Source organism: Chaetodon trifascialis, chromosome 18, assembly GCF_039877785.1.
Source record: "Chaetodon trifascialis isolate fChaTrf1 chromosome 18, fChaTrf1.hap1, whole genome shotgun sequence".
Classification (NCBI taxonomy): Eukaryota; Metazoa; Chordata; class Actinopteri; order Chaetodontiformes; family Chaetodontidae; genus Chaetodon; species Chaetodon trifascialis.
This window is the reverse complement of record NC_092073.1, coordinates 15,813,625-15,956,477: the sequence shown is the minus strand read 5'-3', so window position 1 is coordinate 15,956,477 and position 142,853 is coordinate 15,813,625. Positions and strand designations below refer to the sequence as shown.

Sequence of the window (142,853 nt, the reverse complement as noted above, 5' to 3'; positions counted from 1 at the left end):
CCCTTAGAGGGGTCTGCAAAAAGAATTTCAAACTTCTGAACCTGGGTTTGTGTTATGATGCTGTGTGTACCCACAAACTTTGTTTTTTCACTGCTGAGACTGACTCTTGACGCTTCTTGGTCTTGGGGCCCTCTGAAGACCGTGGCATGCATCCCACCCCCTGTCTCATTGCCCATCCTCTCCCCCTCCCCCTTAACCCCATCCTGTTTGAGCTTCATCAAAGCAAAAGTAGCTCAAGGATTGCTAATGCTTCAGATGGTAGAACTAGTCCTAACAACCCTGAGGTTGAGGAATTCTTTGCGCCAGACTAAGGTCAATTCCCCCCCCTGCTCATTCTCTCCCCCCATCTCTCTCTCACTTTCTCTCTCCACCTAACCCCCTCTCTCCCCCAAAATGCTTTTCTCTATTAATCAGAGCTCACAGCTCAAACTGGTCTTCAACTTCCTCCCCAATCCTCGCTAAGCCTGTCATTTCTGGCTATTATTTACTTTAATGGGCTTTGGCTGATCCCTGGCGAAGCCTTGGATCTGAGAATAATGCGGCTGAGGGTAGCAGGCCCAGACGCAAGCGCGGGGCTGCCTGTAGATTAGCTATGGCAGATGGGCTTTACAGGGGCTTCCTGTGAGCAGGAGTGTTGATTGAGAGGGCATAATGAGAGAGGTGGTGTCCTCACAATGGACCCAGCCACCTCGCTGCACCTCTTGCGTCCAAACAACCTCCAAGCCCCTCAGCGCTCTCTCCCTCGGTCTCCCTCCCTTCCTCCCTCTCCTGGTCTCTCTCTCTCCCTCTCTCTCTCTGCTGTGTGGAAGTCGGGAGTGCAGAAACAAGCACAAAAGCAACTGTAAATAACCATGAATGTTAATCCAGCATTAATTGGTTCCCTCTTAAACTGGGTGTGCACTCTCACAGGCTGGGCTCCTCCGCGGGTCATTAAAGGCAAAGACCCCTTCTCATTGTTTACTTAACTAGCTTCTTCTATATTTCAAGAGACAGACTAATAAAATTGACCATGGCTACAGTATCAAGATGACCTCGCTTGATTGTGTCTGAAGAGAGAGTGTAAAAACTGAACTATCCTGTGTTCTCGCATCACCCAAACGTCCTGTAAAAAGTCTCCTCAGCCCCCCCGCCTCCCCTGAAGTTTCTATTTTAACACTTTCTCCACACTTCAAAATGTAGATAAAACCAAAGCACTGTCATTGTTGTCTCGACTTGCTGCCCTCACCTGTTTCTCCACACACTGCCGTGTTGACACTGGGCCCCGGGCCACAGTGGAGCAAACACTCTGTGGAAAAGCCCGCAGTAGTCCCGGGGTCAAGTTTGTATACAAGAGTTTAAATTTTGTTGCGTCCGACTCTCTCTGTCTCCAGCTCTGGAAGTTTCCACACAAGGGCCACTACACAATCCACAGACTCCAATTATCCCCTTCCTCTGAGCGCCTTAAGCAAGTTTTTCTAAACTCCTTTCACTTCGCTCTTGTCAAGCAATGAAAGAAAAACTAACCACCATGTCAAGAGAACTCAGCTGCCTAGCAACAGGGCCACAGTTTAATTCTGATTTGCTTCAGGTTTTGAGTAATGGGAATTGACAATGTTAAGCCAGTCACAAGTGTTGTTTGTCACTTCTGAAATGCAAACAAAAATGCATTGTTTTTCCAAAGTATTGAGCATGATTGATGTTTAGCGACCACAATGGTATCATTCATTTCTCCCTTGTGTTTTTGCCAGGATTGATGTCATATCTTTTCATGGCAAGTTAAAGGTTTTGAAGGAGCATGAAAATGCACAGCTTTTCATCTCGCAGCAGACGGCAGCGCGGCGCATGCATTCTTATAACTGGTGAAGTTTAATGATTCTATTCAGCCTCCGTTCATCTCACCCAGAAATAATTTAATAAGAAACTTTGGCCTTTAGAAGTCTCTGTGTCGTGTCACAATAGTCGCAGGAGGGACAAAAGACAACCTGAATACAACAAAGACAAAGTCCTGAATGTGAAAGCCTTTGATACCCTCCATTTATTTGTTCTGTGACTTTTTGTAGGATTTGTATTTCATGACAGACTTTGATGATAAAATATTTGGATTTGCAGCTTAGCACTTGGTTATGCGAGTGTCAACAGTAAATAAGTACAAAGATGTGATTTCCCCATTTTAAATGTAGTTTAGATAAAGAAAAAAGTTCTGAAATGTTCACATGAAAGTTATCTTATGCTTTGTATTTTGTGTACGCACTGTACTATCTATATATTTCTGTACATTTATTATTTAATCACATATTCTACTATATACTGTACTTAAAGTGTATGTGACATTATGCAGATTTTGAGAGATGATTTCTGGCATTATTTTGTGACTGAGCAGTTCAACTGTATCAAAGCCACAAAAATCCTTCTGTGTCATTGATAGATGTGTTATAATCAATAGAAAATAAACAATTCTGTGTGATAAAATTGCTCTTTAAATGGTTTTTAAGAACACACTGATCTACCCATGCTGATTTTTACCTACTTTTATTTCTAAATTTGTCTTATTTAGAGCAACAAAAGCATTTTGAATCCACCACATCAGCGACAATTCTTCTGTAATTCAGACCATTTTGGATAGTCCTCTGTGTCCTATGCACAAGCTTTTTTTGCTTTTTTTTCCCATAGCAGTGTGCTTGATTGTATGATTTGGGAGCTGGTAATTTCTTCTGCTCCAAGGAGCATTTTTCAAAGGCGCAAATGACACAATAAGAAAGCCATCCATCACAAAGGAAAATTAGTGTAGAAATAAATGGCAGTCTTTGCTCGCGCTCCTCTGTGTCCCATGTGAAGCTCAGATGAATATTGAGGCAGACAGCAGAGAATAGTCAACAATAACCTCAGTGACATCAAAGGCCCAGACAGTGGTACTGGGGAAGCCCACAGAGGGCCTAAGACAAAATAAACAGTGGCTATGTCAAAGCCCACATATCTCCACCTCGAACTCCCCCTTCAGACGTGTTACTGGTGCAGGTCCTCTGTGTCCATGCTGCTGTGTTTCTACTGCCACCTGCAATAGATTGTAAAGCTTAATCTTTGCTGCAAATAATTTTCTCCCACCCGGGGATAACACTGGCCCCAGTGATAATGCACCATCTTATCCATAACAGACAATAGGAAAGACTTAATTTTCTTAATTGTGAAAAACCCCACTGTTCACTATGTGTGTCTTGCATGCGTTGCCATCTCAAAGGACGTTTCTTGATACGGAAACTGTAATCTCTTACGAGCATTTAGGCTCTCCTTGATATTCATGTTGTATGAAGTGACAATGTATGTGACATCAGAGCAGAAGTCATGCATATGGTGCATGTAATTTCACAAGCTCACATCACAACATTTCTGTCTCAGTGATCTTATCACAATACATCCTTCCATATTTAACATATGGGAGCATGTTTATCCTTTGATCAAACAAACATAATTTTGTTAAAAGGTCTTGTAGTGATCAATGATATCATTTAACGCGGCAGTGCAAGGAAATGTGGCGGGATGATGAAACATTGCAAGTCTGTCATCAGTTAAACAAAAAAGAAAATGTATATTCCCAACAAATGCATATCTATACGCTACAGTCGAGAAGTCTCTGCTCATTTCGAATCATCAACATGCTGAAATAATCAAGAACTACACCACCACAACAAATAGTGCTTGGTGTGAAAAACATATCTGATGTCTCTCAGGTTCTGACATTGTCTGAAATGTCTTCCTGCATCCATAACAAATGGCTTTCAGCGCTCATGCCATCTGTCCTTAATGAGTCCATTTTCTCTCCAAGCCATTTCCATACTGTATTGTGCATTGCCTTACATGCATTTGCATAATTGTTCAAAGATTTTGCGCCAAAATAGATATCCATGCTGGGAGTGAGTGTGAGAGGATGAAGCCGGAGAAGAAAAGAGAAGGAGAGAAAGAAGGCAGAGTGAAGATGTTTGTGAAATAATGTGCAGGGAAAATCCATTTTTTTCCCCTCCTCTAAGCCCCGCAGTAACCTAATCAGGAGTTGCTTTATCTGCTAATCCACATTTAAACTTTAACCTGTAGGGGGGCTCTTTGTGTTACTTAATGTAAGCATAAAAGCAGAGGCCGGCCTGAATGACTAATCAGATCCATCATACATTGTAAAACCAAATGGCTTTTCCAAAAGGAAATCAGAATTACCGTGACTTCCATCTAAGGAGAAGCAGGGTAAACTTTAAATGAAACAATGGCCATATAACAGAATGGTGGAGTGGAATAAATTAGCGTTCAAAAGGCAACTTCTTAATCAGCTCAGCTGTCTAAGCCTGACAGAAACGGGGATGTTGGGTCATTTGGTAAATGTAGGCATGGAAGGGGCAAACCTCACGATGCAGATAGGCAGCTGCTAATGGAGCCAAGTTCAAAAGGAAATGCAAAGACAGGCAAATAAACAGGAACAAATGCTGGCAATTTAATAAAAAGCATTTTGAAGGAAATCTTCACAGGCCCACAGGACATGCTGCAGCTAAGATGATAAATGACAGTCATGACAGGTGACATATTAGGCTTTTAATATTTCAGTATATAAAGAGAATTAGAAGTTTGAGCTCAAAGCAGGGCGTAAATGAGATCATCCAACAACAATGGTTAATTCATTGCAGCGTTTGAAATGTATCAGCTGCTGACTTTCATTTGCAGAGAAACGCCAGCTGAACAGAAGAGGGATGCTGAAATTTTGTTTTTGTGCTTAAAAAAAACCCTTTTTCCAACTGGATTTACCTGATAACTGGTAGAAAAACAAAGTTAAACATATATAAAAGCATTTGTTTAATGTCTCTCAATCAGCATAAACTATGAATATTCATAAAGGCTGTGAAACAATGCATTATTTACCATGACACACATACTCCGCGTTGGATTCTGAAGTCAATTACCTGTCACAACTGCTACATGCTAAATGGTGCAATTCACATGAGAGATCAAGAGAAATGGTGATTTTTTTTTTTTCTCTCCTTTTCACAGCATTAAACATCTGTTGACAGAGTTCACATTTAGTCCTGTGGGACAAGCACTTAAATTTGTTTTCCTTCAATCTTACATTACACTGTGTCAAGATGCTGAGCCGGTGTCTGAGGCGCACATATGGAGCTTCAGATATAATGTACACAATATTTAAATAAATGCAGTGGCGCATATAGATGGCATCTTTGCACCTAAACCAATAAAAAAAAAATATATATATATATATATATATATATATATATATATATATATATATTTCATTTTATTGTATTATTCTTTGGGAACAGACTGTACTGTACTATTTATATCTGTGTAAAAACTGAACTGGTAATGCTCTCCAATTACAATCATTTTTCTGCTTTTATCCACCATTAACAGTAAATGCTACTCTTGCACTCAACACAGAGAGAGAGGATTTAAAAAAAAAAAAAAGAATAGCATGTCACTTTCCCCTTATCGATGTATCTAACTATATAATTTTCTCTCCATTAGAGACTGGGACATGCTTCTGTATCAACATTATCATATCACACATTAAGGCATGCCGTCAGCCCATTTCATGATGCATTTGATTCCTTTTTTTCTTCTCCTTTGCTCTATCTGTCCCTCTTCAATAAAAAAAAAAATCACCCAAATCATGATAATGATGGACCTTGAGATTAATCTCACAGAAATCCCTTTAAAAATAGAAAATTGTTACAAATTACAAGCTCTACAAAGGTGTGGATTTTACACTTTTTCTCTTAAAATAACAAACTTGTGCAGAGTTTTTCAGTAGTTTGACGCTTAAAAAGAGAGTATGCTGGTGTAAAAACACAGGCCCTCACTAAAAACACAAAATCCCATTGCAGTCTCACAGAGCCTACTTACATATAGCTGTATGGATAGTCCAAACAGTAGCATAGGTAATTAGCTCACTGTATGAGAGAGGTTGAAAGCTGGGGGATGCACTCAAGGTGATTATCATTTTCATTTTAATAAAAGGTAGCTGCTCCCATGGTATGTATGTGTACAGTCTATTTATGAATCATGTCTGCTCCTCGGATACTAAATAAGACCACGCCACTGCGAGATTGTGCTGTGGCCTCTGTGCAGGAAACTATGCATTCTCGCTTCCCAAGGTCTGAGCACATGAAGGGGGCTACGTGTCCTCTGCTTCACTTCTGCTGTTATTGTCTTGTTTCTGCCAACGTCCCAAAGCTCTTCTGTAGGATCTAACTCCATCTAGTGGCCCAGCGGGCTCTCTTCAGCATGCACAACACCCCAAACCAGACTCAACCTATAGCTGTGTGCACACACTAGCCTCTAAAGGGTTTCAAAAATAGACTTAACCTTACAGGGCGAGTCCATATGTGTGCAATCAAATCAATGAAATATTTAGCATTTCTGTTCCTTCTTTCAATAGCAATAGCCACTGAGGTCATGCTTTTCTGGGACCAGTCTGCCAGAGGCTGGGGTAATAAAACAATTTTTCGGAGCCAACACTCAGAGCCTAATAATAAAAGAAGCCATCTCAAGGGACGTGTAATCTTTGTACATCCTCTAAAGCTCATTATTACCATAATACCACAATAAAGTTGTCTCTGTCATATTAATGTTACCCACGTTTTTTTTAGAATTCTAATGAAGTTGTCCGGTCCGTTTTCATTTAGCAGATTACGATATGTAAAGAAACAATAACGGAGGCCAAGGCTTTGCGACTGTAATCACGCAATTTACCACCAGTCTCAGGTTTTATATGACAGGCCAATTTCCACACTTATTAAGCCTCTGACACACTTGAAATAATCGTATTAGCGTTTTTTTGTGAAATTAGCCCAATTTCTGAGAGACATTCTTGAATCGACGTAATAGACTCTTATGCATAACTTGTGATGTCTCTATTGCTGCTCAGCACCAGGCAGGGGGTGGAAAGGCCGGTCCTTACTCTAGCTATCAGTCAAACCCTTCTCTCCGCTTGGCCTGCGAGATGCACTGCACTTTAAGTTTCTATTTGAGCATTTCTAATCAAGGATGTGGTGCTAAATGATTTCATTTGCTCTAGAAAGAAAGAAGGAATATTTTAACACTTCCAGCAGCTCCCTGCCGAGGAGGTCAGAAGCAAGTCTGAGACCTCTACTCTACAGCTAAGACCGAAAACAACTTCCCCACTTGTTTTTCACCCGCTATGTTTAACACGCCTGACATTTTGCCGTGGTGCCATTGGTAAACATTGCCAAAGTAGCAAGCACGAAACTTGTGGTGTCATAACTCACCACCGCAAAATGAGGCCACTCACTGGGAGCGGTGGAAAGAAGAAACACAAGGCACTCTGCTCATCGCCCCCCTCCAGTGAGGAATGCACACACTGCAGACCGGTTTCTAGTTGGGGTACGCCACATCCTGGTACTTTTATCTTTAACCCCTGACCCCCGGCACATCTGGAAACATAGTTGGACTCAAACATGGGGAAGTTTTCTTTTCTCTTTGCTCAAAGCGATTATGGAAGCGAAGCTTTTAAGTTTTTCTGCAACACAATACATGGCTTTCTCAGAGCAGGGACTTTTAATGGCGGCACCAGCTATGAACTCTGGGACACTGACCATTTGAGCCGTGCAGCGAGCGAGCATGGGACACAGAGATGGTGAGAAAACATTATTGTTCTTTTTGGCTGGGTGGCTTTCAAGACTTGGAAGAAGATAAACATCTCAGCTGGAGCTGGACGGCTTTGATGTTTGACGATGATGATCTGGACGCCGAGCTGGAGCCAATGCAAACACGCCAAGCTGGACATTTAGAAGTAACGCACAGGACACCTTTTCTTCTTTGGATCAACTTCCAATCAGCTCTTTATTAGTCCTTTTATTACAGAGCCTGTTTTTGCCAAGTGGTATAAGGTGGAACATTGTGATCTTTCTTGCTGTGTGTTTGATGGTTTCTCAGACACAGACTTTGTTTGTGCACCCTCTGCATACATAACAGTCCACATCGTCATCCCTGTGCAAAATCATCTCCTTATAGTGGCTGTGATTGGGCCTCTTTGACAGCGCGTGTCAGCTTGAGGCTTTCTCAGGGACACAAACAAATAATATTCCCCTCTGCTAGCCTTCTCTGAATCAAAGCAGCAATCAAGTGGGATATAATTAGTAGAATATATGCAGGTATTTATTAGCCGTTTATTATCTGTACCAAGAGTGTCTGTCAGTATCGTCTACTGAGGAGGTGGACGTTTCTGAGTAGAAGGAATTATTTGTCCATCAATCTGTCTTTCGGGACTTGTCAGTGAGGTTATGATTTGATCATCGAAGTCCTCCAGCAGAGACTGGTAACCTCTTCAGGTTTTATGATCATTGTTATTTCAATATTGTTTTGGGGGGGTTAGGGCTGCAGTAATCCGGCCGTTTAGTAGCACTGACATTTACTGGAGCAACGGTTTTATGTGCCACCGCCTTCTGCTCCTCGTCCAGCCACAGCTGCTTTCTTAATTCTGTATCAACGAGTATTTCAGAGATAACACCGGATCTCACAGTGATATGGAAAGGCAAAAATGGGAAAGACAGGGCTATAATAAAGAGTCTAGATAGAAATAGTGTCTATAGGGAATTCTTTCATCAGTCCAGTGCTTGTCTCAGAGGAAATCTGTGAATTTTAAATTCCCCAAAGAAGCATTTTATTCTGATCTTTCACTTTCTCGAGGGAATAAAAGGTATCTCTAAGGAAAATCCTCCATCCTCATCTGCCCTTTCAAGCATGAACAAACATAAATTGTTCACATTTATATATTTATTCACGTTTCTTGCCTTAAAAAAAAAAAAAAACCCACTGACTAATCTTCCACAACTTTGAACACGACACCAAAAAGCAAGTGCGACATTTGAGTTGTCAATCCGTAGGTTTCCGAGAAATAAACTTTGAAAACAACAACACCCTTTCTTCTAAGATAAATAAATGTATTTAATGAGATATGAAATGCTTAGAAATGTCTTCTCACTGCACGGTTAATTTCAGCTTGTCACCCTAAAGCATTCAGTGATATATTGCGCACACACAAAGCAAAGATTTTGTGTTTTCAGTGCATGACTTCTGTATGACGTTTATGCTTTGTACAGTGTTTTCAAAATGTATGCACAGTGTCACTATTGTCTGTTCAACAATTTAAATATGTATAATCATATTAATCACTTGGAGTTTAATAGGTAGGTTTACATCATTCAGCATCACAGACACCAAATCATGCCCAGTGTTATTGAACTGCAGAAGAATCAAAGCTTTTCTTCCTTGAGAAAAGTGCACAAGTTCCAAGTAAGGCAATCGCCGCCGCCGTTTACATCAAAAAATTCACCAATAAAGTCAGTGTGCCGTAAAAAGAGGCCATATTTTTACATCTGTGGCCCTTGCTGAGCGAGGCTGCACAGGGAAGACCATTTCACACATCTTACTACCCTGTGGTTTCCTGGCTTACAGTCTCAGAGTCCATGTTCTCCACATTTTCCTGTATGCTCTGCCTCGTTAACTCTTACTCAGACCTGACAGTGTGAAAAGACATTTTGCTTTGTTGGTCTTGATTGTTATCTGGCCAACTTTGTTTCCTAATTTCCTTATTTTTCTTACAGAAAGCAGAAAGAAGTCAGAGAAGACAAGATGCGTTAACAAGCCAATATCTGGACACACATCTTCCATGAGAACAAAAAGGAATGACCAGTAATCTCCGAGCTGATTTGGAAAGCAATTGTTAAGCATTTGATCGCTCATGCATGTGCTGGTTGTCAAGTGTTTACTATAAAAGAACGTGCCAAACGGCGAATTCTGACCTCTGAGAGAGTGATGAAGAAGAAACGTGATTGAATGTGCCAAAAATAAAAAAGATGACAGAAGTGCCGACTTCACAGCAACTCTTCCTTTTACATCAGACTTGTGTGCTCTATCAGAGGGAACACATCAGCAGCCATCAGAGGCCTGTTCACCAGGCAAGACAAGAAATCCAGTAAAGAGTCTGGGAGGCAACAGATTAGAGGAGGTCACATCATGCTAATGAGAGTCATTACTATCACATGATAGCCAAATAAACTAATTGCCAGCTTATTTACGAGACAGAGTGTCCTAAATCAAAAGGTTAATTACATCTGAGACAGAGTCCTTCACTGGAAATTGACCTTTAGATTTTCTGTTTCTTGCTCTTTTTCTTTTCCCGTCCTCTTTCCTCTTTTCTGTAGAAGATACAAAAGGCCATATCCAGATAGAGTTGCCTGCTTATTTCTTGATAAGCTTCAGGCGTAGACCCTTGCCTATTACTTTTTTGTGTTTTCCCAGGAAGTGCCTGGCTGCATAATTAGCAAACATCATCAGACAAGACTTGGTGCCACCAAGGACTTTATTTTTCCTGAAGTTTCTGCGCCCTGAAGCTTTCCCCCAGCCACCAAAGAATGTTTGTTCTTCTTGAAATTAGATGGGTTTAATTGCTGTGGAACAACAGCAAAACACCCACACACACACCCCACCCCCCACCCACTCCAAACACGCACACATGAACACACTCATACATAAAAAGTCTAAGATCAGGCTGGCTAATTATGCTAATAGCCAATTGTTCAGCCATGGTGATATGTTTACTGAGGGAGTTGATGTGTTTCCTTTTGCTTCGTCATAAGCAGCCTGTCTACGGGTCCTCTGTGAGATCGCTGCACCTGAAGGCAAGAGGACTGTGCCCTCATCCATCCTGCCTAACCCATTACCCTTGGACAGGGAAGAAGATAAATATTGTTGCAGATGCCTAACTCTCTGCAAATGAGATTTTTCAGGCCAGATTTATCAAGCCTTGGCGGGGTGTTTAAGGCTCCAAAACTTGGCCCTCGGCATGATAAAATGGCAGCACATGTTTCTGAATCACCCACCACAGTGTTGTTGCCAAAGGGTTATGATGATATAGTCAACTGCTTTTTTCCTGTTGTGCATCATAGCCTTTGAGGTTCTCATATTCTGCTTTCTCAAAGCCTAAGATCTTAAATAATTTGGATAGAGTGGAATGTTAATCTTTTTTGCAAAAGTGGTGCGTTTTTCTACTTTCATGGCACAATATTTCTTGTTTATAGCACGCACTGAGCAAGTCTTCACACAGTATATTGCACTGAACAGAAATTCCTTCCTGTCTCCTGTCTTCCTGGTTACAGGATTTTTTTTTTGAAAGAGCTTCAGGCTTCAGTTGAAAAGAAAAGGTCTTCTTCATCATGTGTTGCGTGTATGTACTGCATATTGTTTAGATCTGAGTGGAAAAATGAGGTTCAGTTTTTCCAGGGTGAATTAAGAACTATCTCTCACTCTAATGGTGTGAATTACACAAAAAAATTAAACATAGAAGAAGAGTAAGAGTACATATTCATATTTAAGATACAAATCATCTCCCATCAGCATCAGAAATTCAGATTTTCTTTTAAAAGGATACGCAGTATGCAGCCTCTGCTCACACCCAAACATGCCGAGAAGGCATTGATGGGAGAATTTCATAGGGCCTGCAGTAAAAGTTGTGTATCCGAACCTGTTGCTGCCAAGCCGATGGTCTTAACGACCCTCCGTGGAGCATCCCATGGTGAAGTGCCATATTTATGTTGGCAATATATGCGAAAGAATTAGGATCGTAAAACTCTACGGCCACACAAAAGCTCTTAAGGACTGCTGCTTTGTGCGCCGCCTTTATTTATGCAACTGCAAGCTGAAGTCAAGTTATCAGCCTCTTCTTACCTTCAAAACAATATTTCCTTTCTTGCCCACCTTTCTAGCTGAAATGCCTGCATAAGATTTATGACTTCAAAATATTTCTTTGCTGTGACCATCGTCACTGAGTAATGTGCGTGTTTTGTTTTACCTATTTTTCCTGCAGTGTATTGTTTACTTTTTGGACCACTGGTGGGAATCCAGCCACACAACACGACACAGCAAGCGTGTGCAACGTAGCATATCTCCTGCAGACCATCATGCCTGAAGGACACAATGAAAAGCTGAAAACATACCTAAACATTTGCCTGCTCTCCTTTAGACTCACATCAGACTCTTTATTTCTATCTGAGCAAAAATAAAGATAGTTTTTGTGTAAGCACGATAGCAAAAATGAATCCTGGTAAATATAAAACCAAAGGTCAACCTCTGCTGTAAGTGAGCTATGGAAAAAATGACCCCTGCACTGGCTAATGATCCCACCATCAGTTACCGCTCAGCCTCTTGGGTGACTTGTGGCACTTAGGTGTTGAAAATGACAAAGTTCACGACCAACTAAATCATATATCATATTCAGTTTTTCGAGGGAAAGAAGAGCTTGGAAATCGAAACAGGCTGCAGTATATTTCTATTTGTGCACGAGCATGCATTCCTGCGTATGAAATGTCACTCATGCAGGAGTTGTACATGTGGAGAATGTAAAACATAAATAAAAACAGAATGCAGTCATTTCAAAACAAACTGTTTGCTGACAGTTTTAAAAAGTGTTTCTGAGTTAGTGAAGGTATATCCTTTATTCAATCATGTGTTCACAAAGTGGTGAACCTCACTCCATCCTTGCTTGTGAACAACTATAAAGGACGCCCCTTTCATACCCAATCATGAATGAACCTGTTTACCTGTGGAGTGTTCCAAACAGGTGTTTTTGGAGCATTCCACAACTTTCCCAGTCTTTAGTTGCTCCTGTCTCAACTCATTTGAAAGGTGTTGCTGGCATCAAATTCAGATATTTACAAAATCAGTGAAGCTGATGAGGTCAAACATTAAATATATTGTCTTTGTGCTGTTTTCAATTCAGTATATGTCAAAGAGAATTAGCAAGTTCTCACATTCTGTTTTATTCATTTTAACACAACAGTTGCGGTATCACAAAATGTGGTTGAAGACATTTTATACAAAGAACAGCACCTTTTTTAAATCTTATAACTTTTTCAAGGGGGTCCGATTGTCGTAAGGGTGTCACTTCACGATATCTCTGACTGTGCAGGAGGGAGGAAAACTAAGACCAGAGTCCAAGAATACTGTAACTCTAAACTAGAAAACACTCCCTGCCCACCCCATCATCTCCACCTCCAGGGGTAGCTCCAACCAGCAGCAACAGCAGCAGCAGCAGCAGGGGTCGCTCGTAAAATAAACACAAAATTTGGGCTGAAGACTTTACCTGCCCTTTGAGCCGCGAGAGGAAATGCAGACAGGAAGGCTGCATTTTACCTCTTTTCCCCATCTTCACTGTGGGTAGGAGAACCAATAACATAAAAAGAATATTATAATGTCAAAACCTGAAATAAGAATCACAAAATAAAACTTTTACGCACTGGAGATACCCAGGACGGACACTCAATTAAAGGATGGCGTGGTGTCTCCATAAAGGCGACCTTTGACACTGCATTTCCACTCCAAATCAACACTCTGCTCACACACTCCGCTCAAGCCAACAGGGAGCCCGGAGTTTCTGCAAATGAACGATCTGTCAGGAGGCTGTTTATATCCCCTCGCCCGCTCCTTTATTTAACACTCTCGCATTAAAAGGGAAGAGCTTTTTAATTAGCTATGGACTCTCCTATTTTAATCAACTCACAAGCGGAGTCCAGCTGTGACAGCCTTGACAGGCGAAGACTGGTGACGTTCCGACTGCTGACTTTCCTTCCCGAAAAATAAAAGAGAGGGAGCGAGAGAGAAGAGACCATTGAATTTGCAATCTCGAGCAGTTTAGCGAGATAGATGGGTTTTGAATTAAAGTGTAACAGCTTGTCTCTTTCCAGCTAGAAGGCTGTTTGTAGGGATTTTTAATTGAGTTTTTTTTTTTTTTTTTTTTTTTTAGTTCTTAAATATACACAAGTTGTCATAATGTTTTGGACTTCTGCTGTCTGTGTGAAACCCAATTGCCAGAATAAATGTTGGCGTTGTGTGTTTCTATATACTACATATTTAACATTTCTTTAAGTCACAGTTTTCACTTTTATTTGTGATAATGTCAGCATTAAGGTCTGGTTAGGTTAAGGCACAAAAACCAATTGATTAAGGTTAGGAAAAGTTTATGTTCGGTTTAAAATACTTGGTTCACAAACAGGGTTCAAACAGTGGTTTGCCTCTTGGCAGTCATCTCACTGGCATGCCACCACCATCCCTGATGAGAAAATCAGCTCATATACATGTACTGCTAATCTGAATGACGTGACATTGATATTGTAGAAATGCTGTTCTGACGCATATGAAGCACGCAAATTAAACATACCATGCAGAAATGCACAATGCCCACCTTTAATGCTGGAGAATGGGTAAAGGTTTGCATTCTCAGTTGATCAGGTAGGTACAAGGAGACATAAGTACTAAGTCCTATATAATATATCCTGTATCACATTAGTGCATTAAAGCATTTGAAACATTTCATCAGACTGGACATTTGTGCCAAAATGTGCAGAAAGTCGGTACGTTAATCAGCTTGCTTTATCAACATCATTTGCTTCATCTTCCTTCACTTCCGCCACTGACTTCTTTTCTCTTTAATCCCTGGAGTGGCTTTAAGCTCTTAAGCAAAACACAACAAACAAAGAAAGTATAACAGAGGTTCTTATTTCAGCCATTTGATGTAGCTGCCAGGCAGCCAGTGGGATGCTTTGAATTTAATTTCCTCTATTCACGATGCAGCTTTTATTTACATGACAAGACTGAACAGATTGCGTCGGCCTTGGAGAAGATAAATGAAAGAAGAGGGAAAAAAAAACAAACTTGGACAAATTAAAGCAGATATTTGCCAAATAACGTAATGCAATTAAAAGGGAAAGAGAGAGCTGTCGAGTACGTGATGTTAGTCTTTTCACTTCAACCATCAGTGACTTTTTGATCCTTTATTACACATAGGAGAGTAGCCTACTGTTCCACTATGATGTGCAATCTGCTCGCCTCTCATACTGTCATGCAAATACATTAGCTTAGGAGATGGGTCCCTCCACAGTACCCTCAGTGGACAACACTCATTAAACTAATTACACATTGAACCTAAACTGAGTGGAGCGTAATGAGGTATGTGATATTCACAAGGAACTTATGCCATTGGGAGCACGCCAGTGGAAATTTGTGATGCCACCATTCAACACCTGCCTGAAACCACACAAAACATAATGCTTTTTCAGAACTATTTGAGTTAGTAATTTGTTTAATTTGGGCTATCTGGGCTGCTGGAGGCCGAATCACTCTGAATCCAAAACCTTCTGGATTTTCCGTGTATAAATTCATTCATATGAACACTTCATCTACAACCCTTTTGATTTTAAAGGAAAACATCAACCATTGGGGACATTTTGAGTGAAAGGAGAAGATGGATACCACTCTCATATCCATACGCTCAATATAAAATGTTAGCTTAGCCTAGCATAAAGACTGGAAACAGCTAGCGCGGCTAGGGCACATTTACTGTAACTGAACTTTCTATGACCAGCGCATAAAAAAATGGAGAATCAGTTTTGCTTTATTGTTAATTTAATCTAAGTTTAGTCTTAGTGTAGTATAAGCCTGCCCTTCCTGTGTCCACGTCACAGTGACAGTTGGCTATAGAGCATTGTTGATGTCCTGATCAGAGGTCAAAGGAAACCCCAGAGGGATTATTTTTGGACAGTGTCGAGTGTGAAGTTGTTTGCACGAGTGGTTCTCATGAAAGCTGCAAGCAGTAATACCAGAGGTCAGGCAATCTGCCCATTTTATTATTTTTACCACATTATTATTTTCACAAGTAAGTATTCCATAATTCTCTCACATTGTTGGAAAGTTGACTCAACACTACTAAACCCGGACAAAAAAGTTCCTCGTTCAAGCACGGCAAATGGGCACACAAGCAAAGACATGCTACCACTCCCGGTAAAACTTAGAGAAGGGTCTAGATAGAGGAGTAATAGATGGAAAAACATCTTGCTTCATCACCACTGCCATACTAGATAGTGTGAGGTTTCAACTTCCTGCATTCAGGAGGAGCCAAACGATGACACACACATACAGGGTCAGTCCCCCCTGCCACCTCCACAGCAGGCTGGTTCTGGTCCAGTGCGGTCTCAGAGGTATAGGTCATTGAGGCAGAGTCAGGGTCCTGTGCTTGGGATGATGAAGCAGCATGACGATGACTGATTTCAAGCAGTCTTCCATACCAGGCTAGGGGAGGCATCACTTTTGATGGACTCTCCATTATTCCGAGAACCACTGTGGTTCCTCCAAAACCTAAGACTGGTGATTATTCTGCAGCCAAATCCTTGACCCTCCCCAAGCTACGTGATTAACCTGTCAAAATATCCAGAAGATGAATCGTTTTGGCTTAAGCGGCGTTGCTGTTTGCGTCACAGTGTACAGGGACATATCACACAGGTCCATGTTGTTGCAAGCTGTCACAGCCCGAGCTACCAGCAACAGTGTGTTTAATATTCAGCCATTTCCTTGTCTAGGCGGGTTTCCTGCTCTCAGCTGGTGGAGCACAGACAAAGTGGGTGGCTACACTGTCATCCAGCTGTGGGATACATGGATGCCAAAGGGCCAATTTTCCCACCACTCTTGAATTCCAAGAAGGCTAAAATGGGGAAATTTACACATAAGGACTGCTGCATGGTGAACAAATTACTGATTTCACACACAACGTGTTTACTGTACATGTAGATGCAGGTGATTGTGTGCCAACTCAAAAACCTGAGAAGAAAAGGCAGCATTAATAAAATTATGAGAAAACCTCTCTCACGTCAGCCTTTTGCGGTTAGCTTCATCCTTATGACACCTCCACCATTTCTGTGTGTGTGTGAGCATTAGTAGGAAAGCATTTAATTCTTTGTGCACTCCATGCAACCTTCTCAGAAGCATGAAGAATTAATTCATTGCTACTTTTATACGTTGCTAATAAATTTGCACTGCTATGTTTATTACATCTCACACTGAGGAGAGGGTATCACATTTCATTTGGCACGACCGTTTGTTAAAATGTTTTATTTCGCTACAAACTCTCTAATTCTCTGGCTTTAGTTTCCGAGCCACCCTGCCTGCTTTCCTTCCCCTTTTATTTTTTTTTTCCTCCTCACTTCACTAACTGTATCCAGACTGGCTGTGATGGTGTGTGCTGGAAGTTTTCCATGCATCATAATTGTTTCGCTAATTTACTATGCTAATTGAGTAATTAATTCGGGAACAGGAGATTAGAAGGGGGCAAAAATACAGAAATAAATAAACAAGTAAAGCGTTGAGTGTTACCGCCGGGGCTACCGTTTTGTTCTGACATTAGGGATGCAAACTGACTCAAATACTCCAGCATGTTTGCTTCCTTTGCCCAAGGCTAGCTAGTTGATGTGCTTGGTGTGCAGGCTCAGAGTTAGCATCCCTAACTTCTCACCACGGGACTTGCAAACATTCAGCCGCTAACTGCATGCTACAACGCATCAATTGAACTCCAGTGGTGTGGTCAAACGTAATAGTTCTCACTGCGTACACTTCCACTGATTTAGATGCCATTTTATTGCTGAGCACCTTAAAACTGAAGGCATAAAGGACGGGGTCATTTAAGTGTCATTGTAATTTCAAGAATCCCAGTTGTGGAGAAATTTCATGAAGCAGAAAAGTAGGAAGGAGTTTAATGTGTGTGGGGAGGGGACTCGGCACAATGTGAAGAACATGAGGGAGAGAGGGAAAAAAAATCTCAAGTCTTGTCTCAGCTTGTGTGTCACTGCTGTTAAACTGTATGACAGTTCTTAACAATAGCAGGTATAAGACCCGAAATAATTCATAGAACTAAAGGTCAGATACTGTCTGAACTACTCATGGCAAATAGTTAATATGTCAGAGCCTTCAGGAAAGCATTTAGGGTGTCATGGTGGTTCAAACTTTTAACAATGGGTTGACCTCTGTGGTGGGACCTTATATGTCTCCCACCTTTTCTAATACACAACAACAGAACACCAAACGTATCAAACATTTTAACTGGGCAGTAAGCAGGGAGCGATCACGCTTTAACTCAGGATTCAGAGACAAAAGAACGACATGTCCGCTGAACTGAAACAGACTGTTTCTTCCATTCACACAAAGTCGGAGTTCTGTGTAATGGAGATGACAAACCACAAGATGGCAGCCATCCAATTCACATCTCAAGTTCAACATCTGCTTTGCTGCATGCACTGAATAACAATCTGCTGTGATGTCTTCATTCTGGATAAAGATATTGATCCTCTTGTGTTTCTTTATTGATTTTCAGACTGGCAGATCTCCACCTAAAAAAAAAAAGTAAAAAAAAAAAGATGGCTGCAGTTACTGGTGCTAAATCCCAGTATGTTTTTTAAGTAACCTGAAGTGACTAACACTCTGTATTGTATATCTTAATTAAAATAAAGCCTCAGTGATTACGCTAAATTTACCACTGAAAACTGGTGTTTTCAAATGAGTTTTTCTAATCCATTTTCTATGGACATGAACAACTCAAAAGGCCTTCAGAAATAGAGGATTACCATTTCAAACTTAGATGCTAAACTTAGTGAGGAGAAAGAACGGCAAAAAACAGGCAACTAAGCAACGAGAGGCTCTCATTCAGCTGTTAATTCATGCGTCCACCATGGGGCAGAGTTGAGACACGGCAAAGACTTCAAGAGCAGAAGTCAGTACAGTAATACTTAACACTCAAAAACAAAATCACTTAACACTCCAAAATCCTTTTAATAAAATGTATGTAAGCAGTGTAAGCTTAATGTTTCAAATACTCCACACATGAAAAGGGCATAAAAGTTCCTCGTAATAGCTGAAAACATACAAGACGCACACATGAAACTGGGCACATAGCGGAGAGTATATGGAAAATTACAAATGTCATCAGTGGAAACAAGTCCAGCAGATTACGAGCTGTGACTGGAAGTGATCTAGTGCCCCACTGCCTATCTATCACACAGCACAGAGCCTCATTTCTCTAGGAACAGTGTTATTGCGTCACTGAGCTGTAATACACATCCTCTGCAGTGACATCAGTGCAGCCTGGTTACACACAGTTAACAACCTGTCTGGTGACGCCTTTGTTTCTCTGCGTTTCAGATGAGTGTCTTTAATGGATGTAAAGCTGAAAAACGGTACAGTAAGACCCTTTCAAGTGCCGGGCTTTGAAGGCCTTCAGATGACGTCAGCAGAGTCCTCTTTATTGTTGCGTGCATGGTCCGAGCAGATGGCCTCCCTGGTGCTATATAATGGTATACATCATGGTTAAGGTATGGCAGTGTTTGACAGTTGTTGACTGGTCTTTTAAATATTTAACAAAGCTATGACAACATAACTCCAAAATAGCACAATAATAACCTTGACTAATTCAGTGTTCTGAGACATTTCATCAATAACCATGCGTGACACCCTTTCATGACAATATAATATCAGTAGATTGGGATTTGACCTTCAAATAAATAAAGAATAAAGAGGAAGAGGGGGTTGCACCCATTTTTTTAAATCCTTCTTTAATTCCTCCCTAATTCCTTCTTCCTTAAATTCCCTTTTTCCTTGATTTCTTTCTCTCTTGACTCCTTAAATCCTCCTTTCCTTAATTCCTTCCTTTCTTGCTTAATTCCTTCATTTTAATTCCATTACACCTTCCTATTCTTAATTCATTCCTTCCTCATTTTTTTCCTCGATTCCTTCATGTCACCCCCAACAAATTCAAAAAAATTCATAAGGCAACATTATTTTGTTTACTGTTTTAAATTTCTTTCTACCAAGCTTCCTTTATTCCTTCCTTCCTCCCTTAATCCACGTCTTTCCCAGATCTAGTCCAAGTCTTGAACATATAAGAGGACTCAACCCTTGACTGTCTCACAAGATTCAGGATCACACATATCTTTTTTTCAAATGTCTCTTGTCTCTGTTAAGACGGCACACTCAGATTGTCCTAAAAATCAAGCACGTTGACTACAGTCATGACAACTCTGACACACTTCAAGATAATGTGTGCAACTGTCCACGGTGACCCTCCTCATTGTTTACAGACCGGTGCAGAGTAGCCAGCCATGAGGGAAAGCAGTCACGATCATCAGCCTTAATATTGCTTGATACGTGCAAATTAGGCAGTTACAGGATGGAGTGGGACTCCACTCCACTCATGTTTCATCTTGAAACATATGAATTGCTGACAAGTTACAGTCTTTCATGCAACCTGTTGGAAGCATGAGACATGCATCTCCAGAGCTCCACGTTTCCTCGACACAAACTGTGTTGCACAACCTGCATGGTGGGAAACAGGCATGGGAAACTGCCTCTTTCAAAACAGACCGAACCTCACAAACCGATGGCCAGGGAGCCCAACTTTACCATGGAGGGAGACTGTTTAATACATTGCCTCAACTAAAAGCAGAGGTCATGACAACAAAACCTAAACATCAGTTGCTGAGAGGAATATGGGAAGATGTCCCTCAAATGCCACTCGAAAACAATTACTGAGGGTTCCCTCAAAGTAATTTTCCCAGGGGAGTGTAACTTATGCTACACATAATATGAAACAGATGTAAAGTAAAGGAAATGACCCATGAGAGGAAGAATAACAGTTTGTTTCAATGCAGAGAATCTAATGAGTTCTGCTGTTCTGGAAAATGTGAACGTGACATTAATGGAGTTTGATACGTAGCCCATAATTTAACACCAACTATGGTTAACACTCCAACAGGTTGCCTCTCAACAAAGAAGATCATGAATAATGACAGTGAGGGTCTAAGTCATCAAAGAAGGACTTATATAATGGTGTAAAAATGACTGCAGGCTACATTTATTTCTAGAAAACGTGACTGAAACGCTTTGGATGAAGATGTTGTTATGAAACCCGCTGGTCGGGGAGTAAAAAAATCTAACTTGTTGGAACTGGTTTACATGAAGAAACATGCAAATCCATGCCAAAGAAAAAATGTTGGCTAGAAGTGCCTCGAGCTGGGACTACAGACATTATAAACATCATACAGGAAAACAGTAAGTCATTCCATGTTCATTCTGTTTTGTTTAGTCAACGTTAAATCAAGACGCTTTCGTCAGTCAAAGGGCGATGCACAAAGCCGAGCCAAACCCCAGACGAAAACAATACAAAAAATTATTTATGCAGTAATCTGAGGTATTACTTTCCCTTGTCTGCCTTGTTACAGCTTTTAATGGGTGTGAGTCATTGTAAATGATCATTGTTAGCGCTGTTGTCCTTTCTCTGATGTAATTAAGAAGGCGACAGAGACTAAAGGCTAATGACCATCGTCTATTGTGTGGAAGGTCAGTGACAAACTGAGCCCCAATATGAGAAAAAAGCGAGAAAGTGTGCGTGGAATACAAAGGTGTGCGTGTGTGTGTGTGCGTGCGTGCGTGCGTGCGTGCGTGCGTGCGTGCGTGCGTGCGTGCGTGCGTGCGTGCGTGCGTGCGTGCGTGTGTGTGCGCGTGCAACAATCTGAGCAGTCGGGCAGATGCACTTGGGGATTGATGTACCACAGTGTCTCATGTTCAAATCTATATGGCCCTTTTAATCCAATGAAAAATGAGAAGTGTGCTGTAACTTTGTTAGAAGTGGGTAATGCAGCCAGGGGAAATGGAACAGGGGCCAGGTTTGCAGGCCTCCTCCACGCTCAGTGTAAGAGCTAACCTGATTTGCACTGCGCTAGCTCTGAGACCAATATCTGCCTGCATCACCCAAAGCCCATCAAGAGTGATTAAATAAACATGATGGACAGTTTTCTGAGAAGCTCTTAACTGTGACGTCTGTTTAGCATGTGCTTGTCTTTACAAGTGTGTCCTATTACCACCAAATTTGGCGTTTTACACTCCGAAGGTGCGACCCTCGCTTCCACCTTCCCATGGCTTACTTACTTAGTCTTAAAATATTAAATAGATAGTGTTCATGAGCTATATAATTTCAGATAAAGAGAAACAGACAGTGCATTTGACACCAACACACAGAACATAAAAGAGATGGGAAACTATAAAAATAAGATGAGTGGTTTGCATCAGGTATGATGAAGACCCACATGCTATCCATCTGTGGTCTGGCTCCAAGTAACTGACATGAGGCTCCATGTGGAAACTCGACTTCATCAATCAGTCTCACTGGCATCAGTAAGTAATAATTTTCAAATTAAAAGGATGACTGAAGGGGGTTTAGGCTCTCAAAAGTTTGGAAGGAACACATATTCAGTGGTTCCCTCAGCACGGCTGGTGCATCTCACCTGTCAAAGATGGATTACGCGTGCAAGTGTGTGTATTCAGGCGCTTTGCACAGACGAGTCCAAGTATCCGTAACAAAGTCGGTGTATTATTTCAGTCAGGAATGTAATGATTCATCTTTTGCCATGAAAAAAATCTGCAAATACTGTGTTCCATTGTGCACTTTTGTAATATTTTTCTTAATTCTACCGTATCCCCTGCTGCAGATTAATCTTTATTAAAGACAACAGCACCGTTTTATAAAAGAGAGCACTGTTTTCCCTATGTGAGGCTATCAGCAGCTGTGATAATTGTGGCTATTGAGACAATTAAATATCGAAATGCCTGTTTTGGAAGAAACCCAAACAGAATTTTGGATCTCCAAGCAGCATGTCCCTAATAAATAGTCACTACAAGACATATAACAGTGTGACTGAGCGTGAAATAGACAAGGATTATGAATAAATATACATTAAGCAATGATCGACAGTTACACCTACAGTTAAATGAAGTCACAGTCAATTATGTAAATCAATCAACAGGGCTGTTGAAAATCCTGGATTTAAAGGGGTTTTTTTTGGTTTTGTTTTGTTTATGTGATAATGATATTGACTTTTCAGTTTTAAATTCCTTGGATTATCCAAAAGCACACATTCATTATTCAACGTAGAAAAGTATATAGTGTATATATAGTATATAAAGCGTGTGTGCGTGTGTACACATACATGATGTCTCCACACTGCAGGCCTACATTTCAGTTTAGCAGCATTTTAAAATCAAACCGATGATTAAGCCATATTGATCCCAAGTGTTTTCAATTACGACATTATTGAAGATGTAATCCAATAAAATCTGATGAACACATTACTTCTGCATTTAATCACCTTAGGGACCTGGTACAGATTGCCATGGTTTTCTTTTTAGGAAAGCTCTGCTAACAATATAACAGAAAACAGAATTAAACGCTGTTGATTTAGTTTCAATACTGGTTATTTCTTGATGAATTATTTGTTCTATGAAATGTCAGGAAATACTGCAAAATGCCCGACACAACTATCAAAACCCCAAAGTTATGTCTTGTCCAACAGTACAAAACCAAATTATCTTAAATTTCTCGGTCACACAAGACAAAGAAAAGCAGCAAATGCTCACAGCTGGGAGGCTGGAGTGAGGTAAAGTCTTGCTTGAAAAATGGCTTAAATATTCTAATACATTATCACAATCACTGCCAATTAATTTTCTGCTGATTAATCGATTGACCAACCCTTAAAGCACTGCAATGCACTGCTAAAGCTGGACAAAAAGCACAGCTGGCAAAAATAGAAGCTGAACTGCTTTAACCTATAAAAGCTAAGAGCTGTAATACATTACTGGAAAAGCTGGAAGCGACACAGTAACACTGTCAGAGCTGGAAGTTGAAATGAATGGCACTGAAGTGCAGGAGAACCTGGCAGCTGAAACGTAAGCTTGCCACCAGTATTGTTGAACACACATGAAGGGCTATTTTTACCTGCCTGTGCACATGTGTTTAGGTGTGTTTATGATTAGAGGACAGGATGGGGTTGCATACAGGGTGTTGATGTGGACAGTTTCCAACAACAGTCGTTTGACCACTTAGTTCCTCCCTCACTCCACTCCTCAGTGATTAATTAGGAAAACGAGTGAAATTAGTCTATCAGCAGGCTGAGGGAGAGGACGAAAATATTTACAGAGCTCCCAGGAAGGGAATTCATTAGGAGTTGACTCGTGGTGAGTCGCCTCCTCTCTCTTCATGCCGGCACAGACTGGGAGTGCTCTTAACCCTTAACATCAAGTCATGTGGTAACCAAGTGAAATGCCACAATGGTGGCGACAATACAGACATCAGGCAGAAAATAACATGCTCATTTACTTAGATTTAACACCCACAAATTACAGAACAGTCAAACAAAGTATGTACAATAATGGGAATCAAGCCGCCTCAGACCATGAAAGGCTGAATTTACAGCATTAAAATCCAAGGAATGAAAGCATAATCCCACCGAGACTACACGATTCAAGCCATTGTGAGCACATTAACCACTCTCTCCTCTCAAGGGTAAAAACATCAACCCATATAGTCTTGGGAAATCGGTCTTTTGGCAAATGTTTCTCACTTTGCTGTATGTTGATTGGCATGAGATATCCCGCTGCTGTGTTATTTCCTCTAGCTGTACTCCTCCTCCCATCCACTCCAACTCGCTCAGCAGGGGTTAACTGACCTCACAAACACACAGTAAGAGCACCCATGGGGCAGCTGAATGCCTCAGTGATTATCAGGGGACTAACAAAGTACATGCATCTTATGAGCAATTTAGGAGCCTTGGAAAAAATGGGTGCAAATACGTTTCTTCTTGAACTGCAGTGCTAGCATTAGCTACCTTGGAGACAAAAGAGTCACACAGATTGCGCAATTGTTTGATGAGTTGATGTTCAGTAAAGTCAGCCAACAAACCATTCAAATCGAACACTGATCACGTGGATGTGCAAGGACAACTATGATTAATCAATATGCTGCCAAATCTCTATTAAATGTATTAAAAAATGACAAATACTTTCCATGTTTCTCTGTGCTTATATTAGTTCTGTTAAGTCTGTTGCCGTGATGTATCAGACATTTGTCAAAATGGACCTTCCCACTGAAAACATGCTGGGCCATTTTGGCTCAAGCAGTGGAATTCTTTGGCTTAGTTTCCAAATCTTTGACCAAGTTGTTCATTTAACGGAGGGGATATAATCCAGCATGCTCAGCAACCAAGGGGCCTCACTTACCCTTTCCAAACAATGTATGTGTGAAATATGTCTATTCATTTATTCTTTTTCCATTGCCATATTGAATTGCACACAAGATAATAAATACAGTGTTTGGACTTTTGCACCGTAGAAAAAAATAGTAAAATAATGTGTAATATGTGTAATATTGCACAAGATGTGATGGATATGAGTGTATGTTAGCATAAATGACAATAGTGGAAACAGTAGGTTTGTCATGTTGTAATAACCCATCTATTAACTTATTTTTCATTCTTTTTTTCCCATTTCCATTTATTTTTATTAGCTAGTTAGCTAATAAGGTCATTAGTTGGGTTAGGCAGTTGGATGCAGACAGTATATTGGCTGACAGGTATTGGCTGAGTCCTTGGCCTGCTGTTTTTTGGGGGGGTAATTTTTGCCATTTTATTTAGCTAATGTAGTTGTTTTGGTTTTGTTTGCTCATTAGACCAATAAATACAAATCCCAAACTCGCCACCCGCACACATCTCTTGGGTGAAACTGCACAAGTTTGAGAGTGCCGCACACACATCACTCATACATCACTCAACCCAGTAAGTCAGTTTGTTAACTAGCTAGTTAGCTGGTGAGAGATTTTATCAGCCATAATGTGTTGATGTCAAGTCAAATAGAAAAAAGAACTTGTTTACAGTGCATTGCCAAACATACTATGGTCTGAATGACTGGACTTTATCCATTTTTGCCTCCAACAATGCAGATTAAAGAGGTGTGGGTGAACGATTAGTATCCACCTGAATCCCTCTGATTCTCCAGAGACTCATGTTCTCTGGAAAACCAGCCAGAAAGTGAAATCCCTAAATGATAAACATACATTCCTCCTGAAATTATCCCATGTCAAAATATTCCGCTTGGAAATACATCACATTGATACTCCAACTGTCATTTCTCTGTGTCTCAAAGCATCCAAATAAAAACAGAAAGCAAAATTAGAAACCAGTATGAGCTCCTCCTTCCCAGGGACTATGTGCTGATTACAAGAACTGTATGCCATCCACTAACTGGCACTCCTCTATAACAAGGCCAAGGCAAACTCCCTAAGCAAGGCCACCTTAGCAGAAACGCTGGGAATGGGCAGGAAAAGTTTACAGATTCAAAAATGCAGTAGAAAACATAGGCAGACACATCAGGGACTCAAAGGAATTCAGATTCATTTACTAGATACATGACTAAAAACAAGTACTGGATTTTCTAACGTGCCTGTTATCTGCATCTCAGTGTACAAAACAGATTGGGGGGAATGGACAGAAGACTGCTCGAGCTGGCTGGAACAAAGTTCTTGACCTTTTTCTTACTGTAGGTCAAGTGAACTCAGCGTCCCAGAGTACGCAGCAAACATGCAGGAACCTGATGACGAAGAGAGAGAGGACTGAAAGATGCAAGTTAAGGCCATTTAGAGTCTGGTTTCCAGATTACAAACTGTTGTTTGTACTCAATGTCACCAGTAGAGCTCAACCAAGAATTATGTTAGAGGAATACAGTATGCTCTCGTAAAAGGTTAATGCCTCCATTTACTGAGTCATGGCCTATATAACAAACAGAGGACAAAGATCTAAAGAGGAGTTACAGGAAAATATATCAGTAGCACCTCTATGGAGTTTATTACAGTACAGAGGATTAAAGCAGAGCACAGAGGAATTGTAATCTTTAGGTTCCCCTTCAAAGGCAATAATTATATGGCTTCTCGCTTGTGCATGATTTTCATGGCTTCCCATCATCTCTTCATCCAGATTTTCAAAGTATTTCAACTGGTTATTACATCAGCTGAATTCAGGAGATGTTTAACTTGCGCATGCCTGCTTTATGACATTTTGTTGGAAGAGTCATGTGTTCTAATAAGTTTAGACTGTGGAGGATAGCTTTTAACAAAATATTGTTAGATGATCTCTTTTATGAATCTATTATCATGGTGGATTCAGAGTCTGACAGAATAAGAATCCCTCCTGAGTTGATTCCCATCTACAGACCCATAAGACAAAGCGCCTCTCCTGACCAGTAGGACAGCAGAAGACGCTTTAACGTGCACAATAGTGATATGTATTTCACAACAGGAGAAAATATGTTATATGGATCACATTGAGCATAAGGGTGGAGAACAGAGTGGATTTTAAATGGTAAAACGGTCTACTCTAGCTAACCATGATTTGTTTTAAATGCATTATATACGGCTCCAATTAAAAATCATGTTATAACAAAAGAAAGCCTGTTTATTTGTGATATGACACGGCCTTCAAAGACTGAACCATTTCCCTCCAAACACATCTGTCAAAGACTAATCTGTTTGTTACTACAGAGATGAGGACATGACAAAACATGGCCAATGTAGCGCGAGTCACCCTCTTCCCGGCGGACGGGGGTGTTTATGGATGGAGGGCCTCAGGGCTATTGACTCAGCTGAGCCCAAACTCCCCAGCAACCCCAGAGAGCAACAACGGGGCTGGAGGGGTTTTTAATAGGGACATGGGTACAAGCTGAGACACTGTACATAGCCCCTGTGAGTAGAAACTCACACAGAGATGTATCTGAAAAGCACAACTCAGCGTCCAGATGTGATTTAGTGGATGTTTATTATTAATATTTGTTTTATTTTTGCATTCAATTTTGGTTGACAGTACTTCAAAACTCCTTGGTAATGTTTCCCTGCCTGGTAATGGGTCTTTTCTATGAGAGAGGGTCATGGGTGAGAAAGAAAACTCAATGGCGTTCACATGCTGTTTATGTAAGGAAAGCCTGGCCGGGGATAAGAACAGGTTCCAGATCCTTCATACGCCAGCGTGTGCGTGAAACTTTTCTCTTATGCTCCCAAGTTCACATGCGGACACAAGCGCAGACACACACAAAGAAACTTTATTTACTTTAAAGTTAAGTGACGGTTTAAGAGCAGCAATGAGCATTTGGCTCAAGACAGCCCTCTGCTACCACGTAAAAACTTTAGAAAAGAAACTATTAGAATGAAATTCTAATTTATTTGTTTATACTCTTACAGCCTGTGGCTGAGATGTCTGAATGAAATGACAAATCTCTTTAATAAACAGAATCTAGCCATCAGAGCAACATACTCACTTCCTTGCTTGAGGGCAACATAACCTCTTCCTCCATTACTTTAGTCTATAATGCTCCTTTGGCTGAGCTGATAGTACCTTAAGGAAGCAACACAGGTCTGTATGACAGCTCTCTGTGTTAAATGTCATCCTATACTGTAATGATAAACCTCACAGGACTGGAAGGAAGTACATATTTCTTTTTTTTAATCCGCCATAGATCTAATAAGGAGCTTAAAATATTCATGGGAGAGGTTAGACTAAAGGAGAAGAAGCAAGCCTCCCTCAGCATCCCCCCTCAAAATTTTCCCATCCCTCCCTGTGTGCAGATGTAAAAAGGCAACCTTGGGGAGCCCAGACCTAAACAATGTGATCTCTTAGAGGCCCATTACAAGCCTTCCCACCACTTTCCTCCCAATCTCTTGGACGCTTCCTGTTTGTGTAAAAGATTTGTTGTCTTTGACATATCTGGTCTTTCGCTCCAATCAAGAGGAGTGTGGCGGCCACATAATTTTACATCTCCAGGGTCAGCCTCTGGGTCAGTCATTTCCGTGATGTTAAGCAGGAATTGAAGCCAGGGGTCAAAGGTCATTTTGAAACCAGTGTGCTTACAGGTTGTACACGTATTCCTTACTGCTAACAACTAAAATAAATAAATAAATAAATAAATAAACAAACCAACACAGTTTGTGAAAAAAAGCACTGTCTGTTCTGTTGCTCTTTGTGCACGTCCCTCTCATCCTCCCACACAAACACAGTTTTTTGAGTCAGGCGATGGCGACAGCGCTAACAAGGCAGGTCCATTCAGTGTGAGAGATGCAGTAAATATTTTCTGAGCCTTGACTGCACCAGAGGGATGGTGCTATAGCTGTCCTTGACACCTACGCAGCACACCGAGAAAATAAAAGCCTTGTTAAAGTCACATTGGACAGGTCCCTTGTGGGCCATCTGAGGGTGATATATGTGGTCCTGGATGTTTAGGACTGTCAGGAGCCCAGAAATTAGTTCTGTACAGATGGATGTTTGTTATGTCTATATAAAGCCTGAGAGCGTTGAGTGTCCATTAGATAAAATACACATTACAAGACTTTCTGGTGTCTTACTGGAGTCCAGCCTTCTTGCCATATCATCTACACTACAAGGAAAAACATCTCTGTGAGAGATTTTATAGCCTTTAACATCCCAGACCAGATGTAAATCAGTATAGTATTTGCCATTGAACCACTAGGCTCCCCTCAATGAACATCAGTCTTAAACACAAGTCTCGTATGTTCTATTTATCATAATACTACAATCACCGCAAAATGGCTGATATGGGTGGTTCAGTCAGCCGACTGACATGAAAGGAATTTATTATGTGAATGCAGAGTTGATATTTGGCATCTGGCCTCCGACCTCATCACTCCCTGCAAGCATTCACCAAGTTCAACACAGCAGGAATTGGGGAGCAATGATAATAAACTCTCCTCCTCACAGGAGAACTTAGGCTCTGCATGTGGATGCTGTGGTGGAGGTGGAGTGTGTGAAATGCAACATGTACATGAGCAGCAATGGAAGCAATACAGGCCACTTTCTGGAGGCATTTCAGAGCAGATTTGCAGACACGCAGCACAGCAGCGCAAAACAGAGGGTAGACCAATTGAGAAAAAGATAAGAATTAAGCACGCTGTCACATAATAGAGTTGAAATATTTCTCTAGCTCCTACATGAACATGTTTAGTTCCCAATGAAACCATCCAAAAACAACAACAATCAACAAACTGACAAGGAAGGATGATGCAACACCAATTCAACAAATAACTCTCACAACACTATTCATAGAGAAAGCAACATAAATTCAGGAGCAAAAATAACAGCCAAATTCAACGAAAAACAACAAATAAAATCACAGTTAACATCAAAGCAAGCACTGCATGGCAGCAGCAAATGCCAAAACATAAACCACAAACAGACTGTCAGCCAAAAACACAAACACCAGCCTAGCCAAAACATGATATAAGCGTTAAATAAGAACAAGTCGCAGGTTCTTACTTTATTGAAGAGTCGCAGCAGCACCAAACCTCCACAGCAGAGGACAGAAATCTGCACTTCCGGTTTGAAGTTCAGGTTTGAGGAACGAAGAGGCCTGGATTTACTTAATGGGCCTGAAGCAGCAGGTGAATATTTCCATAAAAAAGACGTCCTGAAGCAGCGGTTACACTAAGGATGCAGCTGAGTTAGCCCATGAAATCCTACATTAGCAAGCGCAACAGGTGGCTAGCTAGCGCCGAAGATTTGTGGCAGAGTTAGCATCTTCACGTTGTTGCCGCAGCAACAGGCGCCAGTTCGAACATGCCATCTTTAACGTAAAATGGTGCGTTCAAAGTACGTCGGAGAATATAAAGTGACTGATGGAATAATGGCAGTTGTCAGGCTATATTAGCTTCACTGCATTATTTTCGATCCTTGTATCACTTAGCGTTATTTCTCACTTAACCTAAGTTTGTGTCTCTCATGTATTATCTTCACATTCATGTTGCAGATTTTTTTTTCTGAAAGATAAAGTATTCCCAGTAGTGGAATATCACTAAGTAACTTACAGAGTACTGTACTTAAGTACTAATTTAAGTTGTATTTTCTACTTCTACTTTACCACATTTCAGAGGGAGATATTGTCCTTTTCACTCTACAACATCTGTCTGACAACTTTAGTGACTTTACAAATTGAGATTTTTGCATACAAAATATATGAATATTATGGTTTTTTACACACTGGACTACCCAACAGTATACACAAGTAGAACCAGTGGGCAATATGAGGGGGTTGTTTGGTTGAATAAGTTAGTCAAGTCTGCCTGATTCATTGCTGTCCATGGTGCTGAGGTAGCAGACAAATTTGTAATTGCTCCTTTTTCCTCGGATCCACCCTTCTGTCGCTTGAGTCTTGGATTTGTAATATTCTCTAAACTACATACTTTAAATACTCAATTCTGTACAATATTGAAGTTCTTATGCTCTATGGAATAGTGTCACCCTCATGGGTCATTTCATGTTTCCAGCTGCACAGATGTGAAGATTTGCTGCTTTTCCTTGTAATTACTGTAAGAATTTTAATTGATTTTTAATGGTTTTGAGGTCCTGGCTGTACAAAACAGACATTAACTAAGTGACATTTTCAATGCATGACTTTTACTTGTAACCGAATATTTTCACAGTATGGTACTTAGGACATTTTTCTTAAGTAAAGATTCTAAATACTTTGTCCACCACTGGCACTGCCTTAGAAGGTGAAGTTCAACCACCCACAGATGTATCTAACAATATTATTGATTGCTGCATTTCATTGCAATGATTGCTGGAAGTATAAATCCTTAATGTTATTAGTTCCACCTGTGTTTTTCCTGCTATCACAAGTCAAAATGTCTGCTGTTATGAAACAGGTCTATGAATACAATTTATTTGGGAACAATGAGGAAAAAAGTTTCATAGATTTAAAACATCCAAGTACAAGTTGAACAGACTTTATTAGAAAAGCTGGTGATGCTCGTCCAAACAACATGTCAGCCAAATCCAGAATATCTTGAACGAAACTCAGCTTGGCCTCCTGTGACCAGATAAAAATGCAAATCAATTCACATGTGGAGTTTTGATGGAAACCATGCAGCTCTAACCTGTAACCTGCATGATATATTAATAGAGGAATAAGAGATGACTCAGCTACCTGTCACTCAGCACTGCTCAGCAGTTTATAGTAGGAGCTCAGACCTCACAGAGTATTGTCTTTCTTCAGCAGGTGGCTATGTGATGGTTTGGCATTTTAGTGCCTGTGTTGTTCTGGTATAAAAGGTCCGCCGTTCCCCGCAGTGCTGCGGGCTACCAGTAATTACCTCGGTCATCAATTCATTCTACTAAAGCTTAAGTGCTAACACAGCTAATCTTGTTAGAGTGATTTGATTAGCAAGAACATCGGCCACTATCACACCTCCAGGGTATGAGCACTTGAGATGAAGCCTTATCTTCTTTTATGGCCTTACTCACCCAGAAATGATGTATTACCCAATAGGTGATAAATGACCTTGTTCCTTGAATTTTATAGTTGCAGATTTCTAATTGTTGCACAACATGAATTTAGAAATAATCTTGGAATGACCATTTATGTTTTGTTTTGGAGTGAGCTATGGAGTTCATTTTCAGGACATGGGGTTTTACATCGTAAACACCCCAACCACAATCTGAAATACACACCACCCATCCATTCTAAAAAGGTACAGTCTCACAGGAAATTTCATTTCCCACCTAATCTTCTCCCTGCAGATCTCCATTTTTAAATCATCGACATCTGTTTCTGCTTGTACTTGAGGAGTGTAAATCAATGTTGTAGTCCTGGGTGTTGCAACAACATCCTGTCCCTGCTGAGAAATATTTGTTTTGTGGAAAATACAGTGCAGATTCGGAGCCGATAGAGAACTCTGTCCTCACTTCCTGAGGGGTCCTGTGGGTCAGATTTACATTGTCGATAATTGTTGTGGCAGCGACACTAAGACTGCACAGGTGATTTGATACCAGATTGGTGCTCACTGCTGCGCCAGGATACACAATACGATAACGTTCTTCTAATGGCTGATTCTTATCATTCACAGCAACTGAAGACGTAATGGAGCCTGATCATAATCCACTGGAGGTGTAAATGACTCTGTTGCTGTGTTTCAGACAAAGTCATATACTCTCCTCCCCTGTGAAACTGCACTCTGGTGGATGTCATGTATTTTCAAAAGGTTATCGAGATCTATGAACCTGCTGCTTTTTGACCCCGTGCAACCTCCAAGAAAGCCATAGAAAGCTCACTAAATGTGCTCATTCTCAAATGACTGGGTCACACATGAGTGAGCAAAAGCCACCGAACAGGACCTCCACTTAGCCCAAAATGTTTGTTTTTCCTTTCTTTCCTTGTTTGCCTTCAAACCAGGTGATGTCTTTCTTCACCGTCAACCCTGCGGACACTGAAACTGAGAGGATTTAGGAGATGACAGGCACGCCATCTCATCCGTCACTATCCATCTCCACGGCTGTTGCGATAGCTGCTTTGGACTGAGGCAGAGAGGTGAGGATGTGACCCACTTCTCAACACCTGTCAAGACCTTGAGAAAGAAAAGAATAATGAGAAAGGCAAATAACTTCAGTGCTTAGGTGTGTCTGATGGATGTTTGCTGAAAATAGAAATTCTTATTACAGCTGGATTACACAACCATAAAATGTGGAGGCTTCAAATTCGCTTCAAATTCTTTAATGGCACATGAAATTAATCCTTGTGGTACATTTTTACTAGTCACATTCATCAGCAAGTGCTGCAATCACACTTAAATAGCCTCGACAAAGCCAGCTTGACCACAGGGAGCTGTCAGCTCGGTCACCCTGACACACATGCACACCCAGACTGCACATATGTTCACACACTAACAATACATCCACCTCTTTAACAAAAAAAAAAGTTTGACAAATGAGTGACAGCTGAATCACACTGGAAAACGGGAAATGTGCTAAGGAAGCCCAGCAAGAAGCGAAAGAAAAGCAGTAACCCAACTGTCTGGCTCCACCCGCCAGTTTCCCCCCTCTCCTAGCCCCTGATCCAAGCCAAGGGCGAGCTTGTGGCAGCTATTAATACAGTGTGTCGACAGGCCCAATCACAATCAGAGCCTGGCCATTCCTTTCATGCTGTGCGGAGGACAAGGGACAGGGGACTGTCATAGCATGACAGATGATCGCTAGTGGGGATGAGAGGTGGTCGAGATATTAAAGAAAGGTTAACCATAATGCTGTCAGTGCGAATGTACATGCACTTGTGTGTGTGTGTGTGTGTGTGTGTGTGTGTGTGTGTGTGTGTGTGTGTGTGTGTGTGTGTGTGTGTGTGTGTGTGTGTGTGTGGTTAATTAAGCTGTAACACCAAACTGAGCACCCTCAAAAGATTGTGCAACAGGCCTAGATTTGGCGCTTTAATCAGCTCTGCCTGTCAAAAGCAGCACTCAATTTCACATGAAAGCGAAAACGAGTGATTAAAAGCAGACATTAAGAGGGAGAGAAGAGAGATGGTGCTCGAGGAGTAGGGTGGAATGAGGAGGAGGAGGAGGAAGAGGAGGAGGAGGAGGAGAGGTGCTATTGTGTAAGATCTTATGTGTGTGTGTGTGTTTGTTTGTGTGTGCGCAAGCTGTTGGCCACGATGAGAGAGAGATGGGCTAGGACAATACGCAGCTCCAATATAATTCATTCATCATTGTAGTGTGTGTGTATGTGTGTGTGTGTGTGAGAGAGAGAGAGAGAGAGAGAGAGAGAGAGAGAGAGAGAGAGAGTAGTGGGGGGGGTGATGGGTGAGTGTGTTTGTGTGTCAGGCGGTATTCCTGCTCGTCTCGCTCCACCAGTTAAGTTAAGTCAGAGGCAGTCACTGGCACACTGCGGTGGTCTCTCTGTGTCTCTGCCTGTCCTGCTCTGAAAGCATCCACAGCCTCCTGGTTCAGCACCACAGGTAAGAGCTCACCTTCCTCCATTCGCAGGAAGATGTTTGACCAACTTTTAACTATTTTAGTCTAGAAACTCTTAAAATGAAACTTTCTGCTCTTATTGGATTAACAAATCTGAACTTGTCACAGCTGTTTTTAGGGGTTCCGAATGCTCCAACACCAGCGCATAAAAGGTTTCCGTTTCTGTAAATATTTATCTCGTGAGCTCTTTATTGAGAAACGCTGGTCTTGCCTCGGGAACCCACGTAATGTGGAGAATGCAAAGAGCAAAATGTTGGGTGTATTCACCGACTTAATCGGTGCTACCTGTTGTTGCTGTTTGTTCAAGTTGTTCATGTGAAAGTCCTGTGTGTGCAGAGCCTTTAGAAGACCCGCTGCAGCTGTGGGGTAGGCATGGGAGGAATCCAGGATTATACAAACTATACGAAGAGAAGGATGGAGGCTATCCGAAACTTTACATGGTCTCATATTCCTTTAGAGAATTAGATCCACTTCCTGATAAACAGTAGCTGCGCGCTCCCGAAAAGTCCTCACTTGTGGGGAATTTAATCTGAAGACAGGCAGGAAAGTAGCAGGGAAAGGTGACTGAGGAAAAGCAGATGAAATGTAACTTTTCATATTGTCACTGAGAGACAGGTATAAACCTGCTGAAGAGAAGAGAGAGTGATGGACTGGAGAGTGAACATGTTGAGGAAGGAAAAGAAGACTTCCCGCTCTGGTCGCTCAGAGTGAGGGCTGCTCAGCATCATGCTCTTAAACCAAGAGCTTTGTATGAGTTCCTCCTTTACAGATACTTACTTCCCCCCATAATATGTCTATGTTGGAGACAAAAGCTGCTCTGAGAGCTAGTAAATGGCCGGTTTCATATACTCACCAGTGTAATAAGCTTCTAAACTATCCCGATGATTGAAAAGAAGTAGGAGAGAAAAGGATTTCTAATCTGTTTTGTGACTCTAATTGAAAATACTGGTGGCATGTTTTAGAAAATGCAGCACAGGAAATGAAGGGAAGCTTTACAGGCTGGCGTTTGGGCTGGTTAATTGTGCAAGTCACATGAAAGCATGGTTTTATAAACAGAAAATGCAGACATGGTTTCTGAAGCCAATATTTCCATTAGCCGCTTTCCTGCAAGCAGAAGGCAAGTCCTCATTTAGGTCATGGACACTGTCACTATATGTCTCTCTCACACACAGACACACACACACACACTTCAATCCAAATCTTTCTTAACAATTACGTGTAAAATACATACTTTAAATGCAGAATTATGTGGTTTGGTGCACTTGTCTTTAAATTGCAATCAACTTATCGCACCTCCACACTTAACAGGAGAGTTTCTTTAGCCATCAGTAAGTTTACTCTTGGTCAACTTTCCTACTTCAAGTAGTCTTCAACTGAAGTGACACCCTTGTAAGTTGAGACAGAGGAGGAACTGAGTTGTGGGAGGCTGCAGTTGAGGTGCGCTAGACTTTTAGACACCCATATTATTACTTTACAAGGAGTAATTGCGACAAATTAGGCTGCAGTGTCATTTTAAGACTGCCATTTGTTGGTGGTGGGGAACTGGGTGTTAAATTTAAAGATGCAGGATGCAAAACACCCGTCTTAACGCTCTTTTGACCAAATAAACCTGAAACGAGGTCTAAACGAGCGGATGATCATGAGGTGGGCGGCTGAGGTGGTGTGTTTCTCGTAAGATGAGCCTCACTTCATAATGGGCTGATATAAATCATTAACTCCATCAAGCAGACATTTTAGTGGCTCTCTCTATGGGCAGCCAGATGGTGGTGCTCATGTCAGAGCAGCCGGGTGCTCAGGCCGAGGGCAGCCTCAGATAGCTCTGTTGATGGGAACCGCGATTCAGTCCAGTTTGGCCTGCGTGGACTTTTCTAGGTTTAACTTTTTGTGGAATTCCCATGATCCCAGGAAGAGGTTGTATTTAAATACCCCTGAAATAGGATTAGAAGTGGAATGTCGCCACTGCAGTGTCATTCAGGAGTCAGCCGCTGCGCTGTGGAGTAAAAATGTCCCCAAACTTCCTCCTATTCCTGATTTTATCATTCATTGTAAGCAGCTGTGTGTTTGCAAACACAGTGCACGGGGCCCACGGCCCATTGTGGCGTCCGAGAGGATGCAGCTTGCTCGTGGACCTTGTGAAGTGGGTGTTTACCTTCCTGTCTGTGGTCACCCAGGGTTTATGGCTGTCATCCAGTAATGTGCCATCTCACTCCGAGCGATATCTCACTGGACGCAGCCGCACTAAATGACCTGCTTCCGATTCGCCTTCTGTCTGTGCCACCTCACCTTTATTATGAGGCTCACTTACATATATAGGCAGCAATAACTTTCAGCCGTGTTTATATTCACCCCCCACAAATGTCCCCTCGCCTTGAGCATCTCCCTCACGGAAAAATACTGGCGGTTAAAATGCCAACCGTAGGAATAACAGTAAAAGGCCTGTGGTGTTGAATTTCTCCCATATTTCCACTTGTGGTCGTGAGAAATCTTCTTCGCATCAAGAGATTGTCTTAAACGGTTTTAAATCCCTAAACTGTGTAACTGATACATGTTTTGTTGCTCTCTTCTGTATAGTTTAAATTTACAGCCACCCACTGTTATAATCATTAAAGAAAGAAAACACATGTACAGTAAATCCAAGAAATGACATCTGTGCCGGTGCTTTACCCCTACCTACTACACCAGAGTCTGTGCAGGAAACTCTCAGAGATATTTCATCATTCTGTTGCCCTTGGCACCCACACATCTTCCACGCTCAACAATCCCCACATCTGCAACCGATATGGCTGTTGCTTTAGTGCACTGAGGGGTTTTTTCACGGAATTCGTGCACTGAAACCTGGTGGAAAATGAGGAGATCTTTGACTTGGAGATAAAATAGTCCTGCAGCACTGGAAGGGCTCACACTGCCTTAATGCCAACCAGAGACAATAGGAATGCAGATAGGGAAGGTTTTTAAAGTGCGCAGTAGCTGTAAGAGCACCGGCAGCAGCTGGGTGTCCGCAAAAGCAAAACTGCAGTTATTTTTGAAGAATTTGTTAATAATTATAAATCTGTTTAAGTTAATTCATCAATGCCTTTTCCACCCACTTCCACTGTGTCAGCTGTGACATGCAGATAGAGTAATATCTTAACGCTAGAATGCCATCTTGTGGCAAGACACCTGCTAAGTCACAGTGCTAATCAGAGGATTTCTATTTCTACTGTGGCAGCTTACACAGTGGTCCTATACAGCCATAGAGTTGTTGGTTTATTAGCTGTATGTGCTGTTTTCCCACTTTTGACCTCCATATTCAGAGCATGTCCTTTTGGCATCTGTTTGGTTTAATGTAACCACAAACATGTTGTAGTAGCAGAAACTATTTTTGCAGCTATAGCAATAGTATACATCAGGCTTATGCTAATATTATTACATCAGCTGCACTAATGATGCTCACTAAGCTATTCTATTAAACATAAAGACTCTCAACAAAGGGGAGAATTTGTTTTTTACTCCCATTCTGCTGGTACAAATGAAGCAAAAAGTAGCCCTGAGGCAAATTTTCCGCAGCACGCAGGTTTGATTTTCTCACAGAGCAAACTTTCCGCGAATCCCTGCTGTCCTGTTTGTTTAGGTGTGTGCTGATTAGAAGTTCTCACGCTGGGTACAATGTATCTCTGCACACCAAGGGTTTGAAACGTGACATGTCTTTTACAGTGACTGGAGCCTCAACCCTCTCTTTCGCTCTCCTCCCTGCTCGCTCACTACCTCACTGTTTAATGGCGTTGTTATCCAGGCTCGCACTTTCCCATGCAGTCTTCATTAACGCAGGTCGTAACACGAGGCATAAATGTTCTGCTTCCGGGTGCTGACAGTCCACCCAGATGGACGGACCATTTGATAAACACTGTACTGTTTTACTGTTGCCATTCATTAGCAGAGAGACGATTTAAAGGAGACGGGAGAATGCAGACTGTCTGAATAATGATGTTTCAAAGGGCATTTTTGGAATATTGAATAACATACAACATCTGTTTTTCATGGCTTCTTATTTTACAGAAATAACATAAAGCATTAGGATGGCTTTAATGTGCAGGTCTTTAATGAGCTGGTGTAGGGTGAGCACTTTCATGGGTGCTCGTGTGGATTAGCGTTTATGGACCATGCCAGCGGTAATGATGGCTCTTCCCAGAGAATGCCTGTGACATTTTTGTTGTGTTTCTTTTATAGGACTCGCTGAGGCCCTCGCCCAAGGCCTGTATCAGTCACCACAGACGCACCCTGCAGACAGGGCCCCCTGTTTAAAAGTCCCAGGATCTGGCACTAAAAAGGGAAAATGAAGAATATAACGGCAGGAGCGACAGAAGGGATCGATCTGACATGCGGCATGTCTGGGAGCCATGAATTCATCTTCACCCTGGTACCCATCGTCTACGGCTGTAACTTTGTCATCGGCATCGTTGGAAACAGTATGGTAGTGGCTGTCATCTACTGCTACATGAAGCTCAAGACGGTGGCCAACATTTTTGTGCTCAATCTCGCCGTTTCTGACCTCACCTTCCTCATCACTCTGCCCATGTGGGCCACCTTCACCGCCATAGGCTATCACTGGCCCTTTGGAGGATTCCTCTGCAAGGCCAGTGCAGGGCTGGTGATTTTCAACCTCTACACCAGCATCTTCTTCCTTACAGCTCTCAGCATTGACCGGTACCTTGCCATCGTCCACCCTGTGCGATCGCGTCGGTTCCGCACTGTGGTGTACGCACGCATCACCTGTGTAGTGATCTGGCTTTTTGCCTTTGTGCTTAGTGTACCCACAGCACTGACCAGGGATGTCCACAACATCGCAAACTCTAACACCACAGTGTGTGGCATTCTGCACACAAAGATTGAAAAAGACCTGAGGTTGAAGGGGCTCCTGCTGGCCATCAGCCTGATGAAGAGCCTGCTGGGCTTCCTGGTGCCCTTCATCATCATCATCACCTGCTACTGCCTCATCGGACGGGCGCTGCTGGGGGCGAGGCACATCCAGAAAAGCTCTCGTTCTCGTGATGATGAGGTGCTGCGCATGCTTGCAGCGGCCGTCCTGGCCTTCTTCCTGTGCTGGGTGCCTCATCAGGTGTTCCACTTAATGCAGGTGCTCACCCAGCTGATACTGGGGGAGAACTGTGCCATTCTGGAAATCATTGACACCGCCATGCCCTTCACCATCTGCATTGCCTACTTCAACAGCTGTGTGAACCCTATTGTGTACGGCTTTGTTGGGCACAACTTTCGACGTAACTTACTGCGACTGTTGCGGTGCTCGCCAGGGGGGGCGACAGGGCCTCACCCGAGCATCAGCTCCAAGATGAGCGCCCTCTCTTTTCGGGCCTCTGAGGCCCTGAGCCTCACAGCCAAAAGTAAAGCCTCCTCTGATGTTAAGTGATGAAAAAACTAAAGAAAGAGGGTACAAGTTCACTCTCCCCGCCCTTTTTGGTCTGTGGTTAAGGGGCCGGGGATCGAGACATTCCAAGCTTTTAAAACCCCAACTGTATTACCGAGCACTGAACCATGCAGAATGGTTGAAATGTTGTATTCATGTCCCTCTGTAAGTATTTCCAAGAGACATTCACTACCTTGTGCAATGCTTATCTGCAGAATGATTATTCGTAAACCATGACATGTGACATAACACTCACGCTCACCACCGAAATCTGATGAAGTATAAAATAAAATCCGCCCTGCTAGAAAAAATTCTATGTACTTTCAGATTCTCCTTTTATTTATACAAGATGCACGTGCTGCAGGATTTTGTGCTCTCCTCAGGATCCAGTGCAGTAATATGTTGTCCAGTGATAACCATTCTGTGTGCTCAGCAGGTCGTTCACCAGATGGAACAATGATCAAGCGCTCAGAGACGATGCCGAAGCTTAAAAATAAAAAATCATAAGCCACCATGCGCGTTCTGCCAGCAGCTGTATACATGGAATAGTTGGATAAGTGTAGCAAAATGTGATGTGAGTTTGTATCAGATAATAACATATTTGACTTTGATAACTAGTGCCTGTATGCTATATGTGGTAATGTCAAACGGTGTGCTCCTTGTAATGTACTATTAATGTTGCATAATAAGATTGAAATGCTAAAGCGTTGGCTTCTCTGGGAGCAACATGCTGTATAAGAGTGCTACACACACACTCCAGGTAGGGTGATCATTGTCAATATCTCTGTCGGTTGTCTTTGTGGTATTTATACATGTCGATAGATTTTTTTTTCCTACTCTGTAAGTGTACAGGTTGTGAATATATGAATAAAATGAAACAATCCACAGTCTGAAGTTGATTTTTCTTATCACCTCGTCATGAAAGGAATCAAATCATCCTCATCAGTCATGAAAACATGTCATTAGTGACCAAACCATCAGGAAATAGCAACTGATCTGAGATCAAGTAATTATGAGGAATCAAAATCAAGTGACCTGGCCTCGGAGAAGCTGTATCATCTGTTAATCATTACGCATCACGTAGGCCCTTCCTACACATAGCACCCAAAAATAGAACAGAACAAGATCTTTTTGGGGAAGATGTGTGACATGGCGCTGCATCACAGATGGGGATTGGTGGATGGGCGGCAGGTAGGGGTTATAAGTGCTGTTGAGCAGTGAGATCAACCTTACTGCCAACATGAAGGTCTTCCTGCTTTTCGGATTGGTGGCTGTTGCCCTGGCTGACCGCGCTCACTTCGAGGGGTAAATCTCTAGTCTTTGTTAAGGCAAAAAAAAAAAAATATATATATATATATATAGATCTGTCAGTTATTTATTCCTGTAAAAATGTTTGCAGTACAGCAACATACTGCACTGCAACTCGTGAGCTGTTTGCAATGTATTAAAGGACATGTTTAGCCAACGCTAACTAAGCAACTACTGTACAGGCTAGCAGTCTGGTTCAGTGTAATTAACCTGTTCAGTGAAATGAGTTTAAAAGCAGAATTTAGCACAGATAAAACAGAAATAGAAGAGTTATTGGGTCTCTGACAGATTGTGGAGGGATGACATTGCAGCTGGGTGGTTTTAACATTTAAGCATGTTGTTTAAGAGACACACTGAACAGTCCCTCCTCGTTTCATTCTTATGAAAGGCCAGCACCTGTCCACAGTGGTAACCAAGTACATTTATTCAAGTACTGTAATGATGCAAATTTGAGGTACTTCTACTCTACTTGAGTATTTCCAATTAATGCAATACTGGACTTCTACATCTCAGGAACAAATATTGTCTGACAGCTTTAGACACTGGTTACTTTTCTGATTACAGTTTTTCATACATTTCCCATTCAGTGATCTCCAAATGAGTTGATTTTGAATGTGAATGTTAAAATGAAGGGTCAAATGTTCCTCTAGGGGTTGAGAAAATTTTCTCTTAAGATAAATAATCTATTTAAAAACATTCTTGGATTAGCTGGAAACTGCATCATCACAAAGCTGGAAACTGTCTGTGCTCATGACAGATATGTGGTTCTCACAGGACAGTGACGCCACAAACATATGGTGATCTTACAGAACATGATGCATTAGTGCAGATTAAACAGCTCGACAAAGAAGTTAAAATTAGCTCATCTTTAAACATCCACAGCAGCAAAATGCAACACACACATTAACGCAGCAGTAATACCGATCCAAAAATGTCAGGTTTAAATTAAAACACATTTTACTGCACAATGAGGACTTCTACTCTTCATATTCTAAAAACATTTTGCGGATAATACTTACATACTTTCATGTAAGTAAGGGTTTGAATGCAGGACTTTCACTTGTAATGGAGTACTTTCACAGCGTGGTAATAGTACTTTCACTGAGCGATCTGAATACTTTGTCCAGCACTGCTTGTGCAGTTTACTTCTAAGCGTGAAAAACAAACTGTGGCTATTTATACTGTATGTATGATCCGTCTGTTTGATTTTCACCAGAGAGAAAGTCTTCCGTCTGAAGCCTGTGCTTGATGAGCATGTGACTGTGATTAAGGAACTGGCTAAGCGCATCAAGGTACCTCACACACACACACACACACACACACACACACACACACACACACACACACACACACACACACACACACACACACACACACACACACACACAGAATGCTATGTTGGTCACTATAGAGTTTACTTGGTTTGTTAATGGTGGAAAAGGCTGAATTAAACTTATTTTTGGGACTTCTTGATAATTCAGACATGTAAATAGTGTCTTCTTTTATGCTTAGATCAAATACTTTCTATATTTGCTGCCTCTTTGGTGTCTCATTGTCCCTTTGCACCAAAAACTTCTTTCAGCTCATCACCGTTTGCCAAACGTGGGGCTGAAACGATTTCACATTTGAACGTCTCAACATGTTCATGTGTTTGGCTTTGGCGCCACCTGCAGGTCGATTTCTGGAGGCCCGATAGGTCTGATCTGGTCTCTGTCAACGCTGATGTGGACATCCGCGTGCCTGCCATCTACCTTGACATGGTGTACACCCTCCTGCAGCAGCATGACATACAGCATGAGTACGTCACGAGACAAAGATGCAAAAAAAAAAAAAAAAAAGCATTTGTCTGATTTCCACTTGATCAGTACAGTAAAATAGATTTTTTACATAATGATATTTAACACTTTTTTTTAAATGAATCCCTCTTCAGGGTCCTTATTGAGGATCTGCAGGCCGCTGTTGATGCCCAGGCTGACAACAAGCTCTCTTTCAGATCCCACAGCTACACCAAGTACAACAACTGGCCCATGGTGAGAAAACTAAAAAGATCCCCAGCCACATTCTCTGCCCTGAGCGCAGTTTTTTCCAGTTCTTATTTTCTCTCCCTTTAATGTCAGATCGAGTCCTGGATGGCTTCCATTGCCTCCTCCAATCCAAGCATGGTCAGCAAGCAGGTGATTGGAAACACCTACGAGGGACGCCCCATGCCCATTCTCAAGGTATTTCAGGACTCATCTGCAATATCAATGCCTTGTGTTGGACAGTTTCAGATAAATATACCAAAAAGTACATGTAGCAAATGTTTTCTGTTTTCACTTTTAACAACCTCAGCTCGGTAAGAAGTCTGGCTCCACCAAGCCCGCTATCTTCATGGATTGTGGAATCCACGCTAGAGAGTGGATCTCTCCTGCTTTCTGCCAGTGGTTTGTCAAGGAGGTAAGGAGGACACCTGGATGGACATGGCAAGCGTTTATTTGGAGGCTTCCACAGACTGCACTACAAAATTATTTTCCCATCTTCCTCAGGCTCTGTCCACCTACGGCAGTGACTCTCAGATGACCAGCCTGCTCAACGAGATGGATGTCTTTGTTCTGCCTGTCTTCAACATTGATGGTTACGACTACACCCACAACCACGTATGTTGCAACTCTGAGCCTAAGTTTATAGTCTAACCGTGCTGTCCTGTTTATCTTGAAGAATCCGTTGGTTTGTTTAATGCATGTCTGACACGTTTGTTTTGTCCACTTTGGGGACTTTAGAACAGGATGTGGAGGAAAACTCGCTCCAGGGTATCTGGATCCTGCTATGGAGTCGATCCTAACAGGAACTTCGATGCTGGCTGGTGCTGTAAGAGTGACATATACACAGTTACATCTTAAAGGGGTACTCCAGCAATTTTATATTACACTTCTGTAAAGATGGAGACAAAATCTGTGCAACAGAGGCCCAGATGTCTTCACTTTTAGTGCCTGGAATGAGCCAAACCCTAAAAACTTTGAATCCTACATTTCATTTGCAACGTATTAGCACATTTCATGAGACTACTAAACAGCCACATCTTTCAGAACTCAGTCTTTCTCTTAGAAATTTGTGGTCTCTTTCTTATGACATCACTATGACATCATAAGGACTATTTTCTCCAACTTCAGAAAAAAACCTCCAGAGCCACAGAAGACATTAAACAACTCTTTTCCCAGGCTGTATAGTACTCCCCATGGCAAGTAAATTGTACTTCATGTAAGAATAGCCACAATGCATTTGAAAATATGTACTGCATGTGCTGCAGCCGTTGGAGCCTCCAGAAACCCCTGTGACGATACCTACTGTGGAACTGCTCCTGAGTCTGAGATCGAGGTCAAGCATGTGGCCGACTTCATCCGCAAGAACAGGTCCATCATTAAGGGCTACCTCACCATCCACTCCTACGGCCAGCTGCTGCTCTTCCCCTACTCCTACACCTATAAGCTGGCTGCAGACCACAGTGAGCTGGTAAGTCATACGAGAGCTGACTTAACATGCTTGGTCAATCACAGTGACATCATAATTATTCATCATGACGGTGTACAGGAACGTCATTATACAGATTAGTTTGACGGCAGATTTGGAAATCTCTAAATTGGTGAAAACTTTTCAATTATTTTGCATCTGTGCAGGAGTTATATTCACAAGATGCAGGCTGTATAGCATGAAAAAAGTCTTTATCACTGGGAGCATTTTTAGTGAGATGTGCATCTCAATTCAAAGAAAAGCAGCAATTCGAATCTTTCAGAATAAAGGGTCTGATATAATATGAATAGAAACCAATTATGATATCTGTAAATGTGCTTCCAGAAGCTTAAACAAGAAGTCAACCCAGTCCCATTATGACTCTTATCTAAAGGCCACTCTTAGCTGCTGCAAATCATTTACTCCCTGCTCGTATACCTCATTCTCGCGGCTCTTTTACCTCTCACCGGGGCGTCCGAGGGCTGCACAGTTAACACTCACACCCCTGCTCCAGCTCTCACACTAACTGAGGCAGATCACACGTCTCTGCCTCTCTATTACTCACTTGTAATTTAAGCTCTCTTCTGACACTTTACAGAACAAAAGAACTCCGGGAATCTGTCATAACTCATCTGTTCTGTCAGAAATATCATTTCCTGCTTGTGCATTTCTCTGGGGGTTTCATTTCCTGTTGGAACTCACTGGAGCTGTTTTCTGTAATATCAGTAAAGATGTTTTGTTTGAGCGAGTGCAGCGGATGTTGGATGCTTCGGGGCAAAAAACATATATTTACTATTTACTACCAGCTGTATTTTAATAGCTGTTTGGTTCTGCTGAGTGTTGTTCCTTTATCACAAGGTGTTTTTGCTTTCATCCCGGACCGTTTCACTTTTAAAATGATGAAATAACTCACTTTTACAGTTGCAAATCAAAAGTGGAATTTATAAGCAATAAAATGCACCATTGTTCATTTCATTATACTCAGGTGTTCTGCTGATAGAACCGTACTTGGTCTGGTATGACCAGTAGCTTATGGTGGCTAATATTAGCTAAAGTTAGTTAGCTTTGAAGAGGTATTGCTGTGTAACTGGCTCAGATTTACCATAGTTTTAATATTATATATGAACATTTTTGTACTTTACATGGGCAAAAACCTTCTGATGGGCCCTTTAACACTTGTGTTTCTTCTCTGTATTAGATGAAGGTTGCTCAGGGGGCCTCTGCTGCTCTGCGTAGTCTGTATGGTACTCGCTACACCAGTGGACGTGGTATTACAACCATCTGTAAGTACAGTGAATATTGCAGCTGCATTTTGTCTCCATTGGGAAATAGTGTATTGAGAGTAAAATTGATAGTCTATTTTCCACCTATAATAACATGTTTCATGATGTGTTCTCAATGCACAAACCTCTTTAGGAGAGATGTTGCCTCTAGAGGCAACAAAGGTCACTGTCTTATTATAAGGGGAAGCTCTTTCTAGCAAACAAAGGTTTTTTTGGCCCTCAGAAGAAGTATTTGTATGGAAACACATCCAGGCTGTCCCAGGTCATCAGCATATCCCACTCTGAATAACCCCCTCCTCTTTATCTGCCCTCAGACGCCGCTGCTGGAGGCTCCGACGACTGGGCCTACGACCTGGGAGTGAAGTATTCCTACACCTTCGAGTTGCGTGACAAAGATACTTATGGCTTCCTGCTGCCCGAGTCTCAGATCAAGCCCACATGTGAGGAGACCATGCTGGCCGTCAAGTACATTGCCGCCTACGTGCAGAAGAACCTCTATTAAGGAGCGGAACTGCCAGGACCCCTGCCAACTCAGCTCCTCTGTACCAGCCCCCGGCCCCTCCAATCTCTCAGCCATCTCCAGCCCGTATCCATGGATACGGGCACCTCCCGCCATGTTTCCTCGCTGTGCTTGACAGAATGTCAAGATGAGTGCAAACAATAAAATCAATGATCCATCCCCACATGCTGAATCAATTTTTTATATGTATTTGATAACATGGTGTCTGATGGTCTGAGCCTTTGTATGAAAATATAACACAGTGATGTATGGTGAATAAAATAGCGCTTACACTTTACAGCTCATCAATAACAGGCCAGACAACCCGCTTTCATGGTCCGAGAAAACATAGTGAGGCACAGAAATTTAACAACGTAAACCATCCAGTATGTTGGCTTAAACAATTCAGCCTCTACGCACTTAAACTGGACAACGCTTCTCACTAAAGAAAGCGGGCAAGAAACAAAAACAGCCTCTAATTTACTGTATCAGCCCCTTTGAACCCCAGTGATCCCTCTTGTTGAGCTGGCGCTGTTCCAGTGGTGGAGGCTGGGCGGGTGGGGGTATCGGTCTTTTAAGGATTTTAGTCCGGCAGCACAGTACGTGACAGCCACAGAGTACTCCTTGGCAGCGTCTCCACTCGGCCAAGCATCTGCCTGAGCAGAGAAAATAAAGGAGCCAAAGACCAGCAGGGAATCCAACTGCACTGGCACACATTTCTGAAGCAGAAGGTAAGAAACGTACATTTCAGAGACTGCTTTTGTCAACATTTGTAAAGTAAAAGTTAAGTGTTATTTGTAGGATTTCTTCCCCCGCACTGTGTTAGGCTAAGCTTCCTAATGTGCTTGCAATTTTCCAGTTATCAGTAGTGCAGTCAAAGGAATATTGCTTTGTATTTGCATTTAAAGGACACTCTCTAATATTGTTTTTATGTAAGTATAGAAATAAATAGATACAGCTGATTCCCAAAAGCACCAGCGCAGCACTTGATCTGAGAAGCTCCCCTCAGACCACTAAAAATAATTCACTGTTGTGTAATACAGTACAAGAGGACCAGTTTGTCTGGGCACGCTTGCTATACTCCCTTTATTCCGCAAGATGGCGACAAAACACAGAACGAACATGACAGAACATCATGTTCCTGATCTCCTCGCCTCCTCACAGCATCATCACCATCTCCACATTGTCATCACCAGTGAAGATGACACCAGCCGAGGGAGCTGCATGGCGGATGTTTGAAAGGTCAAGGCTGCAGAGTGTATAATTGTGTCTGACTCAGGATAAGCTGTTGGCTCCTCCACGTCGAGATCAGCTGTAAACACAACAGAACGAGTCCAACAAGAAAAGACAGAGATTTCAGAGACTACTTGTGCCTTTAAAGTGAATACTTTCAGGTTAAATCAGTGGGTAGCTGAACCCCATGAACTGCTGAGGGTGTGGTGGCCCATGCGGGGAGCAGGTGGGTGTGCGGCGGCCGTCACGTGACGCTGCGCCTGGCTCCTGTCACACTGGTATAAATCCACCTCTGTATATTTAGTCGCTCCTTTTCTCCACGCCGAGCCGCCGTCAAGTCCGGGCTACAAAGTAGCTTCGACTTCTTCTTCTTCTTCTTCAGTCATGGCAGGTATGTAACGTTTCAGCCTCTTTCACACCGCGACATTTTCACGCTGCCACGCGCGTTCTGTCAAGTTTTAAAAGCAGTCTCGCGCACTTCGGCGGTGTAGATGTGCTGAAAATGGCAGTCCGTCGGTGAAGTTGCTCGTCTGTTGTTTGGCTCTCATGTTGGTGGCAGCAGCAGCAGCCGCCTGAGGTGAGCCGAGTAAAAGTACATTCTGTCTCCATCTGTGTTTTGCTGTCAGCCATGTCTGAAACATGATGACCACATGTGTCATTTGACCACAAGTCAGCCTCGATGGCTGCGGTCCATCGTCATGTTGTTAGTGTAGACACTTGTCATATGTTCTCTAAGAGCTAAAAGTTCTGCCTATGAAAGCCTTATAGTCACTCCATGTGACAACTTCTTATGAATGAAACAAGGAAAATATTTTTTCCCCATTGGACCCTTTTCAGCTGTGGTAACACTGTGCTACTGTATGTCCTGATTGTCCATAACTCAGCTCAGCTCGTCTGAATGGGGAGGGGGTGTGCACAGCAGTCACTGAACATACAGGTCGAACTAATGGCTTTTTACCTTTAACTTTACTCATCATGTGTTTCATGTTAGGCTGCATGCCTCAGCACTGCTTGTACCCGCTGCAAAGGGGGCGTGAGAGGAAGGAGGTGTGGCGCTGCCCGCAGCCAGTGAGCTGGCAGCTGATGGGCAACGCTGCGCACGAACTGGCTCAAAATGATAGAAATGTACCATTTTATACAGACTGTACATACTGTCTTGCTTTCTTTGCCCATTAGCGCAGCACCAAGGGGTTGATATACAGTCCAAATGGGATTCATGTTGGCCCTCATGCTGCAGGCACAGGGCCCCTCCAGCGGCCTCGCTGACATCATCCTCTCTGATTTTATAGGTCCTCTCACAGGCTCGTCATTGTTCTGAATCATGACTTGGCAGGTAGCTGATAGATTTTCCTCCCCGCTGTTAGAGGTGGTGGTATAGAGTAGGCACCACGCTGCAAATAAAATTCACCTTAATGAGACAATTAATCCGGTGCTGGCTGCTTAGAGTCTTATTATTCTTGAAACAAGTGAGAAATCTTGCATTGAGGCCAGATCATGGTGCGGGTGGAAATTCAGGTGTGAAATGACAGTTGAGGTTAAACTCATGGATTGATTGGAACATCAGAGGATCCAGCCACAAATACTTCTGTGTAATGGATGCAGGAGGAAACTCGTTTTGGGCTTTTGGGCAAATAACTGCAAACAGGACGCACTTGTCTAAGATGAAAGAAGTTTGCCATCAAATACCTTGATTAAATGACAAGGCGTGCTTGGATTTAGTATCCAAGAATGGGACCAACTTTGCTGTCAAGTTTGAATCCTTAATGTCTTCCTGTCCTCTGCAGACCAGGCTTTTGTGACGTTGGCCACCAATGACAAATATGCTCGTGGAGCCATGGTTTTGGGCAAGTCCCTCCGCAACCACAACACATCCAAGAAGCTGGTGGCACTCATTGGTCCACAAGTGACAGAAGCTTTCCAGTAAGCATTCTTAGGAGTCTTGTTTTCCACCGGGATTGATGATGGCGATTCACTCTGTAGCTTTGTGAACCTTCAGGTCCGTGCTGAAGAGGATCTTTGACGAGGTGAGGCTGGTGGACGTGCTGGACAGCGGCGACACGGCACACCTGGCCATGATGAAGAGGCCTGATCTGGGCATCACCTTCACCAAACTCCACTGCTGGACTCTCACACATTACTCCAAATGTGTTTTCATGGACGCAGACACACTGGTGAGGCCAGCCGAGCGTTTTTAAGAGGAAAGGTTCGATGTTGTGCTGAGGCTTCGTGTGTGGACATATTTGTCTGTTTGTTTCTGCATCTTAGGTGCTTTCAAATATAGATGAGCTGTTTGACAGAGAGGAGTTGTCAGCTGCTCCTGACCCTGGCTGGCCCGACTGCTTCAATTCCGGTGTGTTTGTTTTCTGTCCTTCCATGGAGACTTATGGCAAACTGCTTCAGTATTGCACAGACCATGGCAGCTTTGACGGTAAGTCAAGAAGGACACGTTTTGATGCTTTGGTTTTGTGCTGAAACGATGGATTTTCTCTGTTTGTAATACTGTAAATTAATGGATTTTGGACTGTTTGTTGGACTTAAGTAATTTGAGGACATCTGCACTGACTTGGGGACTTGGAACATTTATTAAAATCGAAAATACTCAATATTTTACTCCATAACAATCATTAGTTGCAACCCTACTTCCTGTAAAGACATAGTTTGACATTTTGGGAAATACACTTCATTGCTTTCTTGCCAAGAGTTTGATGATAATATAGATAGTTCCTCAGCTCCAAGTAAAACCAAAACTCTGAAATATATAACTTGTTAATTGGTGAGCGTTTTTGCTAACCTTAGGATGAGCCATGCTAGCTGTTTCCCCCAGTTTCCAGTCTTCATGCTAAGCTAAGCTAACCATCTTCGAGCTATTTCTTTAGAAGAGTGGTATCAACCTTGTCATCTAACTCTTGATAGGAAAGCAAATAAATGTATTTCCAACTGTTCCTCTGACTCAAATACCCATCACCAGCTACCCTTTGAACTTATTTCTACATGTTGGTTTTGGATAAAAATGTGTCATTTATAAGTTTCCTTATTAGAAAGGAGTTCGGTGTCTAGTTTTGCCAAACCAGAAATGGTTTCCCACCACTGGGTTGTGATGTCAGCAATTTTTTTTTCAGTCATGCTCAAACATTTAGGCTTTGACCCGCTCTGAGTAACATTTGAGTTCTTGGTAACGTGATGTTAAACCGAGCTTGTTTGTCTTCTGCTCTAAGTGAGGCCTTTATCGAGCGCGGTGCTCGGACAGAAGGCCCTCCTGTCACCCACCGTCTAGCTCTGCTGAGTTATTCTCAGGGGCTCGCCGGGGCGGGTGGAGGTTAAATTTGAGAGGCCCTGTTTTGCACAGAGCACCGGTTTGACATTCAGCTCTTCTCTGTGAGGCGTACTGTAACTGAATTGTGGTCGTTGTTTTGGCTCCAATATCAGGTTTACTGAGCAGCTCAGATCAGCGGATGAAAAGATCGTTGGTCTGTATTTGTAGGGTGCCGAGGATCTCATTTACTGCACGTCTGGGAGGTTTTTGAACATGTCATGAAACAGCTAAAATCAGCTATTGTTCCAAAAGGATCCAGTAAACATTTTACCACAACACAACATTCTTTCATTGTAAGGTTTTGCTAAAGTATATAATTATGTCGCTTCAGCGGAGCCTCAGATACGCTGCCTGAAACCTAAGCAGCTTTCATGTAAAACCAGAGCCAGGGACTAACATACATGCGTTAATAGGTTTCTGCTTTGCTTCATCTCTGACAGCGTCCTGCTACTGGCAGCTTGTCTTTTAACTTTAGAGAGATGCGTCCATCGATTAGTCAGATTTTATGAATCATTTTGAGACTCTAAACTTGTCACCTTATTGATGCCAGTACGAGCTGAAGGAGAAGTTATCTGCACATCATGCAATCAGAAAATGGCGTGCATGAAGGTGAGAAGGTGACGCCTGCACGCTCCCTTCATAACGTCCCACCTGGTCAGACTCAAAACGTCATTATCAAACATTTGTAGGCAGGTTACAGTTGTCAATAAATGCCTGAATTTGTTCTACATAAATTGTGGCCGACACATGTTTTTATGGTTGGTAAATAAACATCAGTGCTCTCTGCTGGACAAACTGAGTAACACTCTTTTAAAATGACCTCCAAACATTTCTTTGGCAATCCTCTACTATCATTTAAAAACTGTAAAATAATCTGAACTTGGCTTTATTTTCGTAGCTTTAAACCACATATCTTGTGAAAACGCGGTAGAGGTTTCATACTTTAGTTACGTGATGACAACTGAGACTTGAAAATTCCATGACTTAACAGCTTTTTCTCGGGCTTTCGACCACAAGATTGTTTTGTCAAAGTGCTATTTCCGAGGTATAGAATGATCTGTAAGGCTCATAAGTCTGCGATGAGCTCAACTCACACCCGCTCTGACCTCAAAAACGTTACCAAACAAAGCGACGTGTTGCGAGATAAACACAACAGGATGCAGGTCCATGGCAGGGCTCACTGAGCTGGGCTTGTCCTTGTTAGCGACGGTGGACATTTCTAACGTTAAATGGCGGGCTGTTTTCCCCTGTGATGCTCTCAAAGAGATTCCATCAGGCAGAGATCATTGGAAAAACCAATTAGTTTGCTTCATCGTGGCCAAAGCTTTCAAACGCCGACTCTTTCTGGCTGCCACAAGTGTTTGTTGGCAAGAAGTGTCCCAACACAATGACAGACTCAGACAAAAGACGTTATTGTCTTATTTTTTTTCCAGGAAAACTCCTCTTTGTCAACAGTAATTCACGTGATTCAGTGTCATTTGATTTAGATTTTCACATCCAATATTTCAACGTGATGCCAGTCTGTGTGCCTCATGGCACGCTAATGAATAAAGCTGTCTTATTTATAGCCGTGGATGGTCCCTTCGTGTGCGCTGGGGCATGAGTTGAAACTGCTTTGACCTTTAGCATTTCACTTCCACTCTACTGTAAGGAAAACATGACGTACACGTGCAGCTCTGTGTCTCTGCAGTGATATTGGAAAATAGTTGAGGAAAGACAACAAGAAGATCATTTCTGTGGTCGAACCCAGAGGCTCTATCTCTTCATCTGTAGCTCCAGTGTTGTCCGCTGCCAACACAAACTGGCACAGTTAGATGCACATTCTTGCTGAGCTCTGCTCATCCCCTCAAAATGAAGATCTTCGGCTCCATATTAAGTTTTGAAATCCCCAGTGGAGGCTGTGGGTTCGGACAAACGGCAGCTATGTGTGTTATTTTAGACTGCAGCAGTCTGCGGTTTCACAGACTGTACAGTCCTGTGCTTTTCAAGAGCTGCATGTGAAATGTCTGTTAAAGGCCAACATCTCACCTTGTGCTCGTGTCAGACACTGACACACTATCTGGCCAGTAGGTGAAGCAATTCAGCATGAATAGTCAATGAGCTTGTGTCATGTTTTTGCTCGGTTTCAGTTCTCTGGCTGGTCAGTTGCAGACTCGATGATGTAACACAGACTCTTAATAAAGGCTCAGTTCAGATCTGCTTGTATAGTTGAAGTGTAACTGACCCACTTAATGTCTAATGCATCCGCACGTCCCAAACTGTTCTCTGAATACTGTGTTTACATAAGCCACCACCATGACACTGCCCCAGTTCTAAATTAGCCAAACTGAGCGAGGGCGAGGGCTGTCCAGCCCTCCAGTCGGGCATGAGGACCTGAGACGACCCCAGTCCAAACTTTAAAACCAGTTAACCCAGTGGCTAATGGCAAGTACAGACACTATACCTTTTTTTCATGTCATGGAATAAATCAGATTTCTCAAAATATTGTGCAAACAAAAGAATTGAGTGGCGAAAAAGAAGCGCCTGACATGATGCCTTCATGTCACACGGCCTAGCAGCGCTAACCAAACGTAAACTAACCAGTGGCTCGCCATTGTTGTCCTTACGGACGCGTGCTCATTACACAGAGCAACAACAGCCATGCGTGGACTGAGGTTATGACGTCATTGTTTCGTGTACACACAGAAACTTTACGTTAGAAAGCATTTTAAAAAGTTGTTTATAGTGACTTAAAACGCTGTTTGCATGTGAACAAGAGGTCAAATGTAAAAGAAAATTTCGCAAAATGTCTGCCTACCTGTAGACCAGGCTTCACCTGCACAGGTGTTTTCACTTTAGGCTGAGTCACTCTCTTCTCAGGCCCGTGTGGGTGTGAGCAGGTTGTGCTTCACTGATCAGTCGCCCTGACTTAATCGTGCTGCATGTCAGAGCAGGGGCCTATCAGTTAATATCACATCAAGAAGTGCTTGAATTAAAAAGTCGCTCCTTGGCACAGATCACATGTTTCAACAATGGAGCGTTTTAGCATCTTTCAGTTCACTGTTTTTATTTCGTGGCTGTTTTTGGTTCAGTGTCACCGCTCGCATCAGTCTTTCCAGACACAGTGAGCACATGTTTACAGTGAAAAGCTTGTGTATGCTAACCTGCCCAGCGCCACAGACCGACGAGCAGGCGAACACAGTGGAGCATTTAGCTGCTGTTGAGCAACACTAAAGGGATGGTTAACACTGGAGTTGGATTTCTCAGATGGCCTGAAAGACGACTCCGGATGAATGCTAATGTTGCTCAATTCAACTGGAGGTGTAAATAGGCAACTGTTTCACATTTGTCACATCAGCTTTGCATGGTGATAATGACTTTGTTGTGTTTACAGCATGTTGTGCTGCCTCCAAGTAGAAAATCAATGTCAGACACTATATTATTTAAGTCTTATTTAGGAGCTTGTATAAGTGAATGACATGATGCTGCAATCCTTCCAGCAGTCTCCATCATGTCTCCTCAACTCTCTGCAGCGACTGTGAGCGCTATGACTCTACGCTGTGCACACACATGCCTTTGTGTGGCATGATCAGATCCAGTGTGGGAAACCCATTCAGGTCTTCTTTTGTCTTCTAGCATGTCACATCATTTTATTTCAAATCACCGTGGCAACTTGTAAAGGAGGAAATCCAGCTCTGTGCCCTGAATGTGTGGGATCATTAAGCCTGTCTGTCCTGATCTCAGCAGATTGCTGACTAATGGAAGATCAGGCGGAAAGGCTAATTACTCTGGCTGTCACAGGTGGGCAGATCATTTGATTGCGCTCTCGCTCAGCTCCACCTTTCAAAACGCTATCCAGTCATGCAGTGAACCTGTCGAGGCACTTTGGCAGCTGCGTTTGGAAGATAAGTCGGAGAGTTTTTATGCCACCAACAGTTTCTCACCGTGGCCCTGCTTCTAATGCAAATAAATCAGACAAGAAAAACAGCCCCACTCTCTCTTTGACCTTATATTAACACCTGAAGTTAGCTGAAGTTTTCCATCCGTGAAGAAACACACGAGCTGAACAGTGACTGTAAATTTTGCTCTCAAAAATAAGGTTTGGCATTGAAAACGATGAATTTCGATGACAATTTTCTGTCTTTTTTTTTCTTCACGTCTGTCTTTTTTCAGTGTGTTCTTTCTTTTGCTGTCAGTTTCTTTCAGTGTGATTAATCCATCTGTTAAAGATCCATCCAGAGATGACAGTATTTGAACTCTAAAAACCTCTGGAACTGCTTATTTGTACAGAAGCTTCCTGATAAATACAAAATTAGATTGATTTCTCGTCCTCCTCTCTGTTGCAGGAGGTGACCAAGGTGTCCTGAATGGCTTCTTCAGTGATTGGGCAACAGCTGACATATCCAAACACCTCCCCTTCATCTACAACCTGAGCAGCATAGCCATCTACACTTACCTTCCAGCATTCAAGCAGTAAGTGTCTGAATCACACGTTAGTTAGAGGTGTGACTTTGACCGTTTCATATGACCGTTTCTGCTGTTTAAGCTGCTGCTGTACACTTCCACAGACGGTTGTATAATACTCCTGCAGCGAGTCTCGCTGTGACTGACGTCTTGCGTTTGGGATGCAGAGCCAAGGCGTAAGTGGATACAGGATCACATGAATGTGTAGTCACATCGTGACGTGACATCAGGTTACGAGCGAGATGAGAAGATTCCAGCGGCTGGAGAACCGGGCCTCAGCGCTGGGTTGGATATCCACCGCTGAGCTCCCAACAGCTGAAAGCAAATCCTAAAATAGAGCGGTCTATTTAAAGACCTTTTATGTTCACCTCCAGGACTGGTCATTGTGCGCTCCGTCTTAAGCCCCCCCCCTCCTGTCCTCATGGCCTCTATAAACATCTCTCCTCATAGAAACAAATCTCATCAACAAGCTCTTGGGTTTTGTATTTCCTGGCAGCCAAATTCAGATGACAGGGAGGATAAACATGTATGTACTTGTGGGTCGTTGTCAGTAATAGTAGTGCACAGGAAAACAAGCACCCAGGGCCACGTTCATATTTATGTGTGTGCATACGTAGTTTTTATAGTATTTGTAATAGTCACAATTGAAGATAATGTAGTACAACACAAGCAAGATACTACAACAGGAAGTGCAGCTGAACAAAAACTCGTTTGGAGCATCTATGATTAAAAATAAATGTCATTCAAATTCTAATTCAATATTTCTCATTTCAGCTATGGGGGCAATGCCAAGGTGGTCCACTTCCTGGGAAAGACCAAGCCATGGAGTTACACGTTTGACCCCAAAGCCAAACAGATCGCAGGGAGTGTGCACGAGGCCACCACGCAGCCCACCTTCCTCCTGGACTGGTGGACCCTGTACTCCGGCGCCGTGGTGCCCATGCTGCAGGAGCAGTACGGAGACCAGCCTTTCCACTCCGGATGTGTGGAGGTGAGTGATCACGTTTGTCTTTTTGAACACGCAGTCCTGCCTTCACGCTGCAAGCACCCCGGTGCATCAGCTTTTATAATGCGAATGCAAAGCCATGACGAGTTTGCAATGGAAACTCGGAGCCAATCGGGCGGCTTTCTTAGGATTTGTGTTTGTTGATTGTGGTATTTGCAGCGTTAATGCAGGAAAATATGGTTTGCTTCAAAATGCTTTCTACCGTATTCATACCATATTGATGAATATAGGTGTCACTTTCTCACCTTTAACTTCTGTTACTTTTACCTTACTTTGCTCCGATTCTGGATGATACACCTCTTTTCTGTCTTCCTGTCCATCTCATAAAGTTCCAGCACAGTGACACGTTCACTTTTGAGAGTCTACAGGTACGGTGTTGTAACGGTGTTGGTTTTTTGTCTGTTGTTTGTTGCCGCCTGTTTCAAAGCTTTTACTGCTCGTCCTCTAAAATCCAATCTTTTGCTTGTGTTTGCCTGTAACCGTTACTTTGGAAAGGCTACATACGGCGAGTTCAGTGCTTTCATAAAGCAGGATGTGTTGCGTGTCTCTTGTCTTTCTGTTTCCCGGCTCTTTGTTTCACTGTTGTGCATCGTTTTATGTTTTTTGCTCAGGATAAGAGCTACTCTTCACACGCACAAGCGCTCCAACCCCGGCTGTCCTCAGAAGAGCGGAAGCAGAAATGGGAGCAAGGTCAGGCAGACTACATGGGATTGGACTCATTTGACAATATCAAGAGAAAGCTTGACACTTTTCTCAAATAAAGAGGCAATGAAGCGGGATAACAAAAGATCACGTGCAGTTTAACAAACTATCCCCACATCAAGACGATCCTGTAAGACAGGTTGCATTTCCTTCCTACCTGTTTCTCAGCTAGAAATGAGTTGAGTCTCTCCCTCCACCAGCACGACCCCCCGCCCCCGCCTCCACACTCCAAAGACAGTGCCGTTTAAATGGGAAATAAAAAGTTCAATATTAAGAAACGGCTTTAATTGTCTATGCAAGACTGTCATTATTCAGTTTACCCTGCCACAGGTTCTGCTACACTGTGAACACGATCAGGAAAATTATAACGTAAATTCTTTTTTTTTTTTTTTTGAAGATACCTGCATTAAAACTGTTGCAATACTTTTTATATGCCAGTGCTCTCTTTGTGAAAAGGAGATGGCAACAAGAGCTGGACTGGGCCTTTTGTATGTGTCTAAGATTAGCAGTCATACATGTACATTCTTCATTTTCCTTTCTTCCTTTTTTTTACTATGCAGTCATCTAGCAGTCCTCTGAGTATTAATGTTTCCTCAGAAGTTGATTGCCCTTGCTTTTGAGTTGATACGGCCTCTGTTTAATGTAGATGTAATTCATGTTTACAGCACTTCTAAAGGCCAAAATGGTCATTTAGCCAAACATATAACTAGATCCGTAGTGCCTTAGTGTCTTGCTCTCTCTATTGCCATCATTCTGTCTGTTCTTGACTACCAGCTTCTCTGTAGATGATTAGATTTTTAACTTTCTTGTGTTTTACTTGACCGGGATGTTGGCTGTACCACAAAGTCTTTCATCTGGACAAATTAAAAACATGATTAAAAGTTTTGGATTTGCTCAGGTGTTTTTGTTTCAACATCCGTGAGGTACCACTGCAGTGTGTTCATTTATACTTGTGTGTAAAATTAGGTTGTGATGGTTTAGAATGATATGAAATCTAATGGATGGGAAAAATAAATGATGACTTACTTCAGGAAAATGCTACTGAAATTCACAGGCTACCCAGCTGTACATAAAGTCATTAAAACCCCCGTTCAACAGCTACAACATTAAAGTGACACACACATGAATGCATCAATAATTGTAATCCAGTAATATAATACACAGTACTTTAAGTAAGTGTATTTTCATGCTGATATTTTTCTACTTTTACTAAAAAATTCTGAATGCATGACATATCGGTTACATTTCTACAGCAGTCATATTGCTCCTTTTTTTTTAGAATTAAGTATTTTTTTAAGTACATGTACTTCTTCCTCCTGTCTGCGCGTGCGCGGGTCTATAAAGAGTAATAGTATATCTGCAGGACTGACATACCTTAAGTCCATTTCCCATCAGAACATGAATATCACACATCAGACTTAAACCAAGAAGAAGAAGAAGGCAAGAACTTCACTGCTGACCACTTCCGGTTTCGCTTGAGTGCCGTTGACAGCCAGACCGGACCTCAATTAAGTCTATTAACTTTTGGACAAAATGGACAAATATGTTTTGACACTTCTTCTTTCGCACCAGAGGCTGACTCTTTAAATGTAATGGGTGGACACTGCCGACACTGGCTCTTCTTTAAGCATGTTTGGTGGAAAGTTCCGGATGAACGGTGCGCTTAACGTTACGGACAGCCGTTAACAGCGAGTTAGCTTAGCTTAGTGTTTCAAGTATAAATTTTCCTCAAATGGAAAATAAATAACGCGGTGAGCTAAGCGACCGAACCCGTACAAGTTATATGCCGGTGACTCTCTAATATCTCATATTCCCCTCCCCGTTAACTTGACCGCAGCCCGGGGACTTCGGCGATCTGACACGGGGGGCGTGCCGTGACCCCGCGGTGGGTGATGCAGACCGCTTCGCCAGGAAAGTAAACACACCATTCCGTCAAGATGGCTCCGCTCTCCGTGTTCCGAGTGGCACTTCTGGTGTCGTTTTCAGTGTTTCTGACGGTGGTGTTGGGTTTGGGACTGCCTGCTCTGCTGAACGCGGCGATGAGGATGTTCGGGTTACCGGAGACGAGCGTCACCGAGTGCATAGTTATGCTTTATTTACTTTTTGTGCTGTATGTTGCGACGCCCCGAATTCCCAGAGGACTGGTGGAGGTAATGTGACCCAACACCGAATGAACATATGTGCTCTGTTAGTAAAAGAATTTGCTGTAAATAGTGAAATTATGCTGTGTTGTACATTTGTACAAATAACTTTTAATGTCTTCCTTGTGGAATATTTGTTGTTATTACACGCATATAATTCAGCCTTTCTATTGTCCTTTTTTGTACCTTTGCAGCTTTATATATCTCTTGGGGATAAATAAGTAAAGCCTTTATTCTGCCTCTCTGTGCAGGTGAAGCAGAAAGCTGTGCTTGTTACAGGCTGTGACAGTGGATTTGGTCATGCACTTGCCAAACATCTGCACAAGCTTGGCTTCACCGTCTTCGCTGGATGTCTTCTGAAGGTACAGATAAAATATGTACAGCAGCCCTGCAAAGCTCATGAAAGCCAGACTGATCCGCTCCTGCTGGAGCTGTTCTGCAGAGTCAACTCCACGGCCTGCAATCGCACTGAGCTCCCAGTTTGAGTGCAGATGTGTGACTGTAACATGTTAGATGTAGATTAAAGTGTGTGCATTTTCGTTTTGGTGTAACCGAAGAGACATGTGATCCCTGCAGGATAAAGGAGGAGAGGGTGCGAAGGAACTGGAGGAGTTCCACTCAGATCGCATGAAGGTCGTCCAGCTGGATGTCTGCAGTGACGAGCAGGTGAGCCAGGCGGTGGAGTACATCAAAGACAACCTGGCTGACGCAGAACGAGGTAAATAACCCCGTGCCTGTGTTCACTAACTTGTCTAAAGAAGGCGAGCGTGTGTGTTCATTCACAGACTTTTCTCCGGTCATGCCGCAGGTCTGTGGGCTGTGGTGAACAACGCCGGCGTGTCAACGTTTGGAGAAGTAGAGTTTACGTCCATGGACACCTACAAGCAGGTGTCCGAGGTCAACCTGTGGGGCACGATCAGGGTCACCAAAGCTGTTCTGCCGTTGATCCGTAAGGCCAAAGGTCAGAATAACACATTACGCATTAATACAGTGACATATAAACTGGAGAAAGCAAACGTTAGCTAAGAAAGTTAGATAGTGTTAAACGAGTCAGACTGTTAAACAGTCCAGCACATTGGATTGTTCTTCATGAGGGATTATACACATTCTTCGAATTCCTGTTTGAACTAAAAACATGCAGCCAGTCAGTAAGTTTGGACGTATGCCAACAATGCAAACGAGCCTGAAACTGAAAGACTGATTTATTCTCCGTAATGTGACGTGAAATCTTTCATGTGAACAGAAGCTTTCGTGCTGCACGTTTCATAAACAGGAAACACAAATGACAGTGATGAAAAATAGAATGAAAGGTCAGTATAATATAACCCGGTCGTGGTGGTCATGGAAAGGCCAGGTGCTGCATGAAACTGTGGTACATTTGCTTTGAAGAGAAGTATCCTCAGATTCTTGGTTGCAGGAGAGCGTTTAGGCCTCACTGTGCTGCCCTCATCTCTGCAGGCCGTGTGGTGAACCTGGCCAGCATGTACGGGAGGATGGGAAACATCATGCGCTCGCCTTATTGTGTATCCAAATACGGCGTGGAAGCGTTTTCTGATTGCCTTCGCTACGAGATGAAGGCCTGGGGGGTGAAAGTGTCCGTAGTCGAACCGGGGAACTTCATCGTGGCCACAGGCATCCTGACCCGCGACATCGTGGCGAGCACGGCCAGTAAGCTCTGGAGTGAGGCGCCCTCGCACGTGAAGGAGGATTATGGGAAAGCCCACTTCGAGCACCACATGGCTCTGATGCGCTCTTACTGCAACAGCGGGCAGAAGGACGTGGCCCCCGTTCTGGATGACATCACCGATGCCATCATGTCCAAGCGTCCTTACACTCGATACAACCCCATGGAGCCTCACTGGTGGATCCGAGTGCAGCTCATGACCCACCTGCCCGGCGCCATATCCGACTTCCTCTACTTTTAACCGAGCTGTTCCCGTACGAGCGCCCTCTGTTTCAACCCCTTCAGATCACAGATAGCAGCATATTCTTCAGCTACGTAGCACCGAGCAGATCTACAAACTCACCGTGAGGAAGGCTCTCTGCTGCGCACTCCTCGGCACTCAATCACTCACTGATCAAACAGTTTTTTTAAACTCAATCAAGTGCACTTTGCTTTTTGTATGTCTGACAGAAACATAACTATCTATACAGATATATTCCGTGATAAGTAGTAACTACTTTGTGTTGGATACCAGCAGGGCTATGACACTCGTAGCTACAATTACTGCATCGTTATTGTTTGTTGTGGTTTTATTATATCTTTATATCTTTTTTTTTTTCCTCTGATACTTGTAATGTTTTGCCTTATGGGAATCTTCTGGAGCCCCACTGGTACGAGGACCAAAGCTGGTAGAGCTCAAGAGAAGGCCCCTGCTGGTCTGTTGTGGGCGACGCCGGAACAGACCAAGGTCGGCTACTGTAAGACCGTGGTGAGATTTGGCTCGACTCGCCCCAAAGTTACGTAACAGCCAACACAAGCCCACTTTGTCTCACATGCGCCATGAGATCCTGCGTGCGACTCGGACAGTGAGGTTGATTGATGTGATTAATGGGCATGATTGGACACAAAGGCCCCCTCCCCTCCCCACCTCCTCGGTGGAAAAGCATTTTGTATATAAAATAATGGGAATCAATAGAGCATTTTATTTTGAAAATATTTCAATCACACTGTCATTTTTTTCCAGGAATGATTTGAAATAAAGTGACCAAAATGAGATGCTGCTTCCTGGGTCTCATTTGACAGGGGCCTGGGTGGTGCCAGTGGGTGCAATGATACAAATGGCCACCGGGTGGCACACATGCATCACACAAAACTACCACTGCCGTCCTCATGCATGAATCATCTGTCTGTCAGATAATGTCTCAATTTAAGCTGCATTATCATCACATTATAGCAAAGGTAAAGCACAGAGAGGGCAAGTCTACCCAGTTTTCAAACACGTGGTCAAACAACTGCTGTGTTTCACAATTCAGTAAAATACTGCTTCAAGAAAAAGTGAAAGTGGAAGTATCAACATTTAACAAAACAGCAGACATGATCATTTTTTGTATCGTTTATTACATCTTTTGAACACTCTAATAAACTCTTCTAAATTATTACACCTGAAGACGATCTCCCCTCCATAAAAACAGTATTAAGAGCATGACATTAAATTTCACAGCACTGCCTTTATCATTCCACAGCATGGATCTGTTTTCTTCACTCTCTCATACAGAAAAAAAACAAACAAAACAAACAAAAAAAAGCTTTGTGAGACAAAGAACACCATAGAAATGTAAGCAGCACAAAAGCACCAAAGTTCAACAAGGGGGTCATTTGCTCAGATATTATCAAGGCATCGATCTGAAAGGAGCAGAGGCGATCTCAGGGAAGCGAAGCGTCGCCTAAAAAACAGTTTGATGAACGATCTCTTGATAATATCAGTCACAACTGACGTCAATGTCTTTTTAAGCAGATTTCAAATCAGTTCTGTACAGCTACAGGGCTCTGCTCATGCGGCCTCCGTCGGTGTGACATGAAAAAAGATCCTCGCTCGTAACATCTACGCAGGGAGATACTGTAGTTCTGCATTTGAATATCAAGTAAAACATTTAAGTAGTTTTTTTGTTGTTTTGTTTTTTTACATATTTAAGTGGCTAAACTGCAAAAGTGAATGTCTTACACTAGTCTTATATGAAATGCATACAGACATAAAAAAAAACTTCTTGGAAACCATGACAGTTTCTTCACAACCAATAATGTGTGATACCGTTACTTGAGGTGCTCATAACACGAGATTCAGGTCATGACTCCGTCACACCTGGGGTTATGTTTCCGAATGAACATCAGCACATATCTTATACTGTACATGTAGGCATTCACTGTTCAATTAACAAGTTATACTTGATGAAGTCAGCAAAGGTAAGGTCACTTGGAACTACACACAAGATCACCTAGTGGGCGTTTTATGCACGACAAAAGAAAAAAAAAAAAGTTAGACAATGACATGAGAGCTCGGTGAGGAAATACCCTTCTGCGTGAGGATGTTTTCAGACGTCGCTCGCCGGTCAGACTCAGCTGACGCGCATGCAAAGCTTTAACCAAATAGCACACAGCGGTGACAAGTGGGAAGAACGAGATAAAGAATTTAAAAAAAGAAAAGGGACACTAAACCTTTGGTTGACAGAAAGCTGTGAAGGCACATTAACATCTCCTCCTAAATCCTTCAAACTGGGGCACGTTGCGTTGGCGTTTGTCACTTTAATGCTGCGTAATGTCGCAGAGTGGAAGTCAGGGAGGAAATTTCACAAAGAAAACGTCACTACTGTGGGCAAAAAAAATGGCACTGATGGACGTAACAAATGACAGGACTCCTGGAACCCAAATACTGATCTGGTGACTGTTCACTCCAACCAAAAAGGAGGGGAGGGGGGTAACTGATGATGGAGGGAATACAGGCACAAATGTCCTAGACCACTTGAAATTAAGTTTGCAGGTTATATTGAAAGAAAAAAGCACTCGCCATGCTGAGAGACAATCCTGCCATTTCCATTTTGAACCATGCGGTCGTGAACGCATCAGGAATCAACACGATCTTTCTGTCCTGACAGAAGCTTTTCTTAATCCTGGAATGTGTTTGTCCTGCTGAGTAAAATCTAATCTCAATTTAAATGAAGATCTCAAACAGTCCTGTAGGTGGATAATTAGCTCTTGCCATCATAAATTCAACTGAAACTTTCACAGCTTCTAATTCCTCTCGTACAGCTCCAGAGCAGAGACGAGCCGTCGCCCAGCTCTTGTATGAATAGCTGTCAATCACCTGGGGAACGGCGAGGGAAAAAGAAAAAGTTTACACCCATGCTCTTTGTGGCATGATTGACTTTTTCATGCTTGGCTTGACTCGACCTTAAAGGCCCTCCCAAAGTACTGCCATCTCAAAAAAATCCTTTATCCTCTGCTGTGATACATCAGCGTTGGCCGCCGTTCATTTCCCCGCCCGTATACGCCTGCGAGCGGTAATCCAGATACTCCATTCACTGGAACAGAGTCTCCTCCCTAGATCCTACTTTTGTTTTTTAGGGTCCATTTTTCCATTCCTCCTCTATGAAATCCTCCTTTCTCCCTCCCTCCCTCCCTCTCCTCTCTCGGGTCCAACTGGTCACAGCTGGAGAACTCATCATCGCAAGCGTCGTGATCATCGTCATCATCTCCCTGAGCCCACTGCTGCAGCGGCTCCCCGCCAGCGCTGCTGCGGCTTTGATTGCAGGCGCTGGCGCGAGCTGCTCTTCGAGCGCTACTTGGTCCATTTTCACTCAACAAAGACCCACTCGCGAGAGACCTGCACTGTAAATATAAACCATGTGCTTGCCGCGCTGTTTTCTAACTTGACACTGACCGTACATGTGGAAAAACAAGCTGGATTCCTCAAACTAGGAGACTTTTTTCCCATGAAAATAAATGCAGATATCAGACATTTGAACCAGTTTGCTTTTCTTTTACCAGACTTTAGCCGTAAGGAGCTGATTTCTGGAAATCCTCTATGTGCTGCAAGCCCGCTAACACAACCCCTGGGTGACCCTTAACTCCTCCATTCCCTCCAGTGATCACTAATCAGGAGCAGTGACATCACCCTCTGGATCGCCTGAACTGCTCCTCCAAATCCCCCTCCCAGCTGCAGTGCTGTGAGCGTATAACCCCCACCTCTTACCCCACCTCCCACCACCCTCCTTCCTCCTCATCCGCAGAGAAACGTCCCCTTTGGCAACACGGGGAGGACGCATCAGCTGTCAGTCACACTCTGGCAGCAGCAGGAGGGGGAGGGGGTCCGCTCTGCACTGAGGAAGTCATCCAGACTACGAGGGAAAATACTTTTTGACTCTTCACATGACCTCAAGACATATGGATAAAACCCCCCATTACTCATGCGGACTGTCAGTCTCTCTTTTGGGAGATACAGTGAAAGGTGTGCGGACACTATTCTGTTGGGGTGCATGCATGCAAAGTCACGGGATCGTGAGCCCCCACAGTCTGCGATGCCTCGGCTTCGTAACATTCACATGATATGGATACAGCAATGTGTGAGACAAGCAGTTCCGTCGTACAAAAAGAAGGCTGAACAACTAGTTTGACCTTGCACAAGAAGAGGAATCCTCCGAGATCCTCAAAGAGCAGACGCGTGCGGGTGATACTCCAATCTCTACGAGCATGATCCTAACAGAACTGTGTCAATAAATATATTTTGGTCACTTAATTTTTATTCATGATTAGCAGTTAGCAGAAGTTGCGGATTAGTGAGCCCACAACCGTAAAGAACGAATTAAGACAGACGACACAGAAATGAGCTGCAGTGTGGACTCTGCAGGCTCGACTCTGAATTTGCTAACATCTGAAAAATGCCTCATACGGGTGGATGCTGTGTATTGGATACAGTTAAAAAAAAAAAATCATCACATTTTAAAAAGAAACTGTTAAAAGGATTATATATTATCAACAAAAACAACAAAAAAAGGAAACTAAATGCAACTCTAATAGTAAAGGTGGAAATACATGGCATTGCCTATGACCTAACACATCTGGATAATTTAAAATAGGCGACCAAGAGGTCTGTAGTCAACTCTCAGGAGTCCATAGTCTTTGTGTCTCCCCCTTCCATTCCTCCGTGTCTCTCCCATGCTTTTTCCATACCTCCTCTTGGAATGCTCACAAATCGGGCATTTAAGTCCTGATGATGTGTTAAGTCCTCAGGCTGGGAGTTTAAATGTTAGTGTGTGTTCTGACGTAAGTATGTGTATGTGTCTATATATACTGTATATATGGATGCAGTTAACAATGTATAGGTGTGTGTGTGTGTGTGTGTGCATGTGTGTGTGTGTGCGTGTGTGTGTGTGCATGTGTGACACAGAGGGATCAGGAGGCAGCCAGGGCCTTGATCAGGTACAGTTTGTCTCCCTGCTCACTGGTGAAGATGGGGGCCTTTTTGTAGTGTTCAACAAGCTCCTCCATAGAGTTGAACTTGCGCTGTCCGATGCAGTAAAGGTTTTCCTTCAGCTGCACTTTGAAATGCTTGTTCTTGCTCTGCGCCTTCAGGGAGATGGAGAAGTCGTTTGGCTGCGGAAAGAAAAGAAAACACAAGCTTTTACTATCAACAGTCAGACAGACGACGACTGTGTACATTTATTGTTTGTCACACAAACTGTGCACAACTGCCGCTCATGATACTGTGTATACTGCCAGTGTATTCTGTGTTATTTCATGTGCCATTCTGATTGGTTGGTTTAGAGACTTTGCTTGCAGCAGCAGTCAAATTGTGATAATTTCATTGGTCTGTGGATGTGATCACCATTTTGGACTGACGACTGAAGTTTCTGCCAGTTTCTTTGTCAGTCATCAACGTTCAGCTGCACAGTGTAAAGAGGCAACAACAAGCCAAAGGCTGTCTGAGAGCAGGTGAAGGCTACTCACCGATGACTCGCTGTCTCGGATGAGGAAGTCTCCCTCTATGCCTCTCTGGTTGAGGGCCACCTCCGCCTGGTGGCGCGTCACCTTTCCGTAGTACCACTCCTTCCCCGCGAAGCGCCCGCTGCCTGAAGGCGAGATGTAGTCACAGTCAGGTGTGGGTGGCCCGGCGGGCCCTGCTGCAGGTTTATGCGAGGTGGAGTCCAGCACAGTGACGTAGTTTTTAGGCACCAAGCCCAGCTGTCCGTCCGCTTTGCGACACTTCCACCACTCTGGGTCGTTCTCGGGCTTCTCCACGACCTCCATCACCTCGCCCTTCTCAAAGTTTAGCTCCTCGTCGTTGCCTGAGCTGAAAGGGTAGAGCGCCTGGACCGTGTGCAGCACTCTGTTCCCGTTCGTGGTGCTGTTCACCACAGCCGCCAGCTTCTCTGTTAGCGATCCAGCCGGGTCTCCGAGCCCGCCCATGCCCCCTCCCCCCGCCGTCCCATCCACGTCCTCCGTCACGTAGTTAGACGGAAACCAGCCAGAGCGTCCGCTGTAGCTGCCGCGCCACCAGCCGTCGCTGCACTTCTCCATCACCACCACCCGCGTGCCTTTCACCAGTGACAGCTCGTCCTCGCGCTCTGCTGTGTAGCTGAACTTGACCAGGGCGGGCAGGTTGAGGTCGTACAGCCGCTCGCCGTTGTCTGCATACATGTCTGTGTCTGCGTTGGAGGCCGTGTCTCTCATCCCCCCCTTTCTGCTCTTCACCTTCCCAATTCCTGGAGAAAATAATCAAGGAAAGGTGTAAGAGTTTACAGAGAGAACGAGAAAACGTCATCATCTACGCTTAAGTCCAGAGAATCACGTCAGAAACTGAGTAACAAGGCAGCTGACACCCTGAGTTAGCAGACACACTTTAGGTCTTACTGTGTGAACAACTTAAAAGTCACCATTTCACTAAAACTAAAAGTCCCTGGGATTTCAATTTTCACATCCCTCCACTCATGCGGAACAAGTCGCAACAGAAAAACAAAAACCACACACACGACCATCAAAAAAAAAAAGCACCTCTGAAAATTTAAGGGAGGAGGAAAAAAAAAAAACCCAGAAAAATACCAGCCAGCGATAATAAGCATCAGGGGTTGTGCTGAAATACAGGGAGGGCTGCTAAGCAGGGCTAAAATCATTCCTTTTCCACATTACAGTGCCCTAGCCCCCACACGGCAAATCCAAATACATTCTTGGGGATTAGGTCTAGGTGCTGAGGAAACAAAAAAGCAACGCTGGTGTGGCTGAAATAAAAAATGAGTGAGTGGGATGAAAACTTGTTTTGGCATGGGCCTAGAAATTCTGTGGAGACTAAAAAATGTGCGCTCATCTCTCAGACTGCTGCCGCCTAACATTGAAATGAATTGGTAAATGCACCTGCCTTGAACTCTGCAGGCAAAAGGGTTCAGTCGCATTTCAGTGCTGCTAATCACATTGCGCTAATCACCTCAGCTGACCTGACACCTGCGGCCTTGCTTGCACAGCAGCTGGATGCCGACCAACCATCCCGCTTCTGCCAACACTCTTTCTAGCTCTCCTTCCTCCCCTCTGTCCACACAAACTCTCCACTCCTCCATCCCTCCCAGCCCCCATTACGCTCCAAGCACCCCACAGAGCTGACCATTAGACTTTAGCGCAGAGCGGGGATGATTAAAAAGGGCGTATTAAACAAGACTTTATCAACTGTGGTCTAGCAGAGAAGTAGATGTTTTTCCTTTTTGTTTAAAAGCTTAATGTCAGCCAGTCAAACAGGGAATGACCACAGGGTGAATTTTATCCTGAATGCAGTCAAACCTTTTGGCATTCAGTGGCGCCATCTCTACACAGCCCAGAGGCTAACAGAAGGGGGATTACCAGGGCCCTTTAGCCTTTTCCTGGGTTATGGAGCCCGGAGGCCGAGCTTTGGCAGGCCTGTGGTCATCGTCTTACTGGACAAGAATTTCCACTTGGCAGCCCGGCATGCTAACAGTTGTATGAAGCACATGTGTAGCTAGCAGTGGACGCAGTGGTGAGATCACACCTTCTTCCAACTTTCCAAGAGAGCAGAAAGCAGCTCGAATACTCACGGCTTCAACTCTCAATACTTGCAGAAACAAGGAAAGCAACAGTCCACCTTTTTGCTAGTTCTTGCAAAGTTATTATGTCATTACTGTTATTATGACAGATCTCTGGACTAAGTGATGATGGAGGCAAGCCAGACTAAAGGTGAGGCAGACACTGATACCAGACACAGTGAGCAGACCAAAGTAATGACTATTTCTGATTACGTATGCACGGCTACTGCTTGCATAACCCAAAGTCAGCTAGGTGAAATTATACAGGAAGGCAGGGTGTAGTCTCCAGGGCTGTGTTGGGAGGATTGTGTGTGTGTGTGTGTGTGTGTGTGTGTGTGTGTGTGTGTGTGTGTGTGTGTGTGTGTGTGTGTGTGTGTGTGTGTGTTTACCGAGCGAGGAACGTGACTAATTTGTCACAACGCCATACTGAATCTGTTTCACCACAGATAAACTGTTACTGAAAAGTGTCCGTGACTCAAGGAGTGCAGACAAATTTCATGGTAGTGCTGAGAGTCCAACGTCAAAATTGCTTCCAGGTAGACCCTGTTATTAGTCACACACACACTGTACATAACTACAGACTCCAGACAGGGTGTTAAGAGCTGGTGTCTGTACGTGGAGGTTAGGACCAGTTAAGCCTTGGTGCACTGCAACTAACTCACAGGAAGAAGTGCAAAAAGACAAGATCAAAGCATCCATATCTCTTTAAATCTATATATACATATATCACACTTAGACAAGAAGGCCAAAAAAACCTGAGTTTGAATTTCTCAGGCCTTCACGAAAGCACACATGCAACACAAACAGCTCACTCCTCTTCAGTGTTTAAAATGACACAAAAATGACAGAAACTACAGCTAAAATATCACATGTGGGCTGAGAAAACATGTTCCTGCAGGTGCAAGCCCCAGGATGTATTCTGCACAGTTGGAAATGACCCAGTTAGCTCCAAACAAAGGTTAGGGGTCAACCCTGCATAAATAAAGTATCTTTCAGCTCCAGCGGAGAGCGGAGACAACCGAGCGCTTAATATTTTATCTCTCTGGCCAGGTAACACAGCCCTTATCAGTGTCCCTGTCAGGGATTTGATTCTTCACTGCTTCCTGCTGCAGTCACACGAACACTTTGCATTAAAACAGCACAGAACCAAAGACCAATGCATTTGACTAGATGCTCAATCTACACCAGTACAATAAAAGGAAGTTGGGATTTGACTGCACAGGTACAGGTCGACGATACTGGGAGAAGATAAGGGTTATTGAGGACATCTGCTTCTCTACGGACCCATCTGTCATGCAGGTGAGTTACTGAGGATTCAGTTGTGTGGCAGCGAAGCTCAACTGCGAGTTTGTATTTCCTTTTACAGTTTATCCCAGTGACTGATTTTAGCAGACACTTCCTTAATATTCTGCCACATTTGAGAGTTCAATGAAGCTGAACGCACCTCTACAAGGTGTCTCGAGTGGCATTCAGGTATCAACAAGAGGCTGAATGTTAGTAGGAAACACATCTGACTGCAAACAACAAGACGGAGGAGGAGGAGGTGGATTTATGTAATGAGCTCAAAATGACAAACCACATATCTAAAAAACAAGCATGGAGAACTAGTCAAATTTATTTACTGCAATGTTTTTACTGTAATGACAGCGTACATATGGTTTTATTTGAATGCGCATGCTCTAGGGCACCCAATGTCTTGTAAAAAACACAAAAAACCCTGCATATGGTGTGAAAGTTACACAGTTACAATGACTGGGCAGTCTGAGGTCAAGCACTTCAGACAGGACTCATAGCTGTTGAGACGGGCACATCACCGGTTATTAGGACTGAAGCTGGAAATCTTTAATTATGGGACAGACCATCTTACCAGCAGGCCACAGTGCTGTCCCGACCTGCCACCTTTACCACAACTCAACCACGTGAGGATGAGTGGAACTGAATTAAACAGTAAAAAGGCAATTTGGTGCCAAAGTACGGTATCATGAAAAAGGTAAAGAATCCTACACACCAACGAAATAGCTCAACTAACTCATAACTCCACAATGACTGTCAAAACAGATACAGTAATAGTGGTTGGTAGAAGGTGAAAAACTAAAAATACAGTGTTTTGCCCCCACCCCGACAGCTCCCCCAGGGGGTTAGGGTAGCACAGTCCTCATGCTTGATCTCTCCACCTTAACCCTGATCACTGCCAACTGCATGAACTTTGCATATGTGTACGCACATGTGGCGGCTGAGCACTTCCCCTGAAACCCGCAAACTGTGCCGCTGCCTCTGCTGGTACCTGGGAAGGGTCTTCGAGAGAGAGGGGAAGCTAAATAGTGCTGCGCACTGGAAACTTTTCAGTTTCAAACGTCAGATGCTTTTTCCTGTGCATTTCCTGAGAAAAGGATGCGGAGGAGGGCCATCATGTTGCATCAGACGGCAGTAAATCACTGCAAACAATGACAAAAGGCCTTAACACGCATATGCTGAACCCCTCTGAAAACTTCACTTTTTGTTGACAGATGAGGTGCACTGGCAGGAGGAGAAGAAAGTGTCGCTGGAGCTTGTTTGGCTACCAATGACAGACAGGAACTAGTTTTGTTTTTTAGCTCTGGCCTCCCTGCGCTGGCCGGCCGTCCATTGTCTGCCGGGGCCCTTTCGACCCTTCGGCTTCCCTCCATTCCAGGGCTCTTCCTCTGTGGACGACAACACCCCGCGTCAGGCTGTCTGACAGCGTCTGAACATCCCCGCACTTGAACAGAAAACGATCACTGGGGACAAGTTCAGCAGCAGTGAAATGGCTCGTAAAAACAAATCCTAATATTTTAAGCGACTCCCCATCCTAATCCTAAATTGCAATTACAGCACGGTTGTCTAATTCCAATGTAGCAACAGCCATGCCATCACTGCTGAGACTGGCGGCTCTCAGAAAGCTCTCCGTGCGTCCATGGCAATTCAAAGTCTAACAGTAATGTGTCACTGGCAGTCACCAGACATGTGACGCAACACAGCAACCCTCAGCCATATGGTCTAGTACAAGACTTACACATTAAATGTAATGAGACCACGAGCAATCAGAAAGACTGAGTCAAACAAGCTAAAAGGGAAGGCACGCAGGAGTGAGATGGCGTATTCTTCGGCGGAGATGTGTCGGGGCTGCCTTTTAAGACGACGGCTTCAATCAAGTTGCTACCAAGGCTGACTGATGGCTGCACAGGAAACGTGCAAAGCTCTTTCAACTTCAGCCGCCAGAGACATCAAAAGCAGGCAGCCATCAGCGCCTGTGATGGAGCAGAGGGAGGACGGCGGCTTGGCGCTCCATTCGGTTTTTACAGCATTACTGTCAGAGGCTACGCCGAGTAGAACCCTTCCTGACACTAAAACAAACAGGCGGCTGTATTAATCCCAGCAATTACTGACTGTGTTGCTGAAATCCTACTGGTTTCGAATCAAGGCAGGTTGTTGCTGTCTGTGTACTTATGCATCACTGCAGCAACACTGACATGATTACCTCACACTCAAAATGATGTAACAGCATTTCTACTTGTGAAAATGTAAAATGAACAGGAAGTTTTAGTCAGTGGAGCTTTTTTCCTTAACCTCAACTCTGGTGACCCAAATGTTATCATGTGCTCTCTTCCCTTCGGCACCAATATCTCAGCTCAATAACAAAAGATTCACTTCATCATTTTGTATGACTGCTTTATTCTGCTACACCAGTAAAGCAACAGATGTCATGATGCCGATTGTTTTTGTGTTAAATAATGAAAAATAACTTTGCAAACTTTCCTATAAGGAAAGTAACCCAAGAGATAATTACCCCTTGTTACCCCTTCAAAAATCAGTCAAATGAGCAGGGCTGGGTGTCGTCTACAATGTTTTCACACAAGTGCTGACTTGATACCTGATGAGTTTTAACAAAGGTTTTCAACAAAAACCTTTTTTCCCCCTCATCTAACTATAGAAAAACAAAGTTTGCAAGTGTTAGCAAGCAATACATGGCATCAAATGTCTGGACCCTGTCATAATCCTGCTTTTTTTCTTGATTTCATTCCTGAAAAAAAGGTAGTGAGGTTCAACAGCCAGATGACTTACTGATACACAGACCCGCTCGGTTTAACAGGAGGTTACTGCTCTCCACCCAAACCATTCAAAGTAGGAAGTGAGATCATTAGAGCTGAAGCAACCAGCTATTTGCTGCAAAAAGGAATCCACAACTATCTGACAACTGATAAATTGCTTTAGTATTTTTTAAGCAAAAATTCCAGCTTGTTAAATGGGAATATTTTCTGTTTCTTAATAACTTAAGGTAAACTCAATATCTTTGGGTAAAACAAGACATTTTTAAGACTTTTAAAACTTCTGATTAACAGTTTTTGCTGACTTTTTGTATTCTAGTGTTGCAACTATTTAATCTAAAAAATATCTATTGGTTAACTGTTTAATTGTTTTGTGCATAAAATGCCAGAAAATGGTGAAAAACAGCCCAAAGTGGCATCTTCAAATGTTATGTCCAACCAACAGTCCAAAACCCAAAGACATTGAGTTTGCTATCATTAGTAGGACAAAGAAAAGCATCAAAGGATCAAAACAGGAAGATGCGAATTACTTTTCTGTCAATTGACTAATCGCTGCAGCTATACACCAAACAATTCCTACACTGATCAAAAAAAGAATCTGTATATCAATCCTTATAGAAAATAACCATCAGTATAATAATAATAGACGTGGGGAGCTGTGCTGTCAATGTTACCACTGCTCTTTACTGACATGTTTACAGCGCTGATCTTCAGCAAACCCAGACCACTGCTCACTTCCTCTTAAGCAATCCCTTAATGGCAGAAAACACAGGAAAACAAAGAGGAGCGGACAGCCCAACGAGACAAAAACATCTCAGAGCTGAAGGCCGCTGACAACTCTGCCGCCAATCTCTTAATTATGATTATGTCTTTTGCTTTTCTGCTGGGAGAAAACAGCGAGACGGCGGTTTGGAGAAAAGGAGCGGGAGTTGGAAAAGAGGGAGCGAGGGACAGAGACTGACTGCCAGAGAGTCCAACAGACAGACCCCCGCACAATGATTCAACTTCCTTCTAACTTCTCACTTCCTCTCTGGCCCGCACTCCTCCAAAGCTCAGGGAGAAATGTGGCTCAAATTAGAGTTTCCGCTCGCTGGGGAGGCTGAGAAACAGGAAAACAGAGGGAGGGGAAAGAGTGAGAGAGAGAGGGAGAGAGAGAGAGGAGACTAACAGCTCTCCGTTTACACAAGCAAAAGGTTTGTTAGCTCATCTCTGTTCTTCTCAGCCCTTCAGCCAGCAGACACACACACACACACACACACACACACACACACACACACACACACACACACACACACACACACACACACACACACACACACACACACACACACAGGGAAGATAGGCTGAGAAAGGAGATACCACTCAACAGTTACAAGGTGAGATTACAACATGGGTGCGCGCCAGGCTCTTTTGAAAAAGTGTGTCAGCGTGGCTGTAAAGTATCCTCGGCCCACAGAGCTGCCGAGGTAATGACATTCCTCTGATAACCGAGCGAGGTGTAAGAGATGGGAGCCCAGGTCCCATCAATCAGCAGAGACCCCTTCCTCCTCTCTGCACAATGACTACAGTGTTCTACATGAGCACCCCACATCCCTTCAACTGTAGCTCATGACCGGCGGTGGGGTGGGTTGGTGGGTGGGGGACCCTCCCAGAAAGAGCGAGCTCGCCCTGAGGCTAGCATAAAAGAAAACAGACTATGTCTTGAAGATATTCCTAAACAGGGTGAGGGGGGGCTTCAAGCATGATAATGTAATCCACTGAGTTGCAGCCCCCTCACTAGGACAAATGCTAGAAAAAAGTAGGATTACTGTGTGTGTGTGTGTGTGTGTGTGTGTGTGTGTGTGTGTGTGTGTGTGTGTGTGTGTTTAAAAGAAAGAGACAGAGAAGGATTGCTGAGGCAATTACAGGCTTCAGCTCAGCAGAAGGCTTTTCAAACAGCATATCCACCCAGTCTTTGCAGCCGCTCACACAGACACAGCCTCAAAAGCTGTTAAGACACCCTCTCTCCCCTGCCCTGCCAGCACAACATGTTAGCACAAAAATCAGTTTCCTGCCCGCTTTTATCATGACACATTCATTTGGCTAACCTGACGCTGAAACTGACTTGCAAACCAAAGTGAAAAATCAGAAAGGGAAGGAAAAAAAAAACCCCTGACAACCGCTCCTGCAGTCAGAAGAGAGAGAGAAGAAGCGCTCAAACTTCAGACAAAAACTCTCTACACCTCGTGATACAACAAACAAGTACAGAAAAGGAGCTACAGAAGATGAGAAAAGTTGAAAACTCACGAAAGAAATGTTTGAATAGGTTAGCCATGTCCATTTTGGGCTCGCTGTCTCTCCCTCTCTCTCCCGGCCCCTGCTCTCTTCCCACTGCAGCTGTAGAGTTATTCCATGTGAACACCCAGAGAGCTGGGCGGATAGCGGAGCAGGGCAGCCCACTCCATGACCATGTGGCCAGGCTCGGCCAATGAGAGCGCGGCATAGAGAGGCCTCCGGTTCAGCTCTGGAAGGCAGAGCACAGAGGCCTCATGGAAAGGGGAAGAAGGAGGGAGAGTGAGGAGGGGGGGGGGCTCAGACTCAGAGAAAGAAAAAGAGATGAAACAAGAGAGATGTATGGAAAGTGAAGGAGATACCCCATCAACGTTCAACAGCAGGGTGGGATTTATAAGAGGGCTGCGATCTCGAATAAAATACACTTAGCCGGGATCTGTGGGGACGCCGTAACGGCTGAGTGAGTCAGTGAGTGCTCAGTGTCACATGACTGCAGTTGTTTGTAGAGACACACTCATAACTTTACAACAAACCCAGGAAACATGAGTCCTCCAACACAGAAACACACACGCACACACTCACTCGCACACCAAAACACAGCCATCTGCAGACAGATCATACCCTCACACATTCTTTCAAACGATGACACCACTCCACACCCAGCAACGGGCTTGTTTCACGGAGAGGGAGAAGAAGAAAAAAGGAAAGAGATAGATTTTTTTCCCTCCCACATAACATGTGAAAGTGTGGTCATCAGGCGTCTCTTACTGCTCTCCCACACACACATACAAGAAAAACACAACCTCCCGCAGTCTGCCAGTGAAAATGTCTTAAATCCTCTTATAGATCATAAAAAAGAAGAAATGAAGGTGAAGTATTTACAAGCTTTCTATGATTGTATTAGTGTTTAACGAGGCTCAATTTTGCCTTAACTGGTGTTTTACATTCGCCTGTGTTTTATTGGGTTTATGTGAGACCTGAGCCTGTGTGTGCGAGTGTGTGTGTGTCTCATTCATGCAGCTGTTCACCTGAGGTTATTTGATCAATGGATGTAGTGACAGGTGGGAAGTTGTTGAGAGGCTCATAGCTGTGGTGCATTACAACACATACCCCGACCCAACCACACACACATGTACAGACAATAAGCCTACACACATCAGGGCGAAGCAAACTGGACAGTCTAAAATTATAGCCGTTAAACAATTTACATACTCGAGTCAAGCCATAAAAAAAGGGGAAAAAACTCAGAAATTAAAGTCACCATCATCAGGAAGATGATTAAAAGTGCAAAAAATGAGCGAGCTGTGTATAAACAAGCAGCTACAGAGAGGCCTCTTCCTGTTCTTATATCATATTTCATCAGAGCAGTTCAGCGCACAGCGCTGTCCAAATGTCATCAGTGTCTTCTCACAACACTCACACATTAAAAAAAAAAAAAAAAAAAACACAGCGCAGCTTACAGGAAGACACTGTTCACGTGTCCAACAGATAAGTGTTTTGCAAACACTGCAGCGTGTGATAAACTGATGACACACACTTCTGTTTAGCACGACCCAGAACACCCCCGTTCTCTGGGTCCTCTGTGCAAGGAAACACCACTTTGGGGTGCAGGGCTTCCTCTCACAGGTCAACCCAGGCAGCAGTGCGTCATCATCACCACACCAAACATGAGCACAGGAGATAAGGCTACGTGTTTTGTCTCACAAGCGTGGTTTGATGTTTGCTTTTTGTCAAAGGGGCCAATAACAGCCGGTGCTCGCTTTGGCTTTCTTGTTTCGCCATAAGAAAATTAAATAAAATGACAATGAAAAGGATTATAAAGTGAAGTGCTATATTAATATAATGAGCTTTATAAAAAAGGTCAACTTTATTTAATGTCAATATCATACAGGCCTGTTTTAGAGTGTCTTTAAGCCTCAGTGGGAAACGCTGGTGTCCAACCTTTAAACTAATCTAATGAGATCTGGGCCAAACATGTCCAAAGTCTATCAACAAACATGGTTATCCCATCACGCTCTTAATTGAACCACTGATGCCTGCAGAACAAGCTGGAGAGTAGAGTGTGAAAAGCATCAGAAACTGAAGATAAAACCTTCACATTTTACAAAAACACACAAGAGAAACAATCAGAAAGTGAAATCACTGGCAAGAGGATTGAATCTGGCTGTGCTCCAGACTGGATGCCAGTGGTCAGAGTGTATATCCCAAATTATCATCAATATCTGTCATCAAGAAGAATTAAACTAAGACAAATGGTAACCTTGGCTTACATACACAGTTACATTTGGCTTGCTCCAGGCAGTACAGGGCCCTTGGCGAGCGGCGGTGCCCAGAAATATTGCTGCTGCGTTGAGAGAGCAGACAACACCTGTGCCATATCAATTCTGGTCATGATAAAAGGGCAAACGGATCCCTCTGCAGCAAATGTGGAGCTATTTAGATTTTTTGTTCACACAAAAAAACTAGATTTCTTTTTTTTGTGCCACAGATCTGAAACCAAAAATCCTATCTTCCTTTGTATCTGCATCTAAACTCCAAAAAAAAAAAAAACATTTAAAATGAGACTTCTTACCTGCGCAAATGCTCGAGGTAAAACGGACAAAACTGCACCGTACATTAGACACCACACTATAGACACTCCAATAAGATACTAAAGCTTCAGTCTAAGCGAGTGTGAAAAGAAAGTAGCTCTCAGCATTTCAACCAATCAGACATCAGCATGAGACCATCTTCCTGTACGGGCTGTTACATAGTGCATTAGATACCACCACAATGTGGTCACGAACAAACTTGAGGTTAAGTGCTGACCTACATAAAAGGAGCTGCTCTGATTCTTCTCCTTTTAGGTTGACTCACAAGAACCAATTGTGCATGAAACACAAAGTAAGTGACTCTCCATCAGACAGACGTTCTGAGCGGCTGAGGATACAGACATGTTCAGAGTGCAAATACCTATGCAGGTTACCTGGAATCTTGCTACTGAACCATCACATGTTGAATTCGACACTGAAGAGACCATAACTGAATTTTTTACCTAGTGTGTCTTTGAGATTCTTGACAATAGAAGCTTTCCTGGCACTGTTTTTCCTCTCCACATAGTTGGACGGCACAAAGCCTGTTTTGTTGGTGGCATTTCGAACCCTCCACCAGGACTTGGAGTCGTCGAGGAGCCAGAGGCGCTCGTTTTTCTTGATGTCCAGCTCCTGGTCCTGCTGGGCCATATAGTCGAACTTGGCGATGACAATCACCTCTTCCGTCATCTTGCACTAGGTGCACTGGTGGAAAGGACAAAGGATGAAGGTCAGAGTGGGCAGACTGAATGTTCCTCCCTTTGAACCAACATATCTATGGACCAAAAGACTCGGCTCCATCTTTCCCTGCCCAGCCCTCACATACATTTTATTCCCCAACTGTGCCGTTTGCTCCAGATACAATGATTAGATACTGAGAGACACACTGGAAGTAAATTTAGAAACAGTGTTCGGAAATAAGTAGCTGTACCTGTACTGCATCAAAGCTGACAACTTCAAGGGCTCTGACACGTCTCTGGTGACCTAGAAAAAAAAAACAAGAGAAGCAAGAGAATTACAAATCAAGCTTGTCAAAATTGCCCACAGACTTCTTAATACTCAAAAACTTGCATCTGTATTTCTTGATAGTCGCTGCCCATGGATAGCATTATCCAAATACACGAGCCAGAAGAGATGCCAGCTACCATTTCCACAGTTTAGTCTCTTCAGACACAATTTCCCCCCACCAATTGTACTCTTGAAATAACAGATGTAAATGACTATTCTTCTCAGTCTTCAACACTACAAGCTGCCAGAGAGCACAGAGCCAATCTCCCAGTATCCACATTCTTCATAAATTTACAGAGGGGATGATTTCCTCTCAGAAGCAGTCCAACGATTGTCTATTGTGTCAGGCATCAAACATGAACATAAGAGCCAGGAAGATGGCAAAGATTACTGGGGAAGTGAAGACGAGGGGCAGTGTGCGTCAGCAGTGTGGCTTCGTCAGAGAGTGAAACTCTCATTGAGCACTAATGATGTAGGATACTGCTTTAAATTTAGCCCAAGCCTATAAATATTCCAAAGTGTGCAGCCTATGCAAATGCTGTGATTATGTGATCCACATTACAAGCATGGCTCCATTGTTTGCAAAGTTACTTATCACAAGAACTTTCAAGTTCCCCGGCCATTTTAAAATTATCATTTGGGAGTACTGTGATCCACAATCAAAACTTGTTTGTGTCCAACAATGAGCACATTCACAACTAACTGGTCTTATGACCCATGTAGCCACGAGCACAGCTAGGCTATGCTTAGGTTAAAACTGCACTGAGGGAGCGAGGCACTACTGAAGCGGCTGCTTAGCTGCTCTTATGTCATGGGGCGGATGGAGTTTCACCTTTAGCCCCCCCAACTGACTTCAGGGACCAGACACTGACCTCATTGATCGAGAGCTCGTTTTTTTTTTACTCGAAGCAGTAATGTCTAAGTTTCAGCTGCAGCTGGCCTTGAGATAGGCCCCCAAACCTGATCTTAGGCAAACATGAGGTGTCAAGCTAATTTACAGCATGATTCGCAGAGAAGGAGTGAAATACACAGTAAATAAGCACAGGCTAGGAGCTGAGAAGAACTTCTTCACTGGACCAAGGGTGAATAAGACAAGACCGTAAAAAGTAAACTGTGCAATGTAAAGATCCAAAATTTGGAGCGTTGTTGACCTTGTTTACCGAAACACATTTAGGGTGTATGCTGTGGTTTTATGTCATGGCATGCTATTGCCTGCTCCTTTTCCATCTCTAATTAAATTAATGAACACTGGGAGACATGTTAGGGAGCGGCACACAAAAACAAAGAGCTGATTTACTCTCCTCGAGTGCTGCCTCTTTCACCAAGACAAAGGCAACAATCTCTCCACTCCCTGGGCTGGGCTGGATAACTGTCTGCCAAAGAGGCTGACGAGTGTGTATATGTGCTCCTTCTCCATTTACAACACCCCCCCCCTTCCCACCCTTACTATCTTTTTTTCCACTTTATACTCTCCCTACTAGCATATGAAAGATTCATCAACGTAGGACCTTCCCTTTCCCAGCTATCTCCCACTTTCAGAAAGCATGCTGCATCCCAGCCTCACTTCTTTTAACTGCCATCACCCCCCACGTCTAGAGCGCTGAGCACTAAATGCACATTAACACTGCAGTGACTTACGATAGTGCAGATGTGAGGGAGGATCAAAAAGTTAGGCGACAGATGCTCTGAGCTAATCGCACAGCTCCAGACTGAGCCAAGGCCACACGACACTCCAAAGCACTAAACACGAGGTCAGACAGGTCAAACTGCTCAAATGGTGTCATATCCACACTGGATCTCCGTCCACCCTGCTGCCAGGCAGAGTTAACAGGTACCCAATCCACCACCGACCCCCACACCCACTCACATTAAATCAGAGCCGAGCAACCCTGATTTTTGTACTTCTATTTGTTTTAACTTTCCCATACATAACTAATAAATCTCTTAAATCAAACAAGTTATTAAAAAAATGCTGTTTCATATGTTAGCTGTTTAAGCCAGAACACTAGAACCAGATTGTGAGGAGCCTTGGTGAGTTAAAAGGCATCTGATCCAGTTTTCAGACACCAAAAACAGACCATGGCAGGACCTTAGATGCAACAAGCCTTCCTATCATAATGTCAGTTTGATTAGTGACATCAGCATCTGTCTTCTATGTGACACTTTTAACATTTGAAAGAAATAAACACTGTTCAGCGATGATTCAGAAAAACATGCCAGAGAGGGAGAATTATCTAGGATTTTTAAGTTAAACAAGATGCAGTTTCCAGTTTGGAAATTCTGGAAAGACTGTCACAGATGTAGTGATGTAATGAATAACTGCTCCCATCGACTAGCATGTGACCTCTGTGAGGAGTAACTGGCTGTATAGATGTTTGGTCTGATTCTGAAAATAACTCAGTACAAAACATAAAGCAAAAACAAAATCTGTATGCACGAGCTTTGCGGTTGTCAACAAGGGCGACCAGACCACATGGATGGCAGACAGGTGGTCGGATCTGGTGGTCAGTGGTAACTGCAGGGTTTTCCCAGCTAACTGTGGCTACTATTACTCCCATGCAATATTCACAACGGCGGGTTGACAGAAAAGAATACTCCTAATTGACATTTTGTCATAATTGGTGGAGATTAATTTTCTGTCAATACAGTAGAATAACCATCATTTGAGTCATTTTTGATGTTTTACCTGCAAAACAGGTCCATGCAAAAAAAAAAAAGCCTTTAATCCACTGGCAGCATGCAGTGATAATACTATGACTGAACAGCTTCACAAATTAGAGCACAGCCTATTTGTGTCATGCAAATACACGGTCCAGTTAACTCCTAAATACCAAGCTGATAGAGCGGCCCATCTTATCTACTGCCATAGCAGCAGCTGTGGGCCAGTGACAGGTCAGTAATACACAACGTTACTATCAAAGATACACTCATGTTCCCAAGAGTGCTAACACCGGTCACAACCAGCAGCAAGAGAGCTTACTCAATAAATAAAGAGCATATTGTGGGGATTTTCTACTAAGATTTTAAAGAATACCTTATTGCTAGGCAATTAAATTTAAAATAGGCTTAAGCAGCACTGGAAACCACAAACCACGACAACTGCACATCAATGGTGTAATAGAGATGCACGGAGCAACTTTGCGAGTTACTATGAAACAACAGTGACACGCGTTTACCACATCCTGCACTCTACAGCTGCTGCCACAACCCCTTGTATCTCTGTAGGAAAAAAAAAAAAAAACACGAGTCGTGATCTAGTCAAAGAGCACACCCAGTGGCTTATTTGGTAATGCATGATAAAGACACACAGCACTGGATAAATGCATAAGAAGGCAAGGACTGGAATGACATTAGAGCAGAGTGGATTCCTTTACTACTATCTGACATCAGGGTGTTGTTGTTGTTGTTTTTTTTTTTAACTGGATATTGTGTAATCTAAACAAGCCTGAGAGAACAATTATGGATCCTTGTCTCTCTTCGCAGTGGCAGCAAATAGTGTACCACTGCTCGACAGGATTGCTGAGGCACTGAGACAGCAACAGCATGAGCTCACAGAGGCAGACAGAGTAACCTAATCCCTGTGACAGCCTGCTAAAATCACAGCCTCTGCTGCCTTCTGGAATGTGCTCTGTATGCTCACTGCTCACTCAGCCCCTCTGGCACTGCTGCACTTCCTCCAACTTACACCAAAACTCACATTTTGGCCACAGGGGCCGGCCCATTTCACCAGCGGACAGTGCGGGAACGGCGATGGGCCGATGAATGTGTGCTTGTGCTCCTTTTTCACATTGAGCCACGGCGACTAAAACCCATGAGACTGTATCTCATCCCAGCTGTCCTAGATTCTCTCAAAACAAAACAGCAGCACAGCAGCAAAGGGTCATGGGAGACTTGGCAGGCCAGCTGTGAGACAGGAAGTGTGGACACAAGGGTGACCGGATGATGGGAAAGTGATGCAATTTGACAGAGTGCAGGCTTGACCCCCGAGTTCAGATGAGTTCAGATAACTTATCTTTGCTTTGCATTGATGCATGTAATGTACCTCAATTAAGAGATGAGAAACCAAGTTCTGTTGCTGGGAGAAAATATGATGTCCCCTACTGAAAAACCATATTGTTCCAGGATCACATTAAAATATAATTAAGGGCAGGGAAGTCTCTAGTGTTGTGGGCTCAGCATATAGGTTCATGACTGTGTGAAAGCAGTTGGTTATCCACCCCTCGGGATCACCCTCAGCAGTTGAGAATGACCTAAAATAGACCGGGGCTCATGTCCTTTGAGAATTGCCAGAGGTTTACTCTCATAGCAACAACTAACAGCCAAAGTTTCAAGCTGTCTTTTAGGCCCGCTTCACATCAAAAGGCTCCCTCTGTGAGAAGCATACACAAACGCCACTGTTTGAAATACGTTGCATAGCAATTTAGCCTCCAAATGCAATGTTTCATGCTAAATCTAACCTGGCCACTTTGACTTATTGTTCTGAGAAATGACTTAAAAAGCAGTTTTTAATGAAGCTTAGGAATCTTATCCAACTGATAACACGTTACTTTCATTGCTCCAGAGCTACATGTGTACTTTAATCACAGACAACTCCTTATTCAAATTTATGATGTCAATAATAATAATATAAGTCCAATAAATAATCATTGCTAAAATGTGTTTTCACTTCCCCATTTTCACTTCTCTGTTCATTACCGCTGCATATTCTCCACTTAACAAACGCGAGGCTGGATGTTACTGTCTAGCCCACAGAGGGATGGCACTGGTGAGGGGACTCGCCATTTTTGTGGCTGGAAAACAGGATGAGATGCCACACAGCATAAAGCAGCTGCTAAAAATCCGATTTTAGGTAAATGTCTTTGTGAATGCAGTCGTCTGAAAGTCCTTTTTTTGTATCCCTTATTTTGGAATGGGGGAGACCAGATCAACATAAAAAGGGATGACACAAACATGAGACCAAAGTGGTGGCTTCATGGCAGGGCTGGACTGAATAGTTTGAAGCTTCGAAGCATCATTCATACTGCTGACATTCAAATGCTAAATCAACATTGAAATGATGCACAGCTTTTTTTCTCTATTCACTCTGTTTAGACCCAGTATTTCTGCACAGCTGCAGACAAAGATTAGGCTACACTAACATTATTAGTATCGCTATGGCTACTTAGGATTGTTTCCGACTCATGTGATCCAATTTCCAATAACTCCAGAGAGTTGTAAAAGCCAAAAGTCAAAATTTATTGAAAAACAGATAGATGTTATCAACTCCAAAAGTCACGGTATGTTGCCTTTCAAAAACAATATTTTCTTTGCCTTTAAAAAACTGTTTGCCCTCCAGCTGGCCTGAAAGGGAGGCATGCACCTGCATTAATGGGGCGGTGCAGGAACAACTTGACAGCTCCATAAATTGCATATTTAGAACCACATTAGCTGGATCATATTATGGATTTGCATTCGCTTGGCACTCCATCAAGACTTCAAGACACACAATTGCTAGTTTTAAGACTTACTCATTTAATCAAATGAAGCACTTCAGGCAGGATTTTGTTTGAGGATGTGACATTTTTCAGGGTGATGATTTCATAAAATGTGATGACAGACATTTAAAGCTTTGATCAAAAACTTCAACATAAACTCTGAATGTAAAGAAATGACATTTGGTACAGCCCTACTTCACAGAGTGTCTTATTGAGGCCGTCGCTCTGGGAAAAAAAAATGAAACCAACATCGTCGCAATAAAACCAATCAGTGATCTAATATTACACCCCTATCATACACCACAACATTTACATAACCAAAGGGCTTGTGGGAAACCTACAAGCTGAATTAAGAAACAAGACCACTGCATTAGTATCTGAAGAAATACACTGAATGTAAGCCAGACTCACACATTATCTAATTACTTTGCAGTATTTACACTAAGTGAGATTAATGCAGTCAACAACTCGCCTCAGCAGCAGCCTATCAGCATGAAAACACTTACAGCAAACCCTCACTGTTAGGAAATACCTTGCAGAACATAATACCTCGCTGTAAGAAAGGATCTATTTCCTCAGGCCCCACCTACATCAGCAGAGCCTACACATCCGCATCCACACCCTGCTGGTTGCTGTAGTTGCCGGTTGTTGTTCTGGGTGGTCTATTTGCTTACAGCCACCAAGTCCAATGATGGCCACATCCAAGCAATTTGGGATCAAGGCAACAGCAAAATAAACCTCTAGGTTACCTCACCAACTCTGAGAGCTCCAGGGGATTTCCCAATGACTAATCCAAGTTTACAAAGCAAAAGGATTCCTCACATCAAGTACTTCAGTACAATGAAGCTGTTTGTGGTTTGGTTTTGTGTGGTGTCGGGCTACTTAAAACTACTAGTAGCATTAAGGAGTCAGTAAAAGAGATGATCCACATAAAATCTAAATTGGGCTACACAATGTTCTGTAGCTGTACACATCGTAGCAACTGTAGCCTGCTGGAAAAAGCTATTGTTGCAGTCAAAATAGCAGATCATTTGTAAACCGCAAGATAATAATCCCAGACAGCCTGTGTCAGAGAGGTGAAATGGATACACTAGCTTCCTCTTAGTCTTCGCACATCCTGGCAAATATGAGCCCCCGGGTGCTGTCACAATAGGACTAAACAAGCCACTTGGGACACAAGTCTGGGAGGGCCACGTGTTGGAACTTGTGTATAAGCATCTTGAGCGCAGGAGGCATTCCAGATTGCACGGAGGGTCTGCACAAATCAACGAGATTGGCGAGATGCCTGATAGGAGAGGGACATGAAAGAAAACATTTTCCACAGAAGCCCTCACCTCTGTGCTGCCTGACTGAGAAACAGCCTACACACATTTTTAACACTGGGAGCACTGTGCTTGAGGAAACTGGGAGTTCATTTCGAATACTGGATCATATATAGATCATTGTTATTTCACTTAAAGCCACCGCTTGTACTGTTAGAAAATGGTGTGCGTGTCAAACAAGACACTGGCTTGACTACTTGTATTTGGCTTGTATTGTGCTGTTTTGTTGACTGTGTACTTTGACTGTTGTCTTTTTTATTGTTCTTGTTTTGTGCAGTCGACCACCCGGTCGAGTCCATCGTATTGGTGACTTTTGTTTCTGTCAAAACTAAATTAAGTGTATGGTTGTATTTTTCTGATCAGTAAGGAAAATAGGTGTAAGAATATTTCTGTCTGACATTTTGAGAATTTACTGATTGCACATATCTCCCAGCTGAAACTATGGGGGGCTGTCACACACGCCCACACTTGTATGAATATGTCAGCAGTCGCCAGTTGTTGGGCTGATTGTGGGCAGTTGGAAAATTTTAACATATGACCAAACCCTAGCAACCACTTTGTGAAAGATAACAGAGATTTTAAATAAAGAATAAAGACCACAGTGTATGTTATTAACCCCTCTAAAGGATCAAAGCGTGGACACAGAGGTGAGTGGGTTGGAGGCTATAATATGAATAGATGGCCACATTTTAATAGAAGCAAAAACCCCTGCCGTCAATATTATTTGTAAGATGCACATTATCACGTTGTGTAATGGAAACTGCCTGATTAATTTCCTCAACAGTCAACAGTCTGGCTCTCTGATGATCACTTGCATTTCTGGCATGTTTGAAGTTTTGTTCCACTGATATAAAATGTATGGCACTTGTTTTAAAGTAATTTAATTAGTGGAGTGGTATTTTACATGCCGTGGCTAAAACTGTTGTCTTGACTGAGACGAGTGTCACATAAAACACAGAGAGAATATTGTCTACAGCTTCCAGCCATCTGTGGCTTCGTATATATATTCCTTTTTACATTCCAGTTAAAGTAGAATTGCACAAAGTAATGCTGATATCTCTCTTTGTGGCAGCATTATTGATTACACAGTTGTCTTGTTTGAAAAAACTTTCTAGGAAATGTCAGTGGACAAATCCAACGTGGCCATCATGTTTATGTTCAGTTTGAGCAGCTCCGTAATGGCCGCCCAATTGACTCATACAGCGTGAGCATGAAAGTCGCAGCTGGCTGTGCAGAGATTTTGGCTCTGAAGTGTGTTTTCACATTACGCAGTGCAAACTACAACCCCCATTTCCAAAACCGTCGGGACACTGTGTAAAACGTAAATAAAACTGAATGCAATGATTTCGAAATGAACTGTGTTTTCTGACAACAGTTTTACAAAGTGTTCCTGAGCCCATGCAGTGACATCATTTATACAATCATACAGTATGTTCACAAAGTGGTGAGCCTCCCTCCCTCCCTCCTTGCTTGCTTGTGAAGGACTGAGCCTTTCAAGGATGCCCCTTTTATACCCAGTCATGGTGCTATCACCTGCTACCAATCAGCCTGATTAACCTGTGGACTGATCCAAACAGGTGTTTTTGGAGCATTCATCAACTTTCCCAGTCTTTAGATGCTCCTGTCCCAACTTGTTTGAAACGTGTTGCTGCATCACAATAAGCACATATTTATTAAAATAAATAAATAAATAAATGAAGCTGATGAAGTCAAACATTAAATATATTGTCTTCAAATTCTGTTTTATTTGCATTTTACATAGTGTCGTGACTTTTCTGTAATCTGTGTTGCATTTCCCAAAAATATGGCTGTTCAGAAGTTTTAAAGTACTGCCTTGCAATGAAGCTGTATGAAGAACCATTTGAAAGAACCACACGGTCACTGATTTGAAGTTTCCAACACTGTGACAGGCTTCAGCAGCCCTGTGGGCTACACACCTACTGTTGGTTCAACACATTCACACAAAACATCTAGGAGGTGGCCAGACTAAACATAGCTTCAGTGCATCACAATGAAATTGCAGCTGTGCCTCAAAAGTCTACCTAAATTAAGGAACAAATTCACACTTCTAAGAACACATTTTGACACGTTGCTAGTTTAGTCATGGACACACAGCATCTTCTGTCATCACAATAACAGCCGCAAATGCAAGTACACACATCCTCATTTTCGCACAGCCAAACCACTGAAAGAAAACCCCGAACCATAATGAACTAATAGAGAAAAACACCACTGAAACTGCACACTTCTTTTCTCCTAAATGAGGAAGTCAAATCACTTACTCCAAATGAGAAATGATGGTGAATATCTTGACTGCACATAGTTTTACAGAAGTGGGGAGAAATGTGATCACACCTTACACCATAAACTGCGTGGTGTCTGATGACTTTGATTTTGCACACAGTAACAGATTTAACAGCTACAGCTTTTTTTTAATGCTTTCAGATATACTTGCTTCTGGTAGCAGTGTAAAAAGGAGAGCACTTGTCATTCCCCCTTTTTACTCCTGCTCTTGAATTCCTTTTTCCAGCAGGCGATCTTGGGTATATATAGAAAGTACCTTGGTTATTGATGGTTCAAACATTCAAGCATGCATGGGCAGTCAAAGCAAACATGTCAGAGAGAAAGAGATGAAAACATAAATAGAAAATGAGGAAATGCAAGAGGCTGTATGCAATAACTGAGATTAGGGAGATAACGAGACACAATTACGAAAAAAAAAAAATCCCATTTCTCAATTTCAATGGAAGTCTGCAGCTACCTAATAGACTGGATTCCCGAGCGTGTCATTTGACCGGGGAAATTTTCAGCCACATTAGTTTTTTGGCTATCATGAAAATGCACAGTTCGCATTTTCCCCTGTGGAGACAGATCTGGTTGCTTGAGGCCACCAAGAAAGAGGCGACGTCAGGATCTTATACACAAAAAAAAAAAAAAAAAAAAAAAAAAAATCACTGCATATCCATAAGATTAAGCTGTCATAATATTCAAACAAGGATGCTGTTTGAGGGTATCTGAGTCAACGGGAGCTATAAATAGGACACAGATGAAGTTTATAGGGCCAAATCACTGCAACATCAACATGCATAGCAGAGAGCTTTGGTCCGGCAAGGTGAATGTGAGCTCATGACCTGGCAGATGATGGATGCGAATGTCCTCCATAGGTCTCCTAATAGCCCTTTTCACATCTTACAAATTGGCCTCAACGCCCAAGAGAAATATAATACCAGCCTTCAAACAAATCACGCTGGTGAGCAGGTCTCCACCATCTTTCTCCCTGCAAACTGTGGCTATCCTCCCTCTGACTCCCACTGAGAACAGAGCAACAGCAGACCAAATGTCTCTCTCCCCCCTCTCACCTCCCTGAAACCTTAATGAGAGACTGTGAAGAGGTCTGTCAGTGTGTGACAATAATTACAGAAACTATACTATTCAGCAGCTGCAAAAAGACCCCCCTCCCTCTGGCATTTGGAAAGACACACATGCTACCTCCCTTACATCATTTGGCCCCAACCAACCACGTGTCTTCAAATTCATATCTGATATATTAACATATTAAGATAAAATACCCAAGCCTTATTAACCTGCTGACTGCTTCACAGTACAGGCCACACAAACTTAAGTCAGAGCTTGCCAACAATTATACAGTCTTATCGCCCATTGTGCTACCGAAGCATGACATTTAGTCTGGCTTTGGTTGTGCAAAGTAGAAACAATGTTGGGAGATAAACAGAGGGGGCAATTATCTAAAATCTTGCCCCAAACAGAAATGGTTTCACTTACACAGTACTTTTGCCGATTACTGGTCTGACTCAGTAGAAGTTCACCGAGATTTCCCCACTAGTAAATTAGTTTCGCTCTTTAAATCAGAGAGGAAATGATTACTCATTGACAAAAAAATGAATCAGCATTAATTTTGATCATTGAGTAAAACCACACAAATCCTTCTGCAGTACAAGCTTGTCCAATGTGAAGATTTGCTATTTTCTTGTGTTTTATATGATTGTCTTTGGGTTTGTGACTGTTCAGCCAAGACAAGATATCTGAAGCCATTATCCTGGACTCCTTTGAGATAATGAAGAATTAAAACAGTCCCCAATTCTAATACATAAACAATGGGCCTTATTAGAGGTGACAGGCTGCATATAATAAACATTTATGTCTGCAGAATCACAGCTAACTGCTTGTTAACACAAGTCCATCGTGACCATGACCAAACTGGGACCAATCAGTGCACAACACCGAGCAGCTTCAACTTGAGCATTAGTTAACGTTACATACATGATCTAAGCATAAGGGAAAACAATAAGTCGGCGTGAATGCAGTCATTGAGAAGATGCAATCTGCTCTGAAAACCGCTTACTGTGGCTACCGTCAAGGCGTTTTCAATTTCAGAAATAAAAGCGTTAACGTGGTGCACTGCAAGGGGTGATGTATAGCCACATTTGAAGGTTATGCAGCAGTTTTATCTGAGCTTTAATCTTACAACTTAAGCTTGACAGCGTGTCACGCTATCTAACTTGGCTAACCTTAACCAGAGAAAATTCGAACACACACAAAAATGCTTTCGGTGGCCACAAATATCTCGGTTACAGCCAAACTAGCCGTTAGCCAGCTGGGTAACAGTATGTTGGCCATGTTGGCAAGGAGACAGACTGGTTTTTGTCTGGGTTAACAGTTAGCTGTTAGCCGACGTGAGTTATAACGTTACTCGGCGAATTCAATGATAGCAGGAGCTAGCCTGTAGCTCTCGCGAGGAACGTTAGTGCGGTAGCCTGGACCAGATAGCTTCGCCGTCAGTGGCAGCTCAGATTCATACCCTACTCAGTCATACCACGTCTTACCCGACTGCCGATGGCCACCTCTTCTTATCTCCTTTAGAAATAATTCAACGTGTGGAAGCGTCACACAGACCGGGACTGGATGCACACAAACGATATCCAGAGTCCTAGCTAGCAGCCAGTTAATTTTCCACTCCAACAAGCTAGCCTAGCTGATGAGACGCTGTGCCCCGTTGGAATAGCATTTCTATATCAAAGCATGTCATTGCTCAGCAGCACAGCTAGGCTAGCTAGCAGCAGCCTCACAAGCTGTTCAGGCTCCAGGTCCCTCCCACTCGCATCCAATTGGCTACAGAAAAATAGACTCTCTATTTGTTGGATAGCGGCGCTGTCAGTCAATCACATTGCAGCTGTTGATTTTTAGCGTTTTCGTAAGCATCCATCATGTTTTTCGTTTATGAGGCTAAAGAGTCAACCTAATCACTACTAGAAAAGAAAAACTTGTGTGGTGAGAGACAGACAGAGATATTTTATTTATTTATTTATATATTTTACTGATGTTTCACTTACTAATTTGGCTGAGAATCAGCTGTCCAAAAGAACAGTGGCATTCAGTGCTTTTAAAGCACTGAGTGGGGCCTTAATGTCATTCTGTATGATTTAGTGAAAGTCCTAATATGCACTTTTGCAACTTCATCTGGAATCAACAATCTGATAAAGAAAAGGGCAAGATATAAAAGTGATCCATCAGCTGACATAAAAAGTGAATTTCACCTTGTTTTACAAATTCATGGTGAATGTTGCTTGCAGCTGCTGATATCTTGTCTGTACTTGAAGAAGTATGGCCTTATATGATGAACAGACATATTTAATAGCTGGAAAGTCTGGTGTTTTTGAGCCCTTCATAAAAAGTGCTCAGTCATCTGTACTGTGCGCCACACATAGAGATACTCCCACACATAAATACAATAAATCATCATTAAATTCCATTCAGGCCCCTCCTGTGAAATGATGCCACTTCTAATAAACATGTCTGTGGTGAAGAGGGTTGCAGAGTAATTTGGAAGGTTGTGCAGCTCGCTGCAGGATGCAATCTGTTTCCTGCTCAAACAGATGGGCCTCCTCTACATGTATTCTGCTTTCTGCACCTAAAGCCCGTCTCAAAACAAGAGCATGAAACAACACGTATAAATGAGCCTAAACCAACTGTATCTCAGTTTATTCACCTTTTTAGTTTGAAAAATAAACTTCAGCTCCTGACCATGGTGTTGTCAAAGTAAAAGGCAAATTTCCAGTAGTATGTGTTTATGGTGGTTGTTCAACTTTTGGCTGTAAATGAATGGAGCCTGGGGTTTACTCACCATTTTATTTATTGTGACATCACTGATAGTAGATTGTCATCACACAGAATGGTTTGATTTCAGCAACACATCTGCCATGTGTGTGGTCATAACCACAAGGCTGATAATTCCCAGCTTCAATAGAAATATAATAAACATTATTAACAGTTCATCAGGAGATACTGTGTGTACAATCAGCCATACATTTGTCCAGTAACTCTTCTCCTGCTTCTGTTCACTAAATGAAAAAGGCTTGGATGAGGTGTCATGTGTTTAAATTGTTTTGATGCAATAGCAGCCTTTGACTGAATATTGCTAACCACAGGATGTAACATTAATTACCCCCAGAATTTACTGCAGTGAAGCATGATTTCAGCTAACTCTGATTGAGTGAACTGGATTGTGACTGCCACCTGCTGGGCTGCTAATGAAACATCCATGTAGAGTCAGTATTCAACTGCAGCGTGCAACATGTTCTATTTCATCTGCTCTGCAGCATCATCATGTTTTTATTTCATTCCATCACTTCAGCTCAGTGTGGCTTTCCACACAGAGAAAGGAAGCATCGCTGGTGAGCCCCTGAATCGTCCACTTCAGAAAAAGCAGATGTCTCATGTTGTTAAAAGGGGCTTTAATTCAAGACGGTGTCCCTGCCTCTGGGCATTAGTTTGATATGCATCGGAAAGTAAACAGAAGCAGGGTCCAGGGACGTAATCACTAATAAAACAGCTCCTGCGGTCAGAACATACGTGAGATGCAGTAGAAAAGCACTAAAAGGTGCAGTTTGTGAGCAACATATTGCTGAGAGAGAATAATATATGGTGATAGTGTCCTTGTGCATGAAAAGATGTTTGATCTCGCATAACTTGAAGAGTCTCTTTGAAAATTAAGATTAATGACCCCAGTTATATTGTGTATGACAAAGCCTCTATCCCAGCAGATTAAGTCTTACGCTGTCTTACCGTCTTAGCGAGCAACAGATTAATGCTAAGAAAAGCAATACCAGTTATTTTATGAAACGTGGGTGGTATTTATTTTTATTCTTTCATTCCTTGTACGTAGTATGAATGATTCCTTGACTGACATTTACACAGTGTGACAAGGGTGGCAGTGTGACAACAGAGGGATACACACCACCTTGTTGATGTCGTTATCATAAAAGGTGCATATCAGTTAAATGATCATCTCACACTGCCACTGACAAGACCAGATCCAATATGGTTTAAAATGTTAAATCACAAAAATTAAACTGACTCGGTTTTTTTTTTGTTTTGTTTTTTTTTTGCTGACATTTTGGTCTTTGACACAATTTGACATTAAAGCAGTACTATCAGGGGGGACATGGTCACCATAGTACATTTCTCTTTTATTTCACACACAAATATTAAGACATTAGTTACACAACTGGCACCCTTTCAACAACACAACAATTCAAAATCATCAGATGAAGATCCAGACATTCATTAAATTGCACAACCAAGCAACACTGTAAACAAACAGACTGATACATCAGAACTCATTTGATGGGCGAGTCCAGGATCTCTTGATAATCCTGCCGAATGGCCCTGCTCACCCTGTACAGCTTGACTCCTGTCAGGGTGAACACACTGATCATGATGACCAGGCCCCCGATGACATCGTAGACAGACGGGATCATCCTCAGAACAATGAGCTGGAGGAACATGGCAACCACGATCTCTAGGTGCTGCACGGTGCTAACTAAGGCTGGATGAAACTTGTTTAGAGCATAGTAGACTCCGAGGAACGCCACGGTGGAGCAGATACAGATCCCAATTAAATAGCCCCAGGTCTCCCCATCCAGAGGAATGATGGGCTCCTGCATGATAAACATGGTGGAGGCACCCCACACCGTGCCCGTCCAGCCGAAGGTAAAGAGTGCCGTCCACATGCTGACGCGCTCCTTGATGGCTCTGTATACGATCATGGAGAGGGCAGCAGTCAAGCCGGCCATCACTGTCATTGTGTAGCCAAAGGCCTCCTTCCAAAACCCCAGCCTGGACTTCTCCTCATCTGCTACGTTTGGCACCATGACCAGGCACAGACCGAACACGCTTCCCACCACTGTGACCACATCTGTGTAGCCCAGCCTCTCATCCAGCAACAGGAAGGCCAGTATTGCACTGAAGACTGTGGTGGAGGCACGCCACATGATGGTGCCATTACTGGGTGGTACTATGGCAAAAGAGGTGTAAGCGCAGGTGATTGAGATTACGTTGCACACGCCGTACAAGAAGAGACGCAGCCGGTAGCCCTTAGGACCAAAGGGGGCCTCGTGGTAGTAGAAGACCACCAGGATGGACAGCACTTGGATCACAGAGCGGATGAAGAGCAGCTCAAGGGAGGGCACTTTAGAGCGGTCAGCTGCTAAACGAGTAATCAACGCCACGCAACCGTGAGCCACCGCTGCCCCAAACAAGGCCATCCAGGTCACCCTGGAGGCCAACACATTCGCCTCGCCGAAGCTGGCCAGCTGGCCCCCGACCCCCTTGTCTTTTTGCACATTTGGTGGCTTAGGCTGGGTCTCCATGGTTCCAAAGAAAGTCCTGCCACCTTTGCTGTCTGACACCAGTCTCTTTCCCACATTAGCCTCCGCGAAGGCGCCAAAGTCCTCAAAAGAGGGTGCGTCATCGTACCCTTCATCACCAGGCTGGGGGAAGTGAGTGGCGTATTTCACCGTCACCGTGTCGGGGTGAATCTTAACCCGCTTTTTTGATCCGTACTGCAGCGAGGATGAAGATACGTCCATGTTTCTTGCAACGTCAGAAGGGATAATCTGAAAAATGAGATAAGAAATGTCGCAGTGTTAAAAATAATTTTCAAATATTGTTTATCCTGTGGTCTGATTTTGCTTCCCTAATTAGTCAAAACAGAGCTTTTCTGAAACAGAGAGAAGTGTTTCCATAATTCATCACTTGCTTTCTCAGCATCCATCCCTCACACCCACACACACACACAAAATACACACATGTTGGCACACACATGCCTGCACACACATAAAGCACACACTTATCGCCCCTGTCTCTCTTACCTTTGTACTCTGCCTAGCCTAACACTTGTGTTGTGTTACTTCTATATATATCCCATGCGAGCCCGTACAAGCCAAGCAGCAAACATTCTGAGGCTGATGCAGTCTGATGGGGATGAAATTACATAACGGGAAACCACAGAGGGGACGATACATGAATGTGGGACACTTATGAGATGAATGGAGATGCATAGCATAAATCTGCAAACCCTGGAAAAAAGGACTGTGTGGAGTAGTTTGAAGGGTCCCCTCAGTCAGGAGACATTTCTCATGTTTTCATTAAACAAGATTTGGATTAAAGGTGAGATTACAATATGCTGTTAGAAAATCAATAAATTATGTCTGTATATTTCTAAAAAGAAAAAAGTACCAGGAACAAATAATATCATTAGTGCTAAATCTTTTCAAGATTATTATTGCTGTTGCATTCATTGTCATTTCCTTAAAACACAGCCTGGATCAAACCACAAGGGGGCAGATAGATACTCTTTCTGTCCTCTTACATGCGGTTCCTCCTCCTTTTGAAATATATATTAATATAACTTGATCCTTTGATCAATAAACGATGGTAGTATTATGTTTGGCCAAGGCATAATAATGCAAAAAAGAGACATTTTGTATTTTGGATTCTGAAAAGACACGTTAAAGCGATGCCTAAAGCCGATTTAACGACGGTTTCATATCAAAAGCATTCAAAAAATATTATTTTCGGAAATTAGAGACAGGAAAGCACGAACAAAAATCATGATTTCTCTTTAACGATTAACATTTATGTTGTCATGAACATTATTAAAATCTAGTTAAATTTAGGCAAAACTGGCACAAAGAGCGTGAATTTGCAGCTTCTTTACATTAATCCTTATCAATTGACATTTTAAAGGATTCTTTCCTTATTTTTTCTTTCTCTCTCTCTTTTTTTTTTTTTTTGCAAGAAAAACAACATCAAATATCTTACCTTTTGTTCTTTGAATAGTTCCTATTGATGCAAAAGCCCGGGTTTGTATCATAAATGCAGATCCCGTTTGTTTTGTTGATGCTTACATTCGGTCAGCTGCCATTTCCCCATCTTCCCCATCGAGTGGAGCGCCTCTTGAAGATGCGTGCTGCTTATTTGCTCTCCACGCTGTCGACGGACGCTGCTTCTGCTGCTGATGAAGCCGAAGCTGCTGTTGCTGAGGGTGATGATGATGATGGTGATGATGATGATGAAGCTGAAGCGGAGGGAAAGAGCCGAGGAGAGACGCGACTGTCACAGCCAGTGGTTTCTCCTCCTCCTCCTCCCCAGGACTGCTCCCCACCTAGACCCGCTCATGGTCGTCATCTCTCAGAAGTGAAAAAGGGATGTGCGTCGGCCAGCCATCATCATCATCATGTTCATAAGATTAAAACCCATCCACTTTGAGAGGAAGGGGTGATTGTCCTATCTGACGCAATTAGGCTGTGATGAAGGAAACAGAGAGCTGCATCCATGCTCTGTTTTGCAGCCTTCAACATGGATGTCTTTAATTGCACTTTGTATGGCACACTGTGTCATTATGAAGTAGCTCATGTATAAAAAGATGGGGGTTTCCCCCTGCTACATTGCTGATTTACTTGCAAAATCTTTATTTGGCTCACATCTGAAACACACTCTGGATGATTCCTTTTATATGGCGTCAAGCTTGAAGTGATTGGGATTCACTTAATCCTCTCTGGGAGCCTCTCATTAGTATCAAGAAGACTCTCGTGCGGCCGGAGGTTTTCTCTCCTGTGCAGCGCTCATTTCACTACTTCTTCCCAACAGCCCAACAACAATACATTTCTGTCTGTCTTCAGGAAGATCACTTTAACCATCGCTTTCATATGCTAAATGCAATGGTCCATCTTGCGAAAGGGGAGCCAAATGCACTGAAGACTGAATTAAAACAACCTCAAATGAAAGTAAAGGGTGAGTGGCATATGTTGATGAAAGGCAGGCATACATTTGTGGTCCATTCAGGAAGGGGGAAGTTGAAAGCACTAAAATTAGACTGCTGAGTTTAACCCCCAGGCGGTGCAACAGGAACCTCAGCTGGTAATATAGATCATAATGCCACTAGCTGCCACTGCGTCTGTAACCTGACTGTGACATATAGAGCTCCATGGAATGTGATATGTGACGCTGCAGCAATTAACTCTGTCAACATTTACTTCGTTAAGCTACTAAACTTTGAGGGATTCAATTGATGCATTAAGGCTGCAATAATTGTGCTGTATGACTTTTCATTATCTTATGAACAAATGAGGAGTAAGCAAGTCATCCTTGCAGAAGGTAAATACATAATGGATTAAAATAATGTGTTTTTGATGACACACTTGCTGTCTAACACATAGGAGACATGTCACATTACATAATGAAGTGAATGCTTGATTTGACGATGATGGAGGATGGATATTTTAGAATTGTTGGCATATAACTGCCTGGGATGATCATATTTATGTGTTATTCAGAATAATTAAAATATCAATTCATATTTCTTGAATTTTCTTCAAATCAATGCATATATCCATTTTTTTATGACTCACAAAAAGTGTCCAAAGCTGTTGCATGATTTTTTTTATTTTTTTTTGTCTGAATCTGATAAGAGAACACCTCAATTTCCCCCAACACGTGACTTTTAAAGTGACTAGAGGGGTGTGTATGAAGCTGTAACAGCTTAAGCATCCAGTATCTGTGCCACAGAATAAATGGAGGGGTGAAAAACACCCAGCATACACTCTAAACTGCCTCACAGCTCATTGAACCACAGTGAAACCGGGAAGCAATAGCGCCACGTCTCTTCATTTTACCATCCATGGCGCATACAGTAATCTAGCCATTAGAAATTCATGACGGTTTTTTATGATTTACTCAAAGAAAAATTCTGTTGAAGACTGAGTTCAAGGAAGTGAAATGCTGGAGGTTTTTTTTATTATCTCACTTAGAATAAATCTGCTCTGTTAAATATCTCCAGGGGGACAGCAACATGTTAATCCTGATGACTCATTTTATGTCAGGCAGCTTAAGCAGAGGCTCTGCTGCCAAATGCTTTCCTTGAAATGAACGCATATAGAATGTATTGTTTACCATCTAGTATGGAAAGTACTCGTGTGTTGCAATATTTTTACATATAAGTAGCTTGTATACCTCATATTGCCTGAGCTCATCAGCTGGATGTGTGGACAAGGACAATTTAAAACAGATGTGAGCGCATAATGAAGACTAATTACTGAGGATAGTGGGTCAGGTTTGTTATTATGCCCAGTGGTGCAGCAAGTTCTAGTGCAACTTCTCTGCATCAGAACTCACTTTAAGTCAATTAAAATCCAGCATACAAAAGTGATAATTTGAGAAGTTGTGACAAGGAACAACACAGCACTTGCAAAACATGTGGTTAATGAGTGGGAAAATCTCAAGTCATGTGCAAAACTTTTCTCTGGAAGTGATGTTATGCACGCATGAGGTTGTGCCTTGATTAGCACAAAGCAACGCCAAGATTAAACATTTTCTGTTTGGAAATGAAAAGGCAGAAGCCTGAAATGGAGCTCTATGGGTCGTCTAATTAATTTCAGTTTCAGAGCCTGGTGTGTTTGAAAACAGGGCACGTGAGTGAGTTCATGATCTCTGGGGTTTTTTAACTCAGACTCTCCTATTGTGAACTTTTGTTAGGCTGACATTTCAAGCATTTCAATTTCCATAACTGCAAGGCATTTTCTTGCTTTCACATATTTCTATGGTGGCTAAAGCTTTGCAGCCTAGTTATTCAAAGGAGCAAAAGATGTAATTCCTTAGCTGTCTGTGCAGCCATCAACTCATGTACATTTTCTTCATTTTATTTCAGCAAGCTGTTTTCTACTGAAAATGGATTTTTTTATTATCCTTATTGGTGTTTTGGGAGCATATTAGATAAAATATGAGAGCACTAAAGGGTGTTTTAGATTGGTCACCTGTGTGTTTGCCTCTAAAAGGCTTTCACGATGCACATGTGGCGGATTTATCTTCCATCTGGGGCTAAGCAGTTATATCTGTTTTATTGGTGAAAGAGCAGAAAACGACAAACTTCTGTCCCTTCTATTGCTACACTGACTGACAGGCTTATACAGCAATTTAAGGATTTGGACAAGAAGTTGACAGCAGGGGTGTCACTGACATGGAACAAATAAAGCGGGATAAATGGAACTTAAATAGGCAATTTGTTTGTGGGTGGTGAGAGAATAGATGTGGGTCTTGATTTGTTCACCTTTAGGGCTGATGAAACGAAGTAAAACTGTGTATATGATCAAGCCTGACAGTTTTCTTATTAAGTATCAAGACTGGTGCTACGTGCATATTCTGACACACAGTATTTACCAATCTATAAGTATACATTAACAGTCATTTTAGTTTGTGTATCTGTGGTTGAAAGTTCCCTCAGACAAGCTGGAGGCTGACTTTCACTTTGTCTGAAAGAGCACAGTGTTAAGGGTTTCCCAGCTGTCAAGGACCAAGCCAAACTTTTTCTAACTTGATGAAACCTGCAAACATTGGTCTGAGAATAGCTCGTTCCTGCTGGCAAGATATTCAAACTTGTTTTCTTTCTATTTGCTGAACCCAAAAACCAAATAGGACCTCATACTTACATGAATCATAAATGGGCCAACTCAGCAGTTTGTTCTAAATTGAGCCTTTTTAATTATGTATGAGCAGAGGAGGATTTCTAGTTTTGTATTGAGGAGCTGGTCTGGTTTTGATATTTGCTTCCTCTCTAACAAAACAAGATAAAACATAATAGTTGTTTCCAGGTTTCAAATCATAACATGTAAAGAAGAAACCTGTCACAGACCTTAATTGTTAACATGTGTCATCATAGATCACACAGTCTCTGCTCTGTGAGGCTATACTTTGAGCTGAGTGCTAATGCCAATATGCTAACATGTGCTATTTAGCACTAAACACAGCAAAGGCTGATGGGAATGTAGAGCTAAATGCTCATGTCAGCACTGTAATGTAACATGCTCACAGTAACAATGCTTACATGTTAATTTTTTGCAGGTATAATGTTTACCACGATGGTCACCATCTTAGTTTAGCATATTAGCATGCTAACATTTACATAACACAGGTGTTTAGTCCCTTTCTGTGTCTTGGGCCAAAGGGGTGGATCAACTGACTGCTGCCAGCATAGCTAAAAATACATAGAAGAGACACAAATGGCTGTATTATTTCATCAAGTAACTCTGCTCACCACACTATGTGCTCAGACATCCCAAAGCCTCCAGCAGGCAGGTAACAAGAGATTAAATCAGTTAAAATTAATCCGAATAAGTAGAAAACTATGAGGAATATTAAAGCAAAGGAGCATAATAGTTACAGTACCAAAAAGACTCAATGTATGACTCAGAAGAAATCCCTATCCCACTTATGTCTCACCTCAATTACAACCCATGCATACACCAGAGGAAGACAGCACATGGAGGAGATAATGGACCATATGGTGCATCCATTTCAGTCTGACAAGACAATGATGAAGGAGTACATACTGTACCTCTGAAGATTACAGCTCACAGTTCTGCCAATTCAATAAGACTTTGTGCAATAAACGGACACTCGAGAAAAAAAAAGGATCAAACTATGTACTTTTAAATAAAATAATGTAATCATGTGCAACTATCAGCAATAATATCCAACACTGTGACCAGCTTATTATTAAGGAGAAAGCAGTTCAGACTTTTTCATCATCCTCTTCAAACCCCTGATCAAACTTGTACTCACTGCAGCAGAAGATGAGTTTTAACACATTATTTTTTCGCTCGCTCTGGTATTATCAGCTCCTCAGAGCTGCAGAGCTGGGTATAATTGGATCCTGAACCTCCAGCAGTTGTCAATTTCTTTTTTAGCTGGTTTTCTGTGCCTGTGAGAACTCCTCATCACTAAGTCATCAGCAAAGCTAATAATTTCTTTCTGAGGGAATTTTGAATCCGAGCTCCGTTTGGGAGAAACGTGGTGTGGTCCTTCATTGCTTTCAGATGTCTCGCAGCTAGCTTGTGGCTCTACCTTGAGACTTTGATTAGCAGGATTGAGTGTGAGCGGCAGATGGGTCACTAAATTTGTGTCATTCATTTTCTGTGGATACTTGACCAGAGGAAAGTTGATTCACATTTCAAGTGTGTGTTTGAATAGAAGCGTGCAGGTTTTAATGTTTGTGTGGGTGACTGCATAACCATAAAGACATCTGACATGTATATTGGATGCATGCATGCAATGTATGTTTTCTCCCACATAAATATGATGCAGAGGCTGGCCATCTTTATCTATGCTAGCATCAACCTCTGTGGACAAAGGTAGTTTAAAATCAGTCTCGTTGTTACCAGTACAGAAGATGAATGATGCTATTTTTTAGGCCATTATATATTTTTCATAGATCTGAGTGAGCTTTATATTGCAGCAGTTATTTGACATTTTGGGAAATATGCTTATTTGCTTGCTTGCAGTAAGCTGCATGAGAAGATTGATGCCCCTCTCATACAATAAAAGTTAAGCTAGCACCTGTAGCTGGTTGGCTTAGCGTAGCACAAACGCTGAAAACAGGACAAACAGCTAGCCTCTAATCCAAGTAAATTTGAATGTGAGTGCTAAATTGGATTGGAAATAATCATCTATTCTAGCTAACAAAGTTGCTCGAGGATACCAAGATGCAGTTAATCAGGTAAACGTTGAATCCTCTGACCGGCAGGCTGAAAATTACACCCAAAGGCAGCAGATCAGACATGTGGACACGAGACAAGGTGAGGTATTACATTCCCATCACTATGTGACAGATGAATCTGACAGGTGACACGTTGTTTGAGCAGGTGCAGCACACTGCACCTTGATGCATGTGATTTGAGTTGAAAGGGGTTGAAATGTCGAGCTTGGTTAGGTAGAGAGTCCTGGAATTACAGCAGATGACACGTGTTTGCTGTGGTCAGTAGGCTTAACAAACCCAACTCTACAGCTAAAAAAAGCATCATAGGAGCGTGTACAAGTGGAGAGGTACTACATCTCTGTGCCTGTTTCAGAGACAGTGTTTCTGCATCAGTGTACTGGAGACCCTTTAGGCTCCCTCATCTGAGAGAGAATGTTTTCACACTGATACTGTACCAGAAATGAAAAATCTGTTCTTCTTCTCTATCTTAAAATAACATCTGGAACAGAAACATCCAGTTTTGCTCTAGGTGCTTCACCCTGACCAGAGTCTGTGATTAAGACATGGCCGTTTCTGGCTTTGATTAGTCTGTGCCTCAACCCCTTCAGACTTCTGCCACTGACTGGCCCGCAAGGCCCGATACAGCTGCCTTTGTGTGTGTCGACCATGTGTGTGCTGATCCATAATGCATGCGACATTTTTGACTGGACGCCTCCTCTCAGGAGAATTCCCTTTTCTTTGCATCTGCCTGCCCATTAAAATGTTACATCTCCTCTGATCCCGATACACAAATAAACGTTCTGCTCAATTTACCAGATCTACAATTAACCAAATGGCTTAATGGATCATTATGCTGCCATGGATGCTATTTTATTCTCAGTCCTGTCTGTTCTGCTGGGATAGCTTAAAGCTAGAAAGAGACAGATAAAGACTGTTGACAGCATGCAAACACAAGAGGTGGCTGTGTTGTGTTTTTTGCCACCACAGTGCAGCAGCTAATAAAAGCATGTTTTAAAGTCGGGATGCATCTATCATGCTGTTATGGAGAGCATGAAGGATGCGTCAGTCAAATTATGAGATGCAAAACGAACCAAACTGTGACAGCATGAATCACACCCTTACTGTGAGAGAGCGCACTGCGGGCTGGAGTTGCTGTAGCATCACAGAACAATAACAACACTGATCGAAGTGCTGCATGACAGTAGGTGCTGCAAAGGCTGTAGTGTGATGGTGTAGGTCCACAACTCACGCCTGCAGTTCTAATTAGATGCATCTACATCAATAGTTGTATTGATTAGGAGACCATGCAGTTGGCTTGAGAAGGTGTGTCTGTATCCAATACACAAGTCTGATGCCAGTAGAAACATACAAACTGCCTAAAATAAAACAAAAACATTGAGAATTTGGAGATTTAATCCCCCAAATTGAATATTTCTTGAAACTCTTGATGTTTAAATCAAAGTTTAACTGTACATAAAACTCAATTCAAGTCAAGTCAATTAATCTGTTGACTGACAGAAAATTGATTGAGTGTCATTTTCCAAATGGCAACATCAAAATTCCTTTGGTTTTGTACTGTTTTGCAGACCGTCAAGCAAAAAAGCAAGACATCAAATTTGGCTCAGGGGCATTTTGCCATTGATTCTACAGATTAATCAATAATGGAAATAATCATTAGTTGCACCTCAAGCATATCAGAGGTTTAACATGTTGACTCTCAGTCCATTTTGCCTTGGCTCATCTAAATGTTCTGTTAGAAAGTGCCACTCACATTCATTTGAGTGAAACCGATGCGAATAACATGCGAGCACATTTGACGGGAACACTTCACACACCAGACAGCAGGCAGTTCTTTAGTCAGAGACATCATGATAATATTTCTGTCTGACCGCTTTATCTAAAGGTGACGGATGATGAGACAGCGCTGACTGTCTGATGCTACCTTATAACACTATGGTTTTTCAATCTCTTGATCATTTTAAACCACTTTGACCCAGACATGACATTTAGCAAATCACTGGAGGATGTAGATATTATAAACTTTTTTCTTCAGATGCCATGAGTCAGTTACAAAGGCCAAAGACACCTGGGGGATATTATCCCTGCTATTATTCCTGCTATAAATGCCTAGTGGGGAGAGAGTGTGATAGTGGAAGCTGATTATATTTCACTTTTCTGGATGAAGAGGTGAATTTCTCATTGTAAAATTTACTCAATTCAATCCTCAATTTGTGCTTCCTACCGTAAAATCTGCCATTTACCAACTGACATTGCATGTATTCATACTACTTCCGTGTTCTGAATTAATTTCGGTTCAGGGGGAACTCAGATCAGCACACAGAATCTGTGTAATCTACCAGCTTTATGTGGTCTCAGAAATGAAACACTAGCATCGCTATACTATAGCCCTTGTACAAAGCCACGAAAGAGGAAAATGGATCAATAAGATATTCTGTTTTACACCTCAAACGTCTGACGTCTAAAGTCCACTGAAGCGCACACCACCACCGAGGGCCTGAATAAAATCAATCTCAAACAACAGCAAATGGGAATCACATTGACTGCCACACCTGCGAATAAATGTGCCCTTCAAAGTCCTTTGTGGAGTCACTAGTCTGCTACAAAACAAGCTGTACAGTGTTGGATGCATTTATCATATTCAATACCCGATGTGGTTTCTAATTGGACAGCAGGGTGAGGGGAGAGGAGAGGCAGGATTTTCTGACATGTGATGACTCCTTTCCCACACAGGCCTATCACTGCTGTGACAGCACTGCAATGCACACCAGTAATTACAGCGAAATCTGGGGTCAGATTATGAGAGGAGCACAATCCATTATTTGATAGAGAATTAATCATCATCTGCATCACGACAGTGTTGTCTAAAGATGGAGTAGTGGGCGTGATGAAGGTCAGAGGGAAAGGTGATTCGTTATGGACTCACTAGCACCCCATATGAAAATAAATGTAAATTTTGCTATTTATCATTGTGCATACCCTCACTTATATTGCCAATCCATGAAATAAGAATCATTGACTTAGGATGGAAAACCCAGGCTTGAACTGCCAATGAAACTTGTTGTTAGTACAATTCAATTCAATTCCTTGCAACTGCTTAATTAAAAGGATAATATTCCCGATGAAAACACCAAAACTGTCAATGATCAGTCAACAAGTTCTGCCTATGTAGCCAAAGCCTGATATACTGAATTAGTCACTATCATAGAGCTCCAATGCTCTAAAACTATTAGCAAGACAACAATTCTGCAACCACACTAGCTGCTATGCAAGTGAAATGTTCACATCAGCATGCTAACATTCTCATGTTAACAACGCTAATATGCTGTTCACCGTCTTAGTTTATGTTTGCATGCTAGCATTTGACAATTAGCACTGAACATGAATCTCGTGTGACTGTCAGTTTTGTTGTCATAAAGCAAAGATTTGGAGGAACCAAATTTTGACCTGGTGATGGCACTCAAAAAGTCTGGAGGATGACTATAGTTACTCAACCTATAAAATTTCATGGCAATCCATCCACATTTCACTTAAAACCACCACTGTGAACCTGATGGTGGTACAAGAGGAAAAAGCAGGAGATCATTAGCGTGAGTAAGCTTCATCCTCAGGGGACGACATTACCCTTCCGAGAGACATGCCTCTAGCATGGCAAAAAAGCACACTACTGAACCACACAGCTGTAAAGAATGAACATGGGCATTATATTTCTCACACACACATGCGTTAAACATGCACACAAAATGTGTATTAATCCACAGCTGAAAATAGTTCCTAATAAATGCACTCACTATGCTCCTCTTTGAGAAATGTTTGCTAAAAACTACAGTGCTCAGCTCTTTTAGAAAATTGCTGAGCCTTTAAAAAAATGAAACTGCAGGGTATATTTTAAAGATTTAGTGGGAATGAATGAGCTCAGGACTGCATGCCACAGTGTAGGGAAGTCAGAAAATACTGATGAAAAACATAATTCATTCAGAAAGATTTGGATCTTTTCATGGGATTTGCCGACAATATGAAAAATACAGAATAGCACCACACTTATTCATTAAGTCTGTCACTCAGAGCAACTCTGCCTCTTTCTCTATTAGCTCCCATTTCCCAGTCTATTTGTCGATGGGAGGAAACACAGAGAGGGCTGTAATATGCCATTTCTTTATTACCCCTGACTACACGTATTTTCAATTCGGCTTTTAAATTCACCAAGACTGCCTGCTTTTTCCATTACGCCCACAAAGTGCCTCCTTGAAATGCCCATCAACATGTTCTCTCAGTGTATTAGACCATGAGGCAGGGCAGTTTGTTTTGATTTTGCTGGAGGGGAACATTTTCTTCTAACAGTCCTTGTCACCAGATACCACAGAGTATTGATTAGAGCACTCAGGTCACCCCATTAAATTTATCTCCACAAACACAGTCAGTATGACATGAAACCCGTTGCTAAGCTAATTTTACTGAAAAGGTTGACAAGAATCAGATAATGACAATGAGTATTTGACGTATAGGATATAAGATAACAGTCAGTGGAAACAGCAACGTTTCAATCAGGAATGGCAGGAACATATTCCATCTGCTGTGTCAGGGATGCTGATAGCATAGGCTAACATACGGTAATAAAATACAGCCACAGATGTCATCGCTATGTCAGGCTGAAACAGATTATAATAGCCTTGTGCACTGACGCATTTTCATCAGTGAATAATGTCATTAGATGAGGGACATAAATCACACTGAGTAAATGTTAGCGGGTAATAAAGAACTCGATAATAGCAGGTTTTTCATGAACATAGTTCAAGAAAATGTGGCTCCAGCATGTTATATAAAACTCAAGCTTCAAGTTTCAAGCTGCAGTTTGAAATTAAGGTGTCAGGAAAGTCTTTATCAATATCTCTACATTATAAGAGTGTGAATAAATTCACCTTGGAGCCCTCCAGTAATATGTTTTTTCCCCCTGCAGGCTGAACTTAAGGGCTGCCACAGCACACTGTAGTTCATCGTTGTTCCCATACCTCTGCCTCAGAACCAGCAGAAAAACTCATCGGCCCACAGAACGAGCGACAGGCCGCTTCGACTGGCTGCCTCTCCTGGTGGCCATTATTTGCACTGCCTTGTTACCAGATGGAGCCTGTCAGCACTGGCACACGAAACAATCTCATGCACCTCCTTTGTGCGAACAGATGGACCACGAGGAGACGGGTGACATCACATGGTGCGAAGATGCAAAAACATGAAAGAGGGACGCTCGCTGACTGTGTGCAACTAGGCGGTACGGTGGCTGCGTCTATGATCGGGTCACAGCCTGTCGAGGCGCGCACATCAAAAATAACAGGAAGCGCTGGCCCGCTGGACTGTTATCAACCAGACTCTAGAGGTGGAAACAGACAAATTAGCTACACCTCTGTGCTGCGGTTTTCTGCTTCTTTTGTTTCACAAATGTAAACATTTCATGAAGCATTTTTAACTTTTGACCACTCATTAACCACCAGTAATAGCACCACAGACAGCACCATGAGTTTATCAATACACAGCACTGTTAGGCTACTGATATTTCAGAGGATCAGGCAGACTAGATTAACATTCAACCAAACAGCTGCTCTGACCGCTCTCTCTGTTACTAGGAGATGGAGAGGAGGGACGGCAGCTTAACAAGGGGGATGCATTTTGGTCATCTTGCTAACAAGGATGATGGCACCCCCCCTCTTATTGCCTACACTGGCTGGAGCACCATGTGCCTGACCCTGTTATCACTGGGAACATTTTTAAAGATGCATAGAAAGAAGAAGGTCTCTCACACTGACACAAGGAACTCCCACCGCAGGAGAGACACTGTTACTGGAGTTATTGTTGGAGCCAGTGTACTAATGTCTGCCGTGGTGAGAGGATTTGTTGATTCATCCGTCACTTCATCCCAAAATGGCCTCATTAGAGAGGATTCTTCCTTGGCAGAGACGTTTCTTCCTATACTGACTCACAACACAAAGAAGTGTTAGGCTTTACTCTAGAGGTTTTTGAAGCACTGCCTGTCCTCATTTCTGGCACACCTCCTCTTGGCACCACAAAGGACCCGAGCACATGTTAAACTGAGACAGATCTACACCTTACCAAATGCTCTCATCCTGTTTCTCTGGCTCTTACTCTCTCTCTTTTCCCTATCTGAGGATCTGGCCTGGGGGATCCTATTTATGTGACCAGGCAGCTGTCAACAGGGCAGCCTGGCAGACTGCAGAGGAGACTGAAATGGGAGATGCTATTTCTAGGACTCCACAGAATACAAAAATGAAGCTCAGGAGAGAACAAGTCATGCCACATGCTGAACTGACGTGCAGTGGATATGTAATCAGGTCACGCTGCTTTATTTTGCTTTCCACAACATGCCACCTTATCCCTCTGAAAATATCAGTTGCCACATCCTCTATTATTTTTTTATATATAATTTTGGGCTTTGCCCTCGCTTTCTGTTTAGATTATATCAAAAACCTATAATAAAGAAGCAGCAGGAGACGAGAGCGTGTATGTGTGTGCCGCTGTGTGCAGTAATGTGTTTACAAATGAGACGGGGACACAGCGAAGACAGAAAGGGAGGGACAGAGCAAGGAAGGGAGAAAAAGGAGGCGCATGAGAGAGAGGGAGAACTGATAGATTGCCACGACAAAATGAGGCATGAGTCATGTTCAGCGATGACGTAGATGGATGGGTCAGGTAAGCAGCATCGTGTCATGTAATCACTGACCCAGAGGCTGCAGACAGGCAGAGAAAGTGTAACACTATTCGGGCAATAAAGAGAGGCAAGAATCCTAGATCGATAACTGCCGTAACTCTCAGTGTTATGTCATTTTTATGGTACATTTTACTGGGTGTTTGATGTGGTGTTATCTCTCCTCAGCAGAATTTATTTGTCACCAAGTCTCTGAAAGCATTTAGTCGTTGAGGACTTACTTTCTGTGTTCGTGTTAGACTTTTAGAGAATGCATTTTTATTGCAATTCTATTTTGAAAAGTGCATTTGAAACTTTGAATGGATGATGAGAGGAAGTTCACGCACAAACGCCACTCATGCATACCTACGCACCTTCAAAACAGAGCCTGACAATCCACTGCACCATTTTACATTGAGTATAAAGTATACTGACTTCTCTGGCTTGGCCCTTCATTCCAGTTACGGGAGATCTTAAAGCTGCTACAATCAATATTTGCATGTGAGCAATGGATCAAATGGATACATGCAATCTAAAAGAAGCTGCTTGTAGTATCTCAGCTATTTTCCACTGGAACTTTAGTGTCTTTCAGCTCAATCTGTTATTTTGCATCCTGTAGCTTTACTGTTTTGATTCCCTCTCAACACTTTCACCACCTTGTTTCCAGTAAAAAAACACACTGCATGCTACCTGCCCAGCACCAGACAGCAGGCAAAGTTAGCAACTAGCTAAAAGGAAAAGTAACATTTGTGGAGAAAAAGACACGCACAGCTTGGAGAAAGAGAGAAATGAAAATCGATGTGGCATGTTTTGAGTGAGGGGAAAATAAAACAATAAATGCAGGTTGAATGCTACATGATGAAATGACATTTTAGACAATAGCTTTCTTCCATTTCGTAGCAACAACTTCGGGAAAGGCCCTTTTCAACATGTCAGTGACCCCATGTGCAAAGCGATGTCCGTAAAGAAACGGTTACTCAGATTGGTTTGGAGGAACATGACTGGCCTGCGCAGGAGAAGATGAACAGAAACACACAGCCAGGTCTTAGATTGATGGGGTGTTCACATAGTTTTGGCCATATAGCCGAGATAGAAATATCAGCTGAAAAGCTTTTTATGACCCCTCTTTTCAAGAAAATACCTAGTGTTCAATAAACCCCATACTATCGCTTCCACGCAGCCAAGATCACTTTTTAAATTTCAATACATTTTCATCAACCCTTGCCTCAGATCCTCTGGGATTAAAGGAAAAAAGTGAGTGTGTCAATATGGAAAAAGAAATGAGACTTTAAATGCAGCTGACTCATTCACTGAATTCAATGTACTGAATCACAGAGAGCTAAGCAGATTATCACGGTGTGTTCCTCTGCAGAGCAATTATTGTTGTGTTGGAAGTCTCATCAGGATCTTCTCCCGTTGATCAAACAGTAATGGATTAGCGTCTTTAAATCCAAACATACGGGCATGAACGCTTTGGTTTGGATCTTCTGTTTTGGCGGTGACCCAGGTATGAATATCTGCATGTAAAAAGAGTACTACTACTTTGCAGTGTTACTTATCCTCCTATAATGTCCACATGAGTCACAATAGGAGCAATTTGTGCTCTTGATATGCAACTGACAGCTGGGACTGGACCTGTGCATGGAGATGGTAAAAACGTGATTCAAAATGCCAGTTTTGTGGGAAAAAAGCTGACCTTTCACTGCATTTCTAACACAAGCGTGTTCTTATTTATCTTTTTATACATCAGATAAGAAAAGGCGGGTCCTATCTAAGAGGATGAGGGCCGCAAAATGAAACTCATGAAATAAAATGTAATTAAATGAGAGTAAATGTCAAGAAATGTCAATAAAATATCTCTTTTTATCTGTTAGATTTGGTTTAGCTATCATACCACATTTTTTAACATTTGTATTTTGTGCATTTCCTCATTGCTTGGGCCACAGATATGAATTATCGACTATCTGTGTTTGTGTTTGCATTGTGTGGTGGTGAGCGAACATTACAGTCATTTTAATATTAAATCAACAGGCAAGATAAAAGGCTCCTTTGCTCACACTGGATAGCAGATGGAGATAAAAGCCCTTGACAGCAGCCTGATCAGAGAAGACAAATCCAATCACAGGGCTAATTAACATGAGGGACCTATTTTATAGACCATAACCTCTAGATATTCGAACGTGATATCTGTATTTGGTTATCGTGTGTAAAAATGAAATATTGAAAGCAGACTAAATTTGTATTACAAATGCCTTTAATAATTTCTCCGATCCAATTTTGAGTGCCTGAAATTACTCAAGCACATTATCATATTTGGCTCATCAGGGAAGGGAAAGCCATTTGTGTTAACTGTGTCTCAAAAAGGCCGTTTTGCATCTTATAAAGGAAAATGATCTCTCTGCATGTATAATATTTCATTACCAGCTATTTTTACTGGAATGCTAGTTTGAAAGCATCTTTAAACATACACTTCTTCGTTCCCTTGCCTAGAGTTCGATGAGAATCCTGCTGTCACTCTCACGTCTATATGCTAAATATGACAGCAGCCAGTTAGCTTGGCGTAGCATAATGACTGGAAACAGGGAGAAAGAGCTATAGTAGCCTGGCTCTGTCTGAAAATAACACAGTCTACCTACCAGCACCTCTAAAGCTCGCTGATTAAACACACGGCATCTTGCTTGTTTAATCCACACAAATATATGCATATACAAACTGTTACTGAGTGAGTTTTAGAAGCGCTGGCAGATGGATTTTCTTACCTTTGCACACAGCCAGACAAGCTGTTCCACCTTGTTTCCAGTGTTTATGTTAAGCTAAGCAAATTGAGAGAGGCAAGCTTGGCGAGGGATGCTACAGTTTTGTTTTTCCTTGAAACTGATATTACGCAAGCATTCAGCCATCATCCACGAACAGCATTTTGGAGGCTTTCGAGCCCTCTGAGTCTGCAGCTGCTCATGATCCATGTTTAACCACACTCAGTTTGATGCTGCTTCAAGCACCCCACCGCCGAGGAACATGCAGAAGCAAGACCACTGCATTCTGCCAGAGGCCATTAAGATAGCAAATGGATCCTACTTAGCCTTTTCGATCAATGGATTATTTCTGACTGGAGCGCAGGCAGTTCTTAGAGGTTATGAAGGGGTCAGCAGAGAAAGGAAGGAGAGGTTACCTCAGTGCAAATGTGGTCAAGCATGGCATTAGAAATTAAACGCAATGCATTTTTAATAAAGCAGTACGAACAGTAGAGTTTGGTACTGTATTGCAGGTTATACGCTGTCCTTTTTTTTCCCTGTTTTTGGGGCTCCTGTTTGAAAACATCGAGCATTTTGAGGATATGTTGTGTTGTTGATATCTGTATTTGCTCGTGGCGATAGTGGAACTGAGGAGTTAGAGTAAATGGATCATCTGTTATTCTTCCAGCCCCCAGACAGACGAGAGCTGATTTTTGTTAATCCACTCCCTTGTTAGTGAAATTTGTTCCACGGCATTGTGTGAATGTACCGCACCGTCTGCATTCATTCTCGCTACATCAAATCAAACAGATGGTGTCTGACAGAGGTACGAACATATCATGGCGCTGTTACTGCTGCAGAAGGTTACATATTAAGAGTGCAGATTTTCTTTCCACATCTTTTACTGGAATTGCATGCCGCCTGAAATGTCAGGATAGTAATCTAGGGCAGAGAAATAGCAATTGAGAGGAAGAGAAGAATCAGCAACTGCCAGCTGGCTGACTTCAGGGCACATGGCTGAAGTCACGCCTACATGAAGAGCTACATTATGGGGTTACTGGAAAAGTGAAGCTTTGATCGCAGCTCCCTGCACACTGGGAACACCTATAAGTCCACCCCTGCGTCTCTCCCACTGTTGACATTTAAGAACACTGTGCACTTTGCATCTATAACTTAGTACAGCTGGCCCCTCAGAAATCAATTGCTAAATCGATCATAACATGAATAGGAAATAAGTGGAGGTGGTGCATAAAAATGGGATGTTAAGAAAAAGAGACTGAATTTTCAGACATCTTGCAACACCCTGTAATTATGTCCTTCATGGCAATTTCCAGTTGCCATAGGGACAGAGACAATGCAATCAATTAAACCACATGTGTTGGTCTGCTGGAGACATAGACGTTAACATAATTATTCAACAGATTAATAGAAGAATACATTGTTTCTATGACAAAATAATTATGTATTTTAGTGTTTTTGCAGCAGAAAGCTGAACTTAATTTAAAATACTGCAACTTTTCTTTTTTTGAAGTTTTACATAATCAAGAAATACTCGTATACGTGACTTTCCTGCCTGAAAGTTTGACAGGCAGAAAGGCTAATTTAGATGACAGGGAGCGATTTGGTTAATACATAGAGATTAATTAACCTCTTCACCGTTATTACATCTGTAATCCATATGATGAAGCCTTGTCCGCAGAGGTGTGTGCAGGTGCAGTGCATGCGTGGAACACAATGTACTGAGGAGAAATTAGCGTCTGAATCAGTGAAGCGCTCGCTCGCGTGCTTTGTGCCTTCATCAACATGTTTATGTGACACGTGTCTGCAGGCGGGGCTGAAAAACCGAACAGGCCACAGTCACATTGTCGGAGGACACTGGATGACCACCGTGGAAACTTGCCATCAGCGCATTGAAAGCCTCCCACACACAAACACAGATCCACGCACACACACACACACATCCAGATGAAAGCACATAGGCAACGCTCCCTCCGACTCTTGCTTCTGATGGGCCAGTGTTGACAGAAGGAGCCGCTGATGACTCACCACCAGATAAGTGATCAGCCGGCCCCCTCTGAGTCACATGGGTGTTCTGATCTCCATTTATCACAGTAATTGTAGTCACAGGTGGAGGCAGGGGCCTAGACCCACCTGCCATCCTCTGTTTGCCTCTGGCTAGGTAAATAAAGTCTTCATTTCATGTGTTGGCTTTGCACTAAAACACAGACAGCTCCACCTCCGCCTGTCCCCACGGACTCAGAAAGCTGAATTACACTATCTGCCAATGCAAAGCCTGCCCATTCATACAATCACAGTAATTATGATAGATCGTTAATGCCATCAACTGATAGCAGTTCACGCAAACCCTAATAGCAATTTAATGACCTGCATAACAAATGACCCCTGATTTGGTGCTGCATTCAAGGGCGCATTAGTGATGTGAATGCAGGATGAATTAGAAAGCTCTCCACAGACGCCGCACCGTTTAAAAGCAGGAGGAAGAGGAACGTAAGGCTTTCACACAGCAGGAGAAAAGCACAGGGCCCATTTCCCGCCCCCCACCCCCTCTCTCGGCAAAGTAATTACAAAAAAAAGGGAATCTCGAGGGGAAGCTGAGTGTGTGTGCAGCTCAGCTGTTGGAGAATGTGGTCTAACCTGATAACAGCACATTTTCACATGCAGTGCATATTCAACCCACACAGACAATTTTCTACTGGGTTACTTTTACTTTGGCCATTGTTTGCACGGGCTCTCTTGTGTGTGTCCCCCTTCAATTTTCACCCCCGCCCAACTCTGTTTGAATATTATTACACTCTCCATGTCTGGCGGCTCAGGTTTTGTCAAAATAATGTGTACACAGAGGCACAGTGCAGAGGCTCAGCAGCAAAGGCTCGCTCTATCAGCCTTTAGATGTTTACATAAGCAGCCCTTGCCTACAGATTCTGCTTTTTGTCTTTTTGTATCTGACTGAACAGAGCAGGCCATTCACAGTCTTGAGGTCAGATTATCAATGAAAAACACTTAATTTTTCAGTCAGAAAAACTCATTTTCACCTCCCCTCTCCCCACATCCATGTGTACACCTCCGACAGCTCTACTCCATAATTTTCCAACATTTTTTCATCTGTCTGCGCCACCATTCCCTCTCCTCCCTCTCTCCATGAGATGGTGCCTCCATTTTGCTCTGAAAATCTAACACAGTTCATTGCCCTCCACCATGCTGGCAGCATCACGCAACTCTATCAGGTAGTTCAGTGCTTTTTTTTTGGCTTGACAGAAGGACACGAGCTGAGTGAAGCACACGCTGTATTGTCAAATTTGGGCTCTCATCTATTTATGAACACACACATGCAGAGCAGAGCCAAAGCTCACTGACAGTGGTACAACTAAGAAATAAGCGCTGGAGCGGTTTATGCACATGGATGATAAACCACGTGACTGAGCATTTTATTCATCGACAGAGGGAGATTGGTACACTCGCATTCAGGCTCTTCTCTGGCGAGAATGCACTGTGAACACGATCTGGCAAATATCTTTTGGTTGAATGTGCTGTGGAGCACTGACATCAAAAGTAGGATTTATGCAAAATACGAGAGCGTAATAATATGTGTGCAGCACTGCAGCTGTGATGTTTGGAAACTGCAGCAAGGCTGTGCTCCAGTTTCACAGCCTTACCTAACAATAGCTTTTAGAAACATCACAACATTCGAGCTGATGCAGAATTCAGCTTTCCATGGGTCTTTTAGAGAATAGCATGCTATATCGTGTGTATGTTCATATATGTTGGCTGAGGAGGGCCAAAGCCAGGCATGCATTGCCCTGAGGGGTGGATGGTTAACTGGTAAATGAGGTTAATACTAAGAGACAGCTCCCTATCGGGTCAAAACCAAGCCTGGGTAGTGGTGGGGATGTCACAGCAAATATGTCAGAGACACAGGAAAACAGCAGGGCACATGCTGAGCTGTGTTTCCCCATCCACTCATATTCATCCTGAGAGGCTGAGCCAAACCTTTATCCGTCTGTCTCAACCGCTGTGTCTCACCAGAGCAAAGTGCTTCCTGATCAGTCGGACAAAAAAGTGAGAAAACTGGGAGTAAAAATCGCTGCCGACTCTCTGAAGCTGCAGCAGCTTGACATTTTTTGAGCAATCTGTGTATAATACTTAGAAAACGCTGCCAGAACAAATCTGTTTTTTCTCGTTCGTGTTCTGCCGTGATGAAAGCAGCAGCTTTGCAATGGTAATGCAGTGGCAATATTTCTTTTTAATGTCACTATATAATTTCAAAGGGATGCCTCCAGGACAGAATGGGCATAAAAACTTTGCTTCCAAACTCTTTGGAAAAGAAATGGAATGAGCATCAATCAGAAAACAGCTCATGAATGTTATGAACAAATTAATGAAAGCACCTGAGGGACTGAAAGATATTGGATGATAATTGAAGGAGCAATCTGATTTGGACGTTAATAAATCAGAGACAAAAAAAAATGGCGCGCATACAAGTGAAGCCAGTTTTTCAGGTTAAGAGATTGGGAGCCACAGAAGCAGATGGGTGCAGGCTTGACATCAGCAGGGTCATCCTGACAGAAGAACAATGTGTGCTGTCTTGTGTGGCCAGCTCCTCACCCCCGCTGAATGGCAATTAGTATTGGAAATAAAGCAGGGCACCCTCTCCTGACCTCCCTTTTCTCCTGCTGCATCCTATTTGCCTTATCTCTTTGTCCCCTGTCACCAGGAAACCAGCACAAATTGTGTGAGATTAACTTTGGGCAATTTTGCTGCCTTTGATTGGAGGAAAGGAAAAGGTGTTAGGGAGTGAGAGGCGGCAAAGATCCCAGACAGAGATGAAGCTAAAAGATCTGGGACACCTGCTTCTCAGATAAAATAATCAAACTAGATGGTTTTTGTTTTTTCCTCCAGTGATGGCAGTATTGGTTGATCGGTCCTCAACTTTCCAGACTGATGTATCTCAACTATAAGATGGATTGCCATTTTGTACAGACATTCATGGTCCCCAGAAAATGAATCCTTTTGCTCCTTCATGCTCATGATTAACACAATAAGCCCACTTTGTCTCATGACCTAACACCTGCAAAACTAATGAAATTCCAATCACTCAGCTGTAATTTGTGTTTTGTGCTAATTGTTAGCATGCTAAACTATGCCAAATTAAGATGGTCAACATGGTATTTTACCTGCTACATGTTAGTACATTAGCGTTGTTATTGTGAGTATGTTAGCATGCTGGTATTAGCATTTAGCTCAAAGTACAACTGTGCCTATGTACAGCCTCGCAGAACTGCTTGCAAGGCTGTAGACTCTTATTTTGTTCAAATACTTGAACAAAATCTATCTTTATGCTTTCCTAATGAGCGACCTCTCATGTTCATGTGAATAACAACTGTCTCTCAGAGGCAAGGCAGCAGAGGCGTGCCGGTCTTACACTGCCACAAACCCACCTAACCTAACCCTAACCCCACCTTGAAAAGAGGTCAGAGTCAGCTGTCAACATGGCTTCCTTTGACCATGACTGTGAAGACCACCTCCTGCATCCCATTCCCAACATCAGTCGACAAATAGTTCCTTTTAGCCAGAACCACAATTGTTACCTAACTTTAACCAACTAGCTTTGGTTTAATGAACTTAATCAAATTTTAATCATAGTAATGACACATCAGAACATCCTCCCACGGGTGCACAAGTTGCCTTAGCACTGAGCGTGAACTGGAGTGTCCTGGTTTGTGTCCTGCCAGGGACCTTTGAAGCATATCATTCCCATTATTTCCTGCCATCTCTCTACTGTCAGCTGTCATCAAATGCCACAAAAACAAGGCCTATTTTGTCATCTAGGAATCACTCAACCACCAGCAGCACTGCCCCTCAGTCTGTCAGTACACATGCAGGAAAACCAAGGCAACAGCACAATATTGTAGACTGCCAAATCCTATAAGCTACAGCATGTTTCAGAATAATTTCAGAGCAAATCAATAAAGAAAAAACATATAGCCAGCTGATAATGACTGCAGCTGAAAAAGATGAATGCAACATCCTAATGAATTCAGGCCCCTCGGAGTGACAGTCGTTTCCATGAATGCATGTCATTACAGCCTGTACATTTGTCGTCTAACGCAGTCGGGCACTTATTGAGATTATTCCCAGGCTCTGGCGTGCAGGAACACTGCATGGCACTAGTATGAAAATGCAGCCTCTAGCATTTCCAAGTATAGGCTACGCCTTGCCAAGATATCTGTGATTAGGGTGGGAAGGTGACACAAACAGAAAATAGAAGCCTTTGACTGTGGAGAGGTTTTGCGCCCACACATATGAACCAAAAAATGGCTGTTTATAGCGTTTTATCCCACTCATACATGCTATAAACATACCAGTGAGTGGCTACATTTCATTGGGTATCCACACATGCCAATCTAACTGGAGAAAAAGCAAGATGCAGCGTTATGTGGAGATGTGTGACCACTGTGGTTGAAGCATTTACTCGCTCGTTTTTCAAAGCTCTCCTCTGACATATCTCTGCACCTTTTTCATCCTTTCCCTCCATCCTAACCCCCCCGCCCCCTTTCTCCGTAGTTATTCTATTTCACAATTTGTCATGCCGCAACGACAGGCTGAGGCAACGGGCACTATGCTGGTGCCTGTGAGCCGAGCCTCTCCGAGGGTGAGATAAAGCTAAGCTGACAAGTGGGTTCAGCTGTGTCACAGTGTCCTTTGAAACGGCCTCAGAAAACGCAGAAATGAAGGCAGGGCATGTTCCTCCAGAGGTGGCCCCCTTACACGTCACCTCTTGGCTCCTCTTGGCACGCAGCTGCTGGCTTTTGCCTGAGGCTGTATCTTCAAATAATGCCATCTTCATGCTCCAAAGGCAACATAAAAGGAATGAAACGGCATATTCACCCCGAGGTCATGCACAGAAAAATCATAAACACCACACAGCTCTATGCTGTGTTCATTTGAAGCTTGAGTTTTTGAGTTTTCTGCAAAATTTCAACATAGCTTGAGTTCAATTTCAGCATGTAGGCGGAGGAGCCCAAGCTACTGAGCTGCTACATATTCATGTCGGAAATATAATCCCACATTTAAAACACACACACAGGTGTGCCAGAGGAAGGCTTCCTTAAGAGCACCACTCACTCTCTGGTGGATAAAGACAAATCCATCTCCCTCTCGTCTTTCTTCCCCCACACAGTCTTTTCTTCCCGTGAATGCCCATCCCCCCTTCAACTGAGGAGGGCCCTGGTAAATAATTGAGGCATATTCCCGGTGCTAGTGTAGCTTCCCTGCTTATTTTTACTTTTTCAGGATCTCGCCAATTTTTGGAGATTCTGATATACAGATATTGAGAATACATTATGATGTACCTTATGATAAATGGTTGGTGCTGCCCATGTAGAAAAAAATCCTTGAATTCAAATAGCAAAAAGAAATGAAAGCATGGGTCTCATCATTAGCTAGAGAATCACCATTTCCCACACAGATGCCCCCTACTTGCTTCTGATTTCATTCTGAAGAAGGCTTTTCCGGCCAAGTGGGTCGGCCACTGCAGCAGGTACCATACATACGCCCAGACCTGCATGCATGGAGCACTGAATGACATGAATGGTACAAATGATGCATGTTGTCACTGGGTCTGACAGGCATCAGCTTTGAAGTTGCCCTCACTAATGCAAGCTGCTCGTATTCTGAAAGATCCAATTCCACAACTGTACTGAAGACTTCATCGAGGAGATGTGATCTTCGCAAAAACGTTGTGCAGAAAGATTTGATGCATCTGTTCATTATTGAAAATCTGACACAGCAGACCTAATGTGACCACAGTTTTGAGGCTGCAATGGCAGAAAACTGAATGGTTTCTGTTTGGGATCTATAATGAGGTGTTTGCTGACACCTGCTGTCTCAAAGCATGAAGTTAGTCCTCTAGATGCATATTCCACACAAGTATACACATGCAGTATGCATAATGTATGTAAGTGTGTGTGTGTGTGTGTGTGTGTGTGTGTGTCAGTATACATACGTATATGTATACGTGCATGGATGTATGTTATACTACACACACACACACACACACACACACACACACACACACACACACACACACACACACACACACACACACAGAGTTATGCCCATACCTAACTGAACAAAAAAAGACATTAATTCGACTGCGGCAGGTTTATCTTGAGCATCTTCTTTTTATAAATATTTGAACATTTTTGTCCATCCATAAAACTCTGTAACATAATTGAATTAAAATCTATATAAAGAGAGGAAACAGAAAACAATCAGAGCTGCATCAAACACGGCTCACTCACGTGCACCAATCAAAAGTCAAACCTATACTTAAGAAAGGAGGGTAATTAAAATGAGACATAAGGCAAAGAGGCTTACATGGTAAATGCCTGAGGTTAAAAAATCTTCCTTCTTTTCCTTTTTTTTGTGACACGTATACTCATCTCAAACTCAATCCACAGGAAAATAAAAACATTAACCCTAAATTCCAAAATATAAAAAACCAAAACCACATGATAGATCTGTGTGAACTCCAGCTCAAGCTTTCAGTTTCTAACAGTGTTTAGTACTATTTAGCAGGCAATGATGGTAAGAGCAACATGATAAAACACTACGCACCTTTGGCATTTTAGTGCAACCTGGGATGATGTTTAACAGCAACTAAGACTCAACTAAAGCTTCATCCCGCTTGCTGAGACACACAGTATGCCTAAATTGGAGAGTACATTCAGATTGTATCCCACCTACCGTCCAGTCAACATAAAAACTTCTTCTTAAATGTGCAATTCTGGGTGCCACAATGGCACCTGTACATAAATAAAACTCTTAGAAATTAGAAAATGATTTCAGTGATGCAACTTACAATCTTAAGGGAAGCGTTGGGTATCATAGTGTGCTCTAAATCTCCTCTAATGCAACTGCTTCTTAACTGTCTGGCGCAGCAGTCTCCGACGTCTGCTCCTGGGTGATATCAGCTGACCTTGAGGGCTCAGAACTGGTGTCTTGCACCTCTGGGACACTTGGGTCACTCAGGCTCTCTGTGGTGACTTCAAGGCCAACAAAGGTGTCTACAGTCTCTCTGCTTGGAGAAGCGGTGGTGATCATGTCAGTAGCATGCTCCTGCTCGGTCTGTTGGGTGTCTGAGTCTTCCTCCCTCTCCAGAGATGAATGTCTTTGGTCAAAAGATGAGGTATCTGGAAAAACAATCATGCATCACATAAGGCAGAGAAGTGTTTCTGCTCTACTTTGCATAACTTGAAAAATTCTGATTATTGCACTTCAGGCTGAACACCTATGATGATATCAAAAATGCTCTGCTGTTGCTATATCAGCTGTGTTGCACATATATTATTTTATATGCCATTTGAGAACACTGTTCTTCAACATGAATAAAAAAAGAATTCACCAGCAAACCATAGCTGGTTTTAACTGTTTTTCCTCTCCATGCAGGATGGCTTTGGAAACACGTAATTGCTCTATTCAGCTACACACTTCAATCACTTGTGGAGGATGTAGAGATACTTACCCAAGCTACACTGATCACCAGAGTCATCTCCATAATTAGCAAGCATTGAGCTCAGGCCAGTGTTTGACAATTCTGGTGTCATTGTCTCAGGATTGTTGGAGATATCTGCAATCCACAAAGAACATATATACATTTCAATCTGTGTGAAAACAGGGAGCATGTCAGACACTGAAAACAAATTCATGCTTCTTTAAAGTAGATCTGGTTACCGAAATCTACAGCTGGCTGTGTGGGTGAGGCTGCACACAAGTCCTGCTCAGCTCCTTTGATCTGATTAAAATCTATTTCACTGACGCTAGAGGGACTACATGCAGCCACTGAAGGCTCCTGGGAACAGAGAGAGTCTCAGATTTAAAGAAAACTCAACAAAACATCTACCAAAGAACATTTAATAAATGAAAGATGTGATAAGATGTACCTCAGCGTGGTCACTCCCAACCAGCCCTTCGCTGCTGCCAATCACTGACGACTGCAGAACACTTTTGTTCTGGGTGTTAGGCTGAGCTGGACGAGTTGGGATTCTGTGCAAGTAGCCATAGCCAATGCCACAGCCTAAGCTATGTTTAAAACAAGCAAGACAAAGGTATTACTGTGAATGTTTATTTGTCTGTACATACACAGATGACATGAAACTAAAAAGGTTTTAGCTATGTGAAACCACACAGCGCCTACCTTCCCTCTCCTCCCCATGCTCCATTTGGAGTCACCACTACCTCTCTGCACTGGTCAGCCTGTGTATTGTACACCAGCAGCTTAAGAGGTTTCCCCTCATTGGCTTCAATCAAAGAGAAGAAATCCTCAGACTGCAAAGGAGACACAAACAGAGAGGACTTTAAGATTTTGCACCATATTTTGTTCATGGCTGTTTTTTTTTAAATTTCCATTTATATAGATAAAAGCCAAAAGCAAGAAAACTTACATCTTGTAACACCTGATCAGCTCCTACAATGAAGTCATCGTGAGCAATTAGGCCGGCCAAAGCTGCTGGAGAACTGGCTTCAACATCCTAAAAAAAAAAGGTGATGGTTATGACGGCATTTTTATTTAAAACCACTGTCTCAACTAAAAAAATGTACTGTTATATGGGAGTTTATGTATGAGAATGACACACAAACGTTTTCCCTTCTGGTGAGACCAACCTGACAGGAATAAGACTTCTTCTAATGATTAGGTCCCCCGAGCAAATTCACCACATTAGTTAAGTACATTTGGTTTTCTACTCTTAGCTTTCTTTAACTGCATCTAACATACAAGAAAACACTGAAAAAAAAATGTGCTGGCTACGACCTCAAAGCTGCCATTAAAGTGTTTTATGTCAGGCCAACAAGAGTTTACCATAAAGAACTTTAAAGAATAGCCCCAGTTAAGGCCAGACTTGACTTACCAACACATGCCAAACATTCTCATTGGCTCCTTCAAAGCTGCAGAAGCGGACACTGGCCCCCAGCAGACCCTGACCACCCCACATGTTACTGGGTACCACTTCCAGTTCCCTCACCCGCTGGGTTTTAGAGTTGTACACTTCAAGTTTGACCGCTTTCTCCACATTGGCTTTTAGAAGGTCTTTCAGCAAGTCACTTTCTTTATTCTGGTGAAACAGAGAAATATGGACCACTCCAGCTGTGACAGGGCAGAGACGGCAAACCCGTTTTAATGTGAAAGAACGTGAAATAAAATTACAGCAGGCCACTTTTTTTCTCCCGAGGCTACAATTCAGGCCCATTAGAAAGAAAGAAAAATTGGCTGTCAAATAGAGTTGCAGTAAAAAGCAGACGCAGAAGCACACATCACATCAAACCAATGTTGAGAAAATCCAAAATCATATCAAAGCTACACAAAATCCATCGCAAGTCACCACATTATACTTTAGACTTAAACCAGGAACCAGGAAAAAGAAGAAGTTAATCTTTGTTGCGCTGTAAAATATTATGCGAACCTGCACCTTCATCTAAGACAATACATTTGACAAACGACGGGTCAGAGGGTTTTCATGATAAGTGAACATATGCAAATACTATGTTAAACACGCTGGGACTGACTGCCTCTTTGGTGCCATGTTTCAGACCTTCTGCAGCTGAACTCCATAAGGACATAAAGACCAAACCGTAGGGCCACAACGATTATTTTCATTGTTGATTATATTTTCAATTCATCAATTAGTTGTTTGGTCATTAAAATCTCAGACAATAGTGACAAACATTGATCAGTGTCTCCCAAAGCCCAAGACGACGCCCTCAAATGTCTGTTTTGTCCACAACCCAAAGACATTCACTTTACTGTCACAGCAGAGTGAACAAACACGAAAATATTCACATTTAAGAAGCTGAAATCAGAGGATTCTGACTTTCTTTTCTTGGATAAATAACTAAATGGTTAAGTGATTATCAAAACAGTTGGTGATTAATTTAATAGTTGACAACTAATCAATTAACTGATTTGTTGCAGTTCTACTAAAGTGACAACAGAAAAAGTCTTAATGACAAAACTGTTCGACATTTTCACATTAATAGCTACAGTTTTCTGTTGTCATCGTGTCCTTTAATCCTAATTCTGTTCATACTTGTGAACACAACCATTGATAAACAATTGCTCCATCAAATATACTCAGCCATTCAAAGATTTGTCTTTTGGTTATATTAACCTTTATTACATTTGGTGAGTGGACATGCCAAACCACCACTGATTTACAGTAATCATCACAGCAGTCTACTCACAAGCCTGGTGTTTCCTATAGAGAGAATGAAATCAAAGAAGGGCTCCAGACCGGCCTTCAGGGCAGGTGAATCCTCTTGAACCTGAAATATTTAAAAAACAAACCGTGTTACAGTCGCCGACTAGTGTTAACTAAACACATTGCATCGACCAGAATTTGGGGGTCCTCATTGCGAGATACAGCCCAGCTGTTGTTCTTCACGTGGTGAATAGGCTTACATACGTTACAGTTCAACATTGTTGGTATCAGTGTCTGCAGTGAGTGCTAAGACAGTCTGGAGCAAAGCTAAATAGCCTGGATGTGTGCCAAATGCCACCTCATCATGGGCGGACACCATAAAAGCTGACCACGAGTTACTACACTTCCACTCAACGTTACAGAATAACCCGACAATTAACAACCAGCTAACGTTAATGTATTTCTTGAGACATAAATGCAGCATATCTTTTCAGCACTAGCATAGTTAGCAAGTCAGTGAGCTAAAAATGCGTAACCCAGATTCAAAAGGAGAGCTGTAGAGACCAACCGAGGTTGGGTATAACCTTGCACTATGCTACAACGTACCCCATGGACATGATATCCACTATTAGTTCCCCCGTCCGACAAAAACGAGCTCTGTGGTAGCCCCATGGCCTTCAACAGTTCCGTAACACTAACGCTGACGAAATGTCACTGAGGTAGAGTGAAGTTAGAAGTCATTACTGAAGACAATTCATGCTAGCTAGCGCCAACGGCTGCGGCAGGTTGACAGCAGGCGCTCGAGGGCTAGGCCAAGCTAGTAAATAAAGATGCCAGAAAAGTCGAGCCTGTGCTACGCTTGGTATCCGTGTTGATCAAGGAAACTATGTTCGATTAGCCATCCTTGACGGAGTGTCCTACGCGGTTGCCCGGCAACAGATAACTAGCGTAAAAGTTTTAATCTCATTCATTCATTGAAAAATTGACATTGCGAGTAATAAACCTTAATTTTGAATGGAATTTTTTAGTGTAGAAAGGTTTGACAGTTTGTAGGTGTAGTCTGAGGAAAATCAAGCAAAGGGTAAATTTATTTATTAAAAAAAGACAAACAACAACAACAACAACAACAACAAACCTTTATGTTTAATCAAGCAATATTTCTCATTGTTCTTGTTTTAGCTTTGCCTTGAGTTTAGCTGTCTTATATTTTATAGCGAACATAAGGTTACAATGAAATAGAGAAACCGGAGCCAGAACATATATAACTTGTAATCTCATTAAGTAAATTACCAGAGTTATATATAAATTAGATGAGGAATAAAAACATCAAGCAGAGAACTAGAAAGTTGTTTTCCTAGATTATGTTTTATATATTTATTTGATCTTATATCTGTATATTTAATTTGACTTTTTATATGCATTATTTATTGATGCATTGTTTGTACTACATAATTACAGATGTGTCTGTTTGTCACAATATGGAGTTGAATAAAGTCGTATTCTGTAAGCAGTCTGCACATTTTCTTCTCACGGGGTGTGTGAAAATTTGTGTTTGAGTCACCTTTTTTTACAGATGTCCTGGCTGATTTCGTCTGCATGTGAATGCACCTGCTCTTTTCTCACTATGATAATAAATATGAGCTTTTGTTTTTTATGTTTCCTAAATGAATAAAAATGCAAATACAATGATAACAATGACTATATAACTACATACATGGACTTTGAGAAATTTATATGGCTTGAGCCTACCTGTAAAGCAATGTACCACCTTTCCAACATGTTTTTCCATTCCTCAGTACATCATGGCAAGGCATGCTTTTGACCTGTTATCCACATGAATTGCTGACATTAGCAGGTAACTTAATGGTTGCCTAATACTTTCTCAAGGCCTCCCAGTCACAGACAGATATAAATAGTTAAACTGCCACAGTTCCTCAGTGCTCCAATATGATTTGGCTTGTGGCTTTCCTGTCCTGCATTGGTAAGTTTTTAAAGAAATAAATCAAAACAATTTAAGATGGACTTTAACAGTACTTTTAACAATTTTGTGAAATGCCATCACTGCACTCTCTGTTCATGTTTGTGTGTGAAAAAAAGGACTGATTTGTGCTGAAGCACCCATCAACCACAATGTGCACAATCAGAGGGTCATAGGAGGCCATGATGCTGCACCCAACACCTGGAAATGGCAGGTAAAACCTATAAGCACTACACAGACACACACACACACTAAAAACATTATCTATCTATCTATCTATCTATCTATCTATCTATCTATCTATCTATCTATCTATCTATCTATCTATCTATCTATCTATCTATCTATCTATCTATCTATCTATCTATCTATTTTACAGTGATTCTACAGTGATTTTACAGTGACACAATTTTGCTCCATTGAACATGAGCCAGTGTTTTAAACATTAACATGATTTGCATGTTTAAATGTAAATGTTTACATCTATTTAAACCTAAACTTAAACATTTGTACGACTGAAGTTGATTGAATTCAACATTTGCATTTTCCCCAAAGCATCTCTATGATTCAAAGACCTCATGATGTTCATGAGCCTGGAGATTTGATGGAGTCATTTGGAAGTTTTGAGTCCGTTTGGGGCCCTATGATTAATTACACAGTTAGATTAGAGACACCAAAAGACAAATGAAGCATTCACCATTGATGCCCACTCAGTCAATACATACTATACTGAATACAGTGCTGCTGTTTTGCATGTTCTTTTGTTTTGTCATTGACATAACCACTACGTTAAAAAGGGGTTGGTCATCATTTTAAATTATTTATTCATTTTTTATGGGACTTGTCAGAATCTTTATGTAGAAACAGGGGTAGGTTGTGTATGGGGAGATTCTCTTTTTTCTTATTGAGCAAATAGGGTGAAAATTGAGCTACTGATCCTCATACTGAATGATTTCTGAAATAACGTTTAGTCCTCTACCTCATCAGTGTGCATTTGGTCTCTGTTTTCTCTCAGATTTCTCTCCAGCAGGATTCATACAATGATGGTTATTTCTACCACATCTGTGGAGGTAGTATCATTGATGCTTTCCACATTATGACTGCAGCTCACTGCATCCTCAGGTTGGGTCTCTCACTGCTCCTTATTTGCATCAATATACACCTAGTGAACTGTGTCTCTCTTACTGTCGAACTGAATGTATTACATGTGTGCTTATTCCTTGTCTGCTGGATAAATGATTGTAAGTAAGCATATTGTGTTTTTGTTCATGTTCTTGTCAGCATGGACGCCAGTAAGTACCGTGTGGTGGCGGGTGAATATAACCTGTACGAGTACGATCACAGTGAGCAGTTCATCGGTGTGGACAGGATTATCATCCATCCTGACTGGAATGGAGAGCTTGGCAGAGGGTAAAATGACAGCAAGTCAGACCCCGTCTCTTAATTTAACCACAATCTTAAAAGGCAAGCTATTCAAAAACACAATTATATTGACATGTTATGTTTTATTGTTTATTAGTTTTGATATTGCTATCATGAGACTGGCTGAGCCTGTGTATGACAACGGCTACGTGGCTATCGCCAGCCTCCCTGCTCCAGGCCAGATGCTGCCTCACGGCCTCACCTGTTACATCACCGGCTGGGGACTTATGGACTGTGAGAAGACACTTGTGCACACATACAGTGTAATATATGTCCCATGCACACCATTCATATGTGTCAAATTTAAAAAAATTCCTGCGCTTAATCCTTTCACAGATGGAGGGAGTGTCCCTGACATTCTGCAGGTGGCTGCCATCCCTGTGGTGGAGCATTCAGTCTGCTCCCAGCCTGACTGGTGGGGCAGCATTGCTCTGAAAACCATGGTGTGTGCTGGAGGGGATGGAGTCATATCTGGCTGCCAGGTACAGCAAACATATGTGTGCATCTTCCTAAAGCAGGACATTTTTGTCTTGATTCACCCAGGAATAGCATTTTATGCACATTTCTGCATTTCTTTTCAAAGGCAGCTTCTACAGCATCAGAAACAAAACTCAAGCTATGCTCCACCAACAAAATGTGGGGCCTCATTTCTCATTATAAAAAATACCTTTTGTGGATTTTTTTTCTTCTATAATTTAAAGCGATCTTTGTGTGACTCCACAGTCAAATGATATTGTCAGTGACTCTGTGACTAGTTACTTATTTAATTATCAGAGATGAAGATCCTGACAACAATGCCAGCTATATTAGGAATTATACTTACCACCCAGCTGATCTCTGGCTGATCTCTGGCTCAGTCTTCTCTGGAAAGTCTTCAAACTGGACCCTCTCTTCTCTCTTCTTGTGTCTGTTCTGATTGCTACCTGTCCCAGGGCGACTCTGGAGGTCCCCTGAACTGTTTCACTGATGGAGCCTGGAGAGTCCATGGTGTTGTCAGTTACGGCCCATCCGGCATGTGCAACCAAGTGAAGAAGCCCACCGTCTTCACCAGAGTCTCTGCCTTCCAAGACTGGATCTATTCAGTAAGATTTCTTTTACCTTACCTATCACAACGTGATTCTGGAAATGTCACCATATTTCGTCTGTATATTTCAGTTTTATAGCTGACTTTAATTTCTTTGTATGTTTTCCCCAGGTTTTGTAAATCGATGGAAAAGTGCGCTGTCCAAGCTGTCAAGTGGAGCCTGTAAAATAAAATAAACATTCACAGTCATTTGTGTGTCACATACAAAATACGTTTACTTGTAGTTCTTAATTCAACCAAAGGGTGGCGATAGTGGTTCATCTTCAGACTAGGCAGGTTCTGCTGTTTCTCAGCACTCTTGCGCTAACTCAGTCTCAGAAATGTATTGCTTATGGATGTATTTTCTGTTGATGCTTACAATCAGACTGAAAATAGGACCACAGTTAAAGGGTCATGGGTGAATACTAACAAAAATGGTGACAGTCCCAATTCTCTGACCTCCCAGGCTGCAACCCCAGGGGATGGAAAATTCCTCAGGATGTTTTGATGGATGTTTCAAACCAGAGACCAAAGGGACTGGACTTCTTTTAGGCTAAAAAGGCTTCAAGCGGCAATGTGGCATGGAGGTAAACCCCTTTAATGTCAGCACCACATCTACCTAAAGACTTAACAAGAACCACATTTTCTTAATGGTGGCCGAATGTGAGCTATATGCAGCCGCTGGCCCGTCAGGGAATTCTGGTCGTATGTTTGTGGTGGTAGTCAGGAGACTTCAGCATGACATCACATAAGGAGTTTTTCTCTTAACCATGGAGACCAGAAACCACAGATGAATTCCAGTGGTTTGCACAAAAAACAAAAAGAATGTCAGTGCATCCAATGTGAGTAATGAACTGTCTATTGCCTTAAGGAAGCCAAGACTACATAAAATATGCATGAGATGAATTAAAGAAAGCAAGTGTGTGGGCTTATTTACTTATTCTCTAAGGTTTAACATAAAGTCAGGAGTCAAGCATTTAGAAAATGTTTTTTTATTATTATTTGGAGGGACAGGCTGTCAAAATGGCTTAGATGAAAGAAACTGTTTTTGAACAGCAGGTTAAAGTGTGAATATGTAAAAAATAAAGCAGCTTTGTTTGCTCTGCAGGACCATTCAAGCAGAAATATGTACAACACAAAAGGCAAAAAGTAAGACACCTTCTTTGAAAATAAAATTTAAAAAGCTGTACTGTAATACATTACATTGATAAACACTCACTGTTGCCATTTCTTCATGAGAATTGATGTTTTATACAAGAGAAACAAATGTTTGCTTGCAAAAATCAGTGCCCTCTTCATGGCATAAGAACATATATCGGATGGATTTCAAAGCAATCAAAAAGGCATAAAGCGAATAATACATTTCCAATGTGCACTCAGCACTTTTCAAAGTATACAATTAATCAGAACAAGTTTTAACAAACAGGACCTGCATGCATAATTTCTAAAGGGTCCAGAAAGGCTGTTGAAACAGCTGTAGAAAGGGTGAGATATGTACATCAACTCTCTAGTGTCCTCAACTGTTCACACAGGCGACAGCAGAATCACCTTTGAAAGGTCTTGTTCTATAATTAATGAGGCAACTCTTCAAATTTCAGGATTTGTGTGTGCGATAAAAATTGTATAATATATGCAGTTTTTATCCACAAAAACCCTTTACATGTGTCATTTCTAACATAATGTAACCCAAGTCACAGACTTCCAAAAAATTCAGAATACAATCAAATTGATCTTTGCAATTTCTCAGTTTTAGTGGCATTTTGCTAAAATATCAAACCATAAGACTGCCTATGAAAAATACTTCAGAATGCTAGAGAGCGATAACCTTCATAAGTATACATTTCTCTATAATTCATATATTACAAAGGTTGTCCCAGATTGAAAATTACTCATTTTGCTTTCTTAATAAAATATTCAATTTGTCAGTGATTAGAATTCTTTTGTCAACCTACATAAATTAGTTACAAAATATTAGTGTAATTTTCTATGGTTACATTATAGGCAGCGATACAATAGACCCATAATTTAGTTTCAGTGATTAGGGAGATTCCACAGTTTTCAGTCCCAAAGCTTAAATGGAAGCACTGCGCACACACCGTCGGCAGGCATGGCTCCCCTGATAAGCAGGCACGTCCAGTAAACTTCACAACACCCCATTTTATTGCCAAAATGTCTTAAATTAAATAACTAATGAAATGATGACATAATAAGTTATCAAAAAAAAAAAAAGTTAAATGTAGAAGAGAATAGATATTAAATACTTTCTGATGGACTCGTGGTCCCATTTCCCATAGCGACGCCTAATGTGATATGGAAAAAAGGAAGGAAGATTGCACTTTGAGGTGAAAATATCAAACCACAGTGCTTCTTGAGTGAAAGTAGGCTTTATCTGAAATAAATAAAATAAAATCATAAAGGAAATAATTTAAAACAAAAGCAATAAAGACAATACAGCTACAGCTTTTAATGGTGTGAGCATTATTTCTAGTTACCCGGCTCATAAATAAGATACTCCATAATTTAGCGTTGAACTGTTGAATCGACCCCATACAACCAAAACAATGCCTATTCATACATAACTATTTTCACAGATAAAGTGCTGATCGAGGAGCTTTTAGAGGGATTTCTTTTGTACCATATAACTCTTGGGAGAGATCTTGAGGAGCAAGAGTCCACTAGCTTCAGGATTCAACACAGGGAGGACCCTACCCACTCAAGTGATCTGGGTGTAAGCCCAAAGGGAGGACATGAACAGGACTATGTTGTGATTCAGCTCGGGTTTCATATGAAGGCCATCACAGCAATGGTCACCATACATTGCCTCCAAAAGCTAGAAAGCTAGAAAAAAGTCCCTGAGGTGCACATTCAGCTGTGTTGAGATTCCCAACCTGGCCCCGGTTAAGGTTGATTCCTGTTTAGCATATGGTTGGTGATCTTGGTTTGGTTAAAAGAGCTTCCTTAGGAATTGAGAGTCATCATTGGTTTCTATGGGCCTGGTCAAATTCACCTCTATTCTGTATCATCTCACTTTTAACATTAGCTGCCATCTCACACAGCAATAATCCCAAACTGCTTTGCTAACTTTTTGAAGGCAAGTCTGGAATCTGAACATTTATTAGGCAAGAGGGAAATCACAGCTTCCTCCCAAATCACGCTGACTTCTTATGTGCATGTTCAGTCCCCTCCCAAACCCCTCTTTTTTCTTGCACTGTCCACACATTTTCACGTTTTTTTGTCAAACTTTCACAGACTCCATCACAGACAATTTCATGGCTTCCTCCAACAGCTGATTGTCTGTAAATGTGGCAGGGGGTTCTGGGACGGATTCTGAAAGGCCAATCAGTGACTCCAGGAGGCAGGTCCCCGGGTCGCTCGCTGGAGGGAGGCTGGGGTAACTAGGCAACTGAAACTGAAAAAAGTTGTCCATGTGTTCGTACTCCTTGAGGGAGTTGTAGAGCGAGCTGGGCCCCAAACAGGGGAAACCGTCAAAGAACTCCAGGTCTGACTCCGAGGAGAGGCTCAGGTCCATGTTATAGCTTGCAGAGCGATCGACGGTGGGGGAGGGCGTGCGTGGCACACTACTGCTATGGAATAGGGCATTTCCCTGGTTGGCGTTCTCATCCAAGAGTTCTGAGATGGCTGTTGCTCGATTGTCTGTGTGACCGTCTGCAGAGTCCAACAGTGCAGCGTCTATATTATCATTCTCATCTGCAAAGTCCACCATGCTAAAGCTACTAAAAGCCTCCGTAGATGGCTGCTGTTGTTCTTGCCGTTGATCTTGGCAGTGCATGTCTTTGCGGTCCCCACCGTCCCGGCTACTTCTCGAGCCATTTTCTGAATCGCTGAAACTGAGAATGCGGCTCAGGCCTTTCTCATCGACGTCCAGCTGGGTGTGATGCTCACACCGGCTCTCGCCAGTCTCAGAGTCCTCACTCTGACCTGAAGAGTCAGAGTCCGTCATATCGCTGCTGCAACTGTTCTCCCCAGCTGTCGCCAGCTCTGAGCTAAAGGGGAAGGAGGGCACCGCTGGTAAGGACGTGGCCCCTGTTGTGTTCTCCTCCTCCTCCTCCTCTGTGCTGGACTGCTCCTCCAGCCTCTTCTCCAGCTCCAGCTTCATGATAGTGTGGATGTAATGTGTCTGTACCCTGGTGGAGTTGAACTCAATGCGGCCCTCTGTGTTTCCACAGCCGTCCTTGGTGCAGCCGCATGGGAAAGAGGAATGATCCATCTGTGGGAAGCAGAGGGAAGTTGTTAAATTACACGTGAAATGCAGATTAGAAGAGTCCCAGTTGCCTTTACTGTTGAACGTCTTTTCAGCTCTTACCTGACATTTGATGCCGGCCAGGCTGCAGCTACATGTCTCAGGCTCGCAGAAGCCCTGGCAGTCACAACCACAGTTCTCCCTGGAGATCCTCAGCTCATGCAGCTGCCTCTTCTCCTCCTTGTCAATCTTCTTCACCCCGGCTGCTTTGAGCAGTGCGTAGCGACGTTTCGGCGGGTAAGGCTGGAGGAAAGAGCCCTCCTCCAGGTTGGCTCCGCTGATGTCGATGTCCTGCTCGGGGATGTCATCCACCGTTAGCCGCTCAGCCTCCTCGCTCTCCTGGGTTCCATTCTTAGTCAGCTGGAGAACAAAAGACATCAAATGTGTAATTGGTGCATTAAATTTGTGCTTCACAACTTTTGGATTTTTACAAATCATTCAAAACACTTAAAGGAAAGTTTGCTCACCTTCAGTTTGAGAGCCTCCAGCTTCTCCTCCCTGAGTCTGTTGAGGAATTTTTCCCGACGAAGGAGCCGCTGCTCCACAGCAAACTCAGCAAGCGTGTAAGTGCGGAGCACGCTGTGGCGCTGCATCATGCCCAGAGTGCATCCTCCTCGACTGGGAACACTGGTGAAACCCTGGCACCGCGGGAAGAAGAACACTGTCACCTGATCAAACGTCACGTTGCCCCGCCGTGCTCTCTTGGATTTCTTTAGGATTGATGTTGCTGTGAATGAAGAAAAGAAGATTTGTGTTTTAAACAGGAGCAATCTCTTGAACAGTTGCTCAGTTGCTTTTATGTGCCACTAGATGGCATAATGCCCCACCACTTGAAGTCTACAGATGTCTGCTGAACAGACTGTAAAAGGACACCCCTCTGATTCATTGCCCTAGTCCTCAACCAAGCCTTATCATGTACCCAATTAAAAGACACTTCTAACGAGAGTCCAACACACTTACATCCTGTAAAGTGAAACCTAAACTGCCAAGAACCCATTCAGCCTTGTTTCTTGCCCCACTATGTGACAAAAAAGCCACCCAGCCCAGGAATTTCCCCGTGGTGGCCAACACATTGGAGGAAGCAGAACTGCCAGGATCACAAACTGGTGAGTTAATGCTTTGGGCTTCCGGAAGAGGTGGAGGGTGGAAGTGTAGCTCTCAGGACAGAAATAAAAACTGCCCACCATGGTCTCCTGCAAGCTGACAATCCCCTCAAATGGCCCAGTAACTGACAGGAGTCAAAGGTCCATCTCTGTTTAAAACATTCAGGACCCACAGCAACCGGCCATCTTTCTTTACCCCGACAAATACAATAAAACCATATGGGAATCAAAGTGGAACCACATGTGGGATCAAGTCCAACAATTATTCAAGCTTTATTATAAATTCCACTTCCTCTGCCCAGGAATATTCAACACGACTTCTGAGCCTCGCTTAAAGACAAGCAACTTTTTCCTCTGCTTAAGACGCCAGAGCCAATGTTTTCTTTGAGTGTGTGTGTGTGCGTGTGTGTGTGTGTGTGTGAACAGAAAAGGATGCTAACTCTCCACATGTGTTGAGCATGTGAGGTGGGGAATTCCTTGTAGATTCCCATTTTCTCAGCCATGGAGCTTTTTTTTTTTTTGGACGCACCCTGAACACGAGCAGAAGTCAGGAGGGAAAATCTGTGCACTTGGTGTGATAACTGAAGCTCAGTGGAAGAGAAGCAACCTTTTAGCCCGATGCAGGTACAGACAATAGTCTTACTATATCGTGCAATCTGCCGCTAGGGGTAATACATATGAAAGAAACTGCCAGTTTCAGCTTCACATCCATCAAATCCAGTCAGGCTTATGACACCCACAGGAGACAAATGATACCTTCTCTGCTGCCTCTAAATGGGATAGCTTTGCTGGCTTGTTTTCCCCCTTCACTTCACAATGGCAGGCAACTTTCTGTCCAACACAAACACTGGATTTATAATGGTCTGCACAATCTGCTCTTCTAGATGTGTCTGCATGCCTTCTTTTCTTGATTGGCCAACCCCCCTTTTTGTATCCCTTCACCCAGCCTCTTTCAGCACCTGTGCTGGGTGCACGCCCGGGCTTCAGACAAGGCTCTGTGTGTTTCCAGCCTTGGCAACCTGCCACGCTCCTCTTCCTGGCTACATGCCCCATCATCCTGGAAACCTCACAACTGTTTGCCCTTCTCCCCCACAATCCCTGTCCAAGCCGACCGGTCCCCTAAAGGCCAGCAGACGCACCCAGGTCCAGACAGAAACACCCTGAAGCCGCTCAACCCAGACCTCTCAAGGAAAGGTGAGGCTCTGTCTGCAAGGCTCTGGGAAGAAGGTGGAGACAGAGCCAAGGTGAGCAGCCACTGCATAATGCGATTAGCCATTTTGCAGCTTCAGGGCATGAAATCAAAAGGGGTATTCATTGCAGAAGTCTGAAATAATTTCTGTGAAGTGTTTCATGGGCTGCCAGCTGCCTAAATTCCTTAACTCCCTCCCATTTTTATGGGTTTGTTATCAGAGCCTCCACGGAGCAGTAAAGACAAGGCGAGAGAACGCATTAAAAAGCATGTACCATCAGCTCTTTCTATGATTTATTGTTGCTGGAAGAGGACACTCACTGTTGAAATTTGTTGCTGGGGAGCTGGGGTTGCTGGGAGTGGAATCCAGGGTGTCCGAGTAGCAGCTCTCCCCCTCCGAGTCCCAGCCTGAGCAGGCAGAGGAGAGGGAGGAGGGTGAGGAGTAGCACGGGTCCTCATCCACCTCCTCAAACTTCCTCTTGAGAAGCCCACTCATGGCGTTAGTGCGAACAATCTGCAGGAGAGAGCAGAGGGAGGGGTTATTAGCAAATTATTCACGCTTATTTTAAGGGCTTTGATCACTAAGGGTTCAAGTTTTGTCTCATGAATGTAAAGTATCTGGTAATAGAACCATGAAACAGTGAATAAACATGACCTGTATGTTGCATGAAGGCTATTGTATACACACACACACACACACACACACACACGGGCTTGTCACAGTGTTACTGGTACAAGCAAGTCCTGTGCTCAGCCATGTGAGACTGTATGCATCCCAGTCTCGTGCTGCACTCAGCTGAGGGTGGAAATAAGCCATGGCACAGGAAGCAATCAATCAGGCCTATTCGCATAAGTCAACAATTACTGGACCCTTCACCCTCTTCCAAATCCCATCAGCTCAGCAAATGCATTGATTAGAGAGAAGGGCTGAGCACAGAGGTGACCAAATCATCTAGCCATAGATGTTTAATTTCAATCATTCCCTTTAGGCAACATTCACTGTCAAGTATGCGGGCCAAAGCCAGGGCAATTTGCCACTTGTCCTGTTTAATGTGCTCACATGGCCTTCATAGTAAATATGCACAGCTACGCATAGTCAAGATGTTTTGTTATGCAACTCCTGCATGTATTCTTTCAGGGCTCCCGTGAGAGAGGCTGCTGGTTCAGCGATAAAAACAATCAATCCTTTGAGAGAGACAGACAGACAGACAGACAGACAGACAGACAGACAGACAGACAGACAGACAGACAGACAGACAGACAGACAGACAGACAGACAGACAGACAGACAGGAGAAAAAAATGATCATCACTTCATGAGAAGAGGGAATGCCAGTTACACTCTAATCTTCAAAAGGATTGCCTGATATCTGTGAAAGCGCTTCCACGTACAAGCTTTGTTTGTATTGTTAAATGTTATTTTAGTCAATGAATAATGCTCTCAAAGCTCAACCGAATCAAACTCCTGTCTCCTCAGTTTGTTCCAGGAAAGAAAAAAATAAGAAAAAAGAAAAGAAACCACATGACATGAAAAATGATCATGTTGGATGAGACAGAAGGTTCGCTGCTGATGTGTTTTATGGTTATGGGATGTAAAAGCGTCACAAGGCTCTGACAAACAACAGACAATCTTCATAACTTCTGGGAAGCAAGTCAATGACGACTGCTGGACAAGACAGGTCATCATCACAGTCCGTGGGCCGAGCTCCTGCTAACTTTAACAAGGAGGGGTGGAGGGGTGGAGGGGTGGAGGGAGGAAGGAAGTGAGGGGAGAAAGGAGACATGACTGGGCTCAACTCCAGCGCAGACACTCCCTTCGATGATGTGGAATGGGAAAGGAGGCTTTTACTTTACGCATAAAGAGATCATTTTGCCATCAAACTGTTTACTGTTCTCGGAATCGCAGCCAAATCACTTACAGCTGCTGCAGCTCGAGCATGTTATGGATGCGCTTCAATCTTTGGTTATTTTTAGCTTGTGTTTGCTCAAATATTTGCTTGGTAATACCTATAATTTTGCAAAAATGTTTATAAGGAACTCTCAGAGGTTGTTTTTTCACTTTGTTTCTTTTAGGTTCGTTAATTTTTTTTGGATAATTGCAGAGTAGGTACCTTTAAATTAGCTAAATTTATGGCCCAAACATGTCAATTATTAAACCGAATATGGCTCAGACACGCAGACACCAAGCTGTCCTGCCAACAAGTTAATTTGTCACCGCTACTCCTTAGAGGACTGCTAAATGTGTCAAAGGCAGAGCACGTCATGCCCAGAGATCCTCCAATGGCTTTAGAGGAACTTTAACACCATGTGCGACCTGCTGCACGTCTGGCTTTTCTTATCAGTTGCATAACATATGCAAGTGTCAGCACTCGGGATACAGAAAAAAAAAAAAAAAGTCTGACCAGGTATGCAAGGAGGGGGTCATTTTCAGCACGCAACGGGGAGCAATTATGCAAAACCAGTCCTCCCTTTTGACAAGGATAAAAGAGGTCAGAGTCAAGGGCAAGAGGCTGACACCTCTGTACAGGCAGTGGGGGTAGCTTTGCAGCTGTACACAGGGTTATTGTTATTGCTGCAGTCAGATATTGTTGTCCCCAGTGCACATATGATGGATGAATCACCTTGCAATAGGTCAAGCTGGCTCATACCATCTCTGCAACAAACAAAAAGGCTTCCTTCACTGCGACCACCTCGTTGCTTAAGCGTGTTTTGCATTACCAGCAGCCGCTTATTTCTCATCCATCAACTTACTCGAGCAGCAAATAATCTCCAAATGCCTCCACGGTTACTGATATTATCACATTGTGGGATTTGCCTTGAAACAATTTAGAAACACCTGGGTGCAGCATCTGTTACTTATGTAGTCACTGATCAGACAACAAGTGTGCTCTTAACGCCACACCACAGCAAACAAATCTCAGTGCGAGAAAAGCCGAGCACACATGGGTTCACCTTGCATTTTTGCCATCACTCCCACCGCCTCTTTTTCCCTGAAAAAAATGAAAACAAAGCTGTGAGGCATCCTCAAGGGAGTGCATAGCGCCAGCTAAGCAAAGTCTTTTTAATTAAAAGCTGCAGTGAGGCAGAAGGGGGAGGAGAGGGAGAGAGGTGGGGAGGCAGTGGTGTCAGAACTGGGTCATTGTCTCCTGACTGCAGTCTACCTGACACATTGATTTGTTAATCCTGTTCAACGGGCAGAAACAATGGCGAGAGGTTAATCCTGGCAAGGGGACGGCTTGTAGTCAATCTGGGGCTTCTCAGCCTGCTCAGCCGCTGCATCCACAGAACAAGGCCAAGAGAGCAGGGAGAGCGGATGGAGCAAGGGACTGGGGGTAAAAAGACAACAATCGTGCAATGACTCATTTGCAAAAGGGTGGAGGAAGGGGGAAAAAAGAACAAAGATAAAAGAGGAGAATTCAGAGCTGGCTCCTCAAGAAAGCAGTGCCTGTGAACGTCTGCTCTAAATGGAGAATGGATGTGATCGGACAGCCGAGCCAGAGAGGGAGCACAGCATGTTTTCTGTGCGCGCTAAATTATGCATCACTGTCATTCCATCAACCGCACACAGGCAGGCAGATAAAGGACGCATCCGCTGAGGTGCTCCCCAGCCAGTTGTCACAGAGTTGGGAAGATAAATCTCAGGCGAGGAGATTTGTCACCAGAAGCGCTACACAGCTCAAGTCAGATGCATAACTATGTCAGTCGAATAAGATTATCTTGATACATGCGGCTACAGGCTGTTAATATGACTTCAGAATCCCAATTCATTTCTATTTTATCTGCAGACAGCTACTCAAGTTCTTATTAAGGATTCCTAAATTATTCAAACGGGGGAGGATGTTCAAAATGTTAAAAAGTTTAGGTTTAATCAATCACTCACTAAGAACATTCAACAGCTATAAGCTAATAAAACTGCGCTACCTTTTCACTTAGGATAACAGTTAAAAAAGAGGATTTTAAGGTAGAACAATCCCTACCTTTGTATGTAGTTTTCCCAGTGAGGCAGAGAAGAGTTATTCTATAAGAGTTATAATCAAAAGCATAAAAAGCAGGGACAGAGGGGAATTTACACATCCAGGAAAATCTTAAACGCTTAAGGAAATAATTACTATGTGCATCCCTGCATACGTAGAGACATCAGCCAGCAGCCTGTTTCAACTGCCCCCATTTGCCCTGCAGCCCAACAGGACAAGTCACAGTTGACTTTGCCCCCTTGCACTGCCTGCTCAGCCCCTTTGCAGCTGATAACAGCGTGGGTGGGAACGACAACTCGCACTAAACTTAGCCAGCCGAGAACATTTACATGGCACGCTGACAACTCTGCGCAGCGTCTGAATGACTGACTGAGTGAGTTGAGTGCTCATAAAATGTGATAATGATGAGCCTGGGAGTCTTCCTGTGTGTGTGGAAGCGTGTCTGTGCAGGCCGTCCCCCTCCAGGCTTCAAGGTATTGCACCTCTCACTTCCAGCTCTGTCACAGAGAAGACGGAGGTAATTGATCAGAGCCATCAAGGTGACGGCGGGGCTGGATTCCAGCTCCTGCACAGCTGGGGAAACACTGGCTCATTTCTTCGACTCAGCTGTTGCTCAGAAGCGCTCCACCTGCTGGAACAATGCAGGGAGAGCTCCCGTTTTCTCCTCTATGAGCCTGTTGTTCTCACTGAAGCCCAAAGCTCGCTGTGACTGTGCCACAGAAACATTCTGTTCCTCTGCCTCGACCCGTGCACACACTGATTCCAAAAAGGAGAGGTAGTGGGAAGAAGGAGGGAGGATTGTACAAAACAAATAAATAATGTCATGTCTCCAAGCCACAGGAATTCCATTCTGGCAGCGCCACTCTTGCTATAATAGTGGGAGAAGAACACAGGCTCTATCTAATCCAGATGTGTTTTCTACTTCTAACCACTGGAAAGTCCTACTCCCAAAAGGCAGCCTAGCGAGCTACCTTTCCTAGCCACACCTGACAGGGTATTAGCTTGCACGTGGACCTCACATGCCCTCAGCTGTCACTAATCTATTATGCAGACCGAACTTGAATGGCCAGGTGATGTCCTTGGGCTAGTTTACTCAAATTATAAACCAAAAAGAGGGTTGAAAAGCTGATTTAAAGTATGTTTATTCTCTGGAAAGTCTTATTATGTGCGGACAGAAAGCTGACAGATTAAAAAAATATGCAGCTGTGATTTGTTTTTTCCCTGCGTTTATCAGAAACTGATCATATGTGTATAAAAAGCAGAGAAGAGAAACTCATGTAAAGCATTCCTTTGCAGAACAGTCTGCTAGCAGCAAACATGCAGCTTTAGGGTGTGTGTGTGTGTGCGTGAGTATGGAGGAAGGGAGGAGGTGGTTGTGGGTTCAGGGGTCGTGCTCCAGTCTGGGACACTTGCAGTATGGAATGCTGGGAGAGGACAAAGCAGATGGGAGCTCTCCACTACTGTGTGGGAGACCTCAGCAGACTCCCTGCGCACGCACGCGCACACACACACACACACACACACACACACACACACACACACACACACACACACACACACACACACACACACACACACACACACACACACACACACCCTCCCCTCACCCTCTCTCTCGTCTCCAGGCACAAAAGCGTGGGGGCCATCCTGCGTGACCAAAATGAAGCAGGCACAGACAACCTTGTCTGAACCCAGCACTGCTGCTGCTGCCTCTGCCAGCTGGGGAGACAGATACTAAAAGTGTGTGTGAGCTTCCTGAGCTTGTGAAACATACCCTGCAGTGCACAGGAAGTGGCCATCCAGTTTATCTATGCTGTGTCTGACAGCTGCAGGCACCACAAGGTTAGCTCAGTGCAGGATCATATGATGGAGGTGAGGGAGTCAGGAGGTATGAATGGTATTTATCATTCGTGGAATTCCTCCAAATGTTGCCGTTCTATCGTCTGAGTTAGTTTTAAAAGAAAGGGCAACAATCTGGTTAGTTGTTGTTATTTACAGATCCATCCTGAGCTAAAATGGAAAATAATAATAATATGTAAGTGGGGGTAAAGGTTCATTCAACATCATTGCACATTGCTAGGAAATGAAGACCACATGAAATGCACAGCATCAAGTGCTATATTCCCTCTCTGTAAACAAAGGATCATTCAGCTCCCTGTAGCCTAATTCCAGAAAACATGATTCCAAAAATGATCCGGGTGAGGTCGCGCTAGAGACGATTATATTCATTCAGCCGCTCTATCAAAAACAGATAAAGCCTGGCTCTAGAAAATAAGAGCCTCAGACTTTAGTGTCATTTCACATAAAATGTATTAATAACAGCTCCTGGTGGGACGATCACGTAAATAAACAAACAGCAGCCTCACACGCACGCTTTTCCAGAGACGAACACAAACATTTATGCGCCTCAATGACTGGTTATGAAAAGGAAATATCCATGTGCTGTTATGGAAAAAATGTCCAAACAATGAAGGCGCCCAGAATTCTTTACCCACGCTTTCTCCGTCTTACATGCACGAGGTGGAAAATGAATCATCAATCAAAAATCAATCATTAAATGTGGCCGAAACGTGTGCGTCGCGGAGCCGGGGCGGTGCGCTCCCTCCCCGTTGACCCGATCATTCCTCATGATTAATGCTAATTCTAATGACAGCAGCCCTGTCAGCTGTGCGTGTCCGTGTGTGCGTGTGTGAGCTCATGTAGTGCCTTCAGGAGTCGCTCGAGTTACAAGAGGCGCACCAGCACCGCTGAGGTGAACAAGAACAACTCCACACGGGCTGAATACACAAAGCCGACCTCATCAACAGTTCACACAAATGAATCCACAGCCGAAAACACACTCATCTAAAGTAAGCTGCAACACTCCCGGTGCAAGCTGGGAAGTTTCCACAAAACCCGGATAATCAATGATCGATGTATGAATCAATAAGTGAATGAAGCGGATTGTTGGAATCTCGCCTAAATCAATAAATCATTTCATTTCTTTGCCACTATCAGATCGTGATCAGCTGTGTGTAAACCGGCCATTAGTGAAAACTCACTCCAGTCAGCCTCAAATGATGTCAGCTTTTACAATAAAGCGTCAAGTTAAACGACTGAAACGCAAAGTGTGTTTTTTCTTTTTTTAAAAAAGAAACCCAGCCAACACTGCGTAAAGATTCACCTGTAACAGCGGCTTTTTCGCCCTCGCACGGCCACACAGGCGGCGCGTTTAAATGACACAAGAGAAAAGAACATTCAAACTATTTGGCTTCCCTCCTCCGCTGAGCTGAAACACAGAAAATACGGTGTTCAATAACCCCAGCAGCGAACTCTCCGCTCCGTCTCTACTCACCACCAATTCGGGTATCCGATCACCATTAGTGGCCAAATAGCGTTGGGTAAAACAGCCGATGGGGTGTGAGTGGAAGTAATCCAAACGGCAGAAATAAATAGAGCGCTTATCCCCGCATATAGACAGCTCCTCGGTGCTATTGTCTGCGTCTGTCCGGCGCACAGGGCTCCGTACCAGCTGAAGCGCTTCCCTTGTCTGTAGCAGACTGCCGAGAAGCGCAGCCTTTTTCGTCAGTGGAAAACTCCCCCCTGGCGTCTGGTCTGACGCAGGCGGTGACACAGGGAGGCTGCCCACGCCGCTTCCTGCCCGTCCTCCTGTGTGACTGCGCCCGTACTACCTGCAGGAGAATAATGCACACGCTCATCTGAAGAGATTAGAGTAATAATGATAATATGTCGTGGAATCAATCAGCAGAGCGCAATCTAACAACCAGACAGATGAATAAATACACAGACGGATGGGGTTTGGAAAATGAGAGAGGAACAATGAGTGATATCATGAGTGTGAGTTTCAATGAGGCTTTAGGTTCGGAAAAAAAATGAAACTGACAATATAAACAGCGATGAGTTTAAAAAATGAAACAACATAACAGTACATCATATCCAATATAAGATCACATCATTATGACAGAGCGCTAGATAAGTATAAAACATTAAATAATTACTGAACAAACAACATTATGGCACTGAGAGAGAAGCTGCTGAATAAATAACAGACGTAGAAACTAAAACTAAAAATGTCTATATTGTACACCACAAGTGTTCTTTTACAGACTGAGAAATACTTCTTTAGCTAAGTTAACTGCATTGCCTTTACTGTGTAGATAATATACTGTTATGTACTGCATAAATAGATGGACCATAAAAACATATGTGTCTAAAATCAATAGAAAAACTGAACTAAACCTATAAACTAGTACTCTAAACATAAACAATGATAGTGTATGTCATTATATCATTAATTCGTATATATTCTTAGAGGGTTAGTTGAAGTGTAGTATAAGGGACAAGTTTTTTTTTTTTCTAGGCTGAGAGAACTAAAGGAAAGTCCTTTTGGCTTATCTGAGAAATGCATTGGAACAAAGCTGTAAACAGGGCTGATGTTTTGGAGATATGTGGTTCTAAAAGGATGGCAACAACATATTATCTTGTGATGTTGTTCTGAAGCGAGCGTCTGATCTGCCACATCACCCAAACATCCTCACGTACGGAAACAGACTTTCAGAGAATCCCTGGGTTCATCTCTATGAGTTCACTGGAGTACAGTGAGAAGTATTATCATCACTGCACACATAACATCAAGCACTAATAGTGACGTGGGTGGTGCTGTAATGCTGCGTGGCGTGGCTTATTTCCAGTCAAAGGAAAACACTGACTAAGCTCTATGAAATTATGACTCAGTTTCTTTTTCATGGAACACAAAAGTGAAGCGCCATTTCAAAGCAAACAACGACCAAAACTGTATTCTTGAAATGACTCCCAGCATGTCGCAGGAGCTGAGCCCCAGCTGACAT

General features: G+C 42.8%; 9 protein-coding genes across 12 annotated transcripts; 5 read left to right on the top strand and 4 right to left on the bottom strand.

Moving 5' to 3' along the window:
• Nucleotides 1-34,379: 34,379 nt before the first annotated feature.
• Nucleotides 34,380-40,774, top strand: agtr1b (angiotensin II receptor, type 1b). The gene is made up of 2 exons (XM_070986230.1): nt 34,380-34,467; nt 38,690-40,774. The coding sequence occupies exon 2, from the start codon at nt 38,796-38,798 to the stop codon at nt 39,885-39,887; it is 1,092 nt and encodes a 363-aa protein (XP_070842331.1). The 5' UTR covers nt 34,380-34,467; nt 38,690-38,795; the 3' UTR covers nt 39,888-40,774.
• Nucleotides 40,775-41,124: 350 nt separating this feature from the next.
• Nucleotides 41,125-46,463, top strand: cpb1 (carboxypeptidase B1 (tissue)). 2 transcript variants are annotated; one of them, XM_070986077.1, is made up of 11 exons: nt 41,125-41,189; nt 42,409-42,484; nt 42,866-42,990; nt 43,123-43,222; nt 43,310-43,411; nt 43,524-43,628; nt 43,718-43,828; nt 43,952-44,039; nt 44,479-44,681; nt 45,877-45,961; nt 46,276-46,463. In XM_070986077.1, the coding sequence occupies exons 1-11, from the start codon at nt 41,125-41,127 to the stop codon at nt 46,461-46,463; spliced, it is 1,248 nt and encodes a 415-aa protein (XP_070842178.1). The 2 variants fall into 2 exon arrangements, with proteins under 2 accessions (XP_070842178.1, XP_070842179.1); XM_070986078.1 differs by lacking the exons at nt 41,125-41,189; nt 42,409-42,484 and having other exon boundaries at nt 42,915-42,994.
• A 1,168-nt stretch (nt 46,464-47,631) lies between these two features.
• gyg1b (glycogenin 1b) lies at nt 47,632-58,041 on the top strand. Of its 2 annotated transcripts, XM_070986463.1 has the most exons (8): nt 47,674-48,084; nt 49,478-49,613; nt 49,690-49,864; nt 49,959-50,121; nt 55,332-55,458; nt 56,224-56,440; nt 56,785-56,823; nt 57,067-58,041. In XM_070986463.1, exons 1-8 carry the CDS (start codon nt 48,078-48,080, stop codon nt 57,214-57,216), a joined length of 1,014 nt encoding a protein of 337 aa, XP_070842564.1. In that variant the 5' UTR covers nt 47,674-48,077; the 3' UTR covers nt 57,217-58,041. The 2 variants fall into 2 exon arrangements, with proteins under 2 accessions (XP_070842566.1, XP_070842564.1); XM_070986465.1 differs by lacking the exon at nt 56,785-56,823 and having other exon boundaries at nt 47,632-48,084.
• A 577-nt stretch (nt 58,042-58,618) lies between these two features.
• Nucleotides 58,619-62,015, top strand: bdh1 (3-hydroxybutyrate dehydrogenase, type 1). Its single transcript, XM_070986002.1, has 5 exons — nt 58,619-59,307; nt 59,550-59,660; nt 59,875-60,016; nt 60,107-60,259; nt 60,757-62,015. Exons 1-5 carry the CDS (start codon nt 59,095-59,097, stop codon nt 61,221-61,223), a joined length of 1,086 nt encoding a protein of 361 aa, XP_070842103.1. The 5' UTR covers nt 58,619-59,094; the 3' UTR covers nt 61,224-62,015.
• Nucleotides 62,016-65,521: 3,506 nt separating this feature from the next.
• On the bottom strand, nt 65,522-90,538 carry nck1b (NCK adaptor protein 1b). 2 transcript variants are annotated; one of them, XM_070986316.1, is made up of 5 exons: nt 90,374-90,538; nt 78,657-78,709; nt 78,190-78,430; nt 66,743-67,497; nt 65,522-66,388 (listed from the first exon to the last, which is right to left on the bottom strand). In XM_070986316.1, exons 3-5 carry the CDS (start codon nt 78,413-78,415, stop codon nt 66,188-66,190), a joined length of 1,182 nt encoding a protein of 393 aa, XP_070842417.1. In that variant the 5' UTR covers nt 78,416-78,430; nt 78,657-78,709; nt 90,374-90,538; the 3' UTR covers nt 65,522-66,187. The 2 variants fall into 2 exon arrangements, with proteins under 2 accessions (XP_070842417.1, XP_070842418.1); XM_070986317.1 differs by lacking the exons at nt 78,190-78,430; nt 78,657-78,709; nt 90,374-90,538 and adding an exon at nt 75,171-75,273.
• A 1,124-nt stretch (nt 90,539-91,662) lies between these two features.
• slc35g2b (solute carrier family 35 member G2b) lies at nt 91,663-96,206 on the bottom strand. The gene is made up of 2 exons (XM_070986437.1): nt 95,652-96,206; nt 91,663-94,444 (listed from the first exon to the last, which is right to left on the bottom strand). The coding sequence occupies exon 2, from the start codon at nt 94,415-94,417 to the stop codon at nt 93,167-93,169; it is 1,251 nt and encodes a 416-aa protein (XP_070842538.1). The 5' UTR covers nt 94,418-94,444; nt 95,652-96,206; the 3' UTR covers nt 91,663-93,166.
• A 22,777-nt stretch (nt 96,207-118,983) lies between these two features.
• Nucleotides 118,984-123,836, bottom strand: LOC139347187 (Golgi reassembly-stacking protein 1-like). Its single transcript, XM_070986676.1, has 9 exons — nt 123,624-123,836; nt 123,061-123,141; nt 121,731-121,934; nt 121,266-121,352; nt 121,019-121,149; nt 120,765-120,903; nt 120,556-120,673; nt 120,347-120,451; nt 118,984-120,014 (listed from the first exon to the last, which is right to left on the bottom strand). Exons 1-9 carry the CDS (start codon nt 123,687-123,689, stop codon nt 119,746-119,748), a joined length of 1,200 nt encoding a protein of 399 aa, XP_070842777.1. The 5' UTR covers nt 123,690-123,836; the 3' UTR covers nt 118,984-119,745.
• Nucleotides 123,837-124,964: 1,128 nt separating this feature from the next.
• LOC139347181 (elastase-1-like) lies at nt 124,965-127,621 on the top strand. The gene is made up of 8 exons (XM_070986671.1): nt 124,965-124,998; nt 125,115-125,209; nt 126,011-126,117; nt 126,277-126,405; nt 126,515-126,651; nt 126,754-126,899; nt 127,350-127,499; nt 127,613-127,621. Exons 1-8 carry the CDS (start codon nt 124,965-124,967, stop codon nt 127,619-127,621), a joined length of 807 nt encoding a protein of 268 aa, XP_070842772.1.
• An 843-nt stretch (nt 127,622-128,464) lies between these two features.
• Nucleotides 128,465-141,534, bottom strand: csrnp1b (cysteine-serine-rich nuclear protein 1b). Its single transcript, XM_070986309.1, has 5 exons — nt 141,341-141,534; nt 134,355-134,547; nt 132,209-132,468; nt 131,805-132,101; nt 128,465-131,708 (listed from the first exon to the last, which is right to left on the bottom strand). The coding sequence occupies exons 2-5, from the start codon at nt 134,527-134,529 to the stop codon at nt 130,716-130,718; spliced, it is 1,725 nt and encodes a 574-aa protein (XP_070842410.1). The 5' UTR covers nt 134,530-134,547; nt 141,341-141,534; the 3' UTR covers nt 128,465-130,715.
• Between the last annotated feature and the right edge of the window lie 1,319 nt (nt 141,535-142,853).

Bases quoted from the DNA above. Each gene is read 5' to 3' on its own strand.
- csrnp1b (XM_070986309.1), bottom strand. From the start codon at position 134,529: ATGAGTGGGCTTCTCAAGAGGAAGTTTGAGGAGGTGGATGAGGACCCG. The intron at 132,469-134,354 runs GTGAGTGTCCTC...CTTCATTCACAG, and splicing joins CCCAGCAACAAATTTCAACA to CAACATCAATCCTAAAGAAA. The intron at 131,709-131,804 runs GTAAGAGCTGAA...TGCTTCCCACAG, and splicing joins TGGCCGGCATCAAATGTCAG to ATGGATCATTCCTCTTTCCC.
- LOC139347181 (XM_070986671.1), top strand. From the start codon at position 124,965: ATGATTTGGCTTGTGGCTTTCCTGTCCTGCATTG. The intron at 124,999-125,114 runs GTAAGTTTTTAA...TGTGAAAAAAAG, and splicing joins GGCTTTCCTGTCCTGCATTG to GACTGATTTGTGCTGAAGCA. The intron at 126,406-126,514 runs GTAAAATGACAG...ATTGTTTATTAG, and splicing joins AATGGAGAGCTTGGCAGAGG to TTTTGATATTGCTATCATGA.
- nck1b (XM_070986316.1), bottom strand. From the start codon at position 78,415: ATGACGGAAGAGGTGATTGTCATCGCCAAGTTCGACTATATGGCCCAG. The intron at 67,498-78,189 runs GTAAAAAATTCA...TATTTTCTCCAG, and splicing joins GAATCTCAAAGACACACTAG to GAATTGGGAAGGTGAAGAGC. The intron at 66,389-66,742 runs GTGAGTAGCCTT...TTCTTTCCGCAG, and splicing joins TCCGAGACAGCGAGTCATCG to CCAAACGACTTCTCCATCTC.
- slc35g2b (XM_070986437.1), bottom strand. From the start codon at position 94,417: ATGGACGTATCTTCATCCTCGCTGCAGTACGGATCAAAAAAGCGGGTT.
- gyg1b (XM_070986463.1), top strand. The intron at 49,865-49,958 runs GTGAGGCCAGCC...TCTGCATCTTAG, and splicing joins TCATGGACGCAGACACACTG to GTGCTTTCAAATATAGATGA. The intron at 55,459-56,223 runs GTAAGTGTCTGA...TTCTCATTTCAG, and splicing joins TACCTTCCAGCATTCAAGCA to CTATGGGGGCAATGCCAAGG.
- cpb1 (XM_070986077.1), top strand. From the start codon at position 41,125: ATGAAGGTCTTCCTGCTTTTCGGATTGGTGGCTGTTGCCCTGGCTGAC. The intron at 44,040-44,478 runs GTAAGAGTGACA...CATGTGCTGCAG, and splicing joins CTTCGATGCTGGCTGGTGCT to CCGTTGGAGCCTCCAGAAAC. The intron at 45,962-46,275 runs GTAAGTACAGTG...ATCTGCCCTCAG, and splicing joins ACGTGGTATTACAACCATCT to ACGCCGCTGCTGGAGGCTCC.
- agtr1b (XM_070986230.1), top strand. From the start codon at position 38,796: ATGAAGAATATAACGGCAGGAGCGACAGAAGGGATCGATCTGACATGC.
- bdh1 (XM_070986002.1), top strand. From the start codon at position 59,095: ATGGCTCCGCTCTCCGTGTTCCGAGTGGCACTTCTGGTGTCGTTTTCA. The intron at 59,661-59,874 runs GTACAGATAAAA...TGATCCCTGCAG, and splicing joins TCGCTGGATGTCTTCTGAAG to GATAAAGGAGGAGAGGGTGC. The intron at 60,260-60,756 runs GTCAGAATAACA...TCATCTCTGCAG, and splicing joins GTTGATCCGTAAGGCCAAAG to GCCGTGTGGTGAACCTGGCC.
- LOC139347187 (XM_070986676.1), bottom strand. From the start codon at position 123,689: ATGGGGCTACCACAGAGCTCGTTTTTGTCGGACGGGGGAACTAATAGT. The intron at 120,674-120,764 runs GTACATCTTATC...CTCTGTTCCCAG, and splicing joins TTGGGAGTGACCACGCTGAG to GAGCCTTCAGTGGCTGCATG. The intron at 120,452-120,555 runs GTAACCAGATCT...TGTGGATTGCAG, and splicing joins ACAGCCAGCTGTAGATTTCG to ATATCTCCAACAATCCTGAG.